A 118,720-nucleotide genomic window follows, 5' to 3' on the forward strand; every position below is an offset into this window, starting at 1 on the left:
ATTTTTAAGTGCTGTGTTTATTGAATGCCCTTCCCTATAAGCCTGATCACAGCTTTCCTCAGTATTAGTTAATTAATTAACAGTGTCTAGAGTTTAGTTTGCCTGTTCAACAGTCTTGTAAAGATAGGGGGGTTGACTGGGACAGGCAATGTAACATCCATAATGTTTTAAGGATAAGTTTTTGTAAAACAAGCACCTTACATTGGATCATCTTGAAATTTTCTCTCTAAAGCTAACTTTCATCAAGGTTTTATATGGTCTATTGGTTTCTCTCTTTTCATTGGCAGAATCCTTTTTCAGTGTTATGATATTCATAACATCCATATCCACCAGTCTATCTTCCTGTCAACTAACAGAACTCTGCTGGTTGTCCTGGTAACAGATACCAGTGGGCAGATCTATTGTATTTGTTCAAACTAAACTACAGCACTTACTTTGATGAGTCAAATCTGATCCTTTCATCTCTTCTCCTCCTCTCACAGTTCCACTCAGCCCTGTTGTTTTCCTGCAGTCCACCAGCAGCACAGACAACCTCTTCATACCCAGCAGTAAGGTGCTACCCAGAGAGGCACGACACAGGGTGGAAGGGCTAGCGTTGTCCTAGTAACCATAAAGAGGATACACAGATGCAGATCATTATGGATGCTGATGTCACTGTTGTCATAATGTGTTTTACAGAAACCCAGCCCAGGATGTTGTTGAGGCTCCGCAGAGGATCCACCATAGTCATGTCTCTCTCCTGTGTGAATGAGAACATCAAACAGATGGTAAACTTATGATCTTCTATTGCAATCACAGAGTCTTACAAGAGGCATGAATATGTCTAAAAAGAGCCTAAAATGGCCACTTTCATCTTGATTTCCTAAAAAAATATTTGTGATGCAAATGTAAAAGGGTTGTTCCACAAAATGGGTGCCTTTTTTATATTTTAAGTAGAACATACGCAGCAATATTGAATTTTAAGACTGTTATACTAGATGAGGGGAACTTTAATGTCAACCACGTGGAGAATTCAATACATCTAATTGAAAAGTCCAAAAAGTATATGAACCACTGGCAGATCGACCAATTAACAATTCCTACAGTAAGAATGCCCATTAAAAACCCCCACATTAGTTCAACAACTGCATAGTTTGTGTCCCTGTTTTTAAGACAGTACTCACTGGTGTCAATCGGATCTTCTGTCTCCTCCTTTTTCACTCTCAAAACGTCTTCCTCCTTCACGTTTATTAAGATAGCATCCTCTTCCTCTCTAAAAGGTTCTTTCTCTTCTTTCACTATAACAGCCTCCTCTTCCTCCTTTTTCATTCTGAAAGATTCTTTCTCCAAACAGCAGACCTCCGCTTCATTAGCAAGGGAGTAGTTCAGTGAGCTCATGGTCAGGGATGTTAGCTAGCTAGCTAGCATTAGCGACTAGCCTAGTGCTAACCTCAGTATCAATCTTTAACAAGTTTGCAAATTGAACAAGCACATTAGGTTAAAGTTCACCAGTAGATACGTCAACCGAAATTTGTTTAAAACACTGAGATTAGCTCATGTACAATAACATGGTCTAAAGAATCAATCTTTCAGTTTTATGTTGTCTAGCAGGCTACCGAGGTGGTTGAAAGAGTTGGCGCCTTGTTGTTCCTGAAGAACCGTCCCGTCCAGTCTATTACACGTCACGCAAGAAGCATCACCTGAAAGACGCCCATCGCCATCTGCTGGCGGGAGTGGGTAACGCAGTTTGGAAACAATAGGTACTACACTTTTTGTGATGGAAAGAACGTCATAATAATTTAACAATAAGCAGATATATTTTCTCTTATGTCTTACAAATAATACTTTCCTGTACACAGACGTAGAAGCTTAAAATGAATATGTGGATTATGAATAAATACTTATACGAATAGGTAGTGTTTTAAAACACATTTCTGTTAATACTCTGTTCATTTTTCACATTCGTTTTTATTAGATGTGACCATACTTTTCCCTTAAAGCCACGCTCTATACGATACAAATCATACTGTAAACAATAGACCAAATGCATCACATGCAACAGAATCGTCTGAATGAATTCACCCCTGATGATGCGTAAACACAGTTCACTTTCACAACTGCCACGTTGTATTTCCTCTCACATCAATTCGCTCACCTTTTCCCTTCGCTTGTGGACGTCAATGCACAACACATCAGCTGTAGGTGACCAGGAGTTAAAACCTTTCCAAACCAAACCATTTCATATCTGCTACACACAGCCTACATCGTTGTCACCATATTAGCTAAAGTCAACACAGCTAATATAAGTAACTTGTTAGTAAACCTGCTACAATCATGACAGAGCTCCTCTGTGGAGATGCTACATGTTTCATCATTAGATGCTACAGTCCTTCAACAATGGATGTCATATGAATCTTTACCACTTGGATCTGTAATAGGAGTAGTATTTTTCCTCGACTTACCTGTGTCCCCGCACATTGACTCTGTTCCGGTACCTCCTGTATATACCCTCCACATTGACTCTGTACCGGTACCTCCTGTATATACCCTCCACATTGACTCTGTTCCGGTACCTCCTGTATATACCTCCATATTGACTCTGTTCCGGTACCTCCTGTATATAGCCTCCACATTGACTCTGTACTGGTACCTCCTGTATTTAGCCTCCACATTGACTCTGTACCGGTAATACCTGTATATAGCCTCCACATTGACTCTGTACCGGTAATACCTGTATATACCCTCCACATTGACTCTGTACCGGTAATACCTGTATATAGCCTCCACATTGACTCTGTACCGGTAATACCTGTATATAGCCTCCACATTGACTCTGTACCGGTAATACCTGTATATAGCCTCCACATTGACTCTGTACCGGTAATACCTGTATATAGCCTCCACATTGACTCTGTACCGGTAATACCTGTCTACAGCCTCCACATTGACTCTGTACCGGTAATACCTGTCTACAGCCTCCACATTGACTCTGTACTGGTAATACCTGTATATAGCCTCCACATTGACTCTGTACTGGTAATACCTGTATATAGCCTCCACATTGACTCTGTACTGGTAATACCTGTCTACAGCCTCCACATTGACTCTGTACTGGTAATACCTGTATACAGCCTCCACATTGACTCTGTACCAGTAATACCTGTATATGGCCTCCACATTGACTCTGTACTGGTAATACCTGTCTACAGCCTCCACATTGACTCTGTACTGGTACCTCCTGTATATAGCCTCCACATTGACTCTGTACTGGTAATACCTGTCTACAGCCTCCACATTGACTCTGTACTGGTACCTCCTGTATATAGCCTCCACATTGACTCTGTACTGGTACCTCCTGTATATAGCCTCCACATTGACTCTGTACTGGTAATACCTGTCTACAGCCTCCACATTGACTCTGTACTGGTACCTCCTGTATATGGCCTCCACATTGACTCTGTACCGGTAATACCTGTCTACAGCCTCCACATTGACTCTGTACTGGTAATACCTGTCTACAGCCTCCACATTGACTCTGTACTGGTAATACCTGCCTACAGCCTCCACATTGACTCTGTACTGGTAATACCTGTCTACAGCCTCCACATTGACTCTGTACTGGTAATACCTGTCTACAGCCTCCACATTGACTCTGTACCGGTAATACCTGTCTACAGCCTCCACATTGACTCTGTACTGGTAATACCTGTCTACAGCCTCCACATTGACTCTGTACTGGTAATACCTGTCTACAGCCTCCACATTGACTCTGTACTGGTAATACCTGTATACAGCCTCCACATTGACTCTGTACTGGTAATACCTGTCTACAGCCTCCACATTGACTCTGTACTGGTAATACCTGTATACAGCCTCCACATTGACTCTGTACTGGTAATACCTGTATACAGCCTCCACATTGACTCTGTACTGGTAATACCTGTATACAGCCTCCACATTGACTCTGTACTGGTAATACCTGTATACAACCTCACTACTGTTATTTTACTGCTGCTCTTTAATATTAATTATTTGTATTTTTATACATAACACTTATTTTTCTTAAAACTGCATTGTTGGTTAATTAAGGGCTTGTAAGTAAGTATTTCACTGTAAGCATTTCACTTGTATTCTGATTTCATTCATACATTTCTTACATTCATTTATTAATATAGAAAATATACATATTGAAAATATAAATGTTTCGTTTTTTATATATATTGTTGAATATAATATACTTTAAGGGTATATTAGTTCCAGGATCTCTGCTAGTGTTAAAGTTATGGGCCATTTAATACAGATACATTAGCATAGTAGGACACGAAACTTAAGGTTACCTAACATAACCCCTGTTCTATGATATTATAAGCCTCGTTAGGGGCGGAGTCTAGGGAGATCCAATCAAACAATATCTGTCAAGCAACAGCTAATAGCAGACGACTCCACTTCCTATATAAGGGACATAGTCGCTCCCATCTTCACATCTAAGTACATGTTTGTCTTCCATGTGTGAAAGGTAACCTGGTGAATATCATAGAACCAGGGTTCTGTTAGGTAACCTGTTGAATATCATAGAACCAGGGTTCTGTTAGGTAACCTGGTGAATATCATAGAACCAGGGTTGTGTTAGGTAACCTGGTGAAAATCATAGAATCAGGGTTCTGTTAGGTAACCTGGTGAATATCATAGAATCAGGGTTCTGTTAGGTAACCTGGTGAATATTATAGAACCAGGGTTCTGTTAGGTAACCTGGTGAATATCATAGAATCAGGGTTCTGTTAGGTAACCTGGTGAATATTATAGAACCAGGGTTCTGTTAGGTAACCTGGTGAATATCATAGAATCAGGGTTCTGTTAGGTAACCTGGTGAATATCATAGAATCAGGGTTATGTTAGGTAACCTGGTGAATATCATAGAACCAGGATTCTGTTAGGTAACCTGGTGAATATCATAGAATCAGGGTTCTGTTAGGTAACCTGGTGAATATTATAGAATCAGGGTTATGTTAGGTAACCTGGTGAATATCATAGAATCAGGGTTCTGTTAGGTAACCTGGTGAATATCATAGAATCAGGGTTCTGTTAGGTAACCTGGTGAATATCATAGAATCAGGGTTCTGTTAGGTAACCTGGTGAATATTATAGAACCAGGGTTCTTTTAGGTAACCTGGTGAATATCATAGAATCAGGGTTCTGTTAGGTAACCTGGTGAATATCATAGAATCAGGGTTCTGTTAGGTAACCTGGTGAATATTATAGAACCAGGGTTCTGTTAGGTAACCTGGTGAATATCATAGAATCAGGGTTCTGTTAGGTAACCTGGTGAATATCATAGAATCAGGGTTCTGTTAGGTAACCTGGTGAATATCATAGAATCAGGGTTATGTTAGGTAACCTGGTGAATATCATAGAACCAGGGTTCTGTTAGGTAACCTGGTGAATATTATAGAACCAGGGTTCTGTTAGGTAACCTGGTGAATATCATAGAATCAGGGTTCTGTTAGGTAACCTGGTGAATATCATAGAATCAGGGTTATGTTAGGTAACCTGGTGAATATCATAGAACCAGGGTTCTGTTAGGTAACCTGGTGAATATTATAGAACCAGGGTTCTGTTAGGTAACCTGGTGAATATCATAGAACCAGGGTTCTGTTAGGTAACCTGGTGAATATTATAGAAACAGGGTTCTGTTAGGTAACCTGGTAAATATCATAGAATCAGGGTTCTGTTAGGTAACCTGGTGAATATCATAGAACCAGGGTTCTGTTAGGTAACCTGGTGAATATCATAGAATCAGGGTTCTGTTAGGTAACCTGGTGAATACCATAGAATCAGGGTTATGTTAGGTAACCTGGTGAATATCATAGAACCAGGGTTCTGTTAGGTAACCTGGTGAATATCATAGAATCAGGGTTCTGTTAGGTAACCTGGTGAATATCATAGAATCAGGGTTCTGTTAGGTAACCTGGTGAATATCATAGAATCAGGGTTCTGTTAGGTAACCTGGTGAATATTATAGAACCAGGGTTCTGTTAGGTAACCTGGTGAATATCATAGAATCAGGGTTCTGTTAGGTAACCTGGTGAATATCATAGAACCAGGGTTCTGTTAGGTAACCTGGTGAATATCATAGAATCAGGGTTCTGTTAGGTAACCTGGTGAATATCATAGAATCAGGGTTATGTTAGGTAACCTGGTGAATATCATAGAACCAGGGTTCTGTTAGGTAACCTGGTGAATATCATAGAATCAGGGTTCTGTTAGGTAACCTGGTAAATATCATAGAATCAGGGTTCTGTTAGGTAACCTGGTAAATATCATAGAATCAGGGTTCTGTTAGGTAACCTGGTGAATATCATAGAATCAGGGTTCTGTTAGGTAACCTGGTAAATATCATAGAATCAGGGTTCTGTTAGGTAACCTGGTGAATATCATAGAATCAGGGTTCTGTTAGGTAACCTGGTAAATATCATAGAATCAGGGTTTTGTTAGGTAACCTGGTGAATATCATAGAATCAAGGTTCTGTTAGGTAACCTGGTAAATATCATAGAATCAGGGTTCTGTTAGGTAACCTGGTGAATATCATAGAATCAGGGTTCTGTTAGGTAACCTGGTAAATATCATAGAATCAGGGTTCTGTTAGGTAACCTGGTGAATATCATAGAATCAGGGTTCTGTTAGGTAACCTGGTAAATATCATAGAATCACGGTTCTGTTAGGTAACCTGGTGAATATCATAGAATCAGGGTTCTGTTAGGTAACCTGGTAAATATCATAGAATCAGGGTTCTGTTAGGTAACCTGGTGAATATCATAGAACCTTTCCCAAGTAAAAATGAATTGAAACGCCTGGGGGACATATACAAAAATATATGATTTTGTAATTAATAAAGTTTAAATTAATTCTATATTTATTTCAATTCATTATACTGGACATTTCAATTTATATACAAAATCAGTCAGTGGGACTGAAATATTACCAGAGCTCAAGAATGACCCAAATACTGTTAGAATAGAAATGGTTTTCTCTGTCTGTTATTTTTTCACATCTAAATGTGGCCATACAACTCCCTTAAAGTGAAGGTAGCTAAATGTAACCACATGTAACATATGGATCTGCATTAGTATAGCATCACAAGTCCCAATGCAAAGTTACACCTCTCTTTTCTATTTTTCCAGTACATAAAACCGATCAGAATTCCAAAGAATGCCGAAGTCATGTCAGAATAGTTTTTTTTACAGGCTGTGAAGTAATATGGAGGACCCGGCTAGCCAGCCTATCCCCTACAATGTCAACTCTGACAGAAATATCTTCAAATAGATCACTTCAAATGAAACCAAATCGTGTGCACTCATGACTAGTGGTTGTCTGTCATAGTTGAAGTGTACCTATGATGACGCAATTTTGTTCGAGCTGTATGTCGCAATTTTGTTTCTGGTGTCCTTTGACAGCTCTTTGGTCTTGGCCATAGTGGAGTTTGGAGTGTGACTGTTTGAGGTTGTGGACAGGTGTCTTTAATACTGATAACAAGTTCAAACAGGTGCCATTAATACAGGTAACGAGTGGAGGACAGAGGAGCCTCTTAAAGAAGAAGTTACAGGTCTGTGAGAGCCAGAAATCTTGCTTGTTTGTAGGTGACCAAATACTTATTTTCCACCATAATTTGCAAATAAATTCATAAAAAATCCTACAATGTAATTTTCTGGATTTTTTCCCTCATTTTGTCTGTAATAGTTGAAGTGTACCTATGATGTAAATTACAGGCCTCTCTCATCTTTTTAAGTGGGAGAACTTGTGCAATTGTACAAATGTACAATACACTCCGTTTGACTCTCCTGCGCCTGACTTCCCTGCCACCTATACACATATTTCTGACAGAATCTCTGACCACTATATATGAAGTCAGCAGGAGAGGACACTACGCTCATGGAGGTGGAGGAACGCGTTCGGGAACAAGCGGAGGAGATTGACTGTTTAAGCTCTGTCATGGATCGCATTGTCCAGAATATGGATCGCTGGGAGAGACAGGGAGTTTCTCCAGCGCCACCACCACCACAACCGGAATCTCCCTTGAACGATTTTTCCTCTCCGGAACCGAAGATCCATTTAGCCCTACCCACGGGATACAACGGAGATACTGCCGGCTGCCAGGGTTTCCTCCTTAAGCTGAACTTGTATCTGGCCACGGCCTCCCCAGTACCATCTGACCGTGAGAAGAGTTACGCCCTCGTCTCATGCCTCACCGGGAAAGCCCTGGAATGGGCCAGCGCTGTGTGTAGAAGGGAGGATGCGGCGTTGGACCATTTTGAGGAGTTCACCCGCCAATTCCGGATAGTATTCGACCATCCACCTGAAGGCAAAGCAGCGGGTGAGCTCCTCTATCATCTGAGGCAGGAGACGAGGAGTGCACAGGAGTTTGCTTTGGAGTTTAGGACCTTGGCTGCCGGCGCTGGATGGAGCGACAGGGCCCTGATCGACCATTACCGTTGTAGTCTACGCGAGGACGTCCGTCGGGAGCTGGCCTGTAGAGACACCACCCTCACCTTCGACCAGCTGGTGGACATGTCCATCAAGCTGGACAACATGCTGGCTACTCGTGGACGTCTAGATCGGGGTCTGGTTGTTCCATCCTCCAGCACCCTCTCTCCCGAACCTATGGAATTGGGAGGGATGGTGCGCAGGGAGACCGGAGGGGGTTCCCGCTGGAGCACCATTCATGGTCGCAGAGGGCACACTGCTGGTCGGTGCCGGGTTGCTTCCTCTGGGAATAGAGAAGGCAGGCAGGGCATTCTGGCATCACCCCAGGTGAGTAGGAACCATTCTCATCCAGAGCCCTCTGTTACACTAATGTTAGTCTCGGTCTCTTTTCCTGATTTTTCCCTGCATTCCCAGTATAAGGCGCTAGTAGATTCAGGTGCGGCTGGGAATTTTATTAATAAAAGTTTAGCTCATAGTTTAGGGATCCCTATTGTTCCTGTGGATATGCCTTTCCCTATTCATGCCTTAGATAGTCGACCATTAGGGTCAGGGTTTATCAGGAGGGTCACAAGGAGAAGATTAGTCTTTTCCTTATTGATTCTCCTGCGTATTCTGTGGTGCTAGGCCTAACCTGGTTAGCTTGCCATAACCCCACTGTTTCTTGGCCACAGAGGGCTCTCACGGGGTGGTCGCGAGAGTGCTCAGGTAGGTGTTTAGGGGTTTCCGTTGGTGCTACTACGGTGGAAAGTCCAGACCAGGTCTCCACCGTGCGCATTCCCCCCGAATATGCCGATTTGGCTCTCGCCTTCTGTAAAAAGAAGGCGACTCAATTACCACCCCATCGACGGGGGGATTGTGCGATAGATCTCCTGGTAGACGCTGCATATCCCAAGAGTCACGTGTATCCCCTGTCGCAAGCGGAAACGGAGGCTATGGAGACATGTGTCTCTGAATCCCTGCATCAGGGGTTCATTCAGCCATCCATTTCACCCGTCTCTTCGAGTTTCTTTTTTGTGAAAAAAGGATGGCGGTTTACGCCCGTGCATTGATTATCGAGGTCTTAATAAAATAACAGTGAAATATAGTTAGTTACCCGCTACTTCTGATCAATACAGTTATTGAGTTAATGCACGGGGCACGTTTTTTCACAAAATTGGATCTCAGGAGTGCGTACAATCTGGTGCGTATTCGGAAGGGTGATGAGTGGAAGACGGCATTTAGCACCACCTCAGGTCATTATGAGTACCTTGTCATGCCATATGGGTTGATGAATGCTCCATCAGTTTTCCAATCATTTGTAGATGAGATCTTCAGGGACCTGCACGGGCAGGGTGTAGTGGTGTATATCGATGATATTCTGATATACTCCGCTACTCGAGCCGAGCATGTGTCCCTGGTGCGCAGGGTGCTTGGTCGCCTGTTGGAGCATGATCAATATGTCAAGGCTGAGAAATGCTTGTTCTTCCAACAATCCATCTCCTTCCTAGGGCATCGGATTTCCACTTCAGGAGTGGAGATGGAGAGCGACCACATTACAGCCGTGCGTAATTGGCCGACTCCAACCACGGTAAAGGAGGTGCAGCGTTTTTTGGAGTTTTCCAATTACTACTGGAGGTTTATCCGGGGTTTTGGTCAGGTGGCTGCTCCCATTACCTCACTGCTAAAGGGGGGCCCGGTGCGCTTGCAGTGGTCGGCTGAGGCGAACAGGGCTTTTGGGCACCTGAAGACTCTGTTTACCTCGGTGCCTGTGTTGGCTCATCCGGATCCCTCTTTGCCATTCATAGTGGAGGTGGACGCATCCGAAGCTGGGATAGGAGCAGTGCTCTCTCAGCGTTCGGGTACGCCACTGAAGCTTCGCCCCTGTGCTTTCTTTTCGAAGAAGCTCAGCCCGGCGGAGCGAAACTAAGATGTGGGGAACCGAGAGCTGTTAGCTGTCGTAGAAGCCTTGAAGGTGTGGAGGCATTGGCTTGAGGGGGCTAAACACCCTTTTCTCATCTGGACTGACCACCGCAATCTGGAGTACATCCGGCAGGCAAAGAGATTGAATCCTCGCCAGGCAAGGTGGGCCATGTTTTTCACTCGTTTTGTGTTTACTCTTTCTTAGAGACCAGGCTCCCAGAACGTTAAGGCAGACGCATTGTCTCGGCTGTATGACACAGAGGAGCGATCCATGGATCCCACTCCCATAATCCCAGCTTCGTGTCTGGTGGCGCCTGTAGTGTGGGAGCTGGACGCGGACATTGAGCGGGCGTCACGTGCAGAGCCCTCTCACCCTGAGTGTTCAGCTGGTCGTCTGTACGTTCCGTCTGCTGTCCGCGACCAATTGATCTATTGGGCTCACACGTCACCCTCCTCTGGTCATCCTGGGATATGTCGGACGATGCGCTGTCTTGATGGGAGGTACTGGTGGCCCACTTTAGCTAAGGACGTGAGGATTTATGTTTCTTCCTGCTCGGTGTGCGCCCAGTGCAAGGCTCCTAGACACCTGCCCAGAGGTAAGCTACAACCTCGACCAGTTCCTCAACGGCCGTGGTTGCACCTGTCGGTGGATTTTTTGACTGATCTTCCACCTTCACAGGGTTACACCACGATCCTGGTCGTTGTGGATCGGTTTTGCCCGGTCTCCCTACGGCCTTACAAACTGCAGAGGCCCTGTTTACACACGTTTTCCGGCACTATGGGGTGCCTGAGGATATAGTGTCTGATCGGGGTCCTCAGTTCACATCAAGGGTCTGGAAGGCGTTCATGAAGCGTCTGGGGATCTCGGTTAGTCTTACCTCAGGTTTTCACCCCGAGAGTAATGGGCAGGTGGAGAGAGTTAACCAGGATGTGGGTAGGTTTCTGCGGTCTTAATGCCAGGATCGGCCGGGGGAGAGGGCGAAGTTCGGCAAGTTGGGCAGAGATGGCTCAGAACTCGCTACGTCACTCCTCCACTAACCTTACTCCTTTTCAATGTGTATTAGGGTATCAGCCGGTTCTGGCTCCTTGGCATCAGAGCCAGACCGAGGCCCCTGCGGTGGACAATTGGTTTCGGCGCGCTGAGGAAACCTGGGAGGCAGCCCACATCCACCTTCAGCGTGCCATAAGGCGCCAGAAAATTGGCGCAGACCGTCGCCGCAGTGAGGCCCCAGTGTTCGCACCAGGGGACAGGGTCTGGCTCTCGACCCGAAACCTACCCCCCCGCCTGCTCTGCCGGAAGCTGGGAAACCTGCCCCTCCGCCTGCTCTGCCGGAAGCTGGGTCCGCGGTTTGTGGGGCCGTTTAAAGTCCTGAGGAGAGTGAACGAGGTATGTTATAGGTTACAACTGCCCACTAATTACCGTATTAACCCCTCGTTCCATGTGTCTCTCCTCAGGCCGGTGGTGGCTGGCCCGCTCCAGGAGGCTGAAGTGCGTGATGTTCCTCCGCCTCCTCTAGACATCGAGGAGGTCCCGGCGTACTCTGTTCGATCCATTTTGGATTCGAGACGTCGGGCGAGGGGCCTTCAGTACCTCGTGGACTGGGAGGGTTACGGGCCGGAGGAGAGATGCTGGGTTCCGGTGGAGGACGTGTTAGATTCTTCCATGTTATCAGAATTCCACCGTCTCCATCCGGATCGCCCTGCACCTCGCCCTCCGGGTCGTTCCCGAGGCCGGTGTCGACACGCTGCTAGAGCCGCGCGTCGGGGGGGGGGGGGTACTGTCACGACTTCTACCGAAGTCGTTGCCTCTCCTTGTTCGGGCGGTGCTCGGCGTTCGACGTCACCGGTCTTCTAGCCATCATTGATCAATTTTTCATTTTCCATTTTTCAGTTGTCTTGTCTTCCCACACACCTGTTTTCAATCCCATTCATTACCTGTTGTGTATTTAACCCTCTGTTTCCCCTCATGTCTTTGTCAGATTGTTTATTGTCAGTGTAGTGTTTTTTTTTTGTATAGGTGCGCGACGGGTCTTCGTACCCATATTTGTTTATATTCATGTTTCTATTTAGTGTTATGGAGCATGTTACTTGGACATTATTAAAAGACTCCATTTTACACTCCGTTTGACTCTCCTGCGCCTGACTTCCCTGCCACCTATACACATATTTCTGACAGCAATTTCCAAACGCCTGAAGGTGTCCTCTGGTCTGATGAAACAAAAATAGAACTGTTTGGCCATAATGACCATCGTTATGATCGGAGGAAAAAGGGGGATGCTTGCAAGCCGAAGAACACCATCCCCACCGTGAAGCACACAGGTGGCAGCATCACGTTGTGGGGGTGCTTCGCTGCAGGAAGGACTGGGGCACTTCACAAAATAGATGGCATCATGGGTGAGGAAAATTATGTGAATATATTGAAGCAACATCTCAAGACATCAGTCAGTTAAAGCTTGGTCGCAAATGGGTCTTTCAAATGGACAATGATGCCAAGCATACTTCCAAAGTTGTGGCAAAATGGCTTAAGGACAACAAAGTCAAGGTATTGGAGTGGGCATCACAACGCCCTGACCTTAATGCTATAGAAAACAGATCATTTTTACCCTTTTAAAAATAGTTATAGGGGGAGGTCCGGGGGATGTCTGTCTTTGAAAGGGTCATTGTAATATTTAAGATGTCCCCTTTACTGATGACCTAAACCTAAAAGTCAAGGGGTCTGAATACTTTCCAAAGAAACTGTAAGTGATTGAGGAGAGAGCATAATTGCTATATTCTAATTAAAATCATTGACCCATAAGGGACCACACGACCAAAGCAAAGCGTGACCCATGCAGAATTAAAACTATATTCATCTTAATGAGAAATATAATCTAATAAACAAATGTTTGCATAACCAAAGACATGAAAACTGGTGGGAACATTGTATTTAGCTAGGATTTCATAAGGCCAGGAATGTCATTGAGAATAACAATAGACAATAGTTAATGTTGCTAGTTTAGGGATGAAGATAGTGAAGGTTCATCAATGTTAAGCATGTTTTTTTTAATTTGACGTGGAAACAATGTTTATTCAACCAGTGGGAGGCTTGTAAAAGCCCACAGGAAAGTGGAATGAGGAACTCTTCATTGAGACAATCATGAAACAGCAATCTGTGGGTGAGTTGTAGTGGATATTATAATATAAGGATCTGCTGGAGTCCAAGTCAAACCAAGATTCTTTATTTCTGAGCTCAGAGAGAACAACAGAGTTTGGTATTTGGTATTTTACTAGGATCCCCATTAGCTGTTGCAAAAGCAGCAGCTACCCCTCCTGCGGTCAACACAAAACATGACACATAATTGTCACGTCTCTCGTTGGAAGGCATGGACCAAAGCGCAGAGTGGTAAGTGTTCATGGTTTTTATTTAATCAAAAAACATTAGAACAAAATAACAAAGAGAAGAATGAACAGTTCTGTAAGACAAATCAACTATACAGAAAACAACTACCCAAAAAACACAGGTGGAAAAAGGCTGCCTAAGTATGATTCACAATTAGAGACAACGATAGACAGCTGCCTCCGATTGGGAACCACACTCCGCCAAAAACAAAGAAATAGAAAACATAGAAATAAAGAAACTGGAATTCCCACCTGAGTCACACCCCGGCCTAACCAAAATAGAGAATAATAACCTCTATGGCGTGACAATAATATAGAACATCAATAGACAAGAACAGCTCAAGGACAGAACTACATACATTTTGTAAAAGGCGCACGTAGCCTACATATCAATGCATATACACAAACTACCTAGGTCAAATAGGGGAGAGGTGTTGCTTTATCTGTTTTTTTTAAACCAGGTTTGCTATTTATTTGAGCAACATGAGATGGAAGGAAGTTCCATGCAATAAGGGCCCTATATAATACTGTACGCTTTCTTGAATTTGTTCTGGAATCTTGTGAACTGTGAAAAGACCCCCGGTGGCATGTCTGGTGGGATAAGTGTGTCAGAGATGTGTGTCATTTGACTTGTAAGAACTTTGATGATATCTGTACATTACAGGAACACCTGTGATGACAAAAGTACAATGATTCATGTTTTGCTTTAGCTTGAGATAAAGAATCAGTGGTAGACACCTTGCAAGTGCATGAAAAGGTCAACTGTACAAAGTCAGATGTCTGTGTGTTGAAACTATATTTTAGGTAACAGATGGATAAAGGGAACTAAGAGTTCCTGTTGATACTATGTTCCAGTCTTACTTACAGTCTTACATGACTAGGTAGTGGATTAATTTGGCTTCCCTCCAGGCCTGAAAACAAAGACTTTCCTCTAGGCTCATGTTAAAAATATGACAGATAGGAGTGGCTATAGAGTCAGCTACTGTCCTCAGTAGCTTTCCATCTAAGTTGTCAATGCCAGGAGGTTTGTCATTATTGATCGATACCAATTGTTCCACCTCTCCCACACTAACTTCACAACATTCAATACTTGGACTGCTTTTCTTTCATGATGTTTTATTACATCATTCTTTATATCATTGATCTTGGCTTCTTAATAAAGTAGGTTATTTTTGTTGAGTTTGGTCACATAATTTCTCAATTTGCAGTATGTAAGCCAGCCAGACTTATTAGCCACTCCTTTTGCCCCAACTCTTTCAAACATACAGTTTTTAAATTCTTCATCAATCCATGGAGCCTTAACAGTTCTAACAGTCAGTTTCTTAACAGGTACATGTTTATCAATAATTGGAAGAAGCAATTTCATATGGTAAAAACAGGTAAACACATTATAAGGCAATAATATAAGACAGCGGGAACACTGTGTATGTTCTCTGATGAATTGTAAGAAAAATGAAATGTGAAATATCAATATACACGCTAAGAGAAGTAATTTCTCTCTCCTGTGTGGATTCTCTAATGACGTTTAAGTGATTGTTATGAGTAATATGTTTTCCCAAAGTCTAACCTTCTGTAAAGCCTTCTCCTCTGTGTCTCATGTTCTTTCAGGCTTCCTAAATGGGCAAAAGCTTTGCACCCTGGGAGGAGTGGTAATGCATCTCACCTCTGTGTATTCTCTCGTGTTGTTTCAGGCTCCCTGACCGGTTAAAACACTTGCCACACTGGGAGCAGTGGTAAGGCTTCTCCCCTGTGTGTATTCTTTCATGTTTTTTCAGATCCCCTGACTGGCTGAAACACTTGCCACACTGGGAGCAGTAGAAAGGCTTCTCCCCTGTGTGTATTCTTTCATGTTTTTTCAGATCCCCTGACTGGGTGAAACACTTGCCACACTGGGAGCAGTGGTAAGGCTTCTCCCCTGTGTGTCTTCTCTCATGGTTTTTCAGATCCCCTGACTGGCTGAAACGCTTGCCACACTGGGAGCAGTAGAAAGGCTTCTCCCCTGTGTGTATTCTATCATGTTTTTTCAGATCCCTTGACTGGCTGAAACGCTTGCCACACTGGGAGCAGTAGAAAGGCTTCTCCCCTGTGTGTATTCTTTCATGTTTTTTCAGATCCCTTGACTGGCTGAAACGCTTGCCACACTGGGAGCAGTAGAAAGGCTTCTCCCCTGTGTGTATTCTTTCGTGGTCTTTCAGATGCCCTGACTGGTTAAAACACTTGCCACACTGGGAGCAGTGGTATGGCTTCTCCCCCGTGTGTACTAGCCCGTGTTGTTTCAGGGTCCCTAACCGCTTAAAACGCTTGCCACAGTCGGAGCAGTGGTAAGGCTTCTCCCCTGTGTGTACTAGCCCATGTTTTTTCAGGGTCCCTAACTGGTTAAAACACTTGCCACAGTGGGAGCAGTAGAAAGGCTTCTCCCCTGTGTGTATTCTATCATGTTTTTTCAGATCCCTTGACTGGCTGAAATGCTTGCCACATTGGGAGCAGTGGTATGGCTTCTCCCCTGTGTGTACTAGCCCGTGCCGTTTCAGGTTCCCTAACCGCTTAAAACACTTGCCACAGTAAGAGCACTGGTGTCTTCTTGCTGGTTTGGACATCCCTGGCTCTGGTTCCTCTGAGTCTGGTCTTTCTCCTGCCAAAGACAGTGTTTAAAAGAAAAATAGAGACCGAAAGAAACCTCCACATGATAAAACGGCCTTGCTCCGAGAGTAAATCCTAATCAGATCCCTCAATAACCTAAGGCCAGTTTTAACAATCTTAGTGTGATTTTAAAACAAATGTTGTAAAGTTTCCTGGTAATTACTGATAATGTTTACACTACTTATTTATTCATTCTGTTTTCGTCAGAACACAAAAAACGAAACAGTTCTAGAACACTCAAGACACAGACGTCACTGGATTCCAAATCGAGCAGGTAGTTCTAAATATATAACTTTAATAGCTGTATGATACAGAATGCGACCTACAGTCGTGGCCAAAAGTTTTGAGAATGAAAAATATTAATTTCCACAAAGTTTGCTGCTTCAGTGTCTTTAGACATTTTTTGTCAGATGTTACTATGGAATGCTGAAGTATAAATTACAAGCATTTCATAAGTGTCAAAGGCTTTTATTTACAATGACATGAAGTTGATGAGGTGTCAATATTTGCAGTGTTGACCCTTCTTTTTCAAGACCTCTGCAATCCGCCCTGGCATGCTGTCAATTAACTTCTGGGCCACATCCTGACTGATGGCAGCCCATTCTTGCATAATCAATGCTTGGATTTTGTCAGAATTTGTGGGTTTTTGTTTGTCCACCCGCCTCTTGATGATTGACCACAAGTTCTCAATTGGATTAAGGTCTGGGGAGTTTCCTGGCCATGGACCCAAAATATTTATGTTTTGTTACCCAAGCCACTTAATTATCACTTTTGCCTTATGGCAAGGTGCTCCATCATGCTGGAAAAGGCATTGTTCGTCACCAAACTGTACCTGGATGGTTGGGAGAAGTTGCTCTTCGAGGATGTGTTGGTACCATTCTTTATTCATGGCTGTGTTCTTAGGCAACATTGTGAGTGAGCCCACACCCTTGGCTGAGAAGCAACCCCACACATGAATGGTCTCAGCACAGGACTGACGGTTGCGCTCACCTTGTCTTCTCCGGACAAGCTTTTTTCCGGATGCCCCAAACAATCGGAAAGGGGATTCATCAGGGGAAATTACTTTACCCCAGTCCTCAGCAGTCCAATCCCTGTAACTTTTGCAGAATATCAGTCTGTCCCTGATGTTTTTCCTGGAGGGAAGTGGCTTCTTTGCTGTCCTTCTTGACACCAAAAGTCTTCGCTTCACTGTGCGTGCAGATGCACTCACACCTGCCTGCTGCCATTACTGAGCAAGCTCTGTACTGTTGGTGCCCCGATCCCGCAGCTGAATCAACTTTAGGAGACGGTCCTGGCACTTGCTAGAGTTTCTTGGGTGCCCTGAAGCCTTCTTCACAACAATTGAACCGCTCTCCTTGAAGTTCTTGATGATCCGATAAATGGTTGATTTAGGTGCAATCTTACTGGCAGCTATATCCTTGCCTGTGAAGCCCTTTTTATCCGTGGGTGACATATGAAGAACAATGATTCCAAGCACCACCCTCCTTTTGAAGCTTCCAGTTTTGGGGGGGGGGGGGGGGGGGGGGTTCAGTTCAATTGCATGGAAAAGAGGGACTTTGCAATTAATTGCAATTCATCTGAACACTCTTCATAACATTCTGGAGTATATGCAAATTGCCATCATACAAACTGAGGCAGCAGATTTGGTGAAATTAACATTTGTGTCATTCTCAAAACTTTTGGCCACGACTATACACACTTCCTTAAACATAACAGTAAATAAGTCATTTTAAGTGGAAGTCCAAAACTTGTTTTTACGTCTAAACCACCTGACAGGTGTGGCATATCAAGGAGCTGATTGAACAGCTTGATTATTACACAGGTGCACCTTGTGCCGGGGAAAATAAAAGGCCACTCTAAAATGTGCAGTTTTGTCACAATGCCACAGATGTCTCAGAGGGAGCGTGCAATTGGCTGACTGCAGGAATGTGCATTTTTATATTTTTGTTGGAGACAGACACAAAGCGTCGATAGGGTGGACACAGAGAAATTACAAGATTGTATTAATACTGTTTAGCCATCGAATAGCTTTGATGGGTACTCTCTCATCTGTGTCTATGGGACTGAGTTGGGCCTCTGGAGCTTGAGCTGACAATTGAATCATGACTTACTGATAAAAACCTACAGCCGGGTTGGGGGGTTAAAACAACATCAGGTGCAGATGACCACAGGATGAACCCAGGATGGCTTGTGATGCCCCCCAATCAGCATGGGAGGGGTGGAACCAGCCCTGACTAAGCATTTATAAGAGCTCTGTTTTTTATTCAAGGTTAATGTTCTCGGCAACACACTCAAGAGTGTGGGGTCAACAGCTTAATTATTGCAATAATTAATCAATATTAAATAAAAAATGATTGTTTGAAGAAATTAAAGTCTCTCTCAGTATACATGAATTTCCATGACAACGCCCGCTGCGTCAATTTCTTTTATTTAGACAGTCAAAATGTACAAAATTTGTGAACATCACAAGTGTCATGATATTTTGTGCAAAGATTTTGTACATTTTGACTATCACGAATGTCCTTGAAAGTTTGTGTAAAGTAAAAATAATTTGAGTAGATGTTGCTAAAAAATATAAAACAACATGTGAAGTGTTGGTCCCATGTTTCATGAAATAAAAGACCCCAGAATTTTTCCATAAGCAAAGAAGCTTATTTCTCAAAAATTTTGTGCACAAATTTGTTTACATTCCTGTTAGTGAACATTTCTCCTTTGCCAAGATAATTAATCCACCTGACAGGTGTGGCATGTAAATGTAAAGTCCATAGATTAGGGCCTAATTTATTCCTTTACAATGACTGACTAAAATTAACTGTAAATCGTTGAAATTGTTGTTTATATTTTGGTTCAGTATACACACACAGTGCATTCATTAAGGATCCAGACCCCTTCAACTTTTCCAAATGTTGTTACATTTCAGCATTATTCTAAAAATCTTAGTTTTTTCCCCCTCGTCAATCTAAACTCAGCAAAAAAAAGAAACATCCTCTCACTGTCAACTGCGTTTATTTTCAGCAAACTTAAGATCGATCCAACGGGTCCCAGACGTGCTCAATTGGATTGAGATCCTGGCTCTTTGCTGGCCATGGCAGAACACTGACATTCCGGTCTTGCAGGAAATCACACACAGAATGAGCAGTTTGGCTGGTGGCATTGTCATGCTGGAGGGTCATGTCAGGATGAGCCTGCAGGAAGGGTACCACGTGAGGGAGGAGGATGTCTTCCCTGTAACACACAGCGTTGAAATTGCCTGCAATGACAACAAGTTCAGTCTGATGATGCTGTGACACACCACCCCAGACCATGACTGCCCCTTCACCTCCAAATCGATCCCGCTCCAGAGTACAGGCCTCGTGTAATGCTCATTCCTTAGACAATAAACGCGAATCCGACCACCACCCCTGGAGACAAAACCGTGACTTGTCAGTGACTTGTCAGTGAAGAGCACTTTTTGCCAGTCTTGTCTGGTCCAGTGACGGTGGGTTTGTGCCCAGAGGCGACGTTGTTGCCGGTGATGTCTGGTGATGACCTGCCTTTACAAGCCCTCAGTCCAGCCTCTCTCAGCCTATTGCAGACAGTCTGAGAACTGATGGAGTGATTGTGCGTTCCTGGTGTAACTTGGGCAGTTGTTGCCATCCTGTACCTGTCCCGCAGGTGTGATGTTCGGTTGTACCGATCCGGGGCAGGTGTTATTACACTTGGTCTGGCACTGCGAGGACGATAAGCTGTCCATTCTGTCTCCCTGTAGCGCTGTCTTAGGCGTCTCACAGTACGGACATTGTAATTTATTGCCCTGGCCACATCTGCAGTCCTCATGCCTTCTTGCAGCATGCCTAAGGCACATTCATGCAGATGAGCAGGGACCCTGAGCATCTTTCTTTTGGTGTTTCCAGATTCAGTAGAAAGGCCACTTTAGAGTCCTAAGTTTTCATAACTGTAACCTTAATTGCCTACCGTCTGCAAGCTGTTTGTGTCTTAACGACCGTTCCACAGGTGCATGTTCATTAATTGTTTATGGTTCATTGAACAAGCACGGGAAACAGCGTTTAAACCTGTTAGGGATAGGGGACAGCATTTAAACCTGTTAGGGATAGGGGACAGCATTTTCACTTTGGATGAATTGCGTGCCCATAGTGAACTGCATCCTACTCTGTCCTAGATGCTAATATATGCATATTTTTATTACTATTGGATAGAAAACACTCTGACGTTCCTAAAACTGTTTGAATTATGTCTGTGAATATAACAGAACTCATAGGGCAGACAAACTTCCAAACAGGAAGTTGAAATTCTGGGGCTGGTCGAAATTCAAGTCATCGCCTATTCACATCCAAACAAGATATGGATCTGTTCGCACTTCCTACGCCTTCCACTAGATGTCAACAGTCAGTAGAACATGGAATGAAGCCTCTCGTGTGATGTGGGACTTGATGGAAGGGGAATGAGTCAGTGGTCTGTCAGAATGCCCGTTCCTGGTTGCGCACATGACTGTTGATATCGACAGCGTTCCATTACTCTGCAGACAAAAACGAATGCTCCGGTTGGAACGTTATTGGATATATATGAAAATAACATCCTGAAGATTGATTCTCTACATAGTTTGACCTGTTCATTGGACCAGCACCAGCTTTTGGATATGTGAACTAACCGTGCTAGCAAAAGTAGCTAATTGGACACTAGTAATGGACATTATGGAACAAAACAATGATTCATTGTGGAACTAGGATTCCTTGCACTGCATTCTGATGAAAGATCATCAAAGGTAAGGGAATATTTATGATGTAATTTCGTATTTCTGTTGACTCCAACATGGCGGAGAAATATATTTACTTCTGAGCATCGTCTCAGATTATTGAATGGTATGCTTTTTTCGTAACGTTTAAAAGAAATCTGACACAGCGGTTGCATTAAGAACCAGTGTATCTTTAATTATATGTAAAACATGCATCTTTCGTCAAAGTTTATGATGAGTATTTCTGTTATCTGGCGTAGCTCTCTGTAATTACGCTGGATATTTTGGAGGCATTTCTGAACATGGCGTCAATGTAAACCGAGATTTGTGGATATAAATATGCACATTATCGAACAAAACATTAATGTATTGAGTGTCATCTGATGAAGATTATCAAAGGTTAGTGATTAAACCCTTTACAATGAAGATCAGTGATGTTATTTGGAATTTTACGAATAATCTTCGAAAGACAAGGTTCTGAAAAAGATCCGTAATATTTTTTTGCTGAGTTTATTTTGTATATGTTTTATGAGTTGAAAGATGTTTTTTTTCTCAGACATAAATAAACAACTCCAGGTGAAAAGACAAAGGCCATAGCTGTAATAAAATAACAAATTAACTGGCAAAGCAGCAGAGCGAGGCCCGCATCCAGCAACGCCACGAGACACGTTTTGCAGCTGTTTCAGTACAGCACTACAAGGAGAGAGAGGGGGAGAGCAGCTGTTTCAGTACAGCACTACAGGGAGAGAGAGGGAGAGAGAGGGAGAGCAGCTGTTTCAGTACAGCACTACAGGGAGAGAGAATCCACGGGAAAAAAATCATTTTTGAATTTTTCATCTGAACTTTCGCCTGGACTTGCCCGCGCCTCGTGAGTTTGGATTTCTTTACCAAACACATTAACAAAAGGAGGTATTTGGACATAAATAATGGCCTTCATCAAACAAACAAAAATGTTTTTATTGTTTAACTGGGATTCCTGGGAGTGCATTCTGATGAAGATCAAAGGTAAGTGAATATTTATAACGCTATTTCTGTCTCCACAACATGGCGGGTATCTGCATGGCTTGTTGTTGTGTCTGAGCGCCATACTCAGATTATTGCATGGTTTGCTTTTTCCGTAAAGCTTTTTTGAAATCTGACACAGCGGTTGCATTAAGGAGAAGTATATCTATAATTCTGTGCATAATACTTGTATATTTTATTAAAGTTAATATGAGTATTTCTGTAAATTGATGTGGCTCTCTGAAAATTTGCCGGATGTTTTCTAGGCACAACATAACTGACCATAAAGCTCCAATGTAAACTGAGATTTTTGGATATAAATATGAACTTTTTTGAACAAAACATACATGTATTGTGTAACATGAAGTCCTATGAGTGCCATCTGATGAAGATCATCAAAGGTTAGTGATTAATTTTATCTCTATTTTTGCTTTTTGTGACTCCTCTCTTTGGCTGGAAAATGGCTGTGTGTGTTTTTGTGAAGAGGCTCTGACCTAACATAATTATATGGTGTGGTTTCGCTGTAAAGCTTTTTTGAAATCGGACATGATGGGGAGACTAACAACAGGCTAAGCTTTAATTTGGTGTATTGCACTTGTGAATGCATGAAAGTTACATATTTCTAAAAAATATTTTTGCATTTCGCCCTCTGCCGTTTCAGCGGAATGTTAGCCATAAGAAGTTAAGACTGCATAATGTTTCATCATTAGATGCTACAGTCCTCCTTTAAGACTCCATAATGTTTCATCATTAGATGCTACAGTTCTCCTTTAAGACTCCATAATGTTTAGAATGTGTCTGGAAGCGCTACTCTATTCTACTCTCATCCTTTCAGTTTTAATAATATTTAATAATAATTTCGTTATAATAGGTAATAACTAACTTTAATAACTAGGGTCAATACCTGCCTGGCGCTCCAACAAAATATTGATTTACCCCCCTCTAACAATACGCTACAGAATTAGCATAGTAGGCCATGTAATTTAAGGTAATCTGAAATATTTAGGACTAACTTATTCCTTGCCACCCATTCTGAAACTCACTGCAGCTCTTTGTTAAGTGTTGCTGTCATTTCAGTTTCCGTGGTAGCTGACGTGTACAGTGTTGAGTCATCCGCATACAGACACACACTGGCTTTACTCAAATGTCGTTGGCATGTCGTTGGTAAAGATGGAAAAAAGTCAGGTCATCATTTTTAAGGAAAAGTTTTTGTAAAACAAGCAGCTTACATTGGATCATCTTGAAACTCTCTCTCTAAAGCTAACTTTCATCAAGGTTTTATATGGTCTATTGGTTCCTCTCTAAGGCAAAATTTCATCAAGGTTTTATATGGTCTATTGGTGTCTCTCTAAATCTAACTTTTATCAAGGTTTTATATGGTCTATTGGTTTCTCTCTAAATCTAACTTTTATCAAGGTTTTATATGGTCTATTGGTTCCTCTCTAAATCTAACTTTCATCAAGGTTTTATATGGTCTATTGGTTCCTCTCTTTTCATTGGTAGAATCCTTTTCAGTGTTATGATATTCATAACATCCATATCCACCAGTCTATCTTCCTGTCAACTAACAGTACTCTGCTGGTTGTGCTGGTAACAGATACCAGGCCATCTTCCTGTCAACTAACAGAACTCTGCTGGTTGTCCTGGCAACAGATACCAGCCTATCTTCTTGTCAACTAACAGAACTCTGCTGGTTGTCCTGGTAACAGATACCAGTGGGCAGATCTATTAAATTTGTTCAAACTGAACTACAGCACTTACTTTGATGAGTCAAATCTGATCCTTTCTTCTCTTCTCCTCCTCTCACAGTTCCACTCAGCCCCGTTGTTTTCTTGCAGTCCACCAGCAGCACAGACAACCTCTTCATACCCAGCAGTAAGGCGCTACTGGGAGAGGCACGACATGGGGACTCCAGGAGGGAGGAAGGGCTAGCGTTTTCCTGGTAACCATAAAGAGGGGACACAGACACATATCATTATGGATGCTGATGCCAGTGTTGTCATGTAGTGCTTTACAGAAATCCAGCCTAGACCCAGAGAGAGCAAGCTGTATGCTAGACCAGACCAAGCTGTACCATCTGGTGTTCTGATCTGGAGAGACTCTTCTCTGCCTCGTCAGCAGGATCAGGATGTTGTTGATGCTCCCCAGAGGATCCACGATAGTCACGTCTCTCTCCTGTGTGAACGAGAACAGCAAACAGACGGTAAACTTATGACCGTCTATTACAATCAAGAGGCATGAATATGTAAAAAATGGCCACTTCCATCATGATTTTGTAAAATATTGTTTGTGTTGCAAATGTAAAGGGTCATTTCCACAAAATGGGTGCCTTTACATCCCTTTGATATTTTAAGTAGATTTTAAAAGCCTGTTATATTAGATGAGGTGAACTTTAATGTAGACCACATGGAGAATGAGAATTCAATACATCGAAGTCCCAAAAACATATGACCAATGGCAGATTGTCCCTTAAACAATTCCCACAGTACTGAACAACATATTCAAGTGTTGAACTGAAGTAGAATGCCCCTTTAAAACAATACATTATTTCAAGAACTACATAGTGTCCCTGTTTTTAAGACAGTACTCACTGGTGGTAGTCTGATCTTCAGCCTCCTCCGCTTTCACTCCCAAAACGTCTTCCTCCTTTTTTATTGAGATAGCCTCCTCTTCCTCTTTTACTCTAAAAGGTTCTTCCTCTTCTTTCACTACACTCTCTTCTTTCAATGTTATGGCATCTTCCTCGTTTTTGATTCTGAAAGCTGCTACCTCCTCCCCTTCCACTTTGACAACCTCTTTCCCATCTTCCTCTTTCACTGTAATATCATCCTCTTCTTCTTTCAATGTGATAGCCTCCTCTTCCTCCCTTTTCATCCTGAAAGCTTCTTCCTCTCCTTTCACCAGAGGTTCTTTCTCGGTCCAGCTTTGTGAGCTCATGTTCCGGTCGATTAGCCTAATGCAGTATCAATTTAGTAACACATTTGCTAATTTAACGAGCAAATGACGTTAAAAATGAACTAGTAGATGGGTAAACATAATTATATTCAAAACACTAAGAGTAATATACACAAGATTGGTCTAAAGAGCTTCAAAGACTCAACTTTATGTTCGCAAGCAAAGCAACACGTTGGTTGAATCAGAAGCCTTTTGTCGCTGTTGAAGAAGCCTCCAGTTCCGTCCACTAGATTATACGTCACGCAAGCAGCATCACCTGAAAGACTCATATCGCTCTCTGCTGACTGGAGTGGGTAACGCAGTTTGGAAAAATATTAATAACAATGTTTATTCTGGCAAGCCATGTCATGCGAAGAAATTTTAAAAGAAACAGATGTTATGTTTTCTCTTACTTGTTACAGCCAATACTTTACTCCAGGGCTGACCTGCCCGTTAGGTAGGATTAGGTGACAGATTAAAGAGTTTTCCATTTTTGTCATCGTTATTCTGAACCGACTGCCTGCAAGTCATTGTTAAATTAGCCTCAGTGATTTGTATTTTCCTTCAACTTTCTGAAGAGGAAACAGCCAGGAAATGCCCCTGTCTGAGTGCATTTGTCTACCACTATGTGTAGCTGTTAGCGATGATGCTAATGACAACCATCTTCTGGTTGATGGAAAAGCTTTCCCAAAAAACCTTGTCAATTAAATGTTAACTACAAAGTAGTGTATGCCTCCCTGGCAGAATGATACCATGACTATTAGCATCAATCCAGTGATTTTTCAGCAGACTCTGCAATCACATGTGTGCTACAGAGACACCACTAACCAAACAAGGCTCTTGCTGGTGTCACTTCAATTAAAGGGTATCTACACATAAAAATGAACATGTCTTAGATTTTTCTCAGACTTCAAACGTGTTCTCCTGATGTGGTTTAAGTATTGTTGTGGACTTAGAACATCCAATGTTGTTGTTTTCTATTAACAGTGTGATTTAGAGACAAAAACAGACAAACAGGGACAAATCAGAAACCTGGAAAAACTAAACAGAGAAAATGGAATTAGGTTCAATAAAACGGATTAGAAAGAGATGTTATATATAGATAGAGATGTTATAGAGCCATAAATATTCTATACATTTTCTCTCATTACTGTATTATCTAGGGATAGTGTAGAGTAACAGCTGTTTCCTGAAGTGACCTTTAACCTCCCTGCTCCTCAATACTTCTTCCACTGGATCAAAGCTTCAGCCAAGTAGGATACATGATAGTGGCAACACATGGAGTTGAGTTGGATATAGTCATGGTAGGATACATGATAGTGGCAACACATGGAGTTGAGTTGGATATAGTCATGGTAGGATACATGATAGTGACAACACATGGAGTAGGGTTGATATAGTCATGGTAGGATACAAAGAGCGGCAAGATGTTCTTTACAATTCGGCCATCAGATTTGCCACCAATGCTCCTTATTCGACACCTCACTGCACTCTATACTCTATAAACTGGTTATCTCTGTATACCAGTCGCCTGGTTTAATGCTTATTTATAAAACCCTCTTAGGCCTCACTCACCCCTATCTAAGATAACTACTGCAGCCCTCATCCTCCACATACAACACCCATTCTGCCAGTCACATTCTGTTAAAGGTCCCCAAAGCACACACATCCCTGGGTCGCTCCTCTTTTCAGTTCGCTGCAGCTAGCGATGGGAACAAGCTGCAAGAAACACTCAAACTGGACAGTTTTATCTCCATCTCTTCATTCAAGGACTCAATCATGTATTTAATATTACATAGTAAACTTTAACAATTGTAATATGTATGTTTAAATGACTGTACTAAATGTCTCTCTCTCTTTCTCTCTCCCCTTGGATGGGAATGTTAAGGGTTAAGAAGTTGTGAATCTAGGGGGCTTGCACACAGGGGAACTACATGGACACAAAATAATTAACAACCTGGCCCCCCAGGTGTCTTTGAAAACATCTGTTTTACTAACGTCCTAAACAGATAATAAATAAAAATAATAGATCTAGGGGGGTCCGGGGGATGTCTCAGTCTTTGAAAGGGTCATTGTACTCTAACTATGCTTCCTTTACTGATGACCTAAACAGATCACTTTTGACCTTTAAAAAATAGTTGTCAGCTATCCAGATATAATGGTTAAGAGGTTGTGAACCTAGAGGGGCCCTTGAACACATGTTGTGTTTAGGTACATATGTTTTCGGTTTATGAAGGAATAAATGATTGAGAGGATATAGAGCACAAAATAAAAGATAACTGTATTCTTGAATGATGTGCCCTTTACTAATGACTTAAACAGATCATTTTACCCCATTAATAACCTTTTACTGCAGGGGGCTAAATCAGGGGCCTTCAATGCTGCAGAAATGTTTTGGTACCCTTCCCCAGATCTGTGCCTCAACACAATCCTGTCTCGGAGCTCTATGGACAATTCCTTCCACCTCATGGCTTGGTTCTTGCTCTGACATGCACTGTCAACTGTGGAACCTTATATAGACACGTGTGTGCCTTTCCAAATCATGTCCAATCAATTGAATTTACCACAGGTGGACTCCAATTAAATTGTAGAAACATCTCAAGGATGATCAATAGAAACAGGATGCACCTGAGCTCAATTTCGAGTCTCAGTCAGCAAAGGGTCTGAATACTTATGTAAATAATTTTGTGTTTAATACATTTGCAAAACATTTATAAAAAAGCTTGTTTCTGCTTTGTCATTATGGGGTATTGTGATGTCATTATGGGGTATTGTGATGTCATTATGGGGTATTGTGATGTCATTATGGGGTATTTTGTGTAGATTGTTGAGGAAATGGTTTTATTTAATCCATTTTAGAATAAGACTAACGTAACAAAATTTGAAAAAAGTCAAGGGGTCTGAATACTTTCCAAAGAAACTGTAAGTGATTGAAAAGAGAGCATCATCGCTATATTCTAATTAAAATCATTGACCCATCGTAACGGCATTCATAGGAGGAAGGTGAGGACCAAGGTGCAGCGTGGTACATGTTCATATTATTTATTTGAAACTGAACACTAAAATGCAAAACAACAAAGAGAACAACCGAAACAGTTCTGTCAGGTGCAGATACACAAACAGAAAGCAACAACCCACAACTAACAGTGGGAAAACAGGCTACCTAAGTATGGTTCTCAATCAGAGACAACGAAAGACAGCTGTGATTGAGAACCATACCCGGCCAAAACATAGATATACAAAACCTAGACATGCAAACATAGAATGCCCACCCACATCACACCCTGAACAAACAAAAAATAAAAACATACAAAGCAATCTACGGTCAGGGCGTGACACCCATAAGAGAACACATGACCAAAGCCAGGCGTGACCCATATAGAATTAAAACAACATTATTCTTAATGAGAAATATAATCTAGTAAACAAATGTTTGCATAACCAAAGACATGAAAACTGGTGCGAACATTGTATTTAACTAGGATTTCATAACGCCAGGAAGGTCATTTAGACATCAGTTAATGTTGCTAGTTTAAGGATGAAGATAGTGAAGGTTCATCAATGTTAAAGATGTTTTTTAATTTGACGTGGAAACAACGTTTATTCAACCAGTGGGAGGCTTGTAAATGACCCCAGGAAAGTAAAACAAAGAAGTCTTCATTGAGACAATGATGAAACAGCAATCTGTGGAAGAGTTGAGGTGGATATTATAAAATAAGGATCTGCTGGAGTCCAAGTCAAACCAAGATTCTTTATTTCTGAGATCAGAGAGAATAACAGAGTTTGGTATTTTGTTAGGATGCCCATTAGATGTTGTAAAAGCAGCAGCTACTCTTCCTGGGGTCCACACAGAACATGACACGTAATAAAGCACATCAATAGACAAGAACAGCTCAAGGACAGAACTACATACATTTTGTAAAAGGCACACGTAGCCTACATATCAATGCATACACACAAACTTATATGGTATTAAAGTTAAGGGACATCAGCCTGGGCGGGGTGATCCTCAGTAGGGGATAAAAAGGGAAAACATGAGTGTCTTGCTTGCAAATTGCTGTAAGTGTAAACTCCGGGTTGCAATCCTTATTAAACAAACTAACCCCTGATCAAATAAGTTTTCCTGTGGTCTCTTCTGTGCACATAGGGCGGAATTCCCTCACAGACTATGCAAACAATTTGGGATTTTCAACACATTCATGTTTCTTATAAAAAGAAGTGATGCAGTCAGTCTCTCCTCAACTCTTGGCCAAGAGAGACCTAACCAAAATAGAGAATAAAAGCTATGGCCAGGGCGTGACAGCCGCTCTGTTCTGGGCCAGCTGCAGCTTAACTAGGTCTTTCCTTGCAGCACTGGACCACACGACTGGACAATAATCAAGATTAGACTAAACTAGAGCCTGCAGAACTTGCTTTGTGGAGAGTAGTGTCAAAAAAGCAGAGCATCTCTTTATTACGGATAGACCTCTCCCCATCTTTACAACCATTGAATCTATATGTTTTGACCATGACAGTTTACAATCTAAGGTAATGCCAAGTAATTTAGTCTCCTCAACTTGTTCAACAGCCACACAATTCATTCAGCTGAGGTCTAGAACTTGAGGAATGTTTTGTACCAAATACAATGCTCTTAGGTTTAGAGATGTTCAGGACCAGTTTATTACTGGCCACGCATTCCAAAACAGACTGCAACTCTTTGTTAAGGGTTTCAGTGACTTCATTAGCTGTGGTTGCTGGTGCTTATATAGTTGAATCATCAGCATACATCAGCATAGCATGTGTATGCTTTGTTTAATGCCAGTGGCAGGCCATTGGTAAAAATAGAAAAGAGTAGAGGGCCTAGAGAGCTGCCCTGCGGTACATCACACTTCATATGTTTGACATTAGAGAAGCTTCCATTAAAAACCCTCTGAGTTCTATTAGATAGATAGCTCTGAATCCACATTATGGCAGAGGTTGAAAAGCCATAGCACAAACATTCTTAAACAACAGGTTTTGGTCAATAATATCAAAGGCTGCACTGAAATCTAACAATAGAGCTCCCACAATCTTCTTGTTATCAATTTCTCTCAACCAATCATCAGTCATTTGTGTCAGTGCAGTACATGTTGAGTGCCCTTCTCTATAAGCTTGCTGAAAGTATGTTGTTCATTTGTTTACAGAAATACAGCATTGTATTTGTTCAAACACAATTTTTTCCAACAGTTTGCTAAGAGCTGGCAGCAAGCTTATAGGTCTGCCGTTAGAACCAGTAAAGGCCGCTTTACCACTCTTGGGTAGTGGAATTACTTCGGCTTCCCTCCAGGCCTGAGGACAAAGACTTTCCTATAGGCTCATATTAAAAATATGACAGATAGGAGTGGCTATAGAGTCAGCTACTGTCCTCAGTAGCTTTCCATCTAAGTTGTCAATGCCAGGAGGTTTGTCATTATTGATCGCTAACAATTTTTCCACCTCTCCCACACTAACTTTACAAAATTCGATACTTGCACTGCTTTTCTTTCATGATGTAGGTAAACACATTATCAGTCAACACTATAAGACAATGGGAGCACTGTGCATGTTCTCTGATGAGTTGTGAGTCAATGAGATGTGAAATATCAATATACATGCTAAGAGAAGTAATTTCTCTCTCCTGTGTGGATTCTCTAATGACGTTTAAGTGATTGTTATAAGTAATATGTTTTCCCAAAATCGAATCTTCTGTAAAGCCTTCTCCTCTGTGTCTCATGTTCTTTCAGGCTTCCTAAATGGGCAAATGTTTTGCACCCTGGGAGCAGTGGTAAGGCTTCTTCCCTGTGTGTATTCTCTCATGTTGTTTCAGGCCCCCTGACCCGTTGAAACACTTGCCACACTGGGAGCAGTGGTAAGGCTTCTCCCCCGTGTGTATTCTCTCATGTTGTTTCAGGTCCCATAACCAGTAACAACCCTTTCCACAGTAGGAGCAGTGGTAAGGCTTCTCTCCTGTGTGTATTCTTTCATGTTTTTTCAGATAAACTGACCCTTTGAAACACTTTCCACACTGGGAGCAGTGGTAAGGCTTCTCCCCTGTGTGTATTAGCTCATGAGTTTTCAGGTGTCCTGATTGGTTGAAACACTTTCCACACTGGGAGCAGCGGTAAGGCTTCTCCCCTGTGTGTATTAGCTCATGAGTTTTCAGGTGTCCTGACCGGCTGAAACACTTTCCACACTGCGAGCAGTGGTAAGGCTTCTCCCCAGTGTGTATTCTCTCATGCGGTTTCAGGTCCCCTAACCAGTTACAACCCTTTCCACAGTAGGAGCACTGATGTCTTCTTGCTGGTTTGGACGTCCCTCGCTCTGGTTCCACTGAGTCTGGTCTTTCTCCTGCCAAAGACAGTGTGTTTTTTAAAATAGGGACCCGAATGAAACCTCCACATGATAAAACGGCCTTGCTACGAGGGTAAATCCTAATCAGATCCCTCAATAACCTAAGGCCAGTTTTAACAATCTTAGTGTGATTTTAAAACAAATGTTGTAGAGTTTCCTGGTAATTACTGATCATGTTTACACTACTTATTTATTCATTCTGAATATGAATATACACTGCTCAAAAAAATTACGGGAACACTAAAATAACACATCCTAGATCTGAATGAATGAAATATTCTTATTAAATACTTTTTTCTTTACATAGTTGAATGTGCCGACAACAAAATCACACAAAAATCAATGGAAATCAAATTTATCCAACCATGGACGTCTGGATTTGGAGTCACACTCAAAATTAAAGTGGAAAACCACACTACAGGCTGATCCAACTTTGATGTAATTTCCTTAAAACAAGTCAAAATGAGGTGCAGTAGTGTGTGTGGCCTCCACGTGCCTGTATGACCTCCCTACAACGCCTGGGCATGCTCCTGATGAGGTGTCAATCAATGTTGCTTCCAAAGTGGACAGTTTGATTTCACAGAAGTGTGATTGACTTGGAGTTACATTGTGTTGTTTCAGTGTTCCCTCTATTTTTTTGAGCAGTGTTTAAAAATATTCCAATCGAGCAGATAGTTCTAAATATATAACTTTCCTAAATTTTCTGCTTCAGTGTCTTTAGATATTTTAGTCAGATGTTACTATGGAATACTGAAGTATAATTACAAGCATTTCATAAGTGTCAAAGGCTTTTATTTACAATGACATGAAGTTGATGAGGTGTCAATATTTGCAGTGCTGACCCTTCTTTTTCAAGACCTCTGCAATCCGCCCTGGCATGCTGTCAATTAACTTCTGGGCCACATCCTGACTGACGGCAGCCCATTCTTGCATAATAAATGCTTGGAGTTTGTCAGAATTTGTGGGTTTTTGTTTGTCCAGCCGCCTCTTGATGATTGACCACAAGTTCTCAATGGGATTAAGGCTACACCTGAGCCTACACCCTTGGCTGAGAAGCAAACGCACACATGAATGGTCTCAGAATGCTTTACTGCAATTCATCTGAACACTCTTCATAACATTCTGGAGTATATGCAAATTGCCATCATACAAACTGAGGCAGCAGACTTTGTGAAAATTAACATTTGTGTCATTCTCAAAACTTTTGGCCACGACTGTACACACTTCCTTAAACACAAAGTAAGTATATAAGTAATTTTAAGTGGAAGTCCAAAACTTGTTTTTACGTTGAAGACACAAAGCACATCAGTAAAATCTCTCAGTTGTTGAAAGGGTTCGACACCTGCTGTTAAAATGGCCCAATTTATTATTTAGACGTTCACAGGTTTTCAACATTTTGATTATCACTGACGTCATATTTTGTAAAGTAAAAAATAAGGTGAAATATTTGTAAAGATGTTCCTAAAACTGATAGTAACTGCAATAAGCAAATTATAAACGCAACATGTAAAGTGTTGGATGTTTAATCAGCTGAAAAAAAAGGATTGCAGAATTTTTTACATCCCTGCTTGTTTACATTTATTCTCTGCCAAGATAATCCATCCACCTGACAGGTGTGGCATATCAAGAAGCTGATTGAACAGCTTGATTATTACACAGGTGCACCTTGTGCTGGGGAAAATAAAAGGCCACTAAAATGTGCAGTTTTGTCACACAACAATGCCACAGATGTCTCAGAGGGAGCGTGCAATTGGCATGCTAACTGCAGGAATGTCCATTTTTATATATTTTTTTACATTGGAGACAGACACAAAGCACATCAGTAACATATCCCTGTTGACGATAGGGTGGACACAGAGAAATTACAAGATTGTATTAATACTGTTTAGCCATCGAATAGCTTTGATGGGTACTCTCTCATCTGTGTCTATGGGACTGAGTTGGGCCTCTGGAGCTTGAGCTGACAATTGATTATTACACAGGTGCACCTTGTGCTGGGGAGAATAAAAGGCCACACTAAAATATGCAGTTCTGTCACACAACACAATGCCACAGATGTCTCAAGTTTTGAGGGAGCGGGCAATTGGCATGTTGACTGCAGGAATATCCACTAGAGCGGTTACCAGATAATTGAATGTTCAATTCTCTGCCCGAAGCCGCCTCCAACGTCATTTTAGAGAATTTGGCAGTACATCCAACTGGCCTCACAACCATAGACCACATATGACGAACAACACCAGCCCAGGACCTCCACATCGTCTGAGACCAGCCACCCGAGTTTTATTTCTATTTGTAATGAAGCCCGTTTGTGGGGAAAAACAAATCCTGATTGGCTGGGCCTGGCTCCGCAATGGGTGGGCTTATGCCCTCCAGGGCCCACCAATGGCTGCGCCCCTGCCCAGTCATGTAAAGTCCATAGATGAGGGCCTGATTTATTTATTTACAATGACTGACTTATATGAGCTGTAAATCGTTGAAATTGCTGTTTATATTTTGGTTCAGTATACACACAGACACAGTGCATTCGTTAAGTATACAGACCCCTTCACCGTTTCCATATTTTGTTAAATAGGAAGTGGAAAATCCGAGGTTTGTAGTTTTTCAACTCAGCCCCTATTGAAGATACAGTGGGATATTGGTTATGTTGCACTTCCTAATGCTTCCACTAGATGTCAACCTTCTTTAGAACTTTGTTTGATGCTTCTACTGAGGGGGGGCTGAATGAGAGGGGAATGAGTCAGAGGTCTGGCAAAGTGCCTTGGTCTCGTGACACGCGGTCATGAGAGAGTTACAGACAATGGAATTCTCCGGTTGGAACATTATTGAACTTTTATGATAAAAACATCTTAAAGATGGATTCTATATATCGTTTGATATGTTTATACGACCAGTAATATAACTTTTTGAAATTTGCATCCGATCTTTCCGCAGGAAGTTGCACGCACGTTTCGATTTGTTCACCAAACGCTAACAAAAGGAGGTATATGGACATAAATTATGAACTTTATCGAACAAATCAAACATTTATTGTGGAACTGGGATTCCTGGGAGTGCATTCTGATTAAGATCATCAAAGGTAAGTGAATATTTATAATGCTATTTCTGACTAATGTTGACTGCGCAACATGGCGGATATTTCTTTGGCTGGTTTAGGCTCTGAGCTCCGTACTCAGATTATTGCATGGTATGCTTTTTCCGTAAAGTTTTTTTAAAATCTGACACAGCGGTTGCATTAAGGAGAAGTTTATCTAAAGTTCCATGCATAACACTTGTATTTTCATCAACATTTATAACGAGTATTTCTGTAAATTGATGTGGCATGTTTTGGAACTACTGAACATAACACACACCAATGTAAAATGAGATTTTTGGATATTAATATGCACTTTATCGAACAAAACACACATGTATTGTGTAACATGAAGTCCTGTGAGTGTCATCTGATGAAGATCATCAAAGGTTAGTGATACATTTTTATCTCTATTTGTGCTTTTTGTGACTCCTCTTTGGCTGGAAAAATGGCTGGGTTTTTCTGTGACTTGGTGGTGACCTAACATAATCGTTTGTGGAGCTTTCGCTGTGAAGCATTTTTGAAATCAGACACTGTGGCTGGATGAACGAGACTTATCTTTAAAATGGTGCCTAATGCTTGAATGTTTGAGAAATTTGATTTATGAGATTTCTGTTGATTTGTATTTGGCGCCCTGCAATTTCATTGGCTGTTGGCGGCAGAACCCCGTTCCCATACAGGTTAAGACTACATAATATTTCATCATTAGATGCTACAGTCCTCCTTTAAGACTCCATAATGTTTCATCATTAGATGCTACAGTCCTCCTTTAAGACTCCATAATGTTTCATCATTAGATGTTTACAGTCCTCCTTTAAGACTCCATAATGTTTCATCATTAGATGCTACAGTCCTCCTTTAAGACTCCATAATGTTTCGTCATTAGATGTTTACAGTCCTCCTTTAAGACTCCATAATGTTTCATCATTAGATGCTACAGTCCTCCTTTAAGACTCCATAATGTTTCATCATTAGATGCTACAGTCCTCTTTTAAGACTCCATAATGTTTCATCATTAGATGCTACAGTCCTCTTTTAAGACTCCATAATGTTTCATCATTAGATGCTACAGTCCTCCTTTAAGACTCCATAATGTTTCATCATTAGATGTTACAGTCCTCCTTTAAGACTCCATAATGTTTCATCATTAGATGCTACAGTCCTCCTTTAAGACTCCATAATGTTTCATCATTAGATGCTACAGTCCTCCTTTAAGACTCCATAATGTTTCATCATTAGATGCTACAGTCCTCCTTTAAGACTCCATAATGTTTCATCATTAGATGCTACAGTCCTCCTTTAAGACTCCATAATGTTTCATCATTAGATGCTACAGTCCTCTTTTAAGACTCCATAATGTTTCATCATTAGATGCTACAGTCCTCCTTTAAGACTCCATAATGTTTCATCATTAGATGTTACAGTCCTCCTTTAAGACTCCATAATGTTTCATCATTAGATGCTACAGTCCTCCTTTAAGACTCCATAATGTTTCATCATTAGATGCTACAGTCCTCCTTTAAGACTCCATAATGTTTCATCATTAGATGCTACAGTCCTCTTTTAAGACTCCATAATGTTTCATCATTAGATGCTACAGTCCTCTTTTAAGACTCCATAATGTTTCATCATTAGATGCTACAGTCCTCCTTTAAGACTCCATAATGTTTCATCATTAGATGCTACAGTCCTCCTTTAAGACTCCATAATGTTTCATCATTAGATGCTACAGTCCTCTTTTAAGACTCCATAATGTTTCATCATTAGGTGCTACAGTCCTCTTTTAAGACTCCATGTTTAGAATGTGTCTGGAAGCGCTACTCTATTCTACTCTCATCCTTTCAGTTTTAATAATATTTAATAATAATTTCGTTATAATAGGTAATAACTAACTTTAATAACTAGGGTCAATACCTGCCTGGCGCTCCAACAAAATATTTATTTACCCCCCTCTAACAATACGCTACAGAATTAGCATAGTAGGCCATGTAATTTAAGGTAATCTGAAATATTTAGGACTAACTTATTCCTTGACACCCATTCTGAAACTCACTGCAGCTCTTTGTAAGTGTTGCTGTCATTTCAGTTTCCGTGGTAGCTGACGTGTACAGTGTTGGGTCATCCGCATACAGACACACTGGCTTTACTCAAATGTCGTTGGCATGTCATTGGTAAAGATTGAAAAAGGTAGGTGCCAAACAGCTGCCCCGGGGAATTCCTGATTCTACCTTGATTTTGTTGTACAGGCTTCCATTAAAGAACACTCTTTGTGTTCCGTTAGACAGGTAGCTCTGGGGCGGCAGGTAGCCTAGTGGTTAGAGCAGGAGGCCAGTAACCAAAAGGTTGCTGGATCTTATCCCCGAGTTGACAAGGTAAAAGTCTGTCGTTCTGCCCCTGAACAAGGCAGTCCTAGGCCGTCATTGAAAATAAGAATTTAACCGACTTGCCTAGTTAAATAAAGGTTAGCTTTTTTTTGAACTCTTTATCCACAATATAGCAGGGGGTGTAAAGCCATACGTTTTTTCAGCAGCAGACTACGATCGATAATGTCAAAAGCCGCACTGAAGTCTAACAAAACAGCCCAAACAATATTTTTATCGTCATCAATTTCTCTCAGCCAATCAGTCATTTTCAAGTGCTGTGTTTATTGAATGTCCTTCCCTATAAACCTGATCACAGCTTTCCTCGGTATTAGTTAATTAATTAACAGTGTCTAGAGTTTAGTTTGCCTGTTCAACAGTCTTGTAAAGATAGGGGGGTTGACTGGGACAGGCAATGTAATATCCATAATGTTTTAAGGATACGTTTTTGTAAAACAAGCACCTTACATTGGATCATCTTGAAATGTTCTCTCTAAAGCTAACTTTCATCAAGGTTTTATATGGTCTATTGGTTCCTCTCTAAATCTAACTTTCATCAAGGTTTTATATGGTCTATTGGTTTCTCTCTTTTCATTGGCAGAATCATTTTTCAGTGTTATGATATTCATAACATCCATATCCACCAGTCTATCTTCTTGTCAACTAACAGAACTCCACTAGTTGTCCTGGTAACAGATACCAGTGGGCAGATCTGTTGTATTTGTTCAAACTAAACTACAGCACTTACTTTGATTCAAATCTGATCCTTTCATCTCTTCTCCTCCTCTCACAGTTCCACTCAGCCCCGTTGTTTTCCTGCAGTCCACCAGCAGCACAGACAACCTCTTCATACCCAGTAGTAAGGTGCTACCGGGAGAGGTACGATACAGGGACTCCGGGAGGGAGGAAGGGCTAGCGTTGTCCTGGAACCATAAAGAGGGGACACAGACACATATCATTATGGATGCTGATGTCACTGTTGTCATAAAGTACAGAAACCCAGCCCAAGCCGATAAAGCAAGCTGTATGCTAGACCAGACCAAGCTGTACCATCTGGTGTTCTGATCTGGAGAGACTCTTCTCTGCCTCGTCAGCATCAGGATGTTGTTGAGGCTCCCCAGAGGATCCACGAAAGTCATGTCTCTCTCCTGTGTGAATGAGAACATCAAACAGGTGGTAAACTTATGATCTTCTATTGCAATCACAGAGTCTTACAAGAGGCATGAATGTCTAAAAAGAGCCTAAAATGCCCACTTTCATCTTGATTTCATAACAAAAATATTTGTGATGCAAATGTAAAAGGGTTGTTCCACAAAATGGGTGCCTTTTTTATATTTTAAGTAGAATATACGCACCAATATTGAATTTTAAAAGACTGTTATACTAGATGAGGGGAACTTTAATGTCGACCACATGGAGAATTCAATACATCTAATTGAAAAGTCCCAAAAGTATATGAACCAATGGCAGATCGACCATTTAACAATTCCTACAGTAAGAATGCCCATTAAAACCCCCACATTAGTTCAACAACTGCATAGTTTGTGTCCCTGTTTTTAAGACCGTACTCACTGGTGTCAATCGGATCTTCTGTCTCCTCCTTTTTCACTCTCAAAACGTCTTCATCCCTCACGTTTATTAAGATAGCATCCTCTTCCTCTCTGAAAGGTTCTTTCTCTTCTTTCACTATAACAGCCTCCTCTTCCTCCTTTTTCATTCTGAAAGATTCTTTCTCCAAACAGCAGACCTCCGCTTCATTAGCAAGGGAGGAGTAGTTCAGTGAGCTCATGGTCAGGGATGTTAGCTAGCTAGCTAGCTAGCATTAGCGACTAGCCTAGTGCTAACCTCAGTATCAATCTTTAACAAGTTTGCAAATTGAACAAGCACATTAGGTTAAAGTTCACCAGTAGATACGTCAACCGAAATTTGTCTAAAACACTGAGATTAGCTAATGTACAATAACATGGTCTAAAGAATCAATCTTTCAGTTTTATGTTGTCTAGCAGGCTACCGAGGTGGTTGAAAGAGTTGGCGCCTCGTTGTTCTTGAAGAAGCGTCCCGTCCAGTCCATTAAACGTCACGCAAGAAGCATCACCTGAAAGACGCACATCGCCATCTACTGGCTGGAGTGGGTAACGCAGTTTGGAAACAATAGGTACTACACTTTTTGTGATGGAAAGAACGTCATAATAATATAACAATAAGCAGATATATTTTCTCTTCTGTCTTACAAATAATACTTTCCTGTACACAGACGTAGAAGCTTAAAATGAATATGTGGATGATGAATAAATACTTATACGAATAGGTAGTGTTTTAAAACACATTTGTGTTAATACTCTGTTCATTTTTCACATTTGTTTTTAATAGATGTGACCATACTTTTCCCTTAAAGCCACGCTCTATTCGATACAAATCATACTGTAAACAATAGAGCAAATGCATCACATGCAACAGAATCGTCTGAATGAATTCACCCCTGATGATGCGTAAACACAGTTCACTTTCACAACTGCCACGTTGTATTTCCTCTCACATCAATTCGCTCACCTTTTCCCTTCGCTTGTGGACGTCAATGCACAACACATCAGCTGTAGGTGACCAGGAGTTAAAACCTTTCCAAACCAAACCATTTCATATCTGCTACACACAGCCTACATCGTTGTCACCATATTAGCTAAAGTCAACACAGCTAATATAAGTAACTTGTTAGTAAACCTGCTACAATCATGACAGAGCTCCTCTGTGGAGATGCTACATGTTTCATCATTAGATGCTACAGTCCTTCAACAATGGATGTCATATGAATCTTTACCACTTGGATCTGTAATAGGAGTAGTATTTTTCCTCGACTCACCTGTGTCCCCGCACATTGACTCTGTTCCGGTACCTCCTGTATATACCCTCTACATTGACTCTGTTCCGGTACCTCCTGTATATACCCTCCACATTGACTCTGTTCCGGTACCTCCTGTATATAGCCTCCACATTGACTCTGTTCCGGTACCTCCTGTATATAGCCTCCACATTGACTATGTACCGGTACATCCTGTATGTCTCTCTCAAATGTCAATATGCCTTGTATACTGTCGTTCATGTTAGTTATCATTGTTTTAGTTTACAATGGAGCCCCTAGTTCCACTCTTCATACCCCTGATACCTGCTTTGTCCCACCTCCCACACATGCGGTGACCTCACCCATTACAACCAGCATGTCCAGAGATACAACCTCTCTTATCATCACCCAGTGCCTGGGCTTACCTCTGCTGTACCCGCACCCCACCATACCCCTGTCTGCACATTATGCCCTGAATATATTCTACCATGCCCAGAAATCTGCTCCTTTTATTCTTTGTCCCCAACGCTCTAGGCGACCAGTTTTGATAGCCTTTAGCCACACCCTCATACTACTCCTCCTCTGTTCCGCGGGTGATGTGGAGGTAAACCCAGGCCCTGCATGTCCCCAGGCACCCTCATTTGTTGACTTCTGTGATCGAAAAAGCCTTGGTTTCATGCATGTCAACATCAGAAGCCTCCTCCCTAAGTTTGTTTTACTCACTGCTTTAGCACACCCTTGATGTCCTTGTCGTGTCTGAATCCTGGCTCAGGAAGGCCACCAAAAATTCTGAGATTTCCATACCCAACTATAACATTTTCCGTCAAGATAGAACTGCCAAAGGGGGAGGAGTTGCAGTCTACTGCAGAGATAGCCTGCAAAGTAATGTCATACTTTCCAGGTCCATACCCAAACAGTTCAAACTACTAATTTTAAAAATGACTCTCTCCAGAAATAAGTCTCTCACTGTTGCCGCCTGCTTACCGACCCCCCTCAGCTCCCAGCTGTGCCCTGGACACCATTTGTGAATTGATCGCCCCCCATCTAGCTTCAGAGTTTGTTCTGTTAGGTGACCTAAACTGGGATATGCTTAACACCCCGGCAGTCCTACAATCTAAGCTAGATGCCCTCAATCTCACCCTCAATCTCACACAAATCATCAAGGATGACCAGGTACAACCCTAAATCTGTAAACAAGGGCACCCTCATAGACGTCACCCTGACCACCTGGCCAGGATGGCCCTCCAAATACACCTCCGCTGTCTTCAACCAGGATCTCAGCGATCACTGCCTCATTGCCTGTATCCGCTACGGATCCGCAGTCAAATGACCACCCCTCATCACTGTCAAACGCTCGCTAAAACACTTCTGTGAGCAGGCCTTTCTAATTGACCTGGCCCGGGTATCCTGGAAGGATATTGACCTCATCCCGTCAGTTGAGGATGCCTGGTCATTCTTTAAAAGTAACTTCCTCACCATTTTAGATAAGCATGCTCCGTTCAAAAAATGGTTCACTCCAGACCTGACTGCCCTCGACCAGCACAAAAACATCCTGTGGCGGACTGCAATAGCATCGAATAGCCCCCGCGATATGCAACTGTTCAGGGAAGTCAGGAACCAATACACGCAGTCAGTCAGGAAAGCAAAGGCCAGCTTCTTCAGGCAGAAATTTGCATCCTGTAGCTCTAACTCCAAAAAGTTCTGGGACACTGTGAAGTCCATGGAGAACAAGAGCACCTCCTCCCAGCTGCCCACTGCAATGAGGCTAGGTAACACGGTCACCACCGAAAAATCCATGATTATCGAAAACTTCAACAAGCATTTCTCAACGGCTGGCCATGCCTTCCTCCTGGCTACTCCAACCTCGGCCAACAGCTCCGCCCCCCCCGCTGCTACTCGCCCAAGCCTCTCCAGGTTCTCCTTTACCCAAATCCAGATAGCAGATGTTCTGAAAGAGCTGCAAAACCTGGACCCTACAAATCAGCTGGGCTTGACAATCTGGACCCTCTATTTCTGAAACTATCCGCCGCCATTGTCGCAACCCCTATTACCAGCCTGTTCAACCTCTCTTTCATATTGTCTGAGATCCCCAAGGATTGGAAAGCTGCCGCAATCATCACCCTCTTCAAAGGGGGAGACATCCTGGACCCAAACTGTTACAGACCTATATCCATCCTGCCATGCCTATCTAAGGTCTTCGAAAGCCAAGTCAACAAACAGGTCACTGACCATCTCGAATCCCACCGTACCTTCTCCGCTGTGCAATCTGGTTTCCGAGCCGGTCACGGGTGCACCTCAGCCAAGCTCAAGGTACTAAACAATATCATAACCGCCATCGATAAAAGACAGTACTGTGCAGCCGTCTTCATCGACCTTGCCAAGGCTTTCGACTCTGTCAATCACCATATTCTTATCGGCAGACTCAGTAGCCTCGGTTTTTCTGATGACTGCCTTGCCTGGTTCACCAACTACTTTGCAGACAGAGTTCAGTGTGTCAAATCGGAGGGCATGCTGTCCGGTCCTCTGGCAGTCTCTATGGGGGTGCCACAGGGTTCAATTCTCGGGCCGACTTTTCTCTGTATATATCAATGATGTTGATCTTGCTGCGGGCGATTCCCTGATACACCTCTACGCAGACGACACCATTCTGTATACTTCCGGCTCGTCCTTGGACACTGTGCTATCTAACCTCCAAACGAGCTTCAATGCCATACAACACTCCTTCCGTGGCCTCCAACTGCTCTTAAACGCTAGTAAAACCAAATGCATGCTTTTCAACCGTTCGCTGCCTGCACCCGCACGCCTGACTAGCATCACCACCCTGGATGGTCCGACCTTGAATATGTGGACATCTATAAGTACCTAGGTGTCTGGCTAGACTGTAAACTCTCCTTCCAGACTCATATCAAACATCTCCAATCTAAAATCAAATCTAGAGTCGGCTTTCTATTCCGCAACAAAGCCTCCTTCACTCACGCCGCCAAACTTACCCTAGTAAAACTGACTATCCTACCGATCCTCGACTTCGCCGATGTCATCTACAAAATAGCTTCCAACACTCTACTCAGCAAACTGGATGCAGTTTATCACAGTGCCATCCGTTTTGTTACTAAAGCACCTTATACCACTGCGACCTGTATGCTCTAGTCGGCTGGCCCTCGCTACATATTAGTCGCCAGACCCACTGGCTCCAGGTCATCTACAAGTCCATGCTAGGTAAAGCTCCGCCTTATCTCAAATCAAATCCAATGTTATTTGTCACATACACATGGTTAGCAGATGTTAATGCAAGTGTAGCGAAATGCTTGTGCTTCTAGTTCCAACAATGCAGTAATAACCGACAAGTAATCTAGCTAACAATTCCAAAACTACCACCTTATACACACAAGTGTAAGGGGATAAAGAATATGTACATAAAGATATATGAATGAGTGATGGTACAGAGCAGCATAGGCAAGATACAGTAGATGGTATTGAGTGCAGTATATACATATGAGATGAGTATGTAAACAAAGTGGCATAGTTAAAGTGGCTAGTGATACATGTATTACATAAAGATGCAGTAGATGATATAGAGTACAGTATATACATATACATATGAGATTAATAATGTAGGGTATGTAAACATTATATTAGGTAGCATTGTTTAAAGTGGCTAGTGATATATTTTACATCATTTCCCATCAATTCCCATTATTAAAGTGGCTGGAGTTGAGTCAGTGTGTTGGCAGCTGCCACTCAATGTTAGTGGTGGCTGTTTAACAGTCTGATGGCCTTGAGATAGAAGCTGTTTTTCAGTCTCTCGGTCCCAGCTTTGATGCACCTGTACTGACCTCGCCTTCTGAATGATAGCGGGGTGAACAGGCAGTGGCTCGGGTGGTTGTTGTCCTTGATGATCTTTATGGCCTTCCTGTGACATCGGGTGGTGTAGGCGTCCTGGAGGGCAGGTAGTTTGCCCCCGGTGATGCGTTGTGCAGACCTCACTACCCTCTGGAGAGCCTTACGGTTGTGGGCGGAGCAGTTGCCGTACCAGGCGGTGATTCAGCCCGACAGGATGCTCTCGATTGTGCATCTGTAGAAGTTTGTGAGTGCTTTTGGTGACAAGCCGAATTTCTTCAGCTTCCTGAGGTTGAAGAGGCGCTGCTGCGCCTTCTTCACGATGCTGTCTGTGTGGGTGGACCAATTCAGTTTGTCTGTGATGTGTACGCCGAGGAACTTAAAACTTACTACCCTCTCCACTACTGTTCCATCAATGTGGATAGGGGGGTGTTCCCTCTGCTGTTTCCTGAAGTCCACAATCATCTCCTTAGTTTTGTTGACGTTGAGTGTGAGGTTATTTTCCTGGTCACGATGGCAACACTCACCCATAGCACGCGCTCCAGCAGGTGTATCTCGCTGATCATCCCTAAAGCCAACACCTCATTTGGCCGCCTTTCGTTCCAGTTCTCTGCTGCCTGTGACTGGAACGAATTGCAAAAATCGCTGAAGTTGGAGACTTTTATCTCCCTCACCAGATCTGCTATCTGAGCAGCTAACTGATCGCTGCAGCTGTACATAGTCCATCTGTAAATAGCCCACCCAATTTACCTACCTCATCCCCATACTGTTTTTATTTATTTTATTTTCTGCTCTTTTGCACACCAGTATCTCTACCTGCACATGACCATCTGATCATTTATCACTCCAGTGTTAATCTGCAAAATTGTAATTATTCGCCTACCTCCTCATGCCTTTTGCACACAATGTACAGTGGGGCAAAAAAGTATTTAGACAGCCACCAATTGTGCAAGTTCTCCCACTTAAAAAGATGAGAGAGGCCTGTAATTTTCATCATAGGTACACTTGAACTATGACAGACAAAATGAGAAAAAAAAATCTAGAAAATTACATTGTAGGATTTTGAATTTATTTATTATTTTATGGTGGAAAATAAGTATAAACAAAAATAGAACTGTTTGGCCATAATGACCATCGTTATGATCGGAGGAAAAAGGGGGATGCTTGCAAGCCGAAGAACACCATCCCAACCGTGAAGCAGGTGACAGCATCATGTTGTGTGGGTGCTTCGCTGGAGGAAGGACTGGGGCACTTCACAAAATAGATGGCATCATGGGTGAGGAAAATTATGTGAATATATTGAAGCAACATCTCAAGACATCAGTTAAAGCTTGGTCGCAAATGGGTCTTCCAAATGGACAATGACGCCAAGCATACTTCCAAAGTTGTGGCAAAATGGCTTAAGGAAAACAAAGTCAAGGTATTGGAGTGGGCATCACAACGCCCTGACCTTAATGCTATAGAAAATAGATCATTTTTACCCTTTTAAAAATAGTTATAGGGGGAGGTCCGGGGGATGTCTGTCTTTGAAAGGGTCATTGTAATATTTAAGATGTCCCCTTTACTGATGACCTAAACCTAAAAGTCAAGGGGTCTGAATACTTTCCAAAGAAACTGTAAGTGATTGAGGAGAGAGCATCATTGCTATATTCTAATTAAAATCATTGACCCATAAGGGACCACATGACCAAAGCAATGCGTGACCCATGCAGAATTAAAACTATATTCATCTTAATGAGAAATATAATCTAATAAACAAATGTTTGCATAACCAAAGACATGAAAACGGGTGGGAACATTGTATTTAGCTAGGATTTCATAAGGCCAGGAAGGTCATTGAGAATAACTATAGACAATAGTTAATGTTGCTAGTTTAGGTATGAAGATAGTGAAGGTTCATCAATGTTAAGGATGTTTTTTAATTTGACGTGGAAACAATGTTTATTCAACCAGTGGGAGGCTTGTAAAAGCCCACAGGAAAGTGGAATGAGGAACTCTTCATTGAGACAATCATGAAACAGCAATCTGTGGGTGAGTTGTAGTGGATATTATAATATAAGGATCTGCTGGAGTCCAAGTCAAACCAAGATTCTTTATTTCTGAGCTCAGAGAGAATAACAGTTTGGTATTTTACTAGGATCCCCATTAGCTGTTGCAAAAGCAGCAGCTACCCCTCCTGCGGTCAACACAAAACATGACACATAATTGTCACGTCTCTCGTCGGAAGGCATGGACCAAAGCGCAGAGTGGTAAGTGTTCATTATTTTTATTTAATCAAACAACATTCGAAGAAATTAATTATACAGAAAACAACTACCCAAAAAACACAGGTGGAAAAAGGCTGCCTAAGTATGATTCACAATTAGAGACAACGATAGACAGCTGCCTCCGATTGGGAACCACACTGGCCAAAAAACAAAGAAATAGAAAACATAGAAATAAAGAAACTGGAATTCCCACCCGAGTCACACCCTGGCCTAACCAAAATAGGGCGTGACAGCCGCTCTGTTCTGGGCCAGCTGCAGCTTTACTCTGTCTTTCCTTGCAGCACTGGACCACACGACTGGACAATAATCAAGATTAGACTAAACTAGAGCCTGCAGAACTTGCTTTGTGGAGAGTAGTGTCAAAAAAGCAGAGCATCTCTTTATTATGGCTAGACCTCTCCCCATCTTTACAACCATTGAATCTATATGTTTTGACCATGACAGTTTACAATCTAAGGTAATGCCAAGTAATTTAGTCTCCTCAACTTGTTCAACAGCCACACAATTCATTACCAGATTCAGCTGAGGTCTATAACTTAAGGAATGATTTGTACCAAATACAATGCTCTTAGTTTTAAAGATGTTCAGGACCAGTTTATTACTGGCCACGCATTCCAAAACAGACTGCAACTATTTGTTAAGGGTTTCAGTGACTTCATTAGCTGTGGTTACTGGTGCTTATATAGTTGAATCATCAGCATACATGGACACACATACTTTGTTTAATGCCAGTGGCAGGCCATTGGTAAAAATAGAAAAGAGTAGAGGGCCTAGAGAGCTGCCCTGCGGTACATCACACTTCATATGTTTGACATTAGAGAAGCTTCCATTAAAAACCCTCTGAGTTCTATTAGATAGATAGCTCTGAATCCACATTATGGCAGAGGTTGAAAAGCCATAGCACACACATTCTTAAACAACAGGTTATGGTCAATAATATCAAAGGCTGCACTGAAATCTAACAATAGAGCTCCCACAATCTTCTTGTTATCAATTTCACTCAACCAATCATCAGTCATTTGTGTCAGTGCAGTACATGTTGAGTGCCCTTCTCTATAAGCATGCTGAAAGTCTGTTGTTCATTTGTTTACAGAAATATAGCATTGTATTTGGTAAAACACAATTTTCCCCAACAGGTTGCTAAGAGCTGGCAGCAATCTTATAGGTCTGCTGTTAGAACCAGTAAAGGCCGCTTTACCACTCTTGGGTAGTGGATTAATTTGGCTTCCCTCCAGGCCTGAGAACAAAGACTTTCCTCTAGGCTCAGATTAAAAATATGTCAGATAGGAGTGGCTATAGAGTCAGCTACTGTCCTCAGTAGCTTTCCATCTAAGTTGTCAATGCCAGGAGGTTTGTCATTATTGATCGATACCAATTGTTCCACCTCTCCCACACTAACTTTACAACATTCAATACTTGCACTGCTTTTCTTTCATGATGTTTTTTTCCATCATTCTTTATATCATTGATCTTGGCTTCATATTAAAGTTTATTATTTCTGTTGAGTTTGGTCACATAATTTCTCAATTTGCAGTACATAAAACAGCCGGCCAGATGTGCAGCCAGACTTATTAGCCACTCCTTTTGCCCCAACTCTTTCAAACATACAGTTTTTAAATTCCTCATCAATCCATGGAACAGTTCTAACAGTCCCTTTCTTAACATGTACATGTTTATCAATAATTGGAAGAAGCAATTTCATCTGGTAAAAACAGGTAAACACATTATCAGTCAACAATATAAGACAACGGGAGCACTGTGTTTGTTCTCTGATGAATTGTAAGAAAAATGAGAAGTGAAATATCAATATACATGCTAAGAGAAGTAATTTCTCTCTCCTGTGTGGATTCTGGAAAAACATTTAACTGTGTGTATTAGCTCATGAACGTTCAGGTTCTATAAATGGTTAAAACTCTTTCCACACTGGGAGCAGTGGTGAGGGTTCTCCCCTGTGTGTATTCTCTCATGTTGTTTCAGGTGCCCTAACTGGTTGAAACACTTTCCACACAGGGAGCAATGGTAAGGCATCTCCCGTGTGTATTCTCTCATGTAGTTTCAGTTCCCCGAACTGCTTAAAACACTTGCCACACTGGGAGCAGTGGTAAGGCCTCTCCCTTTTGTGAATTCTCTCATGCCGTTTCAGGTTCCCTAACTGATTAAAACACTTGCCACACTGGGAGCAGTGGTAAGGCTTCTCCCCTGTGTGTATTCTCTCATGTAGTTTCAGGTTCCCGAACTGCTTAAAACACTTGCCACACTGGGAGCAGTGGTAAGGCTCCCTTTTGTGAATTCTCTCATGCCGTTTCAGCTTCACTGACTGGTTGAAACACTTTCCACACTGGGAGCAGTGAAAAGGCTTCTCCGTGTGTATTCTCTCATGCCGTTTCAGGTTCCCTAACTGATTAAAACACTTGCCACACTGAGAGCAGTGAAAAGGCTTCTCCGTGTGAATTCTCTCATGCTGTTTCAGCTTCCATGACTGGTTGAAACACTTTCCACACTGGGAGCAGTGATAAGGCTTCTCCCCTGTGTGTATTCTCTCATGTCGTTTCAGGGCCCATAACCCGTTACAACCCTTTCCACAGTAGGAGCACTGGTGTCGTCTTGCGGGTTTGGACGTCCCTGGCTCTGGTTCCACTGAGTCTGGTCTTTCTCCTGCCAAAGACAGTTTATTTTTTTAAATAGATACACGAATGATACACCTTTTCCAAATTTTGTTACATTTCAGCATTATTCTAAAATTGATTAAATTGTTTTTCCCCCTCGCCAATCTAAACTCAGCAAACAAAGAAACGTCCTCTCACTGTCAACTGCGTTTATTTTCAGCAAACTTAAGATGTGTAAATATTTGTTGGAACATAACAAGATTCCAAACTGAACAAGTTCCACAGACGTGACGAACTGAAATGGAATAATGTGTCCCTGAACAAACGGGGGGGGGGGGGGGGGGGGGGGGGTACTGCAGTGCATCTACTCATGAACTGCACCAGATTTGACAGTAGTTGCAGTGAGATGCTACCCAACTCTTCCACCAAGGCACCTGCAAGTTCCCGGACGTTTCTGGGGAGAATGGGCCTAGCCCTCACCCTCCGATCCAACAGGTCCCAGACATGCTCAATGGGATTGCGATCCGGGCTCTTCGCTGGCTATAGCAGAACACTGACATTCCGGTCTTGCAGGAAATCACGCACAGAATGAGCAGTATGGCTGGTGGCATTGTCATGCTGGAGGGTCATGTCAGGATGAGCCTGCAGGAAGGGTACCACATGAGGGAGGAGGATGTCTTCCCTGTAACGCACAGCGTGGAGATTGCCTGCAATGACAACAAGCTCAGTCTGATGATGCTGTGACACACCGCACCAGACCACGACGGCCCCTCCACCTCCAAATCGATCCCGCTCTAGAGGACAGGCTTCGGTGTAACGCTCATTCCTTCGACGATAAACGCGAATCCGACCATCATCCCTGGACACAAAACCGCAACTTGTCAGTGAAGACCACTTTTTACCAGTCCTGTCTGCTCCAGTGACGGTGGGTTTGTGCCCAGAGGCGACGTTGTTGCCAATAATGTCTAGTGAGGACCTGCCTTACAACAGGCCTACAAGCCCTCAGTCCAGCCTCTCTCAGCCTATTGAGGACAGTCTGAGCACTGATGGTGGGATTGTGCGTTCCTGGTGTAACTTGGGCAGTTGTTGTTGCCATCCTGTACCTGTCCCACAGGTGTGATGTTCGGTTGTACCGATCCTGTGCAGGTGTTGTTACACGTGGTCTGCCACTGCGAGGACGATAAGCTGTCCGTCCTGTCTCACTGTAGCGCTGTCTTAGGTGTCTCACAGTACGGAAAGGCCTCTTTAGTGTTCTAAGTTTGTATAACTGTAACCTTAATTGCCTACCGTCTGAAAGCTGTTTGTGTCTTAACGACCGTTCCACAGGTGCATGTTCATTAATTGTTTATGGTTCATTGAACAAGCATGGGAAACAGTGTTTAAACCCTTTACAATGAAGATCAGTGATGTTATTTGGAATTTTACGAATAATCTTTGAAAGACAAGGTCCTGAAAAAGATCCGTACATTTTTTTGCTGAGTTTATTTTGTATATGTTGAAAAGTGTTTTTTTTTTCTCAGACATAAACAAACAACTCCAGGTGAAAGACAAAGGCCACAGCTGTAATAACAAATTAACTGGCAAAGCAGCAGAGCGAGGCCCGCATCCAGCAACATCACAAGTCACGTTTTTGCAGCTGTGGAGAGGGGGAGAGGGAAAAAAATCCACGGGACTAGTTTCAATGTATGAAATCACCTAGGAGTTTCTGGATTTTGGGTATACTTCTCCTTTAAAGCATCAGACTCCATAGTAATTCATCATTAGATGCTACAAGGCTCCTTTAAGACTCCATAATGTTTCATCATTAGATGCTACAGTCCTACTTTAACCTGTTTGGGATAGGGGGCAGCATTTTCACGTTCAGATGAAAAGCATGCCCAGAGTAAACTTCCTGCTCCTCAGGCCCAGAAGCTAATATATGCATATTATTATGCACATTGGAAAGAAATACTCAGAAGTTTATAAAACTGTTTGAATGATGTCTGTGAGTATATATGTGAGTATATATGGCAAAAACCTGAGAAAAATCCAAACAGGAAGTGGGAAATCTGAGGTTTGTCAACTCATTGCCTATCGAATATACATTGTCTTTGGGGTCATATTGCACATCCTACGGCGTCCACTAGATGTCAACAGTCTTTAGAATGTTGTTTGAGGCTTCTACTGAGAAGGAGGGGGGAATGAGAGCTGTTTCAACCAGAGGTCTGCCAGAGTAGCATGAGCTGATTACGCGCTTACACGTGAGAGCGACCTGCATTGCAATTCTAAAGACAAAGGATTCTCTGGTTGGAACATTGTTGAAGATTTATGTTCACAACATCCTAAAGATAGATTCTACACATCGTTTGACATGTTTCTACGAATTGTAATATAACTTTTTGAATTTTTCGTCTGAACTTTCGCCTGGACTTGCCCGCGCCTCGTGAGTTTGGATTTCTTTACCAAACACATTAACAAAAGGAGGTATTTGGACATAAATGATGGCCTTCATCAAACAAAAAAAACATTGATTGTGGAACTGGGATTCCTGGGAGTGCATTCTGATGAAGATCATCAAAGGTAAGTGAATATTTATCACACTATTTCTGACTCCACAACATGGCGGGTATCTGCATGGCTTGTTGTTGTGTCTGAGGGCCATACTCAGATTATTGCATGGTTTGCTTTTTCCGTAAAGCTTTTTTGAAATCTGACACAGCAGTTGCATTAAGGAGAAGTATATCTATAATTCTGTGCATAATACTTGTATATTTTATTAAAGTTAATATGAGTATTTCTGTAAATTGATGTGGCTCTCTGAAAATTTGCCGGATGTTTTCTAGGCACAACATAACTGACCATAAAGCGCCAATGTAAACTGAGATTTTTGGATATAAATATGAACTTTTTTGAACAAAACATACATGTATTGTGTAACATGAAGTCCTATGAGTGCCATCTGATGAAGATCATCAAAGGTTAGTGATTAATTTTATCTCTATTTTTGCTTTTTGTGACTCCTCTCTTTGGCTGGAAAATGGCTGTGTGTGTTTTTGTGACGAGGCTCTGACCTAACATAATTATATGGTGTGGTTTCGCTGTAAAGCTTTTTTGAAACCGGACATAATGGGGAGAATAACAACAAGTTAAGCTTTAATTTGGTGTATTGCACTTGTGAATGCATGAAAGTTACATATTTCTAAAAAATACTTTTGAATTTCGCGCTCTGCCTTTTCAGAGGAATGTTAGCCATAAGAAGTTAAGACTCCATAATGTTTCATCATTAGATGTTACAGTCCTCCTTTAAGACTCCATGTTTAGAATGTGTCTGGAAGCGCTACTCTATTCTACTCTCATTCTTTCAGTTTTAATAATATTTAATAATAATAATGTTATAACAGGTAATAACTAACTTTAATAACTAGGGTCAATACCTGCCTGGCGCCCCCAAAAAATATTTATTTACCCCCCTCTAACAATACCGCTACAGAATTAGCATAGTAGGCCATGTAATTTAAGGTAATCTGAAATATTTAGGACTAACTTATTCCTTGCCACCCATTCTGAAACTCACTGCAGCTCTTTGTAAGTGTTGCTGTCATTTCAGTTTCCGTGGTAGCTGACGTGTACAGTGTTGAGTCATCCGCATACAGACACACTGGCTTTACTCAAATGTCGTTGGCATGTCGTTGGTAAAGATTGAATGGTCATCATTTTTAAGGAAAAGTTTTTGTAAAACAAGCAGCTTACATTGGATCATCTTGAAACTCTCTCTCTAAAGCTAACTTTTATCAAGGTTTTATATGGTCTATTGGTTCCTCTCTAAAGCTAACTTTTATCAAGGTTTTATATGGTCTATTGGTTCCTCTCTAAAGCTAACTTTTATCAAGGTTTTATATGGTCTATTGGTTTCTCTCTAAATCTAACTTTCATCAAGGTTTTATATGGTCTATTGGTTCCTCTCTAAATCTAACTTTTATCAAGGTTTTATATGGTCTATTGGTTCCTCTCTAAAGCTAACTTTCATCAAGGTTTTATATGGTCTGTTGGTTTCTCTCTTTTCATTGGCTTTTTCAGTGTTATGATATTCATAACATCCATATCCACCAGTCTATCTTCCTGTCAACAAACAGAACTCTGCTGGTTGTCCTGGTAACAGATACCAGTGGGCAGATCTATTATATTTGTACAAACTAAACTACAGCACTTACTTCGGTGAGTCAAATATGATCCTTTCTTCTCTTCTCCTCCTCTCACAGTTCCACTCAGCCCCGTTGTTTTCCTGCAGTCCACCAGCAGCACAGACAACCTCTTCATACCCAGCAGTAAGGCGCTACTGGGAGAGGCACGACACAGGGACTGCAGCAGGGAGGAAGGGCTAGCATTGTCCTGGTAACCATAAAGAGGGGACACAGACACATATCATTATGGATGCTGATGCCACTGTTGTCATGAAGTGCTTTAAAGAAATCCAGCCCAGACCCCGATAGAGCAAGCTGTATGCTAGACCAAACCAAGCTGTACCATCTGGTGTTCTGATCTGGAGAGACTCTTCTCTGCCTCGTCAGCATCAGGTGGTTGTTGAGGCTCCCCAGAGGATCCACGATAGTCACGTCTCTCTCCTGTGTGAACGAGAACAGCAAACAGACGGTAAACTTATGACCGTCTATTACAATCAAGAGGCATGAATATGTCTAAAATGGCCACTTCCATCATGATTTTGTAAAATATTGTTTGTGTTGCAAATGTAAAGGGTCATTTCCACAAAATGGGTGCCTTTACATCCCTTTGATATTTTAAGTAGATTTTAAAAGCCTGTTATATTAGATGAGGTGAACTTTAATGTAGACCACATGGAGAATGAGAATTCAATACATCGAAGTCCCAAAAACATATGACCAATGGCAGATTGTCCCTTAAACAATTCCCACAGTACTGAACAACATATTCAAGTGTTGAACTGAAGTAGAATGCCCCTTTAAAACAATACATTATTTCAAGAACTACATAGTGTCCCTGTTTTTAAGACAGTACTCACTGGTGGTAGTCTGATCTTCAGCCTCCTCCGCTTTCACTCCCAAAACGTCTTCCTCCTTTTTTATTGAGATAGCCTCCTCTTCCTCTTTTACTCTAAAAGGTTCTTCCTCTTCTTTCACTACATTCTCTTCTTTCAATGTTATGGCATCTTCCTCGTTTTTGATTCTGAAAGCTGCTACCTCCTCCCCTTCCACTTTGACAACCTCTTTCCCATCTTCCTCTTTCACTGTAATATCATCCTCTTCTTCTTTCAATGTGATAGCCTCCTCTTCCTCCCTTTTCATCCTGAAAGCTTCTTCCTCTCCTTTCACCAGAGCTTCTTTCTCGGTCGAGCTTTGTGAGCTCATGTTCCGGGCGATTAGCCTAGTGCAATATCAATGTAACACATTTGCTAATTTAACGAGCAAATGACGTTAAAATGAACTAGTAGATGGGTAAACATAATTATATTCAAAACACTAAGAGTAATATACACACGATTGGCCTAAAGAGCTTCAAAGACTCAACTTTATGTTCGCTAGCAAAGCAACACGTTGGTTGAATCAGAAGCCTTTTGTCGCTGTTGAAGAAGCCTCCAGTTCCGTCCACTAGATTATACGTCACGCAAGCAGCATCACCTGAAAGACTCATATCGCTCTCTGCTGACTGGAGTGGATAACGCAGATTAGAAAACAATGTCAAAACAAGTAATTTTAAAACAACCAGATGTTATGGAATTAGGTTCAATAAAACGGATTAGATAGAGATGTTATAGAGCCATAAATATTCTATACATTTTCTCTCATTACTGGATTATCTAGGGATAGTGTAGAGTAACAGCTGTTTCTTGAAGTGACCTTTAACCTCCCTGCTCCTCAATACTTCTTCCACTGGATCAAAGCTTCAGCCAAGTAGGAAACATGATAGTGGCAACACATGGAGTTGGGTTGATATAGTCATGGTAGGATACATGATAGAGACAACACATGGAGCTGGGTTGGATATAGTCATGGTAGGATACATGATAGTGACAACACATGGAGTAGGGTTGATATAGTCATGGTAGGATACATGATAGAGACAACACATGGAGCTGGGTTGGATATAGTCATGGTAGGATACATGATAGTGACAACACATGGAGTAGGGTTGATATAGTCATGGTAGGATACATGATAGAGACAACACATGGAGTAGGGTTGGATATAGTCATGGTAGGATACAATGAGCGGCAAGATGTTCTTTACCATTCGGCCATCAGATTTGCCACCAATGCTCCTTATAGGACACATCACTGCACTCTATACTCTGTAAACTGGTTGTCTCTGTATACCAGTCGCAAGACCCACTGGTTTAATGCTTATTTATAAAACCCTCTTAGGCCTCACTCACCCCTATCTAAGATAACTACTCCACATACAACACCCATTCTGCCAGCCACATTCTGTTAAAGGTCCCCAAAGCACACACATCCCTGGGTCGCTCCTCTTTTCAGTTCGCTGCAGCTAGCGATGGGAACAAGCTGCAAAAACCCCTCAAACTGGACAGTTTTATCTCCATCTCTTCATTCAAGGACTCAATTGTGGACACTCTTACTGACAGATGTGGCTACTTCGTGTGATGTATTGTTGTGCCCAATAATGTATGTACCATGTGGTGTTGCTACCATGTTGTTGTTATGTAGTGATGCTACATGTAATAATAACATGTATGATTTAGAAAAAGTTTTTAGTAAAAAACATTAGTGACATAATTTAATTATTTTATTAAATGTTGTATTTAATATGACATAGTAAACTTTAACAATTGTAATATGTATGTTTAAATGACTACTACATTTTTCTCTCTCTTTCTCTCCCCTTGGCTGGGAATGTTAAGGGTTAAGAAGTTGTGAATCTAGGGGGCCCTTGCACACAGGGGAACTATATGGACACAAAATAATTAACAACCTGGACCCCCAGGTGTCTTTGAAAACATCTGTTTTATTAACGTCCTAAACAGATCATTTAAAAAAAATAGTTATAGGGGGGGGGGGGGGGGGGGGGGGGGGGGGGGATGTCCGGGGGATGTCTCAGTCTTTGAAAGGGTCATTGTACTCTTTAACTATGCTTCCTTTACTGATGACCTAAACAGATCACTTTTGACCTTTAAAAAATAGTTGTCAGCTATCCAGATATAATGGTCAAGAGGTCGTGAACCTAGAGGGGCCCTTGAACACATGTTGTGTTTAGGTACATATGTTTTCGGTTTATGAAGGAATAAATGATTGAGAGGATATAGACCACAAAATAAAAGATAACTGTATTCTTTAACGATGTGCCCTTTACTAATGACTTAAACAGATCATTTTACCCCATGAATAACCTTTTACTGCAGGGGGCTAATTCAGGGGCCTTCAATGCTGCAGAAATGTTTTGGTACCCTTCCCCAGATCTGTGCCTCAACACAATCCTGTCTCGGAGCTCTATGGACAATTCCTTCCACCTCATGGCTTGGTTTTTGCTCTGACATGCACTGTCAACTGTGGAACCTTATATATACACGTGTGTGCCTTTCCAAATCATGTCCAATCAATTTAATTTACAACAGGTGGACTCCAATTAAATTGTAGAAACATCTCAAGGACGATCAATGGAAACAGGATGCACCTGAGCTCAATTTCGAGTCTCATTCAGCAAAGGGTCTGAATACTTCTGTAAATAATTTAGTGTTTAATACATTTGTAAAACATTTATAAAAAAGCTTGTTTCCGCTTTGTCATTATGGGGTATTGTGATGTCATTATGGGGTATTGTGATGTCATTATGGGGTATTTTGTGTAGATTGTTGAGGAAATTGTTTTATTTAATCCATTTTAGAATAAGACTGTAACGTAACAAAATGTGAAAAAAGTCAAGGGGTCTGAATACTTTCCAAAGAAACTGTAAGTGATTGAGGAGAGAGCATCATTGCTATATTCTAATTAAAATCATTGACCCATCGTAACGCATTCATAGGAGGAAGGTGAGGACCAAGGTGCAGCGTGGTACATGTTCATATTATTTATTTGAAACTGAACACTAAAATGCAAAACAACAAAGAGAACAACCGAAACAGTTCTGTCAGGTGCAGATACACAAAAACAGAAAGCAACAACCCACAACTAACAGTGGGAAAACAGGCTACCTAAGTATGGTTCTCAATCAGAGACAACGAAACAGAGACAGCTGTCCTGATTGAGAACCATACTTGGCCAAAACATAGAAATACAAAACCTAGACATGCAAACATAGAATGCCCACCCACATCACACCCTGAACAAACAAAACAAAAAAATCTACGGTCAGAGCGTGACACCCATAAGAGAACACATGACCAAAGCCAGGCATGACCCATATAGAATTAAATCAACATTATTCTTAATGAGAAATATAATCTAATAAACAAATGTTTGCATAACCAAAGACATGAAAACTGGTGGGAACATTGTATTTAGCTAGGATTTCATAAGGCCAGGAATGTCATTGAGAATAACAATAGACAATAGTTAATGTTGCTAGTTCAGGGATGAAGATAGTGAAGGTTCATCAATATTAAGGATGTTTTTTAATTTGACGTGGAAACAACGTTTATTCAACCAGTGGGAGGCTTGTAAATGACCCCAGGAAAGTAAAACAAAGAAGTCTTCATTGAGACAATAATAAACAGCAATCCGTGGAAGAGTTGAGGTGGATATTATAAAATAAGGATCTGCTGGAGTCCAAGTCAAACCAAGATTCTTTATTTCTGAGATCAGAGAGAATAACAGAGTTTGGTATTTTATTAGGATGCCCATTAGATGTTGTAAAAGCAGCAGCTACTCTTCCTGGGGTCCACACAGAACATGACACATAATACAGCACATCAATAGACAAGAACAGCTCAAGGACAGAACTACATACATTTTGTAAATGGCACACGTAGCCTACATATCAATGCATACACACAAACTTATATGGTATTAAAGTTGAGGGACATCAGCCTGGGCGGGGTGATCCTCAGTAGGGGATAAAAAGGGAAAACATCATCTTTTGAACTGAGTGTCTTGCTTGCAAATTGCTGTAAGTGTTAACTCCAGGTTGCAATCCTTATTAAACAAACTAACCTCTGATCAAAGAAGTTTTCCTGTGGTCTCTTCTGTGCACATAGGGCAGAATTCCCTCACAGACTATGCAAACAATTTGGGATTTTCAACACATTCATGTTTCTTATAAAGAGAAGTGATGCAGTCAGTCTCTCCTCAACTCTTAGCCAAGAGAGACTAGCATGCATAGTAATTATATCAGCCCTCTGATTACAATTAAGAGCCAAATGTGCCACTCTGTTCTGGGCCAGCTGCAGCTTAACTAGGTCTTTCCTTGCAGCACTGGACCACACGACTGGACCTCTATGGCTAGACCTCTCCCCATCTTTACAACCATTGAATCTATATGTTTTGACCATGACAGTTACAATCTAAGGTAATGCCAAGTAATTTAGTCTCCTCAACTGATTCAACAGCCACACAATTCAATACCAGATTCAGCTGAGGTCTAGAACTTGAGGAATGATTTGTACCAAATACAATGCTCTTAGTTTTAGAGATGTTCAGGACCAGATTATTACTGGCCACCAATTCCAATACAGACTGCAACTCTTTGTTAAGGGTTATATGGTTGAATCATCAGCATACATGGTCACACATGCTTTGTTTAATGCCAGTGGCAGGTCATTGGTAAAAATAGAAAAGAGTAGAGGACCTAGAGAGCTGCCCTGCGGTACATCACACTTCATATGTTTGACATTAGAGAAGCTTCCATTAAAAACCCTCTGAGTTCTATCAGATAGATAGCTCTGAACAGAGGTCGAAAAGCCATAGCACACACATTCTTAAACAACAGGTTATGGTCAATAATATCAAAGGCTGCACTGAAATCTAACAATAGAGCTCCCACAATCTTCTTGTTATCAATTTCTCTCAACCAATCATCAGTCATTTGTGTCAGTGCAGTACATGTTGAGTGCCCTTCTCTATAAGCATGCTGAAAGTCTGTTGTTCTTTTGTTTACAGAGAAATAGCATTAGATTTGGTCAAACACATTTTTTTCCAACAGGTTGCTAAGAGCTGGCAGCAAGCTTATAGGTCTGCTGTTAGAACCAGTAAAGGCCGCTTTACCACTCTTGGGTAGTGGATTAATTTGGCTTCCCTCCAGGCCTGAGAACAAAGACTTTCCTCTTGGCTCATATTAAAAATATGACAGATAGATGGAAAGCTACTGAGGACAGTAGCTGACTCTATAGCCACTCCTAAGTTGTCAATGCCAGGGGGTTTGTCATTATTGATCGATACCAATTGTTCCACCTCTCCCACACTAACTTTACAACATTCAATACTTGCACTGCTTTTCTTTCATGATGTTTTTTTACATCATTCTTTATATCATTGATCTTGGCTTCATAATAAAACATATTATTTTTGTTGAGTTTGGTCACATAATTTCTCAATTTACAGTAAAACAGCCAGCCAGATGTGCAGCCAGACTTATTAGCCACCCCTTTTGCCCCAACTCTTTCAAACATACAGTTTTTTAATTCCTCATCAATCCATGGAGCCTTAACATATCTAACAGTCAGTTTCTTAACAGGTACATGTTTATCAATAATTGGAAGAAGCAATTTAATCTGGTAAAAACAGGTAAACACATTATCAGTCAACAATATAAGACAACGGGAGCACTGTGTATGTTCTCTGATGAATTGTAAGAAAAATGAGATGTGAAATATCAATATATACACGCTAAGAGAAGTAATTTCTCTCTCCTGTGTGGATTCTCGAGTGACGTTTAAGTGATTGTTATGAGTAATATGTTTTCCCAAAGTCTAATCTTCTGTAAAGCCTTCTCCTCTGTGTCATGCTCTTTCAGGCTTCCTAAATGGGCAAATGCTTTGCACACCGGGAGGAGTGGTAAGGATTCTCCCCTGTGTGTATTCTTTCGTGATTTTTCAGATCCCCCGAATGTTTGAAACACTTGCCACACTGGGAGCAGTGGTATGGCTTCTCCCCTGTGTGTACTAGCTCATGTTGTTTCAGATTCCTTAACTGGTTAAAACACTTGCCACACAAGGAGCAGTGGTAAGGCTTCTCCCCTGTGTGTACAAGCTCATGAACTTTCAGTTGTCCTGACCGGTTGAAACACTTGCCACACTGGGAGCAGTGGAAAGGCTTCTCCCCTGTGTGTACTAGCTCATGCTGTTTCAGATTCCCTAACTGGGTGAAACACTTGCCACACAGGGAGCAGTGGAAAGGCTTCTCCCCTGTGTGTACTAGATTGTGCTGTTTCAGATTCACTAACTGGGCGAAACACTTGCCACACAGGGAGCAGTGGAAAGGCTTCTCCCCTGTGTGAATTCTCTCGTGCCGTTTCAGGTCCAATGACTGGCGGAAACACTTTGCACACTGGGAGCAGTGGAAAGGCTTCTCCCCTGTGTGAATTCTCTCGTGCCGTTTCAGGTTCCCTACCCGGTTAAAACACTTGCCACACTGGGAGCAGTGGTAAGGCCTCTCCCTTGTGTGGATTTTCTCATGCCGTTTCAGGTCCGATGACTGGCTGAAACACTTCCCACACTGGGAGCAGTGGAAAGGCTTCTCCCCTGTGTGAATTCTCTCGTGCCGTTTCAGGTCCAATGACTGGCTGAAACACTTTCCACACTGGGAGCAGTGGAAAGGCTTCTCCCCTGTGTGAATTCTCTCGTGCCGTTTCAGGTCCAATGACTGGCTAAAACACTTTCCACACTGGGAGCAGTGGAAAGGCTTCTCCCCTGTGTGAATTTTCTCATGTTGTTTCAGGTTCCCTACCCGGTTAAAACACTTGCCACACTGGGAGCAGTGGTAAGGCTTCTCCCCTGTGAATTTTCTCGTGCCGTTTCAGGTCCGATGACTGGCTGAAACACTTTCCACACTGGGAACAGTGATAAGGCTTTTCATGTTGTTTCAGGTTCACTAAATCTTTAAAACTATTTCCACACTGGGAGCAGTGGTAAGACTTCTCCCCTGTGTGTATTTTCTCATGTTGTTTCAGGTCCCAAAACCGGTTACAACCCTTTCCACAGTGGGAGCACTGGTGTCTTCTTGCTGGTTTGGACGTCCCTGGCTCTGGATCCACCGAGTCTGGTCTTTCTCCTGCCAAAGACAGCTTATTTTTTTAAAATAGATACCCGAATGAAACCTCCACATGATAAAACAATAGTGCTACGAGAGTAAATCCTAATCAGATCTCTCTCTCTGAGGCCAGTTTTAACAATCTTAGTGTGATTTGAAAACAAATGTAGAGCTTCCTGGTATTTTGACTATCGCTGATGTCATATTTTGGGTAAAGTAAAAAATAAGGTGAAATATTTGGAAAGATGTTCCTAAAACTGATAGTAACTACAATAAACAACAATATAAACGCAACATGTAAAGTGTTGGATGTTTCATGAGCTGAAACAAAAGATTGCAGAATTTAGATGGTACAGTCCTCCTTTAAGACTCCATAATGTTTCATCATTAGATGCTACAGTCCTCCTTTAAGACTCCATAATGTTTCATCATTAGATGCTACAGTCCTCCTTTAAGACTCCATAATGTTTCATCATTAGATGCTACAGTCCTCCTTTAAGACTCCATAATGTTTCATCATTAGATGCTACAGTCCTCCTTTAAGACTCCATAATGTTTCATCATTAGATGGTACAGTCCTCCTTTATTACTATAATATTTGAAGAATCCAGGTATTTCCTTTTTTAACAAGTTGTGTCGATCAGATGTGAATGACGCAATACCACATTGAAGTGTTACACGTGCACCTTACATCAGATCATCTAGAAACTTTTTCTCCAAAGATAACTTTAAATGTTTAATATGGTCTATTCGTTTCTCTCTTTTCATTGGCAGAATCCTTTTTCAGTGTTATGATATTCATAACATCCATATCCACCAGTCTATCTTCCTGTCAACTAACAGAACTCTGCTGGTTGTCCTGGTAACAGATACCAGTGGGAAGATCTATTGTATTAGTTCAAACTAAACTACAGCACTTACTTTGATGAGTCAAATCTGATCCTTTCTTCTCTTCTCCTCCTCTCACAGTTCCACTCAGCCCTGTTGTTTTCCTGCAGTCCACCAGCAGCACAGACAACCTCTTCATACCCAGTAAGGCGCTACCGGGAGAGGCAAGACATGGGGACTCCGGGAGGGAGGAAGGGCTAGCGTTGTCCTGGTAACCATATAGAGGGGACACAGACACATATCATTATGGATGCTGATGTCACTTTTGTCATAAAATGCTTTACAGAAACCCAGACCCAGATAGAGCAAGCTGTATGCTAGACCAGACCAAGCTGTACCATCTGGTGTTCTGATCTGGAGAGACTCTTCTCTGCCTCATCAGCATCAGGATGTTGTTGAGGCTCCCCAGAGGATCCACAAAAGTCATGTCTCTCTCCTGTGTGAACGAGAACATCAAACAGATGGTAAACTTATGACCATCGATTGCAATCACAGTCTTACAAGAGGCATGAATATGTACACTGCTCAAAAATTAAAGGGAACACTTAAACAACACAATGTAACTCCAAGTCAATCACACTTCTGTGAAATCAAACTGTCCACTTAGGAAGCAACACTGATTGACAATAAATGTCACATGCTGTTGTGCAAATGGAATAGACAACGGGTGGAAATTATAGGCAATTAGCAAGACACCCCCAATAAAGGAGTGGTTCTGCAGGTGGGGACCACAGACCACTTCTCAGTTCCAATGATTCCCGGCTGATGTTTTGGTCACTTTTGAATGCTGGCGGTGCTTTCACTCTAGTGGTAGCATGAGACGGAGTCTACAACCCACACAAGTGGCTCAGGTAGTGCAGCTCATCCAGGATGGCGCATCAATGCGAGCTGTGGCAAGAAGGTTTGCTGTGTCTGTCAGCGTAGTGTCCAGAGCATGGGGGCGCTACCAGGAGACAGGCCGGTACATCAGGAGACGTGGAGGAGGCAGTAGGAGGGCAACAAACCAGCAGCAAGACCGCTACCTCCGCCTTTGTGCAAGGAGGAGCAGGAGGAGCACTGCCAGAGCCCTGCAAAATGACCTCCAGCAGGCCACAAATGTACGTGTCTGCTCAAATGGTCAGAAACAGACTCCATGAGGGTGCTATGAGGGCACAATGTCCACAGGTGGGTGCTTACAGCCCAACACCATGCAGGACGTTTGGCATTTGCCAGAGAACACCAAGATTGGCAAATTCGCCACTGTTGCCCTGTGCTCTTCACAGATGAAAGCAGGTTCACACGTTCTGCTGCCTGCAACATCCTCCAGAATGACCGCTTTGGCGGGGGGTCAGTCATGGTGTGGGGTGGCATTTCTTTGGGGGGGCGCACAGACCTCCATGTCCTGGCCAGAGGTAGCCTGACTGCCATTAGGTACCGAGATGAGATCCTCAGACCCCTTGTGAGACCATATGCTGGTGTCGTTGGCCCTGAGTTCCTCCTAATGCAAGACAATGCTCGACCTCATGTGGCTGGAGTGTGTCAGCAGTTCCTGCAAGAGGAAGGCATTGATGCTATGGACTGGCCCGCCCGTTCCCCAGACCTGAATCCAATTGAGCACATCTGGGACATGTCTCGCTCCATCCACCAACGCCACGTTGCACCACAGACTGTCCAGGAGTTGCCGCCACCTCATCAGGAGCATGCCCAGGCGTTGTAGGGAGGTCATACAGGCACGTGGAGGCCACACACACTACTCAGACTCATTTTGACTTGTTTTAAGGACATTACATCAAAGTTGGAACAGCCTGTAGTGTGGTTTTCCACTTTAATTTTGACCTCCAAATCCAGACCTCCATGGGTTGATAAATTTGATTTCCATTGATAATTTTTGTGTGATTTTGTTGTCAGCACATTCAACTATGTAAAGAAAAAAGTATTTAATAAGAATATTTCATTCATTCAGATCTAGGATGTGTTATTTTAGTGTTCCCTTTATTTTTTTGAGCAGTGTATAAAAAAGTGCCTATAATGGCCACTTTCATCGTGATTTCCTAAAATATTGTTTGTGTTGCAAATGTAAAAGGGTCGTTCCACGAAATGGGTGCCTTTTGTGTCCCTTTGATAATTTAAATATAAATCATGCACCAATGTTGAATTCTGAAAAGCCTGTTTTATGAAGCGCACTTTAACGTGGACTACGTGGATATTTCAATAAATCTAATATAAAAGTCTAAATATATGTACCAATGACGGATAGCACCTTTAACAATGTATTGAGTACTGAACAACATATTAAAGTGTAGAACTTCAGTAGAATGCCTCTTTCAAACCCCACATTAGTTCAAGAAATGCATATTTGGTGCCCGTTTTTAAGTCAGTACTCACTGGTCTTAATCGAATCTTCAGCCTCGTCCGTTTTCACTCCCAAAACGTCTTCCTCCTCCTCTTTAATTGAGATAGCCGCCTCTTCCTCTTTTACTCCAAAAGGTTCTTCCTCTTCTTTCAATATTACCGCATCTTCCTCCTTTTTGATTCTGAAAGCTTCTACCTCCTCCTCTTCCACTCTGACAACCTCTTTTCCATATTCCTCTTTCACTGTAATATCATCCTCTTCTTCTTTCAATGTGATAGCCTCCTCTTCCTCCCTTTTCATCCTGAAAGCTTCTTCCTCTCCGTTCACCAGAGCTTCTTTCTCCGTCGAGAATAGTGAGCTCATGTTCCGGGCGATTAGCCTAGTGCAGTATCAATTTACCACATTAGCTAATTTAACAAGCAATCTACGTTTCAGTGAACGAGTAGATATGTAAATAGAATTGTGCTTAGAACACTAACAATAATATACACAAGATTTGTCTTAAACGCTTCAATGTTTCGGTTTAATGTTCGCTAGCAAACCACCACGTTGGTTGAATCAGAAAGCCTTTTGTCGCTGTTGAAGAAGCCTCCAGTTCCGTCCACTAGATTATACGTCACACAAGAAGCATCACCTCAAAAACTCATATCGCCATCTGGAGTGGGTAGCGCAGTTTGGAAAATATTAATTAATGTTTATTCTGGCAAGCAATGTCATAAGAAGTCATTTAAAAATAAACAGATGTTATGTCTTCTCTTCCTTCTTACAGCCAATACTTTCCTCCAGGTTTGGCCTGCTCATTAGGTAGGATTAGGTGACAGATTGACAATGGTAGCATATTCCAAGCTAAATTGACCAAAGCTCATCGCTAACAACAGATATAATTATACACCTTATATAATGCTGCCCAAAAATAATGAAAACTCACCCAGTGACATACGGGCTATTTGGGTGAGTGTTGCTGTTGCCACATGAAGCAGTGCCCACTTTGTTTAAGGACAGATAGGACGTGGACAGACAGGGCTCTACCTTTGTAGAGCACAAGCCCCTTTGCCCTTCCAGTCTCTGAAGTGCCCTTTTGGGTGGTGGTATAATCTGTATTCATTGTTTGCCATAGTTATTCTAAACCAACTGCCTGCAAGTCATTGTTAAATTCGCCTGCCTGAATATCTTACAGGTAGACCCTCTTCCACTCTCTCATCATGTCACAAGCTGTCAGGCTCCCAGAGGCAGGGCAATAAAAGGCCCCAGCTCACTCAACTGCCCCTCCCTCTCAAACAGCCATCAACCCAGAACATCCTGAAGACAGAACATCTAAAAGATAATCTAGGAAGCCTTTCTTCCTCATGGAGCTTTTCAAAAGTGAGGTGAATATTCAATGTGATGTTTGTACAGTGCATTTGTAAAGTATTCAGACCCCTTGACTTTCTCCACATTTTGTTAAGTTACAGCCTTATTTTAAAATGGATTTAAAAAAATTACATATTCAAAACTGGTTCTCTATCAGCAATCTACACAATGCCCCATTCTGAGAAAGCAAAAACAGGTTTTTAGAAAATGTAGCTAATTTATTAAAAGATAAAAAACTGAAATACCTTATTTACATAACAGTAATTATTCAGACCCCTTGCTATGAGACTGTCAGAGCAAAAACCAAGCCACGAGGTCGAAGGAATTGTCCGTAGAACTTCGAGACAGGATTATGTTGAGGCACAAATCTTGGGAAGGGTACCAAAACACTTCTGCAGCATTAAAGGACCCCAAGAACACACTGTGGTGAAGAAGGTGCAACAGAGCCTCTTCAACATCAGGAGGCACCTAAAACCCTCACACAGTTTTACAGATGCACAATGAAAGGACCCCAAGAACACACTGTGGTGAAGAAGGTGCAACAGAGCCTCTTCAACATCAGGCTTGTCACCTAAAACCCTCACACAGTTTTACAGATGCACAATGAAAGCATCCTGTCGGGCTGTACTACAATACAAGCCATAGGAAGTTGGTTGCAATTTCAGTTTAATCCACCAGAAAAGACAGAACATTCTGGTTACTAATTGATAAAAAAAATAATAATAATTAAACCCCCATTATTTATATTTCTACTTTGCACATTATTCCACTGCAAATCTACCATTCCAATGGTTTACTTGCTATATTGTATTTACTTCGCCACAATGGCCTTTTTTGCCTTTACCTCCCTTACCTCACCTCATTTGCTCACATTGTATATAGACTTATTCTTCTACTGTATTATTGACTGTATGTTTGTTTTACTCCATGTGTAACTCTGTGTTGTTGTATGTGTGGAACTGCTTTGCTTTATCTTGGACAGGTCGCAATTGTAAATGAGAACTTGTTCTCAACTTGCCTACCTTGTTAAATAATACCTTGGTGAAAAAAAATAAAAATAATTAAAGACCAAAATTAGTTAAAGAAAATTATGAACCTCTGCAGATTTAGCTACGAAGAGACAGAATAATTTGATCATTTTAGATAATTTGTTTTGGTACTGTCCATATGTAGCTTGTTTTTGGTCGCAGGTGAAGGAATGGCAACATTTACCTGGAGCTAACTCTGCAGACAGCACTACTGGGGGATTTGAAAAATCATAGTCAATTGATCAATAATATAATAATACTTTTAGCAAACATGTTTATTTTTAATTTACTATCTGCAGCAACTATGAGAATATAAAGGTCAAGAACTTTTGTGAAACAGCACAGTTAAAAATATATGGCAAATAGAAATCAAATGGGGTGGTCTTCAGAGATAGATGGGAGAGGTTTAGGGTAACTGAAGGATAGGACTGGATGGTCTTCAGAGATAGATGGGAGAGGTTTAGGGTAACTGAAGGATAGGACTGGATGGTATTCAGAGATAGATGGGAGAGGTTTAGGGTAACTGAAGGATAGGACTGGATGGTCTTCAGAGATAGATGGGAGAGGTTTAGGGTAACTGAAGGATAGGACTGGATAGTCTTCAGAGATAGATGGGAGAGGTTTAGGGTAACTGAAGGATAGGACTGGATGGTCTTCAGAGATAGATGGGAGAGGTTTAGGGTAACTGAAGGATAGGACTGGATGGTCTTCAGAGATAGATGGGAGAGGTTTAGGGTAACTGAAGGATAGGACTGGATGGTCTTCAGAGATAGATGGGAGAGGTTTAGGGTAACTGAAGGATAGGACTGGATGGTCTTCAGAGATAGATGGGAGAAGTTTAGGGTAACTGAAGGATAGGACTGGATGGTCTTCAGAGATAGATGGGAGAGGTTTAGGGTAACTGAAGGATAGGACTGGATGGTCTTCAGAGATCGATGGGAGAGGTTTAGGGTAACTGAAGGATAGGACTGGCTTGTCTTCAGAGATAGATGGGAGAGGTTTAGGGTAACTGAAGGATAGGACTGGATGGTCTTCAGAGATAGATGGGAGAGGTTTAGGGTAACTGAAGGATAGGACTGGATGGTCTTCAGAGATAGATGGGAGAGGTTTAGGGTAACTGAAGGATAAGACTGGATGGTCTTCAGAGATAGATGGGAGAGGTTTAGGGTAACTGAAGGATAGGACTGGATGGTCTTCAGAGATAGATGGGAGAAGTTTAGGGTAACTGAAGGATAGGACTGGGTGGTCTTCAGAGATAGATGGGAGAGGTTTAGGGTAACTGAAGGATAGGACTGGATGGTCTTCAGAGATAGATGGGAGAGGTTTAGGGTAACTGAAGGATGGGACTGGATGGTCTTCAGAGATCGATGGGAGAGATTTAGGGTAACTGAAGGATAGGACTGGCTGGTCTTCAGAGATAGATGGGAGAGGTTTAGGGTAACTGAAGGATAGGACTGGCTGGTCTTCAGAGATAGATGGGAGAGGTTTAGGGTAACTGAAGGATAGGACTGGCTGGTCTTCAGAGATAGATGGGAGAGGTTTAGGGTAACTGAAGGATAGGATTAAAAACAAACTAAATATAACTATTGTATAACACATTGTCTGTAAAATGTACATAGTATGTATAAGCTGGACATAGAAGCCTGAAAGTTGTTGTGCATTAGTTTCCTCCAATCAGGGAAGGGGTGACAGGGTTAGTGGAAAACAAAGGAAAATATATGTTTATACATACAGTGCCTTTAGAAAGTATTACAAATGTATATGTATTTTTAAACAGAAATAACTTATTTACATAAGTATTCAGACCCTTTGCTATGAGAATCGAAATTGAGCTCAGGTGCATCTTGTTTCCATTGATCATCCTTGAGATGTTTCTACTACTTGATTGGAGTTCACCTGTGATAAATTCAGTTGATTGGACATGATTTGGAAATGCACACACCTGTCTATATAAGGTCCCACAGTTTACAGCGCAAGTCAGAGCAAAAGCCAAGCCATGAAGTCGAAGGAATTGTCCGTAGAGCGCCGGCACAGATATGGGGAAGGGAGACAACAACAAAAAAAATGCTGCATTGAAGTTCCCAAAGAACACAGTGGCTACCATCGTTCTTAAAAGGAAAAGTTTGGAACCACCAAGGCTCTTCCTAGAGCTGGCCGCCTGGCCAAACTGCGCAATCAGGGGAGAAGGGCCTTGGTCTGGGAGGTTACCAAGAACTTGATGGTCACTCTGACAGAGATCTAGGGTTCCTCTGTGGAGATGGGAGACACCAACACTTGCCTAAATAGCCCATATGCCACCATAGGAAGTGTTATGTGTTGTTCGTGATGAGCCTTGGTCAATGTAGCTCAGAGTATGCCACCCTATTCTATCTGTCACCTTTTTAAAATTTATTTGTTTCACCTTTATTTAACCAGGTAGGCTAGTTGAGAACAAGTTCTCATTTACAACTGCGACCTGGCCAAGATTAAGCATAGCAGTGTGAACAGACAACACAGAGTTACGCATGGAGTAAACAATTAATAAGTCAATAACACAGAAAAAAAGAGTCTATATACATACCTAATCCTGCCTAATAGGCAGGCCAATCCTGGAGGAAAGTATTGGCTGTAAGAAGTAAGAACATAACATCTGGTTATTATTAAATGACTTCTTATGACATTGCTTGCCAGACTGAACATTGAATTCATATTTTCCAGTCTGCGTTACCCACTCCAGTCAGCAGATGGCGATATGAATTGTTCAGGTGATGCTTCTTGCGTGACGTATAATCTAGTGGACGGGACAGGAGGCTTCTTCAACCGCGACAAAAGGCTTCTGATTTAACCACGCTGTGCTTTGCTAGCAAACCTAAAACCGAAACATTGGAGCTCTTTAGACCAATCTTGTGTATATTACTCTTAGTGTTTTTAACATAATTCTGTTTACATATCTACTGGTTCATTTAAACGTAATTTGCTTGTTAAATTAGCAAATGTGTTACAATGATACTGCACTAGGCTAATCTCCCGGAGCATAAACTCACTAATCTAGACGGAGAAAGAAACTGGTGAAAGGAGGCAAAGAAGCTTGAAGAATGAATAAGGAGGCTATCACATTGAAACAAGAGGATGACATTACAGTGAAAGAGGAATATGGGAACGAGGTTGTCAAAGTGGAAAAAGAGGTAGAAGCTTTCAGAATCAAAAAGGAGGAAGATGCCGTAAAATTGAAAGAGGAGGAAGACCTTTTTGGAGTAAAAGAGGAGGATATCTCAATAAAAGAGGAAGACGTTTTGGGAGTGAAAAATGAGACTGAAGATCCGATTACCACCAGTGAGTACTGTCTTTAAAAACGGGCACAAACTATGCAGTTGTTTTTAAAGGGGCATTATCCTGAAGTTCTACACTTGAATATGTTGTTCAGTACTGTAGGAATTGTTTATTAAGGGGCAATCTGCCATTGGTACATATATTTTTGGAACTTCAAAAATGGATTTATTGAATTCTCTATGTGGTCTATATTAAAGTGCACTTATTCTAGTATAGCCGGGTTTTAAAATATAATATACAGTGCATTTCTACTTAAAATATCAAGTGGACGCAAAATGCACCCATTTTGTGGAACGGCCCTTTTACATTTGCATCACAGTGGTGGGAAAAGTACCCAAGTAAAAGTGAGTCACCCAGTAAAATACTACTTGAGTAAAAGTTAAAATATACTGAAGTATCAAAAGTATATAAATAATTTCAAATTCCTTATATTAAGCAAACCAGATGGTGCCATTTTCTTGTTTGTTTTTATTTTATTGACGGATAGCCAGGGACACACTCCAACTCTCTGACTATCTACAATTGAAACGTGTGTTTAGTGAGTCCGCCAGATCAGAGCCAGTAATGATTACCAGGGATGTTCTCTTGATTAGTGAGTGAATTGGACCATTTTCCTGTCCTGCTAAGCCTTCGAAATGTAATGAGTACTTTTGGGTGTCAGGGAAATGTATGGAGTAAAAAGTACATTTTCTTTATGTACGTAGTGAAGTAAAAGTACAATTAGTCAAAAATAGTAAAGTACAGATTCCCCGGAAAGCTACTTAAATAGTACTTTAAAGTATTTTTTACTTAAGTACTTTACACCACTGATCACAAACAATATAAAAAACACAATTAAAGTGGCTAATTTAGTCCCCTTTTAGATGTGTATTCATTCCTCCTGTAAGACTCTGTGATTGCAATAGAAGTTGATAAGTTTACCATATTTTTGATGTTCTCATTCACACAGGAGACAGACATGACTATTGTGGATCTTCTGGGGAGCCTCAACAACATCCTGATGCTGACAAAGTAGAGAAGAGTCTCTCCAGATCAGAACACCAGATGGTACAGCTTGGTTTTGTCTAGCATACAGCTTGCTCTCAGGGTCTGGTCTGGGCTTCTGTAAAGCACTTTTTCAACAGTGACATCAGCATCCATAATGATATGCGTCTGTGTCCCCTCTTTATGGTTACCAGGACAACGCTAGCCCCTCCTCCCTCCCGGAGTCCCCGTTTCGTACCTCTTCCGGTAGCACCTTACTGCTGGGTAGGAAGAGGTTGTCTGTGCTGCTGGTGGACTGCAGGAAAACAACGGGGCTGAGTGGAACTGTGAGAGGAGGAGAAGAGAAGAAAGGATCAGATTTGACTCATCAAAGTAAGTGCTGTAGTTTAGTTTGAACAAATACAATAGATCTGCCCACTGGTATCTGTTACCAGGACAACCAGCGGAGTTCTGTTAGTTGACATGAAGATGGACTAGTATCTTTTACCAGTGGGGCTGTCCCCGACTAATAAAAATCTTGTTTGACTTAGCCATCTGTTCTTTCGACCAATCAATTGATGCAAATTTTAAACATGTATTTCTATATATACACTACCGTTGAAAAGTTTGGGGTCACTTAGAAATGTCCTTGTTTTTGAAAGAAAATCATTTTTTTGGTCCATTAAAATAACATCGACAATCAGATACTCCAGATACTCAACTAGTCTACAGGAGACCAGTTTTATGGCTTCTTTAATCAGAACAACAGTTTTCAGTTGTGCTAAAATAATTGCAAAAGCGTTTTCTAATGTTCGATTCGCATTTTAAAATGATAAACTTGGATTAGCTAACACAACATGCCATTGGAACACAGGACTGATGGTTGCTGATAATGGGCCTCTGTAGATAATAATGGGCCTCTATGTAGATAATAATGGGCCTCTATGTAGATAATCAGCCATTTTCCGCTACAACATTAGCAATGTCTACACTGTATTTATGATAAATTTAATGTTATTTTAATTGACAAAAGGACATGTATATCCTAACACGATCCGTGTTGTAAACAGTATTCTGCATGAATTCCGATTCTTTCAACTTTTAACAAAACAATTTTTTGAAATCAAACTTTGTTAGCAATCAAACATAGCTTAACACGGTCAAGTTCAGTTTCTGTGCAATCCTCAGACACTCTAGAAGGCAACCAAACATGTTTCATAATTCTACATTACGTATTGGCTATACAAGACCTGAATTAGCCCATGAAGGTTCTTGGACCAATGACCACCTATCGTTTTGCTAGATAGCTAATGAGCTGGGATTTCCAGCAGTATGTGAATGCCGTTTGTAGGACAAACAGCCATCATGCTAGAGCTGTGCACAACAGAGTTCATTCTCTGGTGAAAGGAAACCAGATGCACGGTAGTTTACGTTTCACATCAGTTCGTTCTCTTCTACAGACTTCTCAAGTCTGAAAAAGTTAAACATGGTTACTAAGAGTGGAAAAGCTAAATCTCAGTCCAAGTATAATCATTTTGATGATATTATTGCAGAAATTGACCAACAGAGTGACACAGAAGGAATGGATGAGGACTCTGCGAGTGACCAGAGTTTTGAGTAAGTAAAACAAGTTTTTACTTCTCATGCTAATGCAGTTGTTTAAATGGTTGCATATTTATTTATATATACATACACACACACACACACACACAGTCAAAGTTTACACACACTTAGTTTGGAGTCCTTAAAACTCGTTTTTCAACCACTCCACAAATTTCTTGTTAACCTCTCTGGTACAAGTGCGTCCCACCTCGACAACAGCCAGTGAAATTGCAGGGCGCCAGATTAAAAACCCCATAATTAAAATTCCTCAAACATACAAGTATTATACACCATTTTAAAGATAAACTTGTTGTAAATCCAGCCATATTGTCCTGTTTCAAATAGGCTTTACGGCGAAAGCACGCCAAACAATTGTTAGGTCAGCCCCTAGCCACAGAACCATACAGCCATTTTCCAACCAAGGAGAGGTGTCACAAAAGTCAGAAATAGCGATTAAAATTAATCACTTACCTCTGATCATCTGGTGTCACTCCCAGGTCTCCATGTTAAACAATAAATGTTTGTTTTGTTCGATAATGTCCCTCTTTATGACCAAAAAAAACCCTTTTTGTTCGCACGTTTAGTCCAGTAATCCGAATGCACAAGGTCCAGACAAAACGTTTTTTTAAAGTAAAAATAAAAGTTTGTAGAAACAGGTCAAACTGTAGTATGATCTAAAATAAGGACGCGCGACAACGAGGTTCTAGCTCCAGCCTGTTTATTAACCTAACCCTCGCATGTCCTACATAGGTACGGATACCCCCAAGGGACATCCTACTACATCTTCCCCTCTCCCATGAACAAGAACTCAACATGCATAACCACTGAAGCACAACTGAAATGCAATTTGGAAACCAGTATTATTCTCTAACATGCTAATTCCCATCCTGAAACCGTATGAAAGCATTCAATCACACAGTATGAACATTAACTTAGGTACAGTCTCTTTTTGCTGGGTATGTTCCCCAGCAGTATGTTTTCTCCACGTAACATAGTCTTTCAGCCACTGGTGGCTTCACATCCCTTTCTGGGTGCGCTTTTGGCTCTGTGAGCATTCTCTCTCCTTCACCTTCTTTTTGTGCATTTTCTGTGGCCTCAGTCTGTGTGGCTGGTAGATCTGGAAGAGCTCTGAGGTGTGTTTTGTTCCTTCGTACCTCTTCTGAGCCTGTGTCCACCACATAGGAGCGTGGGGCATCCGCTTTCCTCAGCACTATTGCTGGTGTCTTTGAGTTTGTAATCCACACACGTTGACCTTCGGTCAGCTCTGGCCTCAGCACGGTGTCTCCGATTTAAAGTCTCCAGTTTGCATTTGTTTCAGCCGTTTGTCCCTCTCAGCGAAGGCCTTCCTGTTAGGCCATCGGGGTTTAAGCTAAGCTGGCGAGACAGGCGATGGGGAACGCAGCCTCCTGCCCATCAGGAGCTCGGCAGGCGATGGCCCATAATGCAGTGGTGTAACTCTGTAAGCTAACAGAGCCCTGTATGGATCCTTGTTCTTTTTTCAGCAGTCCCTTGACTGCTTTCACAGCTCTCTCTGCCTCACCATTACTCTGTGCATGGTAGGGGCTACTGGTCACATGTATGAAGTCATATTCTGCGGCAAAAGCAGAAAAGGAGCTCGCAGAGAACTGGGGAGCGTTATCTGTAACCAGGACCTCAGCGACCCCTTGCCTGGAAAAAATGGACTTTAATCCATTGATAAGACCAGCTGATGTGGTTATGGGTGTCTCTGCTATGTCTTAAATCTTTGTTTGGTGGATAGGCTTTCAATGGAAAAACAGCCTTTCAAAATAATAGTACTTCCTGGTTGGATTTTCCTCGTTTTCACCTGCCATATCCATTCTGTTATTCTAACAGACATTATTTTAAGTTTTGCAAACTTTAGTTTTCTACCCAAATCTACTAATTATATGCATACCCTAGCTTATGGACCTGAGTAGCAGACAGTTTAAAAACCTGTCTAGGACAGATGTTCCTCTAGGGAAACGTTTCAACAAAAATTGCCCGAAATGTCATTATTATAAATATTTAACTTCAATGAAATCATAAGTGCAAAACACCAAATGAAAGCTAAATCTCTGGTTAATCTAGCCACCATGTCAGAATTCAAAAAGCTTTACTGCAAATGTGATTATTGATCAGAAATGGCAATAAAATTCATCAATTACCTTTTGAAGATCTTCTTCTTTTGGCAACACTAAAGGTCACGACAAAACAATAGTGTCGTTTTGTTCGATATAATCCATTTTTATAGCCTAATAGGAAACATTTTGTAAACGGCTTATCGTAAATTCCGTGTCCTTCAACTTTGGACGTAACGTTCGATGTAATTACTCAGTCTAAACGGACGTTTATCGAGTAATGTTTGGTTTCATTGCATTCCTCTGTTTGTTAGTAAAACAACCACACTTCATGGTTCTTTTCCGGGACATAATGACCGAAAGGAACTGATTTGAACACGGCAAACAATGACCTAATTGCGCACCAATGATGTGCGCACCAAATATTATTCATTTGAGTTGTTTGAGATATATATATATATTTTTTGCCATATATAAAAATATGACTAGGACATGAAATATAAAGTACACATATGTATAAAGTACACATTGCTCTACATTGTGGGTGTATCTGTGTGTCTGTATATATTACATATATTTTTACATGTCCATTCCATGTTTAGATAAAATACAACACCTCACCTTAGTGGATGTTTACTTACTCTATATATAATCTGTGTCTTTATTTCACAGTCCCAGCGATTCTGATTGGGAGCCCATACTGCCAAGGTGCAGATCCCCCACTGAAGCTGGTCCATCCAGCCGGACCCCTGCTGTCTCCGGCACCACACCTACCCCCGCCCGGCCATCAAGAGGTGTGGAGCCGGTGACAAAGAAGCGGAGGAAGGGAAGTGTGGAACCTGCTGGCAGTGCGGAGGAGGGTCGTTGGCACTCTGTGCTGGAGGAGGATGTGGCTCCACCGCCTCCAATTTTCAGACCAACGAGGCCACCAGGTCCTCAGCTGGACATGAACGCCAAGTACAGCCCCATGCAACTTTTTCAGTTGTTTTTCACCTCGGCAGTTGTTGATTCCCTGGTGTTGAACACTAATAAGTACGGAGCTAAGAAGCAGGAAGGCAGGAAAGAGACATGGAAGCCCATTTCCAGGTCAGATCTTTTTTGTTACTTTTCTATGGTCATTTACATGGGTCTTGTGAAGCTAAAAACCCTGAAGGACTACTGGAAATCTGCACCCCTCTATCAACTGCCTTTCCCATCCACGGTCATGTCGTGCAAAAGGTTTCTGACAATCTCACGGGCGCTTCATATCAGTGACCCAGAAGTTGATAAGGACAACGAGACAAAACGAGGCACGGCAAGGTTTGATAAGCTGTGCAAAATTAAACCTCTCTACCTCAACATCATTGAGGCCTGTAATACTTATTTTCAGCCTGCCCAGAACCTTTCCATAGATGAGAGGATGGTAGCCTCAAATGCCAGAAATGGCCTAAAACACTACATGCGTAACAAACCGACTAAATTGGGTTACAAACTGTTTGTTTTGGCCGATTCTGCGAGTGCATACACGTGCAATTTTTTTGTCTATGAGGGTAAGAACAGTTGTGCGACCGGTAAGGGATTTAGCTATGACTCCGTTATGCAGTTATTAGATTTTCAGCTGCTAGGGAAGGGCTACAAACTGTTTGTGAATAACTTTTACACAAGCCCTACCCTGTTCACAGACCTGAGGAAGCTGGAGATGTGGGCCTGTGGCACCATTCAGACCAACAGAGTGGGCTTTCCGAAAACCAGGGTGAACGACATGCCTAAGCAGGCTGAGCGGGGTACCATGAGATGGATCCGTGAAGATGGCCTGCTGTTTGTGAAGTGGATGGACACCAGAGAGATGGCGATGTGCTCCACTATCCACAAGTCCTTCAGTGGTGATCACGTCGTCAGGCGTGTGAAGGACGCTTCAGGGGCATGGACCACCAAAAATGTCTCCATTCCAACTGCAGTAAAGGACTACAACAAGAGCATGGGGGGAGGTGTGGGCCTATCATATGCGCTGATAGGATACTATAATGTTCTCCACAAAAACATGAAATGGTACAAGACATTGTTTTATCATTTCATTGACATTGCTGTGGTGAATGCCTTCATCCTCCAGAAGGAAATGGCCAAGAGCTGTGGACAGCCCCCCATCTCACAGCTAGCATTCAGGGAGCAGCTCATCCAGGAGCTTGCTAGCTACAGCACTGTAGCACCTTCATTCCCCTCTACCTCTGTCCCTTCTGCTCCATCAACCAGTGGTGTGCACATGCTTAAATTCCTTATTGCAGGCAGGAATGAGTGCAAAAGGGGCTTAGTAAGGAGGCTTCGTTGTGCTCTTTGCAAAAAGAAATCCTCTGTCGGCTGCGCCACCTGTTCAGTGACCCTCTGCTTCACAGCAGAAAGAGACTGCTATGGGCTATGGCATCAGCAGCACAATATTGTGTAGAGGGTCTTCACATTATTGAACATTGAGTGTAAATAGTTACCCTTGTTATTTTCCATTTTTTTAAATATTCATTTTTTTCCTTCAATTTTTCCGGGTATGTTTGAATAATATTTTGTATATAGTTATTTGCATCAATGTTTCGATGTTCCAATTCGGCCACTTGGGTACATTGTGAAGGACACCTGGGTGACTTCATGCTCAATGGCATGTACCTCACTCATTCCTGAAAGTATCTGTCTGAAACTTTGGTCAAATACTGTTGCCTACTTATGTTCTTATTTGAAATTAGCCCCAGTATCATAGCTGAATGTTTGGCTGTTCTTGTTTATTTTAAAGATGCGACAACATTAAAAGAACAGAGAAACACCTGTGTATTTTCTTCTACCAGATCTATTGTGTTATATTCTCCTACATTCAATTCACATTTACACAAACTTCAGTGTTTTCTTTGGTACCAAGAATTTGCATATCCTTGCTCCTGGGCCTGAGCTACAGGCTGTTAGATTAGGGTATGTTTTCAGGCGGAAATTGCACAAAGTAACCCGAAAAGGATTTTAATAAGGTAAGGTAGGTTGGTCAGTTGGTTGGTAGGGTCTGTCAGCTGACAGACAGAAGATGCATAATAAAGGAGAGACTATGAGTAAGAAAGTGATCAGAGTAACCATAGCAACAGAGGACATGGTGTCAGCAGCAGCTCTCTACAAAACCTCATGTTGCATTACTTCCGGTGGGCCTCAGAGACACATCTAGATGGCCTCAAATCTTCCCTTGGACAGATGTAAATGAGCTGTTGGCTAAATCTGGTGCTACGCATCACTTCTCACTTCTGAGACTTCTGACACCATTGAAATCAGTAGACATGAAAATTACCAGCACTCTGACTCTGTCCTGCACCAGGAGAGTCTAATGGAGGACAATCTAGAGAGAGAAAGATTTGTCCATTGCATGAACAGTTACAATTGATTTCCTCCAACATTACAGCATTTAATCTCACAGCACATTAGTTGTAATGTCTGAGATGAGAGATTCATCATACCTGCTCTTGATGAAGAGTGACCACTGATATCTTCAGATGTCAGGATGTTGTAGAGACGTTTGTGAGGGTTGTGGAGGTGTTTGGGGATTTTGTGAGGGTTGTGGAGGTGTTTGGGGATGTTGTAGAGAGGTTTGGGAGGGTTGTGAAGGTGTTTGTTGGGAATGTTGTAGAGAGGTTTAGGAGGGTTGTGAAGGTGTTTGTTGGGGATGTTGTAGAGAGGTTTGGGAGGGTTGTGAAGGTGTTTGTTGGGGATGTTGTAGAGAGGTTTGGGAGGGTTGTGAAAGTGTGTTCTCTATGTTGATCATCGGAACTCGTTTGAAGGTAACCTATACACACACATGGAAGTACGGAGGTAGTTTTGTGCCCCCCAAAATAAGGGGTTAAATATATGTAAAACAATATAAAATATTACCTGAGCTTTCTTATATCGCCTAGATATAGGGCAGACACTTCAAAACCTTATTACTTAAAGCAAATATATATGTATTTTTTTCCAGTTATTAAATGTGTTTTTCAATGCATTTCTATGGGCAATATTAGTAAAGCCCAAATTCAATATTTGATTTAAATATATCTATATAAATATATATTCAGTACCAGTCAGAAGTTTGGACACACCAACTCATTGCAGGGTTTTTCTTTATTTTAACTTTTCTCTACATTACCAAGAGTGCAAAGCTGTCATCAAGGCAAAGGGTGGCTACTTTGAAGACTCTCAAACATAAAATATATTTAGATTTGTTTAACACTTTTTTGGTTACGACATGATTCTATATATGTTATTTCATAGTTTTGATGTCTTCACTATTATTCTACAAAGCAGAAAAAAGTAAAAAATAATGAAAATATCTGGAATGAGAAGGTGTGTCCAAACTTTTGACTGGTACTGTATATATATATATATAAATAAATTAAATATTGAATTTGGGCTTTACTAATATTGCCCATAGAAATGCATTGAAAACACATTTAATAACTGGATTTTTCTTTTTTTTTAAGGATTAAGGTTTTGAAGTGTCCAAACTTGACTGGTATTACACATATATATATATATATATATATATATATATATACCTAAAGGGGTCCTAGAATTAAAAATCAAACAGCTAAATAATCCACAGTATGGCCATCTTAAAACAATTCCAACCAATAAAATACAGCTAAATTTGGAGAGGACAGCATTCGGAAATCCAGATTTTGTTACGTTACACCGACGTCAGACCCTTTACTCTGTACTTTGTTGAAGCACCTTTGGCAGTGATTACAGCCTCAAGCCTTCTTGGGTATGACAACACAAGATTGGCACACCTGTATTTGGGTAGCTTCTCCCATTCTTCTCTGCAGATCCTCTCAAACTCTGTCAGGTTGGATTGGGAATGTTGCTGCACAGCTATTTTCAGGTCTCTCCAGAGATGTTCGATCAGGTTTAAGTCCGGGCTCTGGCTGGGCCACTCAAGGACATTCAGAGACTTGTCCTGAAGTCACTCCTGTGTTATCTTGGCTGTGTGCTTAGGGTCGTTGTCCTGTTGGAAGGTGAACCTTTGCCCCAGTTTGAGGTCCTGAGATCTCTGGAGCAGGTTTTCATCAAGGATCTCTCTGTACTTTTCTCTGTTCATCTTTGCCTCAATTGTGACTAGCCTTCAAGTCCCTGCCGCTGAAGAACATCCTCACAGCATGATTCTGCCACCACCATGCTTCACCGTAGGGAGGGTGCCAGGTTTCCTCCAGACGTCACGCTTGGCATTCAGGCCATTGTACAATCTTGATTTCATCAGAACAGAGAATCCTGTTTCTCATGGTCTGAGAATCTTTTGGGTGCCTTTTGGCAAACTCTAAGTGGGCTGTCGTGTGCCTTTTACTGAGGAGTGGCTTCCGTCTGGCCACTCTACCATAAAGGCCAGACTGGCAGAGTGCTGCAGAGGTGGTTGTCCTTCTGGAAGGTTCTCCCATCTTCACAGAGATGACCAGCCTTTCAAAGCACTTCATGGCTACATACGTGAGTGACATGGGTCGGTAGTCATTTAGGTAGGTTACCTTGGTGTTCTTGGCTACAGGGACTATGGTGGTCTGCTTGAAACATGTTGGTATTACAGACAGGGAGAGGTTGAACATGTCAGTGAAGACAGTTGCCAGTTGGTCAGCGCATGCTCGGAGTACACGTCCTGGTAATCCGTCTGGCCCTGCGTTGTGATCTGAGGACCCATGCCAAACCTTTTCAGTCTCCTGAGGGGGATTAGGGTTTGTCGTGCCCTCGTTATATAGCCAAATTATTTTTCACTCAGGAAGCTCCGGTAAACAGTGGTTGTATTTGCACTACTGCCACCACCAGGCCTGGAGTCCATTTTGACTTTGTTGATAGCTAGCCATGTTAGCTAGCCGTGTTAGCTAGCTGTCCGGCTAAAGACGTAGCAGCTAACTAGCTACCGATCAACCTATTGTGTGTATTGAACATTCATATTGGACAGCCTAACCTATAGAGTAGCACCACCACCCATCAGCCCATTCTCTTCTTGAAGTCAAAGCCACAGTGTATTGTTGCTATAGGAGTTTATGATTAATAATCCTATTCATTTCAAGCCCCACTAAGATGTCACCATACTTTTCATTTAAAGCCCCACTATGTAAGACATACATCATCAGAGTGGGCCTCCAACTTAAATATAAACAATGGAGCAAATGCATCACATGTGAACATCACTTGATTATCGGAGGGGTGTATTATGACATCAGATAGAACTACTCAGACATTCCAAATCAGGCTTCATCCATATCATGAAGGTGGATATTGATCCAACCATTTCCAAAGTAATGACCGGGCTGATGGAAACAGGATATGCCTGTACACTTTTCTAAATGCCGACAGACGATTTGTTACTTTGTTTGACATGGTGGGGTCTTTTTGTGTCAGTAAAAATGTATAAACGAGAAATGGCAGCATTAATCCTTTATGCGCAAATATTGATTTAATAACGATCATATCTTAGTTAGCTTGGAGTCACGCGATTATATATTGTGTGGTCCTCCCACTACGATTTGGGAAACCATGCAGTTTATTAGGCTACAGATGAAATAAATGATGAACTTCACAGGGTGGTGAAAGTGCATGTGTTGAGCTTGATGCTCCTTTCCAATACACTTCTTCTGGTGACATGATGGTGATTGATGCTTGGTTGCCATTTCACAAATAAAATAATGTCGCTCTTATCCATAATAATCTCATCATGTAGGTAGCCTACCAGAACTGTATCTTTGAGCTGTTGGCTACAGTGCACGGGACAAGAGGACTTTTGCTATATAACTCAACGGTTTTTCAAAACCATCAGTAGAGTTGAAAATGCGATGGAAACCCATTTAACTTGCATTTTTCATTCAGTACATGGGAATTCAACAGGACATTTTTTTTTCCGTGCACTACGTCATCACGCATACTTTTATCCGCAATAAATCTGTTTGATGCAAACATTTCCGGTGGGAAAATGCGTATATTGTTTTATGCAGATTTGAGAATATTCACATGAAAATCTGTCGCAAATTGCATGGAAATTTAGCTACTAATGTGGATATTGATCCAACACCTGCCGCTTATTCAAACCAGCCCACTTGGCAAAGACCTCAGTTCAACATTCAGTTTCTCGTTACATTTCTTTGAAACGGATTTAGGTTGCCAGTTGTGTGAAAATTAATAAAAATACCTTATATAAATCCAATCCGTTTTCCACATTGAATAAACATCATCACATGGATTTGTTTTGTTGAAATCAAATCAAATCAAATGTTATTGGTCACATACACATGGTTAGCAGATGTTATTGGTCACATACACATGGTTATCAGATGTTATTGGTCACATGCACATGGTTAGCAGATGTTATTGGTCACATACACATGGTTATCAGATGTTATTGGTCACGTACACATGGTTAGCAGATGTTATTGGTCATATACACATGGTTAGCAGATGTTATTGGTCACATACACATGGTTATCAGATGTTATTGGTCATATACACATGGTTAGCAGATGTTATTGGTCACATACACATGGTTAGCAGATGTTATTGGTCACATACACATGGTTAGCAGATGTTATTGGTCACATACACATGGTTAGCAGACGTTATTGGTCACGTACACATGGTTAGCAGATGTTATTGGTCACATACACATGGTTAGCAGATGTTATTGGTCACATACACATGGTTAGCAGATGTTATTGGTCACGTACACATGGTTATCAGATGTTATTGGTCACGTACACATGGTTAGCAGATGTTATTGGTCACATACACATGGTTAGCAGATGTTATTGGTCACATACACATGGTTAGCAGATGTTATTGGTCACATACACATGGTTAGCAGATGTTATTGGTCACATACACATGGTTAGCAGATGTTATTGGTCACATACACATGGTTAGCAGATGTTATTGGTCACATACACATGGTTAGCAGATGTTATTGTGAGTGTGGTGAAATGCTTGTGCTTCGAAGTCCAACAGTACAGCAGTATCAATCAATGTTATTGTGAGTGTAGTGAAATGCTTCTGAAACACAGCAGCTAAGATGCAATATATAGTGAAGAATAGATAGGGAAGGATACAGTATTTACAGTTGAAGCTAAAGATTACATACACTTAGGTTGGAGTCATTATAACTCATTTTTCAACAACTCCACACATTTCTTGTTAACAAACTATAGTTTTGGCAAGTCGGTTAGGACATCTGTGTTAATGACACAAGTCATTTTTTCAACAATTGTTTACAGACAGATTATTTCACAATCCCAGTGGGTCAGATGTTTACATACACTAAATTGACTGTGCCTTGAAACAGCCTTGGAAAATTCCAGAAAATTATGTCATAGCTTTCATAGCTTCTGATAGGCTAATTGACATAATTTGAGTCAATTGGAAGAGCACCTGTGTATGTATTTCAAGACCTACCTTGAAACTCAGTGCCTCTTTACTTGATATCATGGGAAAATAAATACAAATCTGCCAAGATCTCAGAAAAAAATGGTAGACCTCCACAAGTCTGGTTCATCCTTGGGAGTGATTTCCAAACGCCTGAAGGCGTCCTCTGGTCTGATGAAACAAAAATAGAACTGTTTGGACATAATGATCATCGTTATGTTTGGAGGAAAAAGGGGGATGCTTGCAAGCCGAAGAACACCATCCCCACCGTGAAGCACACAGGTGGCAGCATCACGTTGTGGGGGTGCTTCGCTGCAGGAAGGATTGGGGCACTTCACAAATTAAATGGCATCATGGGAGAGGAAATGTACGTGAATATATTGAAGCAACATCTCAAGACATCAGTCAGGAAGTTGAAGCTTGGTCGAAAATGGGTCTTCTTAATGGACAATGACGCCAAGCATACTTCCAAAGTTGTGGCAAAATGGCTTAAGGACAACAAAGTCCAGGTATTGGAGTGGGCATCACCACGCCCTGACCTTAATGCTATAGAAAACAGATCATTTTACCCTTTTAAAAATAGTTATAGGGGGTGGTCCGGGGGATGTCTGTCTTTGAAAGGGTCATTGTAATATTTAAGATGTCCCCTTTATTGATGACCTAAACCTAAAAGTCAAGGGGTCTGAATACTTTCCAAAGAAACTGTAAGTGATTGAGGAGAGAGCATAATTGCTATATTCTAATTAAAATCATTGACCCATAAGGGAACACATGACCAAAGCAATGCGTGACCCATGCAGAATTAAAACAATATTCATCTTAATGAGAAATATAATCTAGTAAACAAATGTTTGCATAACCAAAGACATGAAAACTGGTGGGAACATTGTATTTAGCTAGGATTTCATAAGGCCAGGAATGTCATTGAGAATAACAATAGACAATAGTTAATGTTGCTAGTTTAGGGATGAAGATAGTGAAGGTTCATCAATATTAAGGATGTTTTTTAATTTGACGTGGAAACAATGTTTATTCAACCAGTGGGAGGCTTGTAAAAGCCCACAGGAAAGTGGAATGAGGAACTCTTCATTGAGACAATCATGAAACAGCAATCTGTGGGTGAGTTGTAGTGGATATTATAATATAAGGATCTGCTGGAGTCCAAGTCAAACCAAGATTCTTTATTTCTGAGCTCAGAGAGAACAACAGAGTTTGGTATTTGGTATTTTACTAGGATCCCCATTAGCTGTTGCAAAAGCAGCAGCTACCCCTCCTGCGGTCAACACAAAACATGACACAATTGTCACGTCTCTCGTCGGAAGGCATGGACCAAAGCGCAGCGTGGTAAAGTGTTCATGGTTTTTATTTAATCAAAAAACATTAGAACAAAATAACAAAGAGAAGAACGAACAGTTCTGTAAGACAAATCAACTATACAGAAAACAACTACCCAAAAAACACAGGTGGAAAAAGGCTGCCTAAGTATGATTCCCAATTAGAGACAACGATAGACAGCTGTCCCTGATTGAGAACCATACCCGGCCAAAACAAAGAAATAGAAAACATAGAAATAAATAAACTGGAATTCCCACCCGAGTCACCCCCTGGCCTAACCAAAATAGAGAATAAAAACCTCTATGGCGTGACAATAATATAGAACATCAATAGACAAGAACAGCTCAAGGACAGAACTACATACATTTTGTAAAAGGCGCACGTAGCCTACATATCAATGCATACACACAAACTACCTAGGTCAAATAGGGGAGAGGTGTTGCTTTATCTGTTTTTTTTAAACCAGGTTTGCTATTTATTTGAGCAATATGAGATGGAAGGAAGTTCCATGCAATAAGGGCCCTATATAATACTGTATGCTTTCTTGAATTTGTTCTGGAATCTTGTGAACTGTGAAAAGACCCCCGGTGGCATGTCTGGTGGGATAAGTGTGTCAGAGATGTGTGTAATTTGACTTGTAAGAACTTTGATGATATCTGTACATTACAGGAACACCTGTGATGACAAAAGTACAATGATTCATGTTTTGCTTTAGCTTGAGATAAAGAATCAGTGGTAGACACCTTGCAAGTGCATGAAAAGGTCAACTGTACAAAGTCAGATGTCTGTGTGTTAAAACTATATTTTAGGTAACAGATGGATGAAGGGAACTAAGAGTTCCTGTTGATACTATGTTCCAGTCTTACTTCCAGTCTTACATGACTAGGTAGTGGATTAATTTGGCTTCCCTCCAGGCCTGAGAACAAAGACTTTCCTCTAGGCTCATATTAAAAATATGTCAGATAGGAGTGGCTATAGAGTCAGCTACTGTCCTCAGTAGCTTTCCATCTAAGTTGTCAATGCCAGGAGGTTTGTCATTATTGATCGATACCAATTGTTCCACCTCTCCCACACTAACTTTACAACATTCAATACTTGCACTGCTTTTCTTTCATTATGTTTTTTTCCATCATTCTTTATATCATTGATCTTGGCTTCTTAATAAAGTTTATTATTTTTGTTAAGTTTGGTCACATAATTTCTCAATTTGCAGTACAGATGTGCAGCCAGACTTATTAGCCACTCCTTTTGCCCCAACTCTTTCAAACATACAGTTTTTAAATTCCTCATCAATCCATGGAGCCTTTACATATTTAACAGTCAGTTTCTTAACAGGTACATGTTTATCAATAATTGGAAGAAGCAATTTCATCTGGTAAAAACAGGTCAACACATTATCAGTCAACAATATAAGACAATGGGAGCACTGTGTATGTTCTCTGATGAGTTGTGAGTCAATGAGATGTGAAATATCAATATACATGCTAAGAGAAGTAATTTCTCTCTCCTGTGTGGATTCTCTAATGACGTTTAAGTGATTGTTATGAGTAATATGTTTTCCCAAAATCTAATCTTCTGTAAAGCCTTCTCCTCTGTGTCTCATGTTATTTCAGGCTTCCTAAATGGGCAAAAGCTTTGCATCCTGGGAGGAGTGGTAATGCATCTCCCCTGTGTGTATTATCTTGTGCTGTTTCAGGGTCCCTAACTGGTTAAAACACTTGCCACACTGGGAGCAGTGGTAAGGCTTCTCCCCTGTGTGTATTCTCTCGTGCTGTTTCAGGGCCCCTAACTGGTTAAAACACTTGACACAGCGGGAGCAGTGGTAAGGCTTCTCTCCTGTATGTATTCTTTCGTGTTTTTTCAGATCCCCTGCCCCGTTGAAACACTTGCCACACTGGGAGCAGTGGTAAGGCTTCTCCCCTGTGTGTATTCTTTCGTGTTTTTTCAGATACCCTGCCCAGGTGAAACACTTTCCACACTGGGAGCATTGGTAAGGCTTCTCCCCTGTGTGAATTTTCTCATGGGCTTTCAGGTGTCCTTTCTCGCTATACATCTTTTCACATTGCGAGCAATGGTAAGGCTTCTCCCCTGTGTGTATTCTCTCATGTCGTTTCAGCTTCCCCAAATCGTTAAAACCCTTTCCACACTGGGAGCAGTGGTAACGATTCTCCCCTGTGTGTATTACCTTGTGCTGTTTCAGGGTCCCTAACTGGTTGAAACACTTTCCACAGTGGGAGCAATGGTAAGGCTTCTCCCCTGTGTGTATTCTCTCATGTCGTTTCACCTTGCCCAAATCGTTAAAACGCTTTCCGCAGTGGGAGCAGTGGTAAGGCTTTTCACCCGTGTGTATTCTCTCGTGTCGTTTCAGCTTCCCCAAATCGTTACAACCCTTTCCACACTGGGAGCAGTGGTAAGGCTTCTCCCCTCTGTGTATTCTCTCGTGTCGTTCCAGCTTCCCCAAATCGTTAAAACGCCTTCCACACTGGGAGCAGTGGTAAGGCTTATCCCCTGTGTGTATTCTCCCGTGTCGTTTCAGCTTTCCCAAATCGTTAAAACCCTTTCCACACTGGGAACAGTGGTAAGGCTTCTCCCCTGTGTGTATTCTCTCGTGTCGTTTAAGCTCATTTAAGTGGTTATAACCCTTTCCACAGTGGGAACACTGGTGTCTTCTTGCTGGTTTGTACGTCCCTGGCTCTGGTTCCTCTGAGTCTGGTCTTTCTCCTGCCAAAGACAGTGTGTTTTTTAAAATAGAGACCCGAATGAAACCTCCACATATGAAACGGCCTTGCTACGAGGGTAAATCCTAATCAGATCCCTCAATAACCTAAGGCCAGTTTTAACAATCTCAGTGTGATTTTAAAACAAATGTTGTAGAGTTTCCTGGTAATTACTGACAATGTTTACACTACTTATTTATTCATTCTGTTTTCGTCAGAACACAAAAAACTAAACAGTTCTAGGACACTCAAGACACAGACGTCACTGGATTCCAATCGAGCAGGTAGTTCTAAATATATAACTTTCATAGCTGTATGATACAGAATGCGACCTACAGTCGTGGCCAAAAGTTTTGAGAATGAAAAATATTAATTTCCACAAAGTTTGCTGCTTCAGTGTCTTTAGATATTTTTGTCAGATGTTACTATGGAATGCTGAAGTATACTTACAAGCATTTCATAAGTGTCAAAGGTTTTTATTTACAATGACATTAAGTTGATGCAGTGTCAATATTTGCAGTGTTGACCCTTCTTTTTCAAGACCTCTGCAATCCGCCCTGGCATGCTGTCAATTAACTTCTGGGCCACATCCTGACTGATGGCAGCCCATTCTTGCATAATCAATGCTTGGATTTTGTCAGAATTTGTGGGTTTTTGTTTGTCCACCCGCCTCTTGATGATTGACCACACGTTCTCAATAGAATTAAGGTCTGGGGAGTTTCCTGGCCATGGACCCAAAATACTGTTGTTTTGTTACCCGAGCCACTTTGTTATCACTTTTGCCTTGTGGCAAGGTGCTCCATCATGCTGGAAAAGGCATTGTTCGTCACCGAACTGTTCCTGGATGGTTGGGAGAAGTTGCTCTTCGAGGATGTGTTGGTACCATTCTTTATTCATGGCTGTGTTCTTAGGCAACATTGTGAGTGTGCCCACACCCTTGGCTGAGAAGCAACCCCACACATGAATGGTCTCAGGATGCTTTACTGTTGGCATGACACAGGACTGATGGTTGCGCTCACCTTGTCTTCTCCGGACAAGCTTTTTTCCGGATGCCCCAAACATTCGGAAAGGGGATTCATCAGAGAAAATGACTTTGCACTAGTCCTCAGCAGTCCAATCCCTGTAACTTTTGCAGAATATCAGTCTGTCCCTGATGTTTTTCCTGGAGAGAAGTGGTTTCTTTGCTGTCCTTCTTGACACCAAAAGTCTTCGCTTCACTGTGCGTGCAGATGCACTCACACCTGCCTGCTGCCATTCCTGAGCTCTGTACTGGTGGTGCCCCGATCCCGCAGCTGAATCAACTTTAGGAGACGGTCCTGGCACTTGCTGGACTTTCTTGGGTGCCCTGAAGCCTTCTTCACAACAATTGAATGGCATTTTAATGGCATCGGACCGAGGCTCTGCATCTGTCCTCGTGCTCCTAGACCTTAGTGCTGCTTTTGATACCATCGATCACCACATTCTTTTGGAGAGATTGGAAACCCAAATTGGTCTACACGGACAAGTTCTGGCCTGGTTTAGATCTTATCTGTCGGAAAGATATCAGTTTGTCTCTGTGAATGGTTTGTCCTCTGACAAATCAACTGTATATTTCGGTGTTCCTCAAGGTTCCGTTTTGGGACCACTATTGTCTTCACTATATATTTTACCTCTTGGGGATGTTATTCGAAAACATAATGTTAACTTTCACTGCTATGCGGATGACACACAGCTGTACATTTCAATGAAACATGGTGAAGCCCCAAAATTACCCTTGCTAGAAGCATGTGTTTCAGACATAAGGAAGTGGATGGCTGCAAACTTTCTACTTTTAAACTCGGACAAAACAGAGATGCTTGTTCTAGGTCCCAAGAAACAAAGAGATCTTCTGTTGAATCTGACAATTAATCTTAATGGTTGTACAGTCGTCTCAAATAAAACTGTGAAGGACCTCGGCGTTACTCTGGACCCTGATCTCTCTTTTGAAGAACATATCAAGACCATTTCAAGGACAGCTTTTTTCCATCTACGTAACATTGCAAAAATCAGAAACTTTCTGTCCAAAAATGACGCAGAAAAATTTATCCATGCTTTTGTCACTTCTAGGTTAGACTACTGCAATGCTCTACTTTCCGGCTACCCGGATAAAGCACTAAATAAACTTCAGTTGGTGCTAAATACGGCTGCTAGAATCCTGACTAGAACCAAAAAATTTGATCATATTACTCCAGTGCTAGCCTCTCTACACTGGCTTCCTGTCAAAGCAAGGGCTGATTTCAAGGTTTTACTGCTAACCTACAAAGCATTACATGGGCTTGCTCCTACCTATCTCTCTGATTTGGTCCTGCCGTACATACCTACACATACGCTACGGTCACAAGACGCAGGCCTCCTAATTGTCCCTAGAATTTCTAAGCAAACAGCTGGAGGCAGGGCTTTCTCCTATAGAGCTCCATTTTTATGGAACGGTCTGCCTACCCATGTCAGAGACGCAAACTCGGTCTCAACCTTTAAGTCTTTACTGAAGACTCATCTCTTCAGTGGGTCGTATGATTGAGTGTAGTCTGGCCCAGGAGTGGGAAGGTGAACGGAAAGGCTCTGGAGCAACGGACCGCCCTTGCTGTCTCTGCCTGGCCGGTTCCCCTCTTTCCACTGGGATTCTCTGCCTCTAACCCTATTACAGGGGCTGAGTCACTGGCTTACTGGGGCTCTCTCATGCTGTCCCTGGAAGGGGTGCGTCACCTGAGTGGGTTGATTCACTGATGTGGTCATCCTGTCTGGGTTGTGCCATGGCGGAGATCTTTGTGGGCTATACTCAGCCTTGTCTCAGGATGGCAAGTTGGTGGTTGAAGATATCCCTCTAGTGGTGTGGGGGCTGTGCTTTGGCAAAGTGGGTGGGGTTATATCCTTCCTGTTTGGCCCTGTCCGGGGGTGTCCTCAGATGGGGCCTCCTGACCCCTCCTGTCTCAGCCTCCAGTATTTATGCTGCAGTAGTTTATGTGTCGGGGGGGGCTAGGGTCAGTTTGTTATATCTGGAGTACCTCTCCTGTCCTATTCGGTGTCCTGTGTGAATCTAAGTGTGCGTTCTCTAATTCTCTCTTTCTCTCTCTCTCTCAGAGGACCTGAGCCCTATGACCATGCCCCAGGACTACCTGACATGATGACTCCTTGCTGTCCCCAGTCCACCTGGCCGTGCTGCTGCTCCAGTTTCAACTGTTCTGCCTTATTATTATTATTCAACCATGCTGGTCATTTATGAGCATTTGAACATCTTGGCCATGTTCTGTTATAATATCCACCCGGCATAGCCAGAAGAGGACTGGCCACCCCACATATGCTCTCTCTAATTCTCTCTCTCTCTCTCGGAGTACCTGAGCCCTAGGACCATGCCCCAGGACTACCTGACATGATGACTCCTTGCTGTCCCCAGTCCACCTGACCGTGCTGCTGCTCCAGTTTCAACTGTTCTGCCTTATTATTATACGACCATGCTGGTCATTTATGAGCATTTGAACATCTTGGCCATGTTTTGTTATAATCTCCACCCGGCACAGCCAGAAGAGGACTGGCCACCCCACATAGCCTGGTTCCTCTCTAGGTTTCTTCCTAGGTTTTGGCCTTTCTAGGGAGTTTTTCCTAGCCACCGTGCTTCTACACCTGCATTGCTTGCTGTTTGGGGTTTAAGGCTGGGTTTCTGTACAGCACTTTGAGATATCAGCTGATGTACGAAGGGCTATATAAATAAATTTGATTTGATTTGAACCGCTCTCCTTGAAGTTCTTGATGATCCGATAAATGGTTGATTTTGGTGCAATCTTACTGGCAGCTATATCCTTGCCTGTGAAGCCCTTTTTGTGCAAAGCAATGATGACGGCACCTGTTTCCTTGCAGGTAACCGTGGGTGACATATGAAGAACAATGATTCCAAGCACCACCCTCCTTTTGAAGCTTCCAGTTTTGGGGGGGATTCAGTTCATTTGCATGGAAAATAGGGACTTTGTAATTAATTGCAATTCATCTGAACACTCTTCATAACATTCTGGAGTAAATGCAAATAGCCATCATACAAACTGAGGCAGCAGATTTGGTGAAAATTAAAATGTGTCATTCTCAAAACAACATGTAAAGTGTTGGATGTTTAATGAGCTGGGAAAAAAAGATTGCAGAATTTTTTACATCCCTGTTAGTTAACATTTATTCTCTGCCAAGATAATCCATCAACCTGACAGGTGTGGCATATCAAGAAGCTGATTGAACAGCTTGATTATTACACAGGTGCACCTTGTGCCGGGGAAAATAAAAGGCCACTCTAAAATATGCAGTTTTGTCACAATGCCACAGATGTCTCAAGTTTTGAGGGTGCATGCAATTGGCATGCTGACTGAAGGAATATCCACTAGAGCGGTTACCAGATAATTGAATGTTCAATTCTCTACCAGAAGCCACCTTGCAACGTCATTTTAGAGAATTTGGCAGTACATCCAACTGGCCTCACAACCACAGACCACATATAACGACGCCAGCCCAGGATCCCCACAGCATCTGAGACCAGCCACCCGAGTTGTATTTCTATTTGTAATGAAGCCCTTTTGTGGGGAAAAACGAATTCTGATTGGCTGGGCCTGGCTCCGCAATGGGTGGGCTTATGCCCTCCAGGGCCCACCAATGGCTGCACCCCTCAGTCATGTAAAGTCCATAGATTAGGGCCTAATTTATTTATTTACAATGACTGACTTATATGAACTGTAAATCGTTGAAATTGCTGTTTATATTTTGGTTCAGTATACATACAGACACAGTGCATTCGTTAAGTATTCAGACCCCTTCACCTTTTCCATATTTTGTTACATTTCAGCATTATTCTAAAATTGATTAAATTGTTTCCCCCCTCGCCAATCTAAACTCAGCAAAAAAAAGAAATGTCCTCTCACTGTCAACTGCGTTTACTTTCAGCAAACTTAAGATGTGTAAATATTTGTTGGAACATAAGATTCAACAACAGACATAAACTGAACAAGTTCTACAGAAATGTGACTAACTGAAATGGAATAATGTGTCAAAATAATAATGTGTCAAAATCAAAAGTAACAGTCTGTATCTGGGGCGGCAGGGTAGCCTAGTGGTTAGAGAGTTGGACTAGTAACCGAAAGGTTGCAAGTTCATATCCCCGAGCTCACAAGGTACAAATCTGTCGTTCTGCCCCTGAACAGGCAGTTAACCCACTGGCCGTCATTGAAAATAAGAATTTGTTCTTAACTGACTTGCCTAGTTAAATAAAGGTAAAATTAAAATAAATAAAAAATCTGGTGTGGCCACCAGCTGCATTAAGTACTGCAGTGCATCTTCTCTGCACCAGATTTGGCAGAACTTGCAGTGAGATGCTACCTTCCGGTCTTGCAGGAAATCACGAGCAGTATGGCTGGTGGCATTGTCATGAGCCTGCGGGAAGGGTACCATGAGGGAGGAGGATGTAACGCACAGCGTTGAGAGTGCCTGCAATGACAACAACCTCAGTCTGATGATGCTGTGACACCGCCCCAGACCATGTCTGCCCCTCCAAATCGATCCCGCTCCAGAGTACAGGCCGTGTAATGCTCATTTCTTTGACGATAAACGCGAAACCGACCATCACCCCTGGAGACAAAACCGTGACTTTTTGTGACGGTGGGTTTGTGCCCAGAGGCGACGTTGTTGCCAGTGATGAGGACCTGCCTTACAACAGGCCTGCAAGCCCTCAGTCCAGCCTCTCTCAGCCTATTGAGGACAGTCTGAGCACTGATGGAGGGATAGTGCGTTCCTGGTGTAACTTGGGCAGTTGTTGTTGCCATCCTGTACCTGTTCCGCAGGTGTGATGGTCGGATGTCCCGATCCTGTGCAGGTGTTGTTACACGTGGTCTGCCACTGCGAGGACGATAAGCTGTCCGTCCTGTCTCACTGTAGCGCTGTCTTAGGCGTCTCACAGTACAGACATTGCAATTTATTTCCCTGGCCACATCTGCAGTCCTCATGCCTCCTTGCAGCATGCCTAAGGCACATTCACACGGTTGAGCAGGGACCCTGGGCATCTTTCTTTTGGTGTTTCCAGATTCAATAGAAAGGCCTCTTTAGTGTCCTAAGTTTACATAACTGGGGGTGTAAAGCAATCATCAATTTCTCTCAGCCAATCAGTCATTTTTAAGTGCTGTGTTTATTGAATGCCCTTCCCTATAAGCCTGATCACAGCTTTCCTCAGTATTAGTTAATTAATTAACAGTGTCTAGAGTTTAGTTTGCCTGTTCAACAGTCTTGTAAAGATAGGGGGGTTGACTGGGACAGGCAATGTAACATCCATAATGTTTTAAGGATAAGTTTTTGTAAAACAAGCACCTTACATTGGATCATCTTGAAATTCTCTCTCTTTTCATTGGCAGAATCCTTTTTCAGTGTTATGATATTCATAACATCCATATCCACCAGTCTATCTTCCTGTCAACTAACAGAACTCTGCTGGTTGTCCTGGTAACAGATACCAGTGGGCAGATCTATTGTATTTGTTCAAACTAAACTACAGCACTTACTTTGATGAGTCAAATCTGATCCTTTCATCTCTTCTCCTCCTCTCACAGTTCCACTCAGCCCTGTTGTTTTCCTGCAGTCCACCAGCAGCACAGACAACCTCTTCATACCCAGCAGTAAGGTGCTACCCAGAGAGACACGACACAGGGTGGAAGGGCTAGCGTTGTCCTAGTAACCATAAAGAGGATACACAGATGCAGATCATTATGGATGCTGATGTCACTGTTGTCATAATGTGTTTTACAGAAACCCAGCCCAAGCCGATAAAGCAAGCTGTATGCTAGACCAGACCAAGCTGTACCATCTGGTGTTCTGATCTGGAGAGACTCTTCTCTGCCTTGTCAGCATCAGGATGTTGTTGAGGCTCCGCAGAGGATCCACCACAGTCATGTCTCTCTCCTGTGTGAATGAGAACATCAAACAGATGGTAAACTTATGATCTTCTATTGCAATCACAGAGTCTTACAAGAGGCATGAATATGTCTAAAAAGAGCCTAAAATGGCCACTTGCATCTTGATTTCCTAAAAAAATATTTGTGATGCAAATGTAAAAGGGTTGTTCCACAAAATGGGTGCCTTTTTTATATTTTAAGTAGAACATACGCAGCAATATTGAATTTTAAGACTGTTATACTAGATGAGGGGAACTTTAATGTCAACCAAGTGGAGAATTCAATACATCTAATTGAAAAGTCCCAAAAGTATATGAACCACTGGCAGATCGACCAATTAACAATTCCTACAGTAAGAATGCCCATTAAAAACCCCCACATTAGTTCAACAACTGCATAGTTTGTGTCCCTGTTTTTAAGACAGTACTCACTGGTGTCAATCGGATCTTCTGTCTCCTCCTTTTTCACTCTCAAAACGTCTTCCTCCTTCACGTTTATTAAGATAGCATCCTCTTCCTCTCTAAAAGGTTCTTTCTCTTCTTTCACTATAACAGCCTCCTCTTCCTCCTTTTTCATTCTGAAAGATTCTTTCTCCAAACAGCAGACCTCCGCTTCATTAGCAAGGGAGTAGTTCAGTGAGCTCATGGTCAGGGATGTTAGCTAGCTAGCTAGCATTAGCGACTAGCCTAGTGCTAACCTCAGTATCAATCTTTAACAAGTTTGCAAATTGAACAAGCACATTAGGTTAAAGTTCACCAGTAGATACGTCAACCGAAATTTGTTTAAAACACTGAGATTAGCTCATGTACAATAACATGGTCTAAAGAATCAATCTTTCAGTTTTATGTTGTCTAGCAGGCTACCGAGGTGGTTGAAAGAGTTGGCGCCTTGTTGTTCCTGAAGAACCGTCCCGTCCAGTCTATTACACGTCACGCAAGAAGCATCACCTGAAAGACGCCCATCGCCATCTGCTGGCTGGAGTGGGTAACGCAGTTTGGAAACAATAGGTACTACACTTTTTGTGATGGAAAGAACGTCATAATAATTTAACAATAAGCAGATATATTTTCTCTTATGTCTTACAAATAATACTTTCCTGTACACAGACGTAGAAGCTTAAAATGAATATGTGGATTATGAATAAATACTTCTACGAATAGGTAGTGTTTTAAAACACATTTCTGTTAATACTCTGTTCATTTTTCACATTCGTTTTTATTAGATGTGACCATACTTTTCCCTTAAAGCCACGCTCTATACGATACAAATCATACTGTAAACAATAGACCAAATGCATCACATGCAACAGAATCGTCTGAATGAATTCACCCCTGATGATGCGTAAACACAGTTCACTTTCACAACTGCCACGTTGTATTTCCTCTCACATCAATTCGCTCACCTTTTCCCTTCGCTTGTGGACGTCAATGCACAACACATCAGCTGTAGGTGACCAGGAGTTAAAACCTTTCCAAACCAAACCATTTCATATCTGCTACACACAGCCTACATCGTTGTCACCATATTAGCTAAAGTCAACACAGCTAATATAAGTAACTTGTTAGTAAACCTGCTACAATCATGACAGAGCTCCTCTGTGGAGATGCTACATGTTTCATCATTAGATGCTACAGTCCTTCAACAATGGATGTCATATGAATCTTTACCACTTGGATCTGTAATAGGAGTAGTATTTTTCCTCAACTTACCTGTGTCCCCGCATATTGACTCTGTTCCGGTACCTCCTGTATATACCCTCCACATTGACTCTGTACCGGTACCTCCTGTATATACCCTCCACATTGACTCTGTTCCGGTACCTCCTGTATATACCTCCATATTGACTCTGTTCCGGTACCTCCTGTATATAGCCTCCACATTGACTCTGTACTGGTACCTCCTGTATTTAGCCTCCACATTGACTCTGTACCGGTAATACCTGTATATAGCCTCCACATTGACTCTGTACCGGTAATACCTGTATATACCCTCCACATTGACTCTGTACCGGTAATACCTGTATATAGCCTCCACATTGACTCTGTACCGGTAATACCTGTATATAGCCTCCACATTGACTCTGTACCGGTAATACCTGTATATAGCCTCCACATTGACTCTGTACCGGTAATACCTGTATATAGCCTCCACATTGACTCTGTACCGGTAATACCTGTCTACAGCCTCCACATTGACTCTGTACCGGTAATACCTGTCTACAGCCTCCACATTGACTCTGTACTGGTAATACCTGTATATAGCCTCCACATTGACTCTGTACTGGTAATACCTGTATATAGCCTCCACATTGACTCTGTACTGGTAATACCTGTCTACAGCCTCCACATTGACTCTGTACTGGTAATACCTGTATACAGCCTCCACATTGACTCTGTACCAGTAATACCTGTATATGGCCTCCACATTGACTCTGTACTGGTAATACCTGTCTACAGCCTCCACATTGACTCTGTACTGGTACCTCCTGTATATAGCCTCCACATTGACTCTGTACTGGTAATACCTGTCTACAGCCTCCACATTGACTCTGTACTGGTACCTCCTGTATATAGCCTCCACATTGACTCTGTACTGGTACCTCCTGTATATAGCCTCCACATTGACTCTGTACTGGTAATACCTGTCTACAGCCTCCACATTGACTCTGTACTGGTACCTCCTGTATATGGCCTCCACATTGACTCTGTACCGGTAATACCTGTCTACAGCCTCCACATTGACTCTGTACTGGTACCTCCTGTATATAGCCTCCACATTGACTCTGTACTGGTACCTCCTGTATATAGCCTCCACATTGACTCTGTACTGGTAATACCTGTCTACAGCCTCCACATTGACTCTGTACTGGTACATCCTGTATATAGCCTCCACATTGACTCTGTACTGGTACCTCCTGTATATAGCCTCCACATTGACTCTGTACTGGTAATACCTGTATATAGCCTCCACATTGACTCTGTACTGGTAATACCTGTATATAGCCTCCACATTGACTCTGTACTGGTAATACCTGTATATAGCCTCCACATTGACTCTGTACTGGTACCTCCTGTATATACCCTCCACATTGACTCTGTACTGGTACCTCCTGTATATAGCCTCCACATTGACTCTGTACTGGTACCTCCTGTATATGGCCTCCACATTGACTCTGTACTGGTAATACCTGTATATAGCCTCCACATTGACTCTGTACTGGTACCTCCTGTATATAGCCTCCACATTGACTCTGTACTGGTAATACCTGTCTACAGCCTCCACATTGACTCTGTACTGGTACCTCCTGTATATAGCCTCCACATTGACTCTGTACTGGTACCTCCTGTATATAGCCTCCACATTGACTCTGTTCCGGTACCTCCTGTATACAGCCTCCACATTGACTCTGTACTGGTAATACCTGTCTACAGCCTCCACATTGACTCTGTACTGGTAATACCTGTCTACAGCCTCTCTACTGTTATTTTACTGCTGCTCTTTAATATTAATTATTTGTATTTTTATACATAACACTTATTTTTCTTAAAACTGCATTGTTGGTTAATTAAGGGCTTGTAAGTAAGTATTTCACTGTAAGCATTTCACTTGTATTCTGATTTCATTCATACATTTCTTACATTCATTTATTAATATAGAAAATATACATATTGAAAATATAAATGTTTCGTTTTTTATATATATTGTTGAATATAATATACTTTAAGGGTATATTAGTTCCAGGATCTCTGCTAGTGTTAAAGTTATGGGCCATTTAATACAGATACATTAGCATAGTAGGACACGAAACTTAAGGTTACCTAACATAACCCCTGTTCTATGATATTATAAGCCTCGTTAGGGGCGGAGTCTAGGGAGATCCAATCAAACAATATCTGTCAAGCAACAGCTAATAGCAGACGACTCCACTTCCTATATAAGGGACATAGTCGCTCCCATCTTCACATCTAAGTACATGTTTGTCTTCCATGTGTGAAAGGTAACCTGGTGAATATCATAGAACCAGGGTTCTGTTAGGTAACCTGTTGAATATCATAGAACCAGGGTTCTGTTAGGTAACCTGGTGAATATCATAGAACCAGGGTTGTGTTAGGTAACCTGGTGAAAATCATAGAATCAGGGTTCTGTTAGGTAACCTGGTGAATATCATAGAATCAGGGTTCTGTTAGGTAACCTGGTGAATATTATAGAACTAGGGTTCTGTTAGGTAACCTGGTGAATATCATAGAATCAGGGTTCTGTTAGGTAACCTGGTGAATATTATAGAACCAGGGTTCTGTTAGGTAACCTGGTGAATATCATAGAATCAGGGTTCTGTTAGGTAACCTGGTGAATATCATAGAATCAGGGTTATGTTAGGTAACCTGGTGAATATCATAGAACCAGGATTCTGTTAGGTAACCTGGTGAATATCATAGAATCAGGGTTCTGTTAGGTAACCTGGTGAATATCATAGAATCAGGGTTCTGTTAGGTAACCTGGTGAATATCATAGAATCAGGGTTCTGTTAGGTAACCTGGTGAATATTATAGAACCAGGGTTCTTTTAGGTAACCTGGTGAATATCATAGAATCAGGGTTCTGTTAGGTAACCTGGTGAATATCATAGAATCAGGGTTCTGTTAGGTAACCTGGTGAATATTATAGAACCAGGGTTCTGTTAGGTAACCTGGTGAATATCATAGAATCAGGGTTCTGTTAGGTAACCTGGTGAATATTATAGAACCAGGGTTCTGTTAGGTAACCTGGTGAATATCATAGAATCAGGGTTCTGTTAGGTAACCTGGTGAATATCATAGAATCAGGGTTATGTTAGGTAACCTGGTGAATATCATAGAACCAGGGTTCTGTTAGGTAACCTGGTGAATATTATAGAACCAGGGTTCTGTTAGGTAACCTGGTGAATATCATAGAATCAGGGTTCTGTTAGGTAACCTGGTGAATATCATAGAATCAGGGTTATGTTAGGTAACCTGGTGAATATCATAGAACCAGGGTTCTGTTAGGTAACCTGGTGAATATTATAGAACCAGGGTTCTGTTAGGTAACCTGGTGAATATCATAGAACCAGGGTTCTGTTAGGTAACCTGGTGAATATTATAGAAACAGGGTTCTGTTAGGTAACCTGGTAAATATCATAGAATCAGGGTTCTGTTAGGTAACCTGGTGAATATCATAGAACCAGGGTTCTGTTAGGTAACCTGGTGAATATCATAGAATCAGGGTTCTGTTAGGTAACCTGGTGAATACCATAGAATCAGGGTTATGTTAGGTAACCTGGTGAATATCATAGAACCAGGGTTCTGTTAGGTAACCTGGTGAATATCATAGAATCAGGGTTCTGTTAGGTAACCTGGTGAATATCATAGAATCAGGGTTCTGTTAGGTAACCTGGTGAATATCATAGAATCAGGGTTCTGTTAGGTAACCTGGTGAATATTATAGAACCAGGGTTCTGTTAGGTAACCTGGTGAATATCATAGAATCAGGGTTCTGTTAGGTAACCTGGTGAATATCATAGAACCAGGGTTCTGTTAGGTAACCTGGTGAATATCATAGAATCAGGGTTCTGTTAGGTAACCTGGTGAATATCATAGAATCAGGGTTATGTTAGGTAACCTGGTGAATATCATAGAACCAGGGTTCTGTTAGGTAACCTGGTGAATATCATAGAATCAGGGTTCTGTTAGGTAACCTGGTAAATATCATAGAATCAGGGTTCTGTTAGGTAACCTGGTAAATATCATAGAATCAGGGTTCTGTTAGGTAACCTGGTGAATATCATAGAATCAGGGTTCTGTTAGGTAACCTGGTAAATATCATAGAATCAGGGTTCTGTTAGGTAACCTGGTGAATATCATAGAATCAGGGTTCTGTTAGGTAACCTGGTAAATATCATAGAATCAGGGTTCTGTTAGGTAACCTGGTGAATATCATAGAATCAGGGTTCTGTTAGGTAACCTGGTAAATATCATAGAATCAGGGTTCTGTTAGGTAACCTGGTGAATATCATAGAATCAGGGTTCTGTTAGGTAACCTGGTAAATATCATAGAATCAGGGTTCTGTTAGGTAACCTGGTGAATATCATAGAATCAGGGTTCTGTTAGGTAACCTGGTAAATATCATAGAATCACGGTTCTGTTAGGTAACCTGGTGAATATCATAGAATCAGGGTTCTGTTAGGTAACCTGGTAAATATCATAGAATCAGGGTTCTGTTAGGTAACCTGGTGAATATCATAGAATCAGGGTTCTGTTAGGTAACCTGGTAAATATCATAGAATCAGGGTTCTGTTAGGTAACCTGGTGAATATCATAGAACCTTTCCCAAGTAAAAATGAATTGAAACGCCTGGGGGACATATACAAAAATATATGATTTTGTAATTAATAAAGTTTAAATTAATTCTATATTTATTTCAATTCATTATACTGGACATTTCAATTTATATACAAAATCAGTCAGTGGGACTGAAATATTACCAGAGCTCAAGAATGACCCAAATACTGTTAGAATAGAAATGGTTTTCTCTGTCTGTTATTTTTTCACATCTAAATGTGGCCATACAACTCCCTTAAAGTGAAGGTAGCTAAATGTAACCACATGTAACATATGGATCTGCATTAGTATAGCATCACAAGTCCCAATGCAAAGTTACACCTCTCTTTTCTATTTTTCCAGTACATAAAACCGATCAGAATTCCAAAGAATGCCGAAGTCATGTCAGAATAGTTTTTTTTACAGGCTGTGAAGTAATATGGAGGACCCGGCTAGCCAGCCTATCCCCTACAATGTCAACTCTGACAGAAATATCTTCAAATAGATCACTTCAAATGAAACCAAATCGTGTGCACTCATGACTAGTGGTTGTCTGTCATAGTTGAAGTGTACCTATGATGACGCAATTTTGTTCGAGCTGTATGTCGCAATTTTGTTTCTGGTGTCCTTTGACAGCTCTTTGGTCTTGGCCATAGTGGAGTTTGGAGTGTGACTGTTTGAGGTTGTGGACAGGTGTCTTTAATACTGATAACAAGTTCAAACAGGTGCCATTAATACAGGTAACGAGTGGAGGACAGAGGAGCCTCTTAAAGAAGAAGTTACAGGTCTGTGAGAGCCAGAAATCTTGCTTGTTTGTAGGTGACCAAATACTTATTTTCCACCATAATTTGCAAATAAATTCATAAAAAATCCTACAATGTAATTTTCTGGATTTTTTCCCTCATTTTGTCTGTAATAGTTGAAGTGTACCTATGATGTAAATTACAGGCCTCTCTCATCTTTTTAAGTGGGAGAACTTGTGCAATTGTACAAATGTACAATACACTCCGTTTGACTCTCCTGCGCCTGACTTCCCTGCCACCTATACACATATTTCTGACAGAATCTCTGACCACTATATATGAAGTCAGCAGGAGAGGACACTACGCTCATGGAGGTGGAGGAACGCGTTCGGGAACAAGCGGAGGAGATTGACTGTTTAAGCTCTGTCATGGATCGCATTGTCCAGAATATGGATCGCTGGGAGAGACAGGGAGTTTCTCCAGCGCCACCACCACCACAACCGGAATCTCCCTTGAACGATTTTTCCTCTCCGGAACCGAAGATCCATTTAGCCCTACCCACGGGATACAACGGAGATACTGCCGGCTGCCAGGGTTTCCTCCTTAAGCTGAACTTGTATCTGGCCACGGCCTCCCCAGTACCATCTGACCGTGAGAAGAGTTACGCCCTCGTCTCATGCCTCACCGGGAAAGCCCTGGAATGGGCCAGCGCTGTGTGTAGAAGGGAGGATGCGGCGTTGGACCATTTTGAGGAGTTCACCCGCCAATTCCGGATAGTATTCGACCATCCACCTGAAGGCAAAGCAGCGGGTGAGCTCCTCTATCATCTGAGGCAGGAGACGAGGAGTGCACAGGAGTTTGCTTTGGAGTTTAGGACCTTGGCTGCCGGCGCTGGATGGAGCGACAGGGCCCTGATCGACCATTACCGTTGTAGTCTACGCGAGGACGTCCGTCGGGAGCTGGCCTGTAGAGACACCACCCTCACCTTCGACCAGCTGGTGGACATGTCCATCAAGCTGGACAACATGCTGGCTACTCGTGGACGTCTAGATCGGGGTCTGGTTGTTCCATCCTCCCGCACCCTCTCTCCCGAACCTATGGAATTGGGAGGGATGGTGCGCAGGGAGACCGGAGGGGGTTCCCGCTGGAGCACCATTCATGGTCGCAGAGGGCACACTGCTGGTCGGTGCCGGGTTGCTTCCTCTGGGAATAGAGAAGGCAGGCAGGGCATTCTGGCATCACCCCAGGTGAGTAGGAACCATTCTCATCCAGAGCCCTCTGTTACACTAATGTTAGTCTCGGTCTCTTTTCCTGATTTTTCCCTGCATTCCCAGTATAAGGCGCTAGTAGATTCAGGTGCGGCTGGGAATTTTATTAATAAAAGTTTAGCTCATAGTTTAGGGATCCCTATTGTTCCTGTGGATATGCCTTTCCCTATTCATGCCTTAGATAGTCGACCATTAGGGTCAGGGTTTATCAGGAGGGTCACAAGGAGAAGATTAGTCTTTTCCTTATTGATTCTCCTGCGTATTCTGTGGTGCTAGGCCTACCCTGGTTAGCTTGCCATAACCCCACTGTTTCTTGGCCACAGAGGGCTCTCACGGGGTGGTCGCGAGAGTGCTCAGGTAGGTGTTTAGGGGTTTCCGTTGGTGCTACTACGGTGGAAAGTCCAGACCAGGTCTCCACCGTGCGCATTCCCCCCGAATATGCCGATTTGGCTCTCGCCTTCTGTAAAAAGAAGGCGACTCAATTACCACCCCATCGACGGGGGGATTGTGCGATAGATCTCCTGGTAGACGCTGCATATCCCAAGAGTCACGTGTATCCCCTGTCGCAAGCGGAAACGGAGGCTATGGAGACATGTGTCTCTGAATCCCTGCATCAGGGGTTCATTCAGCCATCCATTTCACCCGTCTCTTCGAGTTTCTTTTTTGTGAAAAAAGGATGGCGGTTTACGCCCGTGCATTGATTATCGAGGTCTTAATAAAATAACAGTGAAATATAGTTAGTTACCCGCTACTTCTGATCAATACAGTTATTGAGTTAATGCACGGGGCACGTTTTTTCACAAAATTGGATCTCAGGAGTGCGTACAATCTGGTGCGTATTCGGAAGGGTGATGAGTGGAAGACGGCATTTAGCACCACCTCAGGTCATTATGAGTACCTTGTCATGCCATATGGGTTGATGAATGCTCCATCAGTTTTCCAATCATTTGTAGATGAGATCTTCAGGGACCTGCACGGGCAGGGTGTAGTGGTGTATATCGATGATATTCTGATATACTCCGCTACTCGAGCCGAGCATGTGTCCCTGGTGCGCAGGGTGCTTGGTCGCCTGTTGGAGCATGATCAATATGTCAAGGCTGAGAAATGCTTGTTCTTCCAACAATCCATCTCCTTCCTAGGGCATCGGATTTCCACTTCAGGAGTGGAGATGGAGAGCGACCGCATTACAGCCGTGCGTAATTGGCCGACTCCAACCACGGTAAAGGAGGTGCAGCGTTTTTTGGAGTTTGCCAATTACTACCGGAGGTTTATCCGGGGTTTTGGTCAGGTGGCTGCTCCCATTACCTCACTGCTAAAGGGGGGCCCGGTGCGCTTGCAGTGGTCGGCTGAGGCGAACAGGGCTTTTGGGCACCTGAAGACTCTGTTTACCTCGGTGCCTGTGTTGGCTCATCCGGATCCCTCTTTGCCATTCATAGTGGAGGTGGACGCATCCGAAGCTGGGATAGGAGCAGTGCACTCTCAGCGTTCGGGTACGCCACTGAAGCTTCGCCCCTGTGCTTTCTTTTCGAAGAAGCTCAGCCCGGCGGAGCGAAACTAAGATGTGGGGAACCGAGAGCTGTTAGCTGTCGTAGAAGCCTTGAAGGTGTGGAGGCATTGGCTTGAGGGGGCTAAACACCCTTTTCTCATCTGGACTGACCACCGCAATCTGGAGTACATCCGGCAGGCAAAGAGATTGAATCCTCGCCAGGCAAGGTGGGCCATGTTTTTCACTCGTTTTGTGTTTACTCTTTCTTAGAGACCAGGCTCCCAGAACGTTAAGGCAGACGCATTGTCTCGGCTGTATGACACAGAGGAGCGATCCATGGATCCCACTCCCATAATCCCAGCTTCGTGTCTGGTGGCGCCTGTAGTGTGGGAGCTGGACGCGGACATTGAGCGGGCGTCACGTGCAGAGCCCTCTCACCCTGAGTGTCCAGCTGGTCGTCTGTACGTTCCGTCTGCTGTCCGCGACCAATTGATCTATTGGGCTCACACGTCACCCTCCTCTGGTCATCCTGGGATAGGTCGGACGATGCGCTGTCTTGATGGGAGGTACTGGTGGCCCACTTTAGCTAAGGACGTGAGGATTTATGTTTCTTCCTGCTCGGTGTGCGCCCAGTGCAAGGCTCCTAGACACCTGCCCAGAGGTAAGCTACAACCTCTACCAGTTCCTCAACGGCCGTGGTTGCACCTGTCGGTGGATTTTTTGACTGATCTTCCACCTTCACAGGGTTACACCACGATCCTGGTCGTTGTGGATCGGTTTTGCCCGGTCTCCCTACGGCCTTACAAACTGCAGAGGCCCTGTTTACACATGTTTTCCGGCACTATGGGGTGCCTGAGGATATAGTGTCTGATCGGGGTCCTCAGTTCACATCAAGGGTCTGGAAGGCGTTCATGAAGCGTCTGGGGATCTCGGTGAGTCTTACCTCAGGTTTTCACCCCGAGAGTAATGGGCAGGTGGAGAGAGTTAACCAGGATGTGGGTAGGTTTCTGCGGTCTTAATGCCAGGATCGGCCGGGGGAGAGGGCGAAGTTCGGCAAGTTGGGCAGAGATGGCTCAGAACTCGCTACGTCACTCCTCCACTAACCTTACTCCTTTTCAATGTGTATTAGGGTATCAGCCGGTTCTGGCTCCTTGGCATCAGAGCCAGACCGAGGCCCCTGCGGTGGACAATTGGTTTCGGCGCGCTGAGGAAACCTGGGAGGCAGCCCACATCCACCTTCAGCGTGCCATAAGGCGCCAGAAAATTGGCGCAGACCGTCGCCGCAGTGAGGCCCCAGTGTTCGCACCAGGGGACAGGGTCTGGCTCTCGACCCGAAACCTACCCCCCAGCCTGCTCTGCCGGAAGCTGGGAAACCTGCCCCTCCGCCTGCTCTGCCGGAAGCTGGGTCCGCGGTTTGTGGGGCCGTTTAAAGTCCTGAGGAGGGTGAACGAGGTATGTTATAGGTTACAACTGCCCACTAATTACCGTATTAACCCCTCGTTCCATGTGTCTCTCCTCAGGCCGGTGGTGGGTGGCCCGCTCCAGGAGGCTGAAGTGCGTGATGTTCCTCCGCCTCCTCTAGACATCGAGGGGGTCCCGGCGTACTCTGTTCGATCCATTTTGGATTCGAGACGTCGGGCGAGGGGCCTTCAGTACCTCGTGGACTGGGAGGGTTACGGACCGGAGGAGAGATGCTGGGTTCCGGTGGAGGACGTGTTAGATTCTTCCATGTTATCAGAATTCCACCGTCTCCATCCGGATCGCCATGCACCTCGCCCTCCGGGTCGTTCCCGAGGCCGGTGTCGACACGCTGCTGGAGCCGCGCGTCGGGGGGAGGGGGGGGGGGGGGGGGGTACTGTCACGACTTCTGCCGAAGTCGTTGCCTCTCCTTGTTCGGGCGGTGCTCGGCGTTCGACGTCACCGGTCTTCTAGCCATCATTGATAAATTTTTCATTTTCCATTTTTCAGTTGTCTTGTCTTCCCACACACCTGTTTTCAATCCCATTCATTACCTGTTGTGTATTTAACCCTCTGTTTCCCCTCATGTCTTTGTCAGATTGTTTATTGTCAGTGTAGTGTTTTTTTTTTGTATAGGTGCGCGACGGGTCTTCGTACCCATATTTGTTTATATTCATGTTTCTATTTAGTGTTATGGAGCATGTTACTTGGACATTATTAAAAGACTCCATTTTACACTCCGTTTGACTCTCCTGCGCCTGACTTCCCTGCCACCTATACACATATTTCTGACAGCGATTTCCAAACGCCTGAAGGTGTCCTCTGGTCTGATGAAACAAAAATAGAACTGTTTGGCCATAATGACCATCGTTATGATCGGAGGAAAAAGGGGGATGCTTGCAAGCCGAAGAACACCATCCCCACCGTGAAGCACACAGGTGGCAGCATCACGTTGTGGGGGTGCTTCGCTGCAGGAAGGACTGGGGCACTTCACAAAATAGATGGCATCATGGGTGAGGAAAATTATGTGAATATATTGAAGCAACATCTCAAGACATCAGTCAGTTAAAGCTTGGTCGCAAATGGGTCTTTCAAATGGACAATGATGCCAAGCATACTTCCAAAGTTGTGGCAAAATGGCTTAAGGACAACAAAGTCAAGGTATTGGAGTGGGCATCACAACACCCTGACCTTAATGCTATAGAAAACAGATCATTTTACCCTTTTAAAAATAGTTATAGGGGGAGGTCCGGGGGATGTCTGTCTTTGAAAGGGTCATTGTAATATTTAAGATGTCCCCTTTACTGATGACCTAAACCTAAAAGTCAAGGGGTCTGATTACTTTCCAAAGAAACTGTAAGTGATTGAGGAGAGAGCATAATTGCTATATTCTAATTAAAATCATTGACCCATAAGGGACCACATGACCAAAGCAAGGCGTGACCCATGCAGAATTAAAACTATATTCATCTTAATGAGAAATATAATCTAATAAACAAATGTTTGCATAACCAAAGACATGAAAACGGGTGGGAACATTGTATTTAGCTAGGATTTCATAAGGCCAGGAAGGTCATTGAGAATAACTATAGACAATAGTTAATGTTGCTAGTTTAGGTATGAAGATAGTGAAGGTTCATCAATGTTAAGGATGTTTTTTAATTTGACGTGGAAACAATGTTTATTCAACCAGTGGGAGGCTTGTAAAAGCCCACAGGAAAGTGGAATGAGGAACTCTTCATTGAGACAATCATGAAACAGCAATCTGTGGGTGAGTTGTAGTGGATATTATAATATAAGGATCTGCTGGAGTCCAAGTCAAACCAAGATTCTTTATTTCTGAGCTCAGAGAGAATAACAGTTTGGTATTTTACTAGGATCCCCATTAGCTGTTGCAAAAGCAGCAGCTACCCCTCCTGCGGTCAACACAAAACATGACACATAATTGTCACGTCTCTCGTCGGAAGGCATGGACCAAAGCGCAGAGTGGTAAGTGTTCATGATTTTTATTTAATCAAACAACATTCGAAGAAATTAATTATACAGAAAACAACTACCCAAAAAACACAGGTGGAAAAAGGCTGCCTAAGTATGATTCCCAATTAGAGACAACGATAGACAGCTGCCTCCGATTGGGAACCACACTTGGCCAAAAACAAAGAAATAGAAAACATAGAAATAAAGAAACTGGAATTCCCACCCGAGTCACACCCTGGCCTAACCAAAATAGAGAATAAAAGCTTCTCTATGGCCAGGGCGTGACAGCCGCTCTGTTCTGGGCCAGCTGCAGCTTTACTCTGTCTTTCCTTGCAGCACTGGACCACACGACTGGACAATAATCAAGATTAGACTAAACTAGAGCCTGCAGAACTTGCTTTGTGGAGAGTAGTGTCAAAAAAGCAGAGCATCTCTTTATTATGGCTAGACCTCTCCCCATCTTTACAACCATTGAATCTATATGTTTTGACCATGACAGTTTACAATCTAAGGTAATGCCAAGTAATTTAGTCTCCTCAACTTGTTCAACAGCCACACAATTCATTACCAGATTCAGCTGAGGTCTATAACTTAAGGAATGATTTGTACCAAATACAATGCTCTTAGTTTTAAAGATGTTCAGGACCAGTTTATTACTGGCCACACATTCCAAAACAGACTGCAACTATTTGTTAAGGGTTTCAGTGACTTCATTAGCTGTGGTTACTGGTGCTTATATAGTTGAATCATCAGCATACATGGACACACATACTTTGTTTAATGCCAGTGGCAGGCCATTGGTAAAAATAGAAAAGAGTAGAGGGCCTAGAGAGCTGCCCTGCGGTACATCACACTTCATATGTTTGACATTAGAGAAGCTTCCATTAAAAACCCTCTGAGTTCTATTAGATAGATAGCTCTGAATCCACATTATGGCAGAGGTTGAAAAGCCATAGCACACACATTCTTAAACAACAGGTTATGGTCAATAATATCAAAGGCTGCACTGAAATCTAACAATAGAGCTCCCACAATATTCTTGTTATCAATTTCTCTCAACCAATCATCAGTCATTTGTGTCAGTGCAGTACATGTTGAGTGCCCTTCTCTATAAGCATGCTGAAAGTATGTTGTTCATTTGTTTACAGAAATATAGCATTGTATTTGGTAAAACACAATTTTTTCCAACAGTTTGCTAAGAGCTGGCAGCAATCTTATAGGTCTGCTGTTAGAACCAGTAAAGGCCGCTTTACCACTCTTGGGTAGTGGATTACTTTGGCTTCCCTCCAGGCCTGAGAACAAAGACTTTCCTCTAGGCTCAGATTAAAAATATGTCAGATAGGAGTGGCTATAGAGTCAGCTACCGACCTCAGTAGCTTTCCATCTAAGTTGTCAATGCCAGGAGGTTTGTCATTATTGATCGATACCAATTGTTCCACCTCTCCCACACTAACTTTACAACATTCAATACTTGCACTGCTTTTCTTTCATTATGTTTTTTTACATCATTCTTTATATCATTGATCTTGGCTTCATATTAAAGTTTATTATTTTTGTTGAGTTTGGTCACATAATTTCTCAATTTGCAGTACATAAAACAGCCGGCCAGATGTGCAGCCAGACTTATTAGCCACTCCTTTTGCCCCAACTCTTTCAAACATACAGTTTTTAAATTCCTCATCAATCCATGGAGCCTTAACATATCTAACAGTCAGTTTCTTAACAGGTACATGTTTATCAATAATTGGAAGAAGCAATTTCATCTGGTAAAAACAGGTCAACACATTATCAGTCAACAATATAAGACAATGGGAGCACTGTGTATGTTCTCTGATGAGTTGTGAGTCAATGAGATGTGAAATATCAATATACATGCTAAGAGAAGTAATTTCTCTCTCCTGTGTAGATTCTCTAATGATGTTTTCGTGACTGTTATGAGTAATATGTTTTCCCAAAATCTAATCTTCTGTAAAGCCTTCTCCTCTGTGTCTCATGTTCTTTCAGGCTTCCTAAATGGGCAAATGCTTTGCGCCCTGGGAGGAGTGGTAATGCATCTCCCCTGTGTGTATGATCTTGTGCTGTTTCAGGGTCCCTAACTGGTTAAAACACTTGCCACACTGGGAGCAGTGGTAAAGCTTCTCCCCTGTGTGTATTCTCTTGTGCTGTTTCAGGGCCCCTAACTGGTTAAAACACTTGCCACAATGGGAGCAGGGGTAAGGCTTCTCCCCTGTGTGTATTCTTTCGTGTTTTTTCAGATCCCCTGTCTCATTGAAACACTTGCCACACTGGGAGCAGGGGTAAGGCTTTTCCCCTGTGTGTATTCTTTCGTGTTTTTTCAGATCCCCTGCCCAGGTGAAACACTTTCCACACTGGGAGCATTGGTAAGGCTTCTCCCCTGTATGAATTTTCTCGTGAGCTTTTAGGTGTCCTTTCCGCCTATACATCTTTTCACATTGCAAGCAGTGGTAAGGCTTCTCCCCTGTGTGTATTCTCTCATGTCGTTTCAGCTCCCCTGACTGGACGAAACACTTTCCACAGTGGGAGCAGTGGTAAGGCTTCTCCCCTGTGTGCATAGGCTTCTCCCCTGTGTGTATTCTCTCATGTCGTTTCAGCTCCCCTGACTGGTTGAAACACTTTCCACAGTGGGAGCAGTGGTAAGGCTTCTCCCCTGTGTGTATTCTCTCATGTCGTTTCACCTTCCACAAATCGTTAAAACGCTTTCCACAGTGGGAGCAGTGGTAAGGCTTCTCCCCTGTGTGTATTCTCTCGTGTCGTTTCAGCGTCCCCAAATCGTTACAACCCTTTCCACACTGGGAGCAGTGGTAAGGCTTCTCCCCTCTGTGTATTCTCTCGTGCCGTTCCAGCTTCCCCAAATCGTTAAAACGCTTTCCACACTGGGAGCAGTGGTAAGGCTTCTCCCCTCTGTGTATTCTCTCGTGCCGTTCCAGCTTTCCCAAATCGTTAAAAATCTTTCCACACTGCATGCAGCGGTAAGGCTTCCCCCTTGTGTGTATTCTCTCATGAGTTTTCAGGTTTCCTTTCTGGTTAAAACTCTTTCCACACTGGGAGCAGTGGTAAGGCTTCTCCCCAGTGTGTATTCTCTCATGTTGTTTCAGCTCAAATAAGTGGTTACAACCCTTTCCACAGTGGGAACACTGGTGTCGTCTTGCTGGTTTGGACGTCCCTGGCTCTGGTTCCTCTGAATCTGGTCTTTCTCCTGCCAAAGACAGTGTTTTTTTTAAATAGAGACCCGAATGAAACCTCCACATGATAAAACGGCCTTGCTACGAGGGTAAATCCTAATCAGATCCCTCAATAACCTAAGGCCCGTTTTAACAATCTCAGTGTGATTTTAAAACAAATGTTGTAAAGTTTCCTGGTAATTACTGACAATGTTTACACTACTTATTTATTCATTCTATTTTCGTCAGAACACAAAAAACTAAACAGTTCTAGGACACTCAAGACACAGACGTCACTGGATTCCAATCGAGCAGGGAGTTCTAAATATATAACTTTCATAGCTGTATGATACAGAATGCGACCTACAGTCGTGGTCAAAAGTTTTGAGAATGAAAAATATGAATTTCCACAAAGTTTGCTGCTTCAGTGTCTTTAGATATTTTTGTCAGATGTTACTATGGAATGCTGAAGTATAATTACAAGCATTTCATAAGTGTCAAAGGTTTTTATTTACAATGACATTAAGTTGATGCAGTGTATATATTTGCAGTGTTGACCCTTCTTTTTCAAGACCTCTGCAATCTGCCCTGGCATGCTGTCAATTAACTTCTGGGCCACATCCTGACTAACGGCAGCCCATTCTTGCATAATCAATGCTTGGATTTTGTCAGAATTGTGTTTTTTTTTATGTTTGTCCACCCGCCTCTTGATGATTGACCACAAGTTCTCAATGGGATTAAGGTCTGGGGAGTTTCCTGGCCATGGACCCAAAATACTGATGTTTTGTTACCCGAGCCACTTAGTTATCACTTTTGCCTTATGGCAAGGTGCTCCATCATGCTGGAAAAGGCATTGTTCGTCACCGAACTGTTCCTGGATGGTTGGGAGAAGTTGCACTCGGAGGATGTGTTGGTACCATTCTTTATTCATGGCTGTGTTCTTAGGCAACATTGTGAGTGAACCCACACCCTTGGCTGAGAAGCAACTCACACATGAATGTTGGTACCATTCTTTATTCATGGCTGTGTTCTTAGGCAACATTGTGAGTGAGCCCACACCCTTGGCTGAGAAGCAACTCACACATGAATGGTCTCAGGATGCTTTACTGTTGGCATGACACAGGACTGATGGTAGCGCTCACCTTGCCTTCTCCGGACAAGCTTTTTTCCGGATGCCCCAAACATTCGGAAAGGGGATTCATCAGAGAAAATGACTTTACCCCAGTCCTCAGCAGTCTCACCAATCCCTGTAACTTTTGCAGAATATCAGTATGTCCCTGATGTTTTTCCTGGAGAGAAGTGGTTTCTTTGCTGTCCTTCTTGACACCAAAAGTCTTCGCTTCACTGTGCGTGCAGATGCACTCACACCTGCCTGCTGCCATTCCTGAGCAAGCTCTGTACTGTTGGTGCCTCGATCCCGCAGCTGAATCAACAAGCCTTCTTCACAACAATTGAACTGCTCTCCTTGAAGTTCTTGATGATCCGATAAATGGTTGATTTTGGTGCAATCTTACTGGCAGCTATATCCTTGCCTGTGAAGCCCTTTTTGTGCAAAGCAATGAGGACGGCACGTGTTTCCTTGCAGGTAACCGTGGGTGACATATGAAGAACAATGATTCCAAGCACCACCCTCCTTTTGAAGCTTCCAGTTTTGGGGGAGATTCAGTTAATTTGCATAGAAAATAGGGACTTTGCAATTAATTGCAACTCATCTGAACACTCTTCATAACATTCTGGAGTATATGCAAATTGCCATCATACAAACTGAGGCAGCAGATTTGGTGAAAATTAACATGTGTGTCATTCTCAAAACTTTTGGCCACGACTGTACACACTTCCTTAAACATAAAATAAGTAAATAAGTAATTTTAAGTGGAAGTCCAAAACTTGTTTTTAAGTTGAAGACACAAAGCACATCAGTAAAATCTCCCCGTTGTTGAAAGGGTTCGACACCTGCTGTTTTAGTGGCCCAATTTATTATTTAGACGTTCACAGGTTTTCAACATTTTGACTATCGCTGATGTGATATTTTGGGTAAAGTAAAAAATAAAGTGAAATATTTGGAAAGATGTTCCTAAAACTGATGTAAAAGATTATTGTAGTTTCTATCCCTGTTAGTTAACATTAGTTAGTTAACATGTATTCTCTGCCAAGATAATCCATCCACCTGACAGGTGTGGCATATCAAGAAGCTGATTGACCAGCTTGATTATTACACAGGTGCACCTTGTGCCGGGGAAAATAAAAGTCACTAGTCACGTTTTGCAGCTGTTTCAGGACAGCACTACAGGGATTCTATTCAACTAACTTTAATAACTAGGGTTAATACCTGCCTGGCGCACCAACAAAACTTTATCTTTACCCCCCCTCTAACAATACCGCTACAGAATTAGCATAGTAGGCCATGTAACTTAAGGTAATCTGAAATATTATTATTATTCCTTGACACCCATTCTGAAACTCACTGCAGCTCTTTGTAAGTGTTGCAGTCATTTCAGTTTCCGTGGTAGCTGACGTGTACAGTGTTGAGTCATCCGCATACAGACACACACTGGCTTTACTCAAATGTCGTTGGCATGTCGTTGGTAAAGATTGAAAAAGGTAAGTGCCAAACAGCTGCCCTGGGGAATTCCTGATTCTACCTTGATTTTGTTGTACAGGCTTCCATTAAAGAACACTCTTTGTGTTCTGTTAGACAGGTAGCTCTGGGGCAGCAGGTAGCCTAGTGGTTAGAGCGGTAGGCTAGTAACCGAGAGATTGCTGGATCGAATCCCTGAGTTGACAAGGTAAAACTCTGTCGTTCTGCCCCTGAACAAGGCAGTCCTAGGTCGTCATTGAAAATAAGAATTTGTTCTTAACTGACTTGCCTAGTTAAATAAAGGTCACATTTTAAAAGAAAAACTCTTCATCCACAGTATAGCAGGGGGTGTAAAGCCATACGTTTTTTCAGCAGCAGACTACGATCGATAATGTCAAAAGCCGCACTGAAGTCTAACACAACAGCCCAAACAATAATTTTATCATCATCAATTTCTCTCAGCCAATCAGTCATTTTAAGTGCTGTGTTTATTGAATGTCCTTCCCTATAAGCCTGATCATGGCTTTCCTCAGTATTAGTTAATTAACAGTGTCTAGAGTTTAGTTTGCCTGTTCAACAGTCTTGTAAAGATAGGGGGGTTGACTGGGACAGGCAATGTAATATCCATAATGTTTTAAGGAAAAGTTTTTGTAAAACAAGCACCTTACATTGGATCATCTTGAAATTTTCTCTCTAAAGCTAACTTTCATCAAGGTTTTATATGGTCTATTGGTTTCTCTCTTTACATTGGCAGAATAATTTCTCAGTGTTATGATATTCATAACATCCATATCCACCAGTCTATCTTCCTGTCAACTGGTTGTCCTGGTAACAGATACCAGTGGGCAGATCTGTTGTATTTGTTCAAACTAAACTACAGCACTTACTTTGATGAGTCAAATCTGATCCTTTCATCTCTTCTCCTCCCCTCACAGTTCCACACAGCCCCGTTGTTTTCCTAAAGTCCACCAGCAGCACAGACAACCTCTTCATACCCAGCAGTAAGGTGCGACCGGGAGAGGCACGACACATGGACTCCGGGAGGGAGGAAGGGCTAGCGTTGTCCTAGTAACCATAAAGAGGGGACACAGATACACATGATTATGGATGCTAATGTCACTGTTGTCATAAAGTGCTCTACAGAAACCCAGCCCAAGCTGATAAAGCAAGCTGTATGCTAGACCAGACCAAGCTGTACCATCCAGTGTTCTGATTTGGAGAGACTCTTCTCTGCCTCGTCAGCATCAGGATGTTGTTGAGGCTCCCCAGAGGATCCACGAAAGTCATGTCTCTCTCCTGTGTGAATGAGAACATCAAACAGATGGTAAACTTATGATCTTCTATTGCAATCACAGAGTCTTACAAGAGGCATGAATATGTCTAAAAAGAGCCTAAAATGCACACTTTCATCTTGATTTCCTCCAAAAATATTTGTGATGCAAATGTAAAAGGGTTGTTCCACAAAATGGGTGCCTTTTTTATATTTTAAGTAGAACATACGCAGCAATATTGAATTTTAAAAGACCGTTATACTAGATGAGGGGAACTTTAATGTCGACCACATGGAGAATTCAATACATCTAATTGAAAAGTCGCAAAAGTATATGAACCAATGGCAGATCGACCATTTAACAATTCCTACAGTAAGAATGCCCATTAAAAACCCCACATTAGTTCAACAACTGCATAGTTTGTGTCCCTGTTTTTAAGACAGTACTCACTGGTGTCAATCGGATCTTCTGTCTCCTCCTTTTTCACTCTCAAAACGTCTTCCTCCTTCACGTTTATTAAGATAGCATCCTCTTCCTCTCTAAAAGGTTCTTTCTCTTCTTTCACTATAACAGCCTCCTCTTCCTCCTTTTTCATTCTGAAAGATTCTTTCTCCGTACAGCAGACCTCCGCTTCATTAGCAAGGGAGGAGTAGTTCAGTGAGCTCATGGTCAGGGATGTTAGCTAGCTAGCATTAGCGACTAGCCTAGTGCTAACCTCAGTATCAATCTTTAACAAGTTTGCAAATTGAACAAGCACATTAGGTTAAAGTTCACCAGTAGATTCGTCAACCGAAATTTGTCTAAAACACTGAAATTAGCTAATGTACAATAACATGGTCTAAAGAATCAATCTTTCAGTTTTATGTTGTCTAGCAGGCTACCGAGGTGGTTGAAAGAGTTGGCGCCTTGTTGTTCTTGAAGAAGCGTCCCGTCCAGTCTATTACACGTCACGCAAGAAGCATCACCTGAAAGACGCACATCGCCATCTGCTGGCTGGAGTGGGTAACGCAGTTTGGAAACAATAGGTACTACACTTTTTGTGTTGGAAAGAACGTCATAATAATTTAACAATAAACAGATATATTTTCTCTTACGTCTTACAAATGATACTTTCCTGTACACAGACGTAGAAGCTTAAAATGAATATGTGGATGATGAATAAATACTTATACGAATAGGTAGTGTGTTAAAACACATTTCTGTTAATACTCTGTTCATTTTTCACATTCGTTTTTATTAGATGTGACCATACTTTTCCCTTAAAGCCACGCTCTATACGATACAAATCATACTGTAAACAATAGAGCAAATGCATCACATGCAACAGAATCGTCTGAATGAATTCACCCCTGATGATGCGTAAACACAGTTCACTTTCACAACTGCCACGTTGTATTTCCTCTCACATCAATTCGCTCACCTTTTCCCTTCGCTTGTGGACGTCAATGCACAACACATCAGCTGTAGGTGACCAGGAGTTAAAACCTTTCCAAACCAAACCATTTCATATCTGCTACACACAGCCTATATCGTTGTCACCATATTAGCTAAAGTCAACACAGCTAATATAAGTAACTTGTTAGTAAACCTGCTACAATCATGACAGAGCTCCTCTGTGGAGATGCTACATGTTTCATCATTAGATGCTACAGTCCTTCAACAATGGATGTCATATGAATCTTTACCACTTGGATCTGTAATAGGAGTAGTATTTTTCCTCGACTCACCTGTGTCCCCGCACATTGACTCTGTTCCGGTACCTCCTGTATATACCCTCTACATTGACTCTGTTCCGGTACCTCCCGTATATACCCTCCACATTGACTCTGTTCCGGTACCTCCTGTATATAGCCTCCACATTGACTCTGTTCCGGTACCTCCTGTATACAGCCTCCACATTGACTCTGTTCCGGTACCTCCTGTATACAGCCTCCACATTGACGTTGTACCGGTACCTCCTGTATATAGCCTCCACATTGACTATGTACCGGTACATCCTGTATGTCTCTCTCAAATGTCAATATGCCTTGTATACTGTCGTTCATGTTAGTTATCATTGTTTTAGTTTACAATGGAGCCCCTAGTTCCACTCTTCATACCCCTGATACCTGCTTTGTCCCACCTCCCACACATGCGGTGACCTCACCCATTACAACCAGCATGTCCAGAGATACAACCTCTCTTATCATCACCCAGTGCCTGGGCTTACCTCCGCTGTACCCGCACCCCACCATACCCCTGTCTGCACATTATGCCCTGAATATATTCTACCATGCCCAGAAATCTGCTCCTTTTATTCTTTGTCCCCAACGCTCTAGGCGACCAGTTTTGATAGCCTTTAGCCACACCCTCATACTACTCCTCCTCTGTTCCGCGGGTGATGTGGAGGTAAACCCAGGCCCTGCATTTCCCCAGGCACCCTCATTTGTTGACTTCTGTGATCGAAAAAGCCTTGGTTTCATGCATGTCAACATCAGAAGCCTCCTCCCTAAGTTTGTTTTACTCACTGCTTTAGCACACCCTTGATGTCCTTGTCGTGTCTGAATCCTGGCTCAGGAAGGCCACCAAAAATTCTGAGATTTCCATACCCAACTATAACATTTTCCGTCAAGATAGAACTGCCAAAGGGGGAGGAGTTGCAGTCTACTGCAGAGATAGCCTGCAAAGTAATGTCATACTTTCCAGGTCCATACCCAAACAGTTCAAACTACTAATTTTAAAAATTACTCTCTCCAGAAATAAGTCTCTCACTGTTGCCGCCTGCTTACCGACCCCCCTCAGCTCCCAGCTGTGCCCTGGACACCATTTGTGAATTGATCGCCCCCCATCTAGCTTCAGAGTTTGTTCTGTTAGGTGACCTAAACTGGGATATGCTTAACACCCCGGCAGTCCTACAATCTAAGCTAGATGCCCTCAATCTCACCCTCAATCTCACACAAATCATCAAGGATGACCAGGTACAACCCTAAATCTGTAAACAAGGGCACCCTCATAGACGTCACCCTGACCACCTGGCCAGGATGGCCCTCCAAATACACCTCCGCTGTCTTCAACCAGGATCTCAGCGATCACTGCCTCATTGCCTGTATCCGCTACGGATCCGCAGTCAAATGACCACCCCTCATCACTGTCAAACGCTCGCTAAAACACTTCTGTGAGCAGGCCTTTCTAATTGACCTGGCCCGGGTATCCTGGAAGGATATTGACCTCATCCCGTCAGTTGAGGATGCCTGGTCATTCTTTAAAAGTAACTTCCTCACCATTTTAGATAAGCATGCTCCGTTCAAAAAATGCAGAACTAAGAACAGATATAGCCCTTGGTTCACTCCAGACCTGACTGCCCTCGACCAGCACAAAAACATCCTGTGGCGGACTGCAATAGCATCGAATAGTCCCCGCGATATGCAACTGTTCAGGGAAGTCAGGAACCAATACACGCAGTCAGTCAGGAAAGCAAAGGCCAGCTTCTTCAGGCAGAAATTTGCATCCTGTAGCTCTAACTCCAAAAAGTTCTGGGACACTGTGAAGTCCATGGAGAACAAGAGCACCTCCTCCCAGCTGCCCACTGCAATGAGGCTAGGTAACACGGTCACCACCGAAAAATCCATGATTATCGAAAACTTCAACAAGCATTTCTCAACGGCTGGCCATGCCTTCCTCCTGGCTACTCCAACCTCGGCCAACAGCTCCGCCCCCCCCGCTGCTACTCGCCCAAGCCTCTCCAGGTTCTCCTTTACCCAAATCCAGATAGCAGATGTTCTGAAAGAGCTGCAAAACCTGGACCCTACAAATCAGCTGGGCTTGACAATCTGGACCCTCTATTTCTGAAACTATCCGCCGCCATTGTCGCAACCCCTATTACCAGCCTGTTCAACCTCTCTTTCATATTGTCTGAGATCCCCAAGGATTGGAAAGCTGCCGCAATCATCACCCTCTTCAAAGGGGGAGACATCCTGGACCCAAACTGTTACAGACCTATATCCATCCTGCCATGCCTATCTAAGGTCTTCGAAAGCCAAGTCAACAAACAGGTCACTGACCATCTCGAATCCCACCGTACCTTCTCCGCTGTGCAATCTGGTTTCCGAGCCGGTCACGGGTGCACCTCAGCCAAGCTCAAGGTACTAAACAATATCATAACCGCCATCGATAAAAGACAGTACTGTGCAGCCGTCTTCATCGACCTTGCCAAGGCTTTCGACTCTGTCAATCACCATATTCTTATCGGCAGACTCAGTAGCCTCGGTTTTTCTGATGACTGCCTTGCCTGGTTCACCAACTACTTTGCAGACAGAGTTCAGTGTGTCAAATCGGAGGGCATGCTGTCCGGTCCTCTGGCAGTCTCTATGGGGGTGCCACAGGGTTCAATTCTCGGGCCGACTTTTCTCTGTATATATCAATGATGTTGATCTTGCTGCGGGCGATTCCCTGATACACCTCTACGCAGACGACACCATTCTGTATACTTCCGGCTCGTCCTTGGACACTGTGCTATCTAACCTCCAAACGAGCTTCAATGCCATACAACACTCCTTCCGTGGCCTCCAACTGCTCTTAAACGCTAGTAAAACCAAATGCATGCTTTTCAACCGTTCGCTGCCTGCACCCGCACGCCCGACTAGCATCACCACCCTGGATGGTCCGACCTTGAATATGTGGACATCTATAAGTACCTAGGTGTCTGGCTAGACTGTAAACTCTCCTTCCAGACTCATATCAAACATCTCCAATCTAAAATCAAATCTAGAGTCGGCTTTCTATTCCGCAACAAAGCCTCCTTCACTCACGCCGTCAAACTTACCCTAGTAAAACTGACTATCCTACCGATCCTCGACTTCGGCGATGTCATCTACAAAATAGCTTCCAACACTCTACTCAGCAAACTGGATGCAGTTTATCACAGTGCCATCCGTTTTGTTACTAAAGCACCTTATACCACTGCGACCTGTATGCTCTAGTCGGCTGGCCCTCGCTACATATTAGTCGCCAGACCCACTGGCTCCAGG

The 118,720-nt window shown here is 42.4% G+C and overlaps 1 protein-coding gene and 2 pseudogenes across 1 annotated transcript; all 3 read right to left on the bottom strand.

The window, feature by feature from the left end:
• Positions 1–14,975: 14,975 nt before the first annotated feature.
• LOC118938507 lies at positions 14,976–54,095 on the bottom strand (annotated as a pseudogene).
• On the bottom strand, positions 30,428–38,885 carry LOC118938413 (zinc finger protein 436-like). Its single transcript, XM_036942284.1, has 4 exons — positions 38,394–38,885; positions 37,872–37,969; positions 37,570–37,744; positions 30,428–31,388 (listed from the first exon to the last, which is right to left on the bottom strand). Exons 1-4 carry the CDS (start codon positions 38,608–38,610, stop codon positions 30,790–30,792), a joined length of 1,089 nt encoding a protein of 362 aa, XP_036798179.1. The 5' UTR covers positions 38,611–38,885; the 3' UTR covers positions 30,428–30,789.
• A 4,693-nt stretch (positions 54,096–58,788) lies between the features above and the next one.
• Positions 58,789–109,812, bottom strand: LOC110518365 (annotated as a pseudogene).
• Positions 109,813–118,720: the final 8,908 nt, after the last annotated feature.

Source organism: Oncorhynchus mykiss, chromosome 13, assembly GCF_013265735.2.
Source record: "Oncorhynchus mykiss isolate Arlee chromosome 13, USDA_OmykA_1.1, whole genome shotgun sequence".
NCBI lineage: Eukaryota > Metazoa > Chordata > Actinopteri > Salmoniformes > Salmonidae > Oncorhynchus > Oncorhynchus mykiss.

What these genes read in the sequence shown, in the direction of transcription:
- LOC118938413 (XM_036942284.1), bottom strand. Translation starts at nt 38,610, where the DNA reads ATGAGCTCACTGAACTACTCCTCCCTTGCTAATGAAGCGGAGGTCTGC. An exon ending in AGAAGATCCGATTGACACCA is followed by an intron (nt 37,970 to 38,393) that starts GTGAGTACGGTC and finishes TCATTCACACAG; the next exon opens with GAGAGAGACATGACTTTCGT. An exon ending in CCAGATCAGAACACCAGATG is followed by an intron (nt 37,745 to 37,871) that starts GTACAGCTTGGT and finishes TTATGGTTCCAG; the next exon opens with GACAACGCTAGCCCTTCCTC.